Source organism: Anas platyrhynchos, chromosome 34, assembly GCF_047663525.1.
Source record: "Anas platyrhynchos isolate ZD024472 breed Pekin duck chromosome 34, IASCAAS_PekinDuck_T2T, whole genome shotgun sequence".
NCBI classification, from domain to species: domain Eukaryota; kingdom Metazoa; phylum Chordata; class Aves; order Anseriformes; family Anatidae; genus Anas; species Anas platyrhynchos.
In genome coordinates this window covers 3,469,415-3,609,052 of record NC_092622.1, presented here as the reverse complement: position 1 = coordinate 3,609,052, position 139,638 = coordinate 3,469,415, and positions in this window count along the sequence as shown.

The window sequence follows — 139,638 nt, the reverse complement described above, 5'->3', positions numbered from 1 at the left end:
GGCTCCCCTGGGGAGTTCAGATGTACCCAAAGCCTTCCTTTGGGGGCACTTCTGGATGGGCGAATGGGGCTCGTAACGCATTTTCTGTGGCCCGAGCTTTCAGTCGACTGCCAGGCGTGGTAGGGCTATATTTAGGCTTGCGGTGAAAGAGTGAACCCGGAGGGTCCAGTTGCATGTGGGGCTGCATAAAGGCTCCCCTGGGGAGTTCTCTTGTACCCAAAGCCTTCCTCTGGGGGCACTTTTGGATGGGCGAATTAGGCTTTAAACAGTTTTTCTGGGGCCCGAGTTTTCAGTCGACTGCCAGGAGGGCCAGGGCTATATTTAGGGTTGCTGTGAAGGAGTGAACCCGGAGGGTCCAGTTCCATGTGGGGCTGCATAAAGGCTCCCCTGGGGAGTTCACTTGTACCCAAAGCCTTCCTTTGGGGGAACTTCTGGATGGGCGAAAGGGGCTTGAAACGCTTTTTCTGTGGCCCGAGTTTTCAGTCTTCTGCCATGCTGGCTAGGGTTATATTTAGGGTTGCTGTAAAGAGCGAACACGGAGGGTCCAGTTGCATGTGGGGCTGCGTAAAGGCTCCCCTGGGGAGTTCAGTTGTACCCAAAGCCTTCCTCTGGGTGCACTTCGGGATGGGTGAATGGGGCTTGAAACGCTTTTTCTGTGGCCCGAGTTTTCAGTTTTCTGCCATGCTGGCTAGGGTTATATATAGGGTTGCTGGTAAACAGCGAACAAGGGGGTCCAGTTGCGTATGGGCCTGCATAAAGGCTCCCCTGGGGAGTTCAGTTGTACCCAAAGCCTTCCTTTGGGGGCACTTTTGCATGGTCGAATGTGGCTTGTAGCACGTTTTCTGGGGCCCGATTTTTCAGTCGTCTGCCATGCGGGCCAGGGCTATATTTAGGGTTGCTGTGAAAGAGCTAATACGGAGGGTCCAGTTGCATGTGGGGCTGCATAAAGGCTCCCCTGGGGAGTTCACTTGTACCCAAAGCCTTCCTTTGGGGGCACTTTTGGATGGGCGAAAGGGGCTTGAAACGCTTTTTCTGTGGCCCGAGTTTTCAGTCTTCTGCCATGCTGGCTAGGGTTATATTTAGGGTTGCTGTAAAGAGCGAACACGGAGGGTCCAGTTGCATGTGGGGCTGCGTAAAGGCTCCCCTGGGGAGTTCAGATGTACCCAAAGCCTTCCTTTGGGGGCACTTCTGGATGGGCGAATGGGGCTCGTAACGCATTTTCTGTGGCCCGAGCTTTCAGTCGACTGCCAGGCGTGGTAGGGCTATATTTAGGCTTGCGGTGAAAGAGTGAACCCGGAGGGTCCAGTTGCATGTGGGGCTGCATAAAGGCTCCCCTGGGGAGTTCTCTTGTACCCAAAGCCTTCCTCTGGGGGCACTTTTGGATGGGCGAATTAGGCTTTAAACAGTTTTTCTGGGGCCCGAGTTTTCAGTCGACTGCCAGGAGGGCCAGGGCTATATTTAGGGTTGCTGTGAAGGAGTGAACCCGGAGGGTCCAGTTCCATGTGGGGCTGCATAAAGGCTCCCCTGGGGAGTTCACTTGTACCCAAAGCCTTCCTTTGGGGGAACTTCTGGATGGGCGAAAGGGGCTTGAAACGCTTTTTCTGTGGCCCGAGTTTTCAGTCTTCTGCCATGCTGGCTAGGGTTATATTTAGGGTTGCTGTAAAGAGCGAACACGGAGGGTCCAGTTGCATGTGGGGCTGCGTAAAGGCTCCCCTGGGGAGTTCAGTTGTACCCAAAGCCTTCCTCTGGGTGCACTTCGGGATGGGTGAATGGGGCTTGAAACGCTTTTTCTGTGGCCCGAGTTTTCAGTTTTCTGCCATGCTGGCTAGGGTTATATATAGGGTTGCTGGTAAACAGCGAACAAGGGGGTCCAGTTGCGTATGGGCCTGCATAAAGGCTCCCCTGGGGAGTTCAGTTGTACCCAAAGCCTTCCTTTGGGGGCACTTTTGCATGGTCGAATGTGGCTTGTAGCACGTTTTCTGGGGCCCGATTTTTCAGTCGTCTGCCATGCGGGCCAGGGCTATATTTAGGGTTGCTGTGAAAGAGCGAATACGGAGGGTCCAGTTGCATGTGGGGCTGCATAAAGGCTCCCCTGGGGAGTTCACTTGTACCCAAAGCCTTCCTTTGGGGGCACTTTTGGATGGGCGAAAGGGGCTTGAAACGCTTTTTCTGTGGCCCGAGTTTTCAGTCTTCTGCCATGCTGGCTAGGGTTATATTTAGGGTTGCTGTAAAGAGCGAACACGGAGGGTCCAGTTGCATGTGGGGCTGCGTAAAGGCTCCCCTGGGGAGTTCAGATGTACCCAAAGCCTTCCTTTGGGGGCACTTCTGGATGGGCGAATGGGGCTCGTAACGCATTTTCTGTGGCCCGAGCTTTCAGTCGACTGCCAGGCGTGGTAGGGCTATATTTAGGCTTGCGGTGAAAGAGTGAACCCGGAGGGTCCAGTTGCATGTGGGGCTGCGTAAAGGCTCCCCTGGGGAGTTCAGATGTACCCAAAGCCTTCCTTTGGGGGCACTTTTGGATGGGCGAATGGGGCTCGTAACACATTTTCTGTGGCCCGAGCTTTCAGTCGACTGCCAGGCGTGCTAGGGCTCTATTTAGGCTTGCGGTGAAAGAGTGAACCCGGAGGGTCCAGTTGCATGTGGGGCTGCATAAAGGCTCCCCTGGGGAGTTCACTTGTACCCAAAGCCTTCATTTGGGGGCACTTCTGGATGGGTGAATGGGGCTTGAAACGCATTTTCTGGAGCCCGAATTTTCAGTCTTCTGCCATGGTGGCTAGGGGTATATTTAGGGTTGCTCGTAAACAGTGAACAAGGAGGGTCCAGTTGCATGTGGGGCTGCATAAAGGCTCCCCTGGGGAGTTCTCTTGTACCCAAAGCCTTCCTTTGGGGGCACTTCTGGATGGGTGAATGGGGCTTGAAACGCTTTTTCTGTGGACCGAGTTTTCAGTCTTCTGCCATGCTGGCTAGGGTTATATTTAGGGTTGCTGTAAAGAGCGAACACGGAGGATCCAGTTGCATGTGGGGCTGCGTAAAGGCTCCCCTGGGGAGTTCAGATGTACCCAAAGCCTTCCTTTGGGGGCACTTTTGGATGGGCGAATGGGGCTTGTAACATATTTTCTGGGGCCCGAGCTTTCAGTCGACTGCCAGGCATGCTAGGGATATATTTAGGCTTGCGGTGAAAGAGTGAACCCGGAGGGTCCAGTTGCATGTGGGGCTGCATAAAGGCTCCCCTGGGGAGTTCACTTGTACCCAAAGCCTTCCTTTGGGGGCACTTCTGGATGGGTGAATGGGACTTGAAACGCATTTTCTGGAGCCCGAGTTTTCAGTCTTCTGCCATGGTGGCTAGGGGTATATATACTGTTGCTTGTAAACAGTGAAAAAGGAGGGTCCAGTTGCATGTGGGGCTGCGTAAAGGCTCCCCTGGGGAGTTCAGATGTACCCAAAGCCTTCCTTTGGGGGCACTTTTTGATGGGCGAATGGGGCTCGTAACACATTTTCTGTGGCCCGAGCTTTCAGTCGACTGCCAGGCGTTCTAGGGATATATTTAGGCTTACTGTGAAAGAGTGAACCCGGAGGGTCCAGTTGCATGTGGGGCTGCATAAAGGCTCCCCTGGGGAGTTCACTCGTACCCAAAGCCTTCCTTTGGGGGCACTTCTGGATGGGTGAATGGGGCTTGAAACGCATTTTCTGGAGCCCGAGTTTTCAGTCTTCTGCCATGGTGGCTAGGGGTATATTTAGGGTTGCTCGTAAACAGTGAACAAGGAGGGTCCAGTTGCATGTGGGGCTGCATAAAGGCTCCCCTGGGGAGTTCAGATGTACCCAAAGCCTTCCTTTGGGGGCACTTTTGGATGGTCGAATGTGGCTGTAGCACGTTTTCTGGGGCCCGATTTTTCAGTCGTCTGCCATGCGGGCCAGGGATATATTTAGGGTTGCTGTGAAAGAGCGAATACGGAGGGTCCAGTTGCATGTGGGGCTGCATAAAGGCTCCCCTGGGGAGTTCACTTGTACCCAAAGCCTTCCTTTGGGGGCACTTCTGGATGGGCGAAAGGGGCTTGAAACGCATTTTCTGGAGCCCGAGTTTTCAGTCTTCTGCCATGCTGGCTAGGGTTATATTTAGGGTTGCTGTAAAGAGCGAACACGGAGGGTCCAGTTGCATGTGGGGCTGCGTAAAGGCTCCCCTGGGGAGTTCAGATGTACCCAAAGCCTTCCTTTGGGGGCACTTCTGGATGGGCGAATGGGGCTCGTAACACATTTTCTGTGGCCCGAGCTTTCAGTCGACTGCCAGGCGTGGTAGGGCTATATTTAGGCTTGCGGTGAAAGAGTGAACCCGGAGGGTCCAGTTGCATGTGGGGCTTCGTAAAGGCTCCCCTGGGGAGTTCACTTGTACCCAAAGCCTTCCTTTGGGGGCACTTTTGGAGGGGCGAATGGGGCTCGTAACACCTTTTCTGTGGCCCGAGCTTTCAGTCGACTGCCAGGCGTGCTAGGGCTATATTTAGGCTTGCGGTGAAAGAGTGAACCCGGAGGGTCTAGTTGCATGTGGGGCTGCATAAAGGCTCCCCTGGGGAGTTCACTTGTACCCAAAGCCTTCATTTGGGGGCACTTCTGGATGGGTGAATGGGGCTTGAAACACATTTTCTGGAGCCCGAGTTTTCAGTGTTCTGCCATGGTGGCTAGGGGTATATTTAGGTTTGCTCGTAAACACTGAACAAGGAGGGTCCAGTTGCATGTGGGGCTGCATAAAGGCTCCCCTGGGGAGTTCACTTGTACCCAAAGCCTTCCTTTGGGGGCACTTCTGGATGGGCGAAAGGGGCTTGAAACGATTTTTCTGTGGCCCGAGTTTTCAGTCTTCTGCCATGCTGGCTAGGGTTATATTTAGGGTTGCTGTAAAGAGCGAACACGGAGGGTCCAGTTGCATGTGGGGTTGCGTAAAGCCTCCCATGGGGAGTTCAGTTGTACCCAAAGCCTTCCTCTGGGGGCACTTCGGGATGGGTGAATGGGGCTTGAAACGCTTTTTCTGTGGCCCGAGTTTTCAGTTTTCTGCCATGCTGGCTAGGGTTATATATAGGGTTGCTTGTAAACAGCGAAGAAGGGGGTCCAGTTGCGTATGGGCCTGCATAAAGGCTCCCCTGGGGAGTTCAGTTGTACCCAAAGCCTTCCTTTGGGGGCACTTTTGGATGGTCGAATGTGGCTTGTAGCACGTTTTCTGGGGCCCGAATTTTCAGTCGTCTGCCATGCGGGCCAGGGTTATATTTAGGGTTGCTGTGAAAGAGCGAATACGGAGGGTCCAGTTGCATGTGGGGCTGCATTAGGGCTCCCCTGGGGAGTTCAGTTGTACCCAAAGCCTTCCTTTGGGGGCTCTTCTGGATGGGCCAAAGGGGCTTGAAACGCTTTTTCTGTGGCCCGAGTTTTCAGTCTTCTGCCATGCTGGCTAGGGTTATATATAGGGTTGCTGTAAAGAGCGAACACGGAGGGTCCAGTTGCATGTGGGGCTGCGTAAAGGTTCCCCTGGGGAGTTCAGATGTACCCAAAGCCTTCCTTTGGGGGCACTTCTGGATGGGCGAATGGGGCTCGTAACACATTTTCTGTGGCCCGAGCTTTCAGACGACTGCCAGGCGTGCTAGGGCTATATTTAGGCTTGCGGTGAAAGAGTGAACCCGGAGGGTCCAGTTGCATGTGGGGCTGCGTAAAGGCTCCCCTGGGGAGTTCAGTTGTACCCAAAGACTTCCTCTGGGGGCACTTTTGGATGGGCGAATTAGGCTTTTAATGCATTTTCTGGGGCCCGAGTTTTCAGTCGACTGCCAGGCGGGCCAGGGCTATATTTAGGGTTGCTGTGAAAGAGCGAATAAGGAGGGCCCAGTTCCATGTGGGGCTGCGTTAAGGCTCCCCTGGGGAGTCCAGCTGTACCCAAAGCCTTCCTCTGGGGGCACTTTTGGATGGTCCAAGGGGAATCGCAATGCGTTTTCTGAGGCCCGCTTTTTCAGTCTTCTCCCATTGCGCCGAGGGTTATACTTAGGCTTTCGGGGAAAGAGTGAACCCGGAGGGTCCAGTTGCATGTGGGGCTGCATAAAGGCTCCCCTGGGGAGTTCAGTTGTACCCAAAGCCTTCCTTTGGGGGCACTTCTGGATGGGTGAATGGGGCTTGAAACGCATTTTCTGGAGCCCGAGTTTTCAGTCTTCTGCCACGGTGGCTAGCGGTATATTTAGGGTTGCTCGTAAACAGTGAACAAGGAGGGTCCAGTTGCATGTGGGGCTGCATAAAGGCTCCCCTGGGGAGTTCAGTTGTACCCAAAGCCTTCCTTTGGGGGCACTTTTGGATGGGCGAATGGGGCTCGTAACACATTTTCTGTGGCCCGAGCTTTCAGTCGACTGGCAGGCATGCTAGGGATATATTTAGGCTTGCGGTGAAAGAGTGAACCCGGAGGGTCCAGTTGCATGTGGGGCTGCATAAAGGCTCCCCTGGGGAGTTCACTCGTACCCAAAGCCTTCCTTTGGGGGCACTTCTGGATGGGTGAATGGGGCTTGAAACGCATTTTCTGGAGCCCGAGTTTTCAGTCTTCTGCCATGGTGGCTAGGGGTATATTTAGGGTTGCTTGTAAACAGTGAAAAAGGAGGGTCCAGTTGCATGTGGGGCTGCGTAAAGGCTCCCCTGGGGAGTTCAGATGTACCCAAAGCCTTCCTTTGGGGGCACTTTTGGATGGGCGAATGGGGCTCGTAACACATTTTCTGTGGCCCGAGCTTTCAGTCGACTGCCAGGCGTTCTAGGGCTATATTTAGGCTTGCGGTGAAAGAGTGAACCCGGACGGTCCAGTTGCATGTGGGGCTGCATAAAGGCTCCCCTGGGGAGTTCAGATGTACCCAAAGCCTTCCTTTGGGGGCACTTCTGGATGGGTGAATGGGGCTTGAAACGCATTTTCTGGAGCCCGAGTTTTCAGTCTTCTGCCATGGTGGCTAGGGGTATATTTAGGGTTGCTCGTAAACAGTGAACAAGGAGGGTCCAGTTGCATGTGGGGCTGCATAAAGGCTCCCCTGGGGAGTTCAGATGTACCCAAAGCCTTCTTCTGGGGGCACTTCTGGATGGGCGAAAGGGGCTTGAAACTCTTTTTCTTTGGCCCGAGTTTTCAGTCTTCTGCCATGCTGGCTAAAGATATATTTTGGGTTGCTGTAAAGAGCGAACACGGAGGGTCCAGTTGCATGTGGGGCTGCGTAAAGGCTCCCCTGGGGAGCTCAGTTGTACTCAAAGCCTTCCACTGGGGGCACTTCGGGATGGGTGAATGGGGCTTGAAACGCTTTTTCTGTGGCCCGAGTTTTCAGTTTTCTGCCATGCTGGCTAGGGTTATATATAGGGTTGCTTGTAAACAGCGAACACGGGGGTCCAGTTGCGTATGGGCCTGCGTAAAGGCTCCCCTGGGGAGTTCATTTGTACCCAAAGCCTTCCTTTGGGGGTACTTCTGGATGGTCGAATGGGGCTTGAAACGCATTTCTGGAGCCCAAGTTTTCAGTCTTCTTCCATGGTGGCTAGGGGTATATTTATGGTTGCTCATAAACAGTGAACAAGGAGGGTCCAGTTGCATGTGGGGCTGCGTTAAGGCTCCCCTGGGGAGTTCAGTTGTACCCAAAGCCTTCCTTTGGGGGCACTTTTGGATGGGCGAATTAGGCTTTTAACGCATTTTCTGGGGCCTGAGTTTTCAGTCGACTGCCAGGCGGGCAAGGGCTATATTTAGGGTTGCTGTGAAAGAGCGAATACGGAGGGTCCAGTTGCATGTGGGGCTGCATAAAGGCTCCCCTGGGGAGTTCAGTTGTACCCAAAGCCTTCCTCTGCGGGCACTTTTGGATGGGCGAATTAGGCTTTTAACGCATTTTATGGGGCCCGAGTTTTCAGTCGACTGCCAGGCGGGTCAGGGATATATTTAGGGTTGCTGTGATAGAGTGAATCCGGAGGGTCCCCTTGCATGTCGGGCTGCGTAAAGGCTCCCCTGGGAAGTTCACTTGTACCCAAAGCCTTCCTTTGGGGGCACTTCGGGATGGGTGAATGGGGCTTGAAACGCTTTTTCTGTGGCCCGAGTTTTCAGTTTTCTTCCATGCTGGCTAGGGTTATATTTAGGGTTGCTTGCAAACAGCGAACACAGGGGTTCCAGTTGCGTATGGGCCTACATAAAGGCTCCCCTGGGGAGTTCAGATGTACCCAAAGCCTTCCTTTGGGGGCAGTTTTGGATGGTCGAATGGGGCTTGAAGCACGTTTTCTGGGGCCCTATTTTTCAGTCGTCTGCCATGTGGGCCAGGGTTATATTTAGGGTTGCTGTGAAAGAGCGAAAACGGAGGGTCCAGTTGCATGTGGGGCTGCGTAAAGGCTCCCCTGGGGAGTTCACTTGTACCCAAAGCCTTCCTTTGGGGCACTTCTAGATGGGCGAATGGGGCTCGTAACACATTTTCTGTGGCCCGAGCTTTCAGTCGACTGCCAGGCGTGCTAGGGCTATATTTAGGCTTGCCGTGAAAGAGTGAACCCGGAGGGTCCAGTTGCATGTGGGGCTGCATAAAGGCTCCCCTGGGGAGTTCAGTTGTACCCAAGCCTTCCTTTGGGGGCACTTCTGGATGGCTGAATGGGGCTTGAAAAGCATTTTCTGGAGCCCGATTTTTCAGGCTTCTGCCATGGTGGCTAGGGGTATATTTAGGGTTGCTCGTAAACAGTGAACAAGGAGGGTCCAGTTGCATGTGGGGCTGCATAAAGGCTCCCCTGGGGAGTTCTCTTGTACCCAAAGCCTTTCTCTGTGGGCACTTTTGGATGGGCGAATTAGGCTTTTAACGCGTTTTCTGTGGCCCGATTTTTCAGTCGACTGCCAGGCGGGCCAGGGCTATATTTAGGGTTGCTGTGAAAGAGTGAACCCGGAGGGTCCAGTTGCATGTGGGGCTGCGTAAAGGCTCCCCTGGGGAGTTCAGATGTACCCAAAGACTTCCTTTGGAGGCACTTCTGGATGGGCGAATGGGGCACGTAACACATTTTCTGTGGCCCGAGCTTTCAGTCGACTGCCAGGCGTGCTAGGGCTATATTTAGGCTTGCGGTGAAAGAGTGAACCCGGAGGGTCCAGTTGCATGTGGGGCTGCATAAAGGCTCCCCTGGGGAGTTCACTTGTACCCAAAGCCTTCCTTTGGGGGCACTTCTGGATGGGTGAATGGGGCTTGAAACGCATTTTCTGGAGCCCGAGTTTTCAGTCTTCTGCCATGGTGGCTAGGGGTATATTTAGGGTTGCTCGTAAACAGTGAACAAGGAGGGTCCAGTTGCATGTGGGGCTGCGTAAAGGCTCCCCTTGGGAGTTCAGATGTACCCAAAGCGTTCCTTTGGGGCACTTTTGGATGGGCGAATGGGGCTTGTAACACATTTTCTGTGGCCCGAGCTTTCAGTCGACTGCCAGGCGTGCTAGGGGTTTATTTAGGCTTGCGGTGAAAGAGTGAACCCGGAGGGTCCAGTTGCATGTGGGGCTGCATAAAGGCTCCCCTGGGGAGTTCTCTTGTACCCAAAGCCTTCCTTTGGGGGCACTTCTGGATGGGTGAATGGGGCTTGAAACGCATTTTCTGGAGCCCGAGTTTTCAGTCTTCTGCCATGGTGGCTAGGGGTATATTTAGGGTTGCTCGTAAACAGTGAACAAGGAGGGTCCAGTTGCATGTGGGGCTGCATAAAGGCTCCCCTGGGGAGTTCACTTGTACCCAAAGCCTTCCTTTGGGGGCACTTCTGGATGGGCGAAAGGGGCTTGAAACTCTTTTTCTGTGGCCCGAGTTTTCAGTCTTCTGCCATGCTGGCTAGGGTTATATTTAGGGTTGCTGTAAAGAGCGAACACGGAGGGTCCAGTTGCATGTGGGGCTGCGTAAAGGCTCCCCTGGGGAGTTCAGTTGTACCCAAAGACTTCCTTTGGTGGCACTTCTGGATGGGCGAAAGGGGCTTGAAACGCTTTTTCTGTGGCCCGAGTTTTCAGTTTTCTGCCATGCTGGCTAGGGTTATATATAGGGTTGCTGTAAAGAGCGAACACGGAGGGTCCAGTTGCATGTGGGGCTGCATAAAGGCTCCCCTGGGGAGTTCAGATGTACCCAAAGCCTTCCTTTGGGGGCACTTCTGGATGGGCGAATGGGGCTCGTAACACATTTTCTGTGGCCCGAGCTTTCAGACGACTGCCAGGCGTGCTAGGGTTATATTTAGGCTTGCGGTGAAAGAGTGAACCCGGAGGGTCCCGTTGCATGTGGGGCTTCGTAAAGGCTCCCCTGGGGAGTTCAGTTGTACCCAAAGCCTTCCTCTGGGGGCACTTTTGGATGGCCGAATTAGGCTTTTAATGCATTTTCTGGGGCCCGAGTTTTCAGTCGACTGCCAGGCGGGCCAGGGCTATATTTAGGGTTGCTGTGAAAGAGCGAATACGGAGGGTCCAGTTGCATGTGGGGCTGCGTTAAGGCTCCCCTGGGGAGTCCAGCTGTACCCAAAGCCTTCCTCTGGGGGCACTTTTGGATGGTCCAAGGGGAATCGCAATGCGTTTTCTGAGGCCCGCTTTTTCAGTCTTCTCCCATTGCGCCGAGGGCTATATTTAGGGTTGCTGTGAAAGAGCGAACACGGAGGGTCCAGTTGCATGTGGGGCTGCATAAAGGCTCCCCTGGGGAGTTCAGTTGTACCCAAGCCTTCCTTTGGGGGCACTTCTGGATGGCTGAATGGGGCTTGAAAAGCATTTTCTGGAGCCCGATTTTTCAGGCTTCTGCCATGGTGGCTAGGGGTATATTTAGGGTTGCTCGTAAACAGTGAACAAGGAGGGTCCAGTTGCATGTGGGGCTGCATAAAGGCTCCCCTGGGGAGTTCTCTTGTACCCAAAGCCTTCCTTTGGGGGCACTTCTGGATGGGTGAATGGGGCTTGAATCGCATTTTCTGGAGCCCGAGTTTTCAGTCTTCTGCCATGGTGGCTAGGGGTATATTTAGGGTTGCTCGTAAACAGTGAAAAAGGAGGGTCCAGTTGCATGTGGGGCTGCGTAAAGGCTCCCCTGGGGAGTTCAGATGCACCCAAAGCCTTCCTTTGGGGCACTTTTGGATGGGCGAATGGGGCTCGTAACACATTTTCTGTGGCCCGAGCTTTCAGTCGACTGCCAGGCGTGCTAGGGCTATATTTAGGCTTGCCGTGAAAGAGTGAACCCAGAGGGTCCAGTTGCATGTGGGGCTGCGTTAAGGCTCCCCTGGGGAGTTCAGTTGTACCCAAAGCCTTCCTTTGGGGGCACTTCTGGATGGGTGAATGGGGCTTGAAACGCATTTTCTGGGGCCCGAGTTTTCAGTCTTCTGCCATGGTGGCTAGGGGTATATTTAGGGTTGCTCTTAAACAGTGAACAAGGAGGGTCCAGTTGCATGTGGGGCTGCGTAAAGGCTCCCCTGGGGATATCAGTTGTACCCAAAGCCTTCCTCTGTGGGCACTTTTGGATGGGCGAATTAGGCTTTTAACGCGTTTTCTGTGGCCCGATTTTTCAGTCGACTGCCAGGCGGGCCAGGGCTATATTTAGGGTTGCTGTGAAAGAGTGAACCCGGAGGGTCCAGTTGCATGTGGGGCTGCGTAAAGGCTCCCCTGGGGAGTTCAGATGTACCCAAAGACTTCCTTTGGAGGCACTTCTGGATGGGCGAATGGGGCACGTAACACATTTTCTGTGGCCCGAGCTTTCAGTCGACTGCCAGGCGTGCTAGGGCTATATTTAGGCTTGCGGTGAAAGAGTGAACCCGGAGGGTCCAGTTGCATGTGGGGCTGCATAAAGGCTCCCCTGGGGAGTTCACTTGTACCCAAAGCCTTCCTTTGGGGGCACTTCTGGATGGGTGAATGGGGCTTGAAACGCATTTTCTGGAGCCCGAGTTTTCAGTCTTCTGCCATGGTGGCTAGGGTTATATTTAGGGTTGCTGTAAAGAGCGAATACGGAGGGTCCAGTTGCATGTGGGGCTGCGTAAAGGCTCCCCTGGGGAGTTCAGTTGTACCCAAAGACTTCCTTTGGGGGCACTTCTGGATGGGCGAAAGGGGCTTGAAACGCTTTTTCTGTGGCCCGAGTTTTCAGTTTTCTGCCATGCTGGCTAGGGTTATATATAGGGTTGCTGTAAAGAGCGAACACGGAGGGTCCAGTTGCATGTGGGGCTGCATAAAGGCTCCCCTGGGGAGTTCAGATGTACCCAAAGCCTTCCTTTGGGGGCACTTCTGGATGGGCGAATGGGGCTCGTAACACATTTTCTGTGGCCCGAGCTTTCAGACGACTGCCAGGCGTGCTAGGGTTATATTTAGGCTTGCGGTGAAAGAGTGAACCCGGAGGGTCCAGTTGCATGTGGGGCTACGTAAAGGCTCCCCTGGGGAGTTCAGTTGTACCCAAAGCCTTCCTCTGGGGGCACTTTTGGATGGCCGAATTAGGCTTTTAATGCATTTTCTGGGGCCCGAGTTTTCAGTCGACTGCCAGGCGGGCCAGGGCTATATTTAGGGTTGCTGTGAAAGAGCGAATACGGAGGGTCCAGTTGCATGTGGGGCTGCGTTAAGGCTCCCCTGGGGAGTCCAGCTGTACCCAAAGCCTTCCTCTGGGGGCACTTTTGGATGGTCCAAGGGGAATCGCAATGCGTTTTCTGAGGCCCGCTTTTTCAGTCTTCTCCCATTGCGCCGAGGGCTATATTTAGGGTTGCTGTGAAAGAGCGAATACGGAGGGTCCAGTTGCATGTGGGGCTGCATAAAGGCTCCCCTGGGGAGTTCACTTGTACCCAAAGCCTTCCTTTGGGGGCACTTCTGGATGGGTGAATGGGGCTTGAAACGCATTTTCTGGAGCCCGAGTTTTCAGTCTTCTGCCATGGTGGCTAGGGGTATATTTAGGGTTGGTCGTAAACAGTGAACAAGGAGGGTCCAGTTGCATGTGGGGCTGCGTAAAGGCTCCCCTGGGGAGTTCAGATGTACCCAAAGCCTTCCTTTGGGGGCACTTTTGGATGGGCGAATGGGGCTCGTAACACATTTTCTGTGGCCCGAGCTTTCAGTCGACTGCCAGGCGTGCTAGGGCTATATTTAGGCTTGCGGTGAAAGAGTGAACCCGGAGCGTCCAGTTGCATGTGGGGCTGCATAAAGGCTCCCCTGGGGAGTTCAGATGTACCCAAAGCCTTCATTTGGGGGCACTTCTGGATGGGTGAATGGGGCTTGAAACGCATTTTCTGGAGCCCGAGTTTTCAGTCTTCTGCCATGGTGGCTAGGGGTATATTTAGGGTTGCTCGTAAACAGTGAACAAGGAGGGTCCAGTTTCATGTGGGGCTGCATAAAGGCTCCCCTGGGGAGTTCACTTGTACCCAAAGCCTTCCTTTGGGGCACTTCTGGATGGGCGAAAGGGGCTTGAAACGCTTTTTCTGTGGCCCGAGTTTTCAGTTTTCTGCCATGCTGGCTAGGGTTATATTTAGGGTTGCTGTAAAGAGCGAACACGGAGGGTCCAGTTGCATGTGGGGCTGCATAAAGGCTCCCCTGGGGAGTTCTCTTGTACCCAAAGCCTTCCTCTGGGGGCACTTCGGGATGGGTGAATGGGGCTTGAAACTCTTTTTCTGTGGCCCGAGTTTTCAGTTTTCTGCCATGCTGGCTAGGGTTATATATAGGGTTGCTTGTAAACAGCCAACACGGGGGTCCAGTTGCGTATGGGCCTGTATAAAGGCTCCCCTGGGGAGTTCAGTTGTACCCAAAGCCTTCCTTTGGGGGCACTTTTGGATGGTCGAATGTGGCTTGTAGCACGTTTTCTGGGGCCCGAATTTTCAGTCGTCTGCCATTCGGGCCAGGGTTATATTTAAGGTTGCTGTGAAAGAGCGAATACGGAGGGTCCAGTTGCATGTGGGGCTGCATAAAGGCTCCCCTGGGAAGTTCAGTTGTACCCAAAGCCTTCCTTTGGGGGCACTTCTGGATGGGCGAAAGGGGCTTGAAACGCTTTTTCTGTGGCCCGAGTTTTCAGTCGTCTGCCATGGTGGCTAGGGGTATATTTAGGGTTGCTCGTAAACAGTGAACAAGGAGGGTCCAGTTGCATGTGGGGCTGCATAAAGGCTCCCCTGGGGAGTTCTCTTGTACCCAAAGCCTTCCTTTGGGGGCACTTCTGGATGGGTGAATGGGGCTTGAATCGCATTTTCTGGAGCCCGAGTTTTCAGTCTTCTGCCATGGTGGCTAGGGGTATATTTAGGGTTGCTCGTAAACAGTGAAAAAGGAGGGTCCAGTTGCATGTGGGGCTGCATAAAGGCTCCCCTGGGGAGTTCAGATGTACCCAAAGCCTTCCTTTGGGGCACTTTTGGATGGGCGAATGGGGCTCGTAACACATTTTCTGTGGCCCGAGCTTTCAGTCGACTGCCAGGCGTGCTAGGGCTATATTTAGGCTTGCCGTGAAAGAGTGAACCCGGAGGGTCCAGTTGCATGTGGGGCTGCATAAAGGCTCCTCTGGGGAGTTCACTTGTACCCAAAGCCTTCCTTTGGGGGCACTTCTGGATGGGTGAATGGGGCTTGAAACGCATTTTCTGGAGCCCGAGTTTTCAGTCTTCTGCCATGGTGGCTAGGGGTATATTTAGGGTTGCTCTTAAACAGTGAACAAGGAGGGTCCAGTTGCATGTGGGGCTGCATAAAGGCTCCCCTGGGGAGTTCACTTGTACCCAAAGCCTTCCTCTGTGGGCACTTTTGGATGGGCGAATTAGGCTTTTAACGCGTTTTCTGTGGCCCGATTTTTCAGTCGACTGCCAGGCGGGCCAGGGCTATATTTAGGGTTGCTGTGAAAGAGTGAACCCGGAGGGTCCAGTTGCATGTGGGGCTGCGTAAAGGCTCCCCTGGGGAGTTCAGATGTACCCAAAGACTTCCTTTGGAGGCACTTCTGGATGGGCGAATGGGGCACGTAACACATTTTCTGTGGCCCGAACTTTCAGTCGACTGCCAGGCGTGCTAGGGCTATATTTAGGCTTGCGGTGAAAGAGTGAACCCGGAGGGTCCAGTTGCATGTGGGGCTGCATAAAGGCTCCCCTGGGGAGTTCACTTGTACCCAAAGCCTTCCTTTGGGGGCACTTCTGGATGGGTGAATGGGGCTTGAAACGCATTTTCTGGAGCCCGAGTTTTCAGTCTTCTGCCATGGTGGCTAGGGGTATATTTAGGGTTGCTCGTAAACAGTGAACAAGGAGGGTCCAGTTGCATGTGGGGCTGCGTAAAGGCTCCCCTGGGGAGTTCAGATGTACCCAAAGCGTTCCTTTGGGGCACTTTTGGATGGGCGAATGGGGCTCGTAACACATTTTTGTGGCCCGAGCTTTCAGTCGACTGCCAGGCGTGCTAGGGGTTTATTTAGGCTTGCGGTGAAAGAGTGAACCCGGAGGGTCCAGTTGCATGTGGGGCTGCATAAAGGCTCCCCTGGGGAGTTCTCTTGTACCCAAAGCCTTCCTTTGGGGGCACTTCTGGATGGGTGAATGGGGCTTGAAACGCATTTTCTGGAGCCCGAGTTTTCAGTCTTCTGCCATGGTGGCTAGGGGTATATTTAGGGTTGCTCGTAAACAGTGAACAAGGAGGGTCCAGTTGCATGTGGGGCTGCATAAAGGCTCCCCTGGGGAGTTCACTTGTACCCAAAGCCTTCCTCTGGGGGCACTTCTGGATGGGCGAAAGGGGCTTGAAACTCTTTTTCTGTGGCCCGAGTTTTCAGTCTTCTGCCATGCTGGCTAGGGTTATATTTAGGGTTGCTGTAAAGAGCGAACACGGAGGGTCCAGTTGCATGTGGGGCTGCGTAAAGGCTCCCCTGGGGAGTTCAGTTGTACCCAAAGACTTCCTTTGGGGGCACTTCTGGATGGGCGAAAGGGGCTTGAAACGCTTTTTCTGTGGCCCGAGTTTTCAGTTTTCTGCCATGCTGGCTAGGGTTATATATAGGGTTGCTGTAAAGAGCGAACACGGAGGGTCCAGTTGCATGTGGGGCTGCATAAAGGCTCCCCTGGGGAGTTCAGATGTACCCAAAGCCTTCCTTTGGGGGCACTTCTGGATGGGCTAATGGGGCTCGTAACACATTTTCTGTGGCCCGAGCTTTCAGACGACTGCCATGCGTGCTAGGGTTATATTTAGGCTTGCGGTGAAAGAGTGAACCCGGAGGGTCCAGTTGCATGTGGGGCTGCGTAAAGGCTCCCCTGGGGAGTTCAGTTGTACCCAAAGCCTTCCTCTGGGGGCACTTTTGGATGGCCGAATTAGGCTTTTAATGCATTTTCTGGGGCCCGAGTTTTCAGTCGACTGCCAGGCGGGCCAGGGCTATATTTAGGGTTGCTGTGAAAGAGCGAATAGGGAGGGTCCAGTTGCATGTGGGGCTGCGTTAAGGCTCCCCTGGGGAGTCCAGCTGTACCCAAAGCCTTCCTCTGGGGGCACTTTTGGATGGTCCAAGGGGAATCGCAATGCGTTTTCTGAGGCCCGCTTTTTCAGTCTTCTCCCATTGCGCCGAGGGCTATATTTAGGGTTGCTGTGAAAGAGCGAATACGGAGGGTCCAGTTGCATGTGGGGCTGCATAAAGGCTCCCCTGGGGAGTTCACTTGTACCCAAAGCCTTCCTTTGGGGGCACTTCTGGATGCGTGAATGGGGCTTGAAACACATTTTCTGGAGCCCGAGTTTTCAGTCTTCTGCCATTGTGGCTAGGGGTATATTTAGGGTTGCTCGTAAACAGTGAACAAGGAGGGTCCAGTTGCATGTGGGGCTGCGTAAAGGCTCCCCTGGGGAGTTCAGATGTACCCAAAGCCTTCCTTTGGGGGCACTTTTGGATGGGCGAATGGGGCTCGTAACACATTTTCTGTGGCCCGAGTTTTCAGTCTTCTGCCATGCTGGCTAGGTTTATATTTAGGGTTGCTGTAAAGAGCGAACACGGAGGGTCCAGTTGCATGTGGGGCTGCATAAAGGCTCCCCTGGGGAGTTCTCTTGTACCCAAAGCCTTCCTCTGGGGGCACTTCGGGATGGGTGAATGGGGCTTGAAACGCTTTTTCTGTGGCCCGAGTTTTCAGTTTTCTGCCATGCTGGCTAGGGTTATATATAGGGTTGCTTGTAAACAGCGAACACGGGGGTCCAGTTGCGTATGGGCCTGCATAAAGGCTCCCCTGGGGAGTACAGTTGTACCCAAAGCCTTCCTTTGGGGTCACTTTTGGATGGTCGAATGTGGCTTGTAGCACGTTTTCTGGGGCCCGAATTTTCAGTCGTCTGCCATTCGGGTAAGGGTTATATTTAAGGTTGCTGTGAAAGAGCGAATACGGAGGGTCCAGTTGCATGTGGGGCTGCATAAAGGCTCCCCTGGGAAGTTCAGTTGTACCCAAAGCCTTCCTTTGGGGGCACTTCTGGATGGGCGAAAGGGGCTTGAAACGCTTTTTCTGTGGCCCGAGTTTTCAGTCTTCTGCCATGGTGGCTGGGGTTATATTTAGGGTTGCTGTAAAGAGCGAACACGGAGGGTCCAGTTGCATGTGGGGCTGCGTAAAGGCTCCCCTGGGGAGTTCAGATGTACCCAAAGCCTTCCTTTGGGGGCACTTCTGGATGGGCGAATGGGGCTCGTAACACATTTTCTGTGGCCCGAGCTTTCAGACGACTGCCAGGCGTGCTAGGGCTATATTTAGGCTTGCGGTGAAAGAGTGAACCTGGAGGGTCCAGTTGCATGTGGGGCTGCATAAAGGCTCCCCTGGGGAGTTCAGTTGTACCCCAAGCCTTCCTCTGGGGGCACTTTTGGATGGGCGAATTAGGCTTTTAATGCATTTTCTGGGGCCCGAGTTTTCAGTCGACTGCCAGGCGGGCCAGGGCTATATTTAGGGTTGCTGTGAAAGAGCGAATACGGAGGGTCCAGTTGCATGGGGGGCTGCGTTAAGGCTCCCCTGGGGAGTCCAGCTGTACCCAAAGCCTTCCTCTGGGGGCACTTTTGGATGGTCCAAGGGGAATCGCAATGCGTTTTCTGAGGCCCGCTTTTTCAGTCTTCTCCCATTGCGCCGAGGGCTATATTTAGGCTTGCGGTGAAAGAGTGAACCCGGACGGTCTAGTTGCATGTGGGCCTGCATAAAGGCTCCCCTGGGGAGTTCAGTTGTACCCAAAGCCTTCCTTTGGGGGCACTTCTGGATGGGCGAATGGGGCTTGAAACGCTTTTTCTGTGGCCCGAGCTTTCAGTCTTCTGCCATGCTGGCTAGGGTTATATTTAGGGTTGCTGTAAAGAGCGAACACGGAGAGTCCAGTTGCATGTCGGGCTGCGTAAAGGCTCCCCTGGGGAGTTCAGATGTACCCAAAGCCTTCCTTTGGGGGCACTTTTGGATGGGCGAATGGGGCTCGTAACACATTTTCTGTGGCCCGAGCTTTCAGTCGACTGCCAGGCGTGCTAGGGCTATATTTAGGCTTGCGGTGAAAGAGTGAACCCGGAGGGTCCAGTTGCATGTGGGGCTGCATAAAGGCTCCCCTGGGGAGTTCTCTTGTACCCAAAGCCTTCCTTTGGGGGCACTTCTGGATGGGTGAATGGGGCTTGAAACGCATTTTCTGGAGCCCGAGTTTTCAGTCTTCTGCCATGGTGGCTAGGGGTATATTTAGGGTTGCTCGTAAACAGTGAACAAGGAGGGTCCAGTTGCATGTGGGGCTGCGTAAAGGCTCCCCTGGGGAGTTCAGATGTACCCAAAGCCTTCCTTTGGGGGCACTTTTGGATGGGCGAATGGGGCTCGTAACACATTTTCTGTGGCCCGAGCTTTCAGTCGACTGCCAAGCGTGATAGGGTTATATTTAGGATTGCGGTGAAAGAGTGAACGCGGAGGGTCCAGTTGCATGTGGGGCTGCATAAAGGCTCCCCTGGGGAGTTCACTTGTACCCAAAGCCTTCCTTTGGGGGCACTTCTGGATGGGTGAATGGGGCTTGAAACGCATTTTCTGGAGCCCGAGTTTTCAGGCTTCTGCCATGGTGGCTAGGGGTATATTTAGGGTTGCTCGTAAACAGTGAACACGGAGGGTCCAGTTGCATGTGGGGCTGCATAAAGGCTCCCCTGGGGAGTTCACTTGTACCCAAAGCCTTCCTCTGGGGGCACTTTTGGATGGGCGAATTAGGCTTTTAACGCATTTTCTGTGGCCCGAGTTTTCAGTTTTCTGCCATGCTGGCTAATGTTATATTTAGGGTTGCTTGTAAACAGCGAACACGGGGGGTCCAGTTGCGTATGGGCCTGCATAAAGGCTCCCCTGGGGAGTACAGTTGTACCCAAAGCCTTCCTCTGGGGGCACTTTTGGATGGGCGAATTAGGCTTTGAACGCTTTTTCTGGGGCCCGAGTTTTCAGTCGACTTCCAGGCGGGCCAGGGCTATATTTAGGGTTGCTGTGAAAGAGTGAACCCGGAGGGTCCAGTTGCATGTGGGGCTGCATAAAGGCTCCCCTGGGGAGTTCAGTTGTACCCAAAGCCTTCCTCTGGGGGCACTTTTGGATGGGCAAATTAGGCTTTTAATGCATTTTCCTGGGACCGAGTTTTCAGTCGACTGCCAGGCGGGCCAGGGCTATATTTAGGGTTGCTGTGAAAGAGCGAATACGGAGGGTCCAGTTGCATGTGGGGCTGCGTAAAGGCTCCCCTGGGGAGTTCACTTGTACCCAAAGCCTTCCTTTGGGGGCACTTCTGGATGGGTGAATGGGGCTTGAAACGCATTTTCTGTGGCCCGAGTTTTCAGTTTTCTGCCATGCTGGCTAGCGTTATATTTAGGGTTGCTTGTAAACAGCGAACACGGGGATTCCAGTTGCGTACGGGCCAGCATAAAGGCTCCCCTGGGGAGTTCAGTTGTACCCAAAGCCTTCCTCTGGGGGCACTTTTGGATGGGCGAATTAGGCTTTTAACGCATTTTCTGGGGCCCGATTTTTCAGTCGACTGCCAGGCGGCCAAGGGCTATATTTAGGGTTGCTGTAAAAGAGTGAAACCGGAGGGTCCAGTTGCATGTGGGGCTGCATAAAGGCTCCCCTGGGGAGTTCACTTGTACCCAAAGCCTTCCTTTGGGGGCACTTCTGGGTGGGCGAAAGGGGCTTGAAACGCTTATTCTTTGGCCCGAGTTTTCAGTTTTCTTCCATGCTGGCTAGTGTTATATATAGGGTTGCTTGTAAACAGCGAACACGGGGGGTCCAGTTGCGTATGGGCCTGCATAAAGGCTCCCCTGGGGAGTTCACTTCTACCCAAAGCCTTCGTTTGGTGGCACTTCTGGATGGTCGAATGGGGCTTGTAGCACGTTTTCTGCGTCGGATTTTTCAGTTGTCTGCCATGCGGGCCAGGGTTATATTTAGGGATGCTGTGAAAGAGCGAATACGGAGGGTCCAGTTGCATGTGGGGCTGCATAAAGGCTCCCCTGGGGAGTTCAGTTGTACCCAAAGCCTTCCTTTGGGGGCACTTCTGGATGGGCGAAAGGGGCTTGAAACGCTTTTTCTGTGGCCCGAGTTTTCAGTTTTCTGCCATGCTGGCTAGTGTTATATTTAGGGTTGCTTGTAAACAGCGAACACGGGGGGTCCAGTTGCGTATGGGCCTGCATAAAGGCTCCCCTGGGGAGTTCAGTTGTACCCAAAGCCTTCCTCTGGGGGCACTTTTGGGTGGGCGAATTAGGCTTTAAACGCATTTTCTGTGGCCCGAGCTTTCAGTCGACTGCCAGGCGGGCCAGGGCTATATTTAGGCTTGCGGTGAAAGAGTGAACCCGGAGGGTCCAGTTGCATGTGGGGCTGCATAAAGGCTCCCCTGGGGAGTTCACTTGTACCCAAAGCCTTCCTTTGGGGACACTTTTGGATGGGTGAATGGGGCTTGAAACGCATTTTCTGGAGCTTGAGTTTTCAGTCTTCTGCCATGGTGGCTCGGGGTATATTTAGGGTTGCTCGTAAACAGTGAACAAGGAGGGTCCAGTTGCATGTGGGGCTGCGTAAAGGCTCCCCTGGGGAGTTCACTTGTACCCAAAGCCTTCCTCTGGGGGCACTTTTGGATGGGCGAATTAGGCTTTGAATGCATTTTCTGGGGCCAGAGTTTTCAGTCGACTGCCAGGCGGTCCAGGGCTATATTTAGGGTTGCTGTGAAAGAGCGAATACGGAGGGTCCAGTTGCATGTGGGGCTGCGTAAAGGCTCCCCTGGGGAGTCCAGTTGTACCCAAAGCCTTCCTTTGGGTGCACTTTTGGATGGTCCAAGGGGAATCGCACTGCGTTTTCTTTGGCCCGCTTTTTCAGTCTTCTCCCATTGCGTCGAGTGCTATATTTAGGCTTGCGGTGAAAGAGTGAACCCGGAGGGTCCAGTTGCATGTGGGGCTGCATAAAGGCTCCCCTGGGGAGTTCACTTGTACCCAAAGCCTTCCTTTGGGGGCACTTCTGGATGGGTGAATGGGGCTTGAAACGCATTTTCTGGAGCCCGAGTTTTCAGGCTTCTGCCATGGTGGCTAGGGGTATATTTAGGGTTGCTCGTAAACAGTGAACACAGAGGGTCCAGTTGCATGTGGGGCTGCGTAAAGGCTCCCCTGGGGAGTTCAGTTGTACCCAAAGCCTTCCTCTGGGGGCACTTTTGGATGGGCGAATTAGGCTTTTAACGCATTTTCTGTGGCCCGAGTTTTCAGTTTTCTGCCATGCTGGCTAGTGTTATATTTAGGGTTGCTTGTAAACAGCGAACACGGGGGGTCCAGTTGCGTATGGGCCTGCATAAAGGCTCCCCTGGGGAGTTCAGTTGTACCCAAAGACTTCCTTTGGGGGCACTTTTGGATGGTCGAATGGGGGATGTAGCACGTTTTCTGGGGCCCGATTTTTCAGTCTTCTGCCATGGTGGCTAGGGTTATATTTAGGGTTGCTGTAAAGAGCGAACACGGAGGGTCCAGTTGCATGTGGGGCTGCGTAAAGGCTCCCCTGGGGAGTTCAGATGTACCCAAAGCCTTCCTTTGGGGGCACTTTTGGATGGGCGAATGGGGCTCGTAACACATTTTCTGTGGCCCGAGCTTTCAGTCGACTGCCAGGCGTGCTAGGGCTATATTTAGGCTTGCGGAGAAAGAGTGAACGCGGAGGGTCCAGTTGCATGTGGGGCTGCATAAAGGCTCCCCTGGGGAGTTCACTTGTACCCAAAGCCTTCCTTTGGGGGCACTTCTGGATGGGTGAATGGGGCTTGAAACGCATTTTCTGGAGCCCCAGTTTTCAGTCTTCTGCCATGGTGGCTAGGGGTATATTTAGTGTTGCTCGTAAACAGTGAACAAGGAGGGTCCAGTTGCATGTGGGGCTGCATAAAGGCTCCCCTGGGGAGTTCAGTTGTACCCAAATCCTTCCTCTGGGGGCACTTTTGGATGGGCAAATTAGGCTTTTAATGCATTTTCCTGGGCCCGAGTTTTCAGTCGACTGCCAGGCGGGCCAGGGCTATATTTAGGGTTGCTGTGAAAGAGCGAATACGGAGGGTCCAGTTGCATGTGGGGCTGCGTAAAGGCTCCCCTGGGGAGTTCACTTGTACCCAAAGCCTTCCTTTGGGGGCACTTCTGGATGGGTGAATGGGGCTTGAAACGCTTTTTCTGTGGCCCGACTTTTCAGTTTTCTGCCATGGTGCCTATTGTTATATTTAGGGTTGCTTGTAAACAGCGAACACGGGGGGTCCAGTTGCGTATGGGCCTGCATAAAGGCTCCCCTGGGGAGTTCACTTCTACCCAAAGCCTTCCTTTGGGGGCAGTTTTGGATGGTCGAATGGGGCTTGTAGCACGTTTTCTGGGGCCCGATTTTTCAGTCGTCTGCCATGCGGGCCAGGGTTATATTTAGGGTTGCTGTGAAAGAGCGAATACGGAGGGTCCAGTTGCATGTGGGGCTGCATAAAGGCTCCCCTGGGGAGTTCACTTGTACCCAAAGCCTTCCTTTGGGGGCACTTTTGGTTGGGCGAAAGGGGCTTGAAACGCTTTTTCTGTGGCCCCTAGTTTTCAGTCTTCTGCCATGCTGGCTAGGGTTATATTTAGGGTTGCTGTAAAGAGCGAACACGGAGGGTCCAGTTGCATGTGGGGCTGCATAAAGGCTCCCCTGGGGAGTTCAGATGTACCCAAAGCCTTCCTTTGGGGGCACTTCTGGATGGGTGAATGGGGCTTGAAACGCATTTTCTGTGGCCCGAGCTTTCAGTCGACTGCGAGGCGACTCAGGGCTATATTTAGGGTTGCTGTGAAAGAGTGAACCCGGAGGGTCCAGTTGCATGTGGGGCTGCATAAAGGCTCCCCTGGGGAGTTCACTTGTACCCAAAGCCTTCCTTTGGGGGCACTTCTGGATGGGTGAATGGGGCTTGAAACGCATTTTCTGTGGCCCGAGTTTTCAGTTTTCTGCCATGCTGGCTAGCGTTATATTTAGGGTTGCTTGTAAACAGCGAACACGGGGATTCCAGTTGCGTATGGGCCAGCATAAATGCTCCCCTGGGGAGTTCAGTTGTACCCAAAGCCTTCCTCTGGGGGCACTTTTGGATGGGCGAATTAGGCTTTTAACGCATTTTCTGGGGCCCGAGTTTTCAGTCGACTGCCAGGCGGCCAAGGGCTATATTTAGGGTTGCTGTGAAAGAGTGAAACCGGAGGGTCCAGTTGTATGTGGGGCTGCGTTAAGGCTCCCGTGGGGAGTTCAGTTGTACCCAAAGCTTTCCTCTGGGGGCACTTTTGGATGGGCGAATTAGGATTTTAACGCATTTTCTATTGCCCGAGTTTTCAGTCGACTGCCAGGCGGGCCAGGGCTATATTTAGGGTTCCTGTGAAAGAGTTAACCCGGAGGGTCCAGTTGCATGTGGGGCTGCATAAAGGCTCCCCTGGGTAGTTCACTTGTACCCAAAGCCTTCCTTTGGGGGCACTTCTGGGTGGCCGAAAGGGGCTTGAAACGCTTATTCTTTGGCCCGAGTTTTCAGTTTTCTTCCATGCTGGCTAGTGTTATATTTAGGGTTGCTTGTAAACAGCGAACACGGGGGGTCCAGTTGCATATGGGCCTGCATAAAGGCTCCCCTGGGGAGTTCACTTCTACCCAAAGCCTTCGTTTGGTGGCACTTCTGGATGGTCGAATGGGGCTTGTAGCACGTTTTCTGGGGCCGGATTTTTCAGTCGTCTGCCATGCGGGCCAGGGTTATATTTAGGGATGCTGTGAAAGAGCGAATACGGAGGGTCCAGTTGCATGTGGGGCTGCATAAAGGCTCCCCTGGGGAGTTCACTTGTACCCAAAGCCTTCCTTTGGGGGCACTTCTGGATTGGCGAAAGGGGCTTGAAACGCTTTTTCTGTGGCCCGAGTTTTCAGTCTTCTGCCATGCTGGCTAGGGTTATATTTAGGGTTGCTGTAAAGAGCGAACCCGGAGGGTCCAGTTGCATGTGGGGCTGCGTAAAGGCTCCCCTGGGGAGTTCAGTTGTACCCAAAGCCTTCCTCTGGGGGCACTTTTGGATGGGCGAATTAGGCTTTTAATGCATTTTCAGGGGCCCGAGTTTTCAGTCTACTGCCAGGCGGGCCAGGGCTATATTTAGGGTTGCTGTGAAAGAGCGAATACGGAGGGTCCAGTTGCATGTGGGGCTGCGTTAAGGCTCCCCTGGGGAGTCCAGTTGTACCCAAAGCCTTCCTTTGGGGGCACTTTGGGATGGTCCAAGGGGAATCGCAATGCGTTTTCTGAGGCCCGCTTTTTCAGTCTTCTCCCATTGCGCCGAGGGCTATATATAGGCTTGCGGTGAAAGAGCGAACACGGAGGGTCCAGTTGCATGTGGGGCTGCATAAAGGCTCCCCTGGGGAGTTCACTTGTACCCAAAGCCTTCCTTTGGGTGCACTTCTGGATGGGCGAAAGGGGCTTGAAACGCTTTTTCAGTGGCCCGAGTTTTCAGATTTCTGCCATGCTGGCTAGTGTTATATTTAGGGTTGCTTGTTAACAGCGAACACGGGGGGTCCAGTTGCGTATGGGCCTGCATAAAGGCTCCCCTGGGGAGTTCAGTTGTACCCAAAGCCTTCCTTTGGGGGCACTTCTGGATGGGTGAATGCGGCTTGTAGCACGTTTTCTGGGGCCCGATTTTTCAGTCTTCTGCCATGCGGGCCAGGTTTATATTTAGGGTTGCTGTGAAAGAGCGAATACGGAGGGTCCAGTTGCATGTGGGGCTGCATAAAGGCTCCCCTGGGGAGTTCAGTTGTACCCAAAGCCTTCCTTTGGGGGCACTTCTGGATGGGCGAAAGGGGCTTGAAACGCTTTTTCTGTGGCCCGAGTTTTCAGTCTTCTGCCATGCTGGCTAGGGTTATATTTAGGGTTGCTGTAAAGAGCGAACCCGGAGGGTCCAGTTGCATGTGGGGCTGCGTAAAGGCTCCCCTGGGGAGTTCAGATGTACCCAAAGCCTTCCTTTGGGGGCACTTTTGGATGGGCGAATGGGGCTCGTAACACATTTTCTGTGACCCGAGCTTTCAGTCGACTGCCAGGCGTGCTAGGGCTATATTTAGGCTTGCGGTTAAAGAGTGAACCCAGAGGGTCCAGTTGCATGTGGGGCTGCATAAAGGCTCCCCTGGGGAGTTCAGTTGTACCCAAAGCCTTCCTTTGGGGACACTTCTGGATGGGTGAATGGGGCTTGAAACGCAGTTTCTGGAGCCCGAGTTTTCAGTCTTCTGCCATGGTGGCTAGGGGTATATTTAGGGTTGCTCGTAAACAGTGAACACGGAGGGTCCAGTTGCATGTGGGGCTGCGTAAAGGCTCCCCTGGGGAGTTCACTTGTACCCAAAGCCTTCCTCTGGGGGCACTTTTGGATGGGCGAATTGGGCTTTTAATGCATTTTCAGGGGCCCGAGTTTTCAGTCGACTGCCAGGCGGGCCAGGGCTATATTTAGGGTTGCTGTGAAAGAGCGAATACGGAGGGTCCAGTTGCATGTGGGGCTGCGTTAAGGCTCCCCTGGGGAGTCCAGTTGTACCCAAAGCCTTCCTTTGGGGGCACTTCTGGATGGGTGAATGGGGAATCGCAATGCGTTTTCTGAGGCCCGCTTTTTCAGTCTTCTCCCATTGCGCCGAGGGCTATATGTAGGCTTGCGGTGAAAGAGTGAACCCGGAGGGTCCAGTTGCATGTGGGGCTGCATAAAGGCTCCCCTGGGGAGTTCAGTTGTACCCAAAGCCTTCGTTTGGGGGCACTTCTGGATGGGTGAATGGGGCTTGTAGCACGTTTTCTGAGGCCCGATTTTTCAGTCGTCTGCCATGCGGGCCAGGGTTATATTTAGGGTTGCTGTGAAAGAGTGAACCCGGAGGGTCCAGTTGTATGTGGGGCTGCGTAAAGGCTCCCCTGGGGAGTTCAGTTGTACCCAAAGCCTTCCTTTGGGGGCACTTCTGGATGGGCGAAAGGGGCTTGAAACGCTTTTTCTGTGGCCAGAGTTTTCAGTTTTCTGCCATGCTGGCTAGTGTTATATTTAGGGTTGCTTGTAAACAGCGAACACGGGGAGTCCAGTTGCGTATGGGCCTGCATAAAGGCTCCCCTGGGGAGTTCAGTTGTACCCAAAGCCTTCCTTTGGGGGCACTTCTGGATGGGTGAATGGGGCTTGTAGCACGTTTTCTGGGGCCCGATTTTTCAGTCTTCTGCCATGCGGGCCAGGGATATATTTAGGGTTGCTGTGAAAGAGCGAATACGGAGGGTCCAGTTGCATGTGGGGCTGCATAAAGGCTCCCCTGGGGAGTTCAGTTGTACCCAAAGCCTTCCTTTGGGGACACTTCTGGATGGGTGAATGGGGCTTGAAACGCATTTTCTGGAGCCCGAGTTTTCAGTCTTCTGCCATGGTGGCTAGGGGTATATTTAGGGTTGCTCGTAAACAGTGAACACGGAGGGTCCAGTTGCATGTGGGGCTGCATAAAGGCTCCCCTGGGGAGTTCAGTTGTACCCAAAGCCTTCCTCTGGGGGCACTTTTGGATGGGCGAAGTAGGCTTTGAATGCATTTTCAGGGGCCCGAGTTTTCAGTCGACTGCCAGGCGGGCCAGGGCTATATTTAGGGTTGCTGTGAAAGAGCGAATACGGAGGGTCCAGTTGCATGTGGGGCTGCATAAAGGCTCCCCTGGGGAGTCCAGTTGTACCCAAAGCCTTCCTTTGGGGGCACTTTTGGATGGTCCAAGGGGAATCGCAATGCGTTTTCTGAGGCCCGCTTTTTCAGTCTTCTCCCATTGCGCCGAGGGCTATATGTAGGCTTGCGGTGAAAGAGTGAACCCGGAGGGTCCAGTTGCATGTGAGGCTGCATAAAGGCTCCCCTGGGGAGTTCACTTGTACCCAAAGCCTTCGTTTGGGGGCACTTCTGGATGGGTGAATGGGGCTTGAAACGCATTTTCTGGAGCCCGAGTTTTCAGTCTTCTGCCATGGTGGCTAGGGGTATATTTAGGGTTGCTCGTAAACAGTGAACAAGGAGGGTCCAGTTGCATGTGGGGCTGCATAAAGGCTCCCCTGGGGAGTCCAGATGTACCCAAAGCCTTCCTTTGGGGGCACTTCTGGATGGGCGAAAGGGGCTTGAAACGCTTTTTGTGTGGCCCGAGTTTTCAGTTTTCTGCCATGCTGGCTAGGGGTATATTTAGGGTTGCTTGTAAACAGCGAACACGGGGGGTCCAGTTGCGTATGGGCCTGCATAAAGGCTCCCCTGGGGAGTTCAGTTGTACCCAAAGCCTTCCTTTGGGGGCACTTCTGGATGGGTGAATGGGGCTTGTAGCACGTTTTCTGGGGCCCGATTTTTCAGTCGTCTGCCATGCTGGCTAGGGTTATATTTAGGGTTGCTGTAAAGAGCGAACACGGAGGGTCCAGTTACATGTGGGGCTGCGTAAAGGCTCCCCTGGGGAGTTCAGATGTACCCAAAGCCTTCCTTTGGGGGCACTTTTAGATGGGCGAATGGGGCTCGTAACACATTTTCTGTGGCCCGAGCTTTCAGTCGACTGCCAGGCGTGCTAGGGCTATATTTAGGGTTGCTGTGAAAGAGTGAACCCGGAGGGTCCAATTGCATGTGGGGCTGCATAAAGGCTCCCCTGGGGAGTTCACTTGTACCCAAAGCCTTCCTTTGGGGGCACTTCTGGATGGGCGTATTAGGCTTTAAATGCATTATCTGGAGCCCGAGTTTTCAGTCTTCTGCCATGGTGGCTAGGGGTATATTTAGGGTTGCTCGTAAACAGTGAACAAGGAGGGTCGAGTTGCATGTGGGGCTGCGTAAAGGCTCCCTTGGGGAGTTCAGTTGTACCCAAAGCCTTCCTCTGGGGGCACTTTTGGATGGGCGAATTAGGCTTTTAACGCTTTTTCTATTGCCCGAGTTTTCAGTCGACTGCCAGGAGGGCCAGGGCTATATTTAGGGTTGCTGTGAAAGAGTGAACCCGGAGGGTCCAGTTGCATGTGGGGCTGCATAAAGGCTCCCCTGGGGAGTTCAGATGTACCCAAAGCCTTCCTCTGGGGGCACTTTTGGATGGGCGAATTAGGCTTTTAACAGTTTTTCTGTGGCCCGAGTTTTCAGTTTTCTGCCATGGTGGCTAGTGTTATATTTAGGGTTGCTTTTAAACAGCGAACACGGGGGGTCCAGTTGCGTATGGGGCTGCATAAAGGCTCCCCTGGGGAGTTCAGTTGTACCCAAAGCCTTCCTTTGGGGGTACTTTTGGATGGTCGAATGGGGCTTGTAGCACGTTTTCTGGGGCCCGATTTTTCAGTTGTCTGCCAGGCGGGCCAGGGTTATATTTAGGGTTGCTGTGAAAGAGCGAATACTAAGGGTCCAGTTGCATGTGGGGCTGCATAAAGGCTCCCCTGGGGAGTTCACTTGTACCCAAAGCTTTCCTTTGGGGGCACTTCTGGATGGGCGAAAGGGGCTTGAATCGCTTTTTCTGTGGCCCGAGTTTTCAGTCTTCTGCCATGCTGGCTAGGGATATATATTTATGGTTGCTGTAAAGAGCGAACACGGAGGGTCCAGTTCCATGTGGGGCTGCGTAAAGGCTCCCCTGGGGAGTTCACTTGTACCCAAAGCCTTCCTCTGGGGGCACTTTTGGATGGGCGAATTGGGCTCATAACACATTTTCTGTGGCCCGAGCTTTCAGTCGACTGCCAGGCGTGCTAGGGCTATATTTAGGCTTGCGGTGAAAGAGTGAACCCGGAGGGTCCAGTTGCATGTGGGGCTGCATAAAGGCTCCCCTGGGGAGTTCACTTGTACCCAAAGCCTTCCTCTGGGGGCACTTTTGGATGGGCGAATTAGGCTTTAAACAGTTTTTCTGGGGCCCGAGTTTTCAGTCGACTGCCAGGCGGGCCAGGGCTATATTGAGGCTTGCTGTGAAAGAGTGAACCCGGAGGGTCCAGTTGCATGTGGGGCTGCATAAAGGCTCCCCTGGGGAGTTCAGTTGTACCCAAAGCCTTCCTCTGGGGGCACTTTTGGATGGGCGAATTAGGCTTTTAATGCATTTTCTGGTGCCCGAGTTTTCAGTCGACGGCCAGGCGGGCCAGGGCTATATTTAGGGTTGCTGTGAAAGAGTGAACCCGGAGGGTCCAGTTGCATTTGGGGCTGCATAAAGGCTCCCCTGGGGAGTTCACTTGTACCCAAAGCCTTCCTTTGGGGGCACTTCTGGATGGGCGAAAGGGGCTTGAAACGCTTTTTCTGTGGCCCGAGTTTTCAGTCTTCTGCCATGCTGGCTAGGGTTATATTTAGGGTTGCTGTAAAGAGCGAACACGGAGGGTCCAGTTGCATGTGGGGCTGCGTAAAGGCTCCCCTGGGGAGTTCAGATGTACCCAAAGCCTTCCTTTGGGGTCACTTTTGGATGGGCGAATGGGGCTCATAACACATTTTCTGTGGCCCGATATTTCAGTCGACTGCCAGGCGTGCTAGGGCTATATTTAGGCTTGCGGTGAAAGAGTGAACCCGGAGGGTCCAGTTGCATGTGGAGCTGCATAAAGGCTCCCCTGGGGAGTTCACTTGTACCCAAAGCCTTCCTTTGGGGGCACTTCTGGATGGGTGAATGGGGCTTGAAACCCATTTTCTGGAGCCCGAGTTTTCAGTCTTCTGCCATGGTGGCTAGGGGTATATTTAGGGTTGCTCGTAAACAGTGATCAAGGAGGGTCCAGTTGCATGTGGGGCTGCGTAAAGGCTCCCCTGGGGAGTTCACTTGTACCCAAAGCCTTCCTCTGGGGGCACTTTTGGATGGGCGAATTAGGCTTTGAATGCATTTTCAGGGGCCCGAGTTTTCAGTCGACGGCCAGGCGGGCCAGGGCTATATTTAGGGTTGCTGTGAAAGAGCGAATACGGAGGGTCCAGTTGCATGTGGGGCTGCGTTAAGGCTCCCCTGGGGAGTCCAGATGTACCCAAAGCCTTCCTTTGGGGGCACTTTGGGATGGTCCAAGGGGAATCGCAATGCGTTTTCTGAGGCCCGATTTTTCAGTCTTCTCCCATTGCGCCGAGGGCTATATTTAGGGTTGCTGTGAAAGAGTGAACCCGGAGGGTCCAGTTGCATGTGGGGATGCATAAAGGCTCCCCTGGGGAGTTCAGTTGTACCTAAAGCCTTCCTTTAGCGGCACTTCTGGATGGGTGAATGGGGCTTGAAACGCATTTTCTGGAGCCCGAGTTTTCAGTCTTCTGCCATGGTGGCTAGCGGTATATTTAGGGTTGCTCGTAAACAGTGAACAAGGAGGGTCCAGTTGCATGTGGGGCTGCGTAAAGGCTCCCCTGGGGAGTTCACTTGTACCCAAAGCCTTCCTTTGGGGGCACTTCTGGATGGGCGAAAGGGGCTTGAAACGCTTTTTCTGTGGCCCGAGTTTTCAGTTTTCTGCCATGCTGGCTAGTGTTATATTTAGGGTTGCTTGTAAACAGCGAACACGAGGGGTCCAGTTGCGTATGGGCCTGCATAAAGGCTCCCCTGGGGAGTTCAGTTGTACCCAAAGCCTTCCTTTGGGGGCACTTCTGGATGGGTGAATGGGGCTTGTAGCACGTTTTCTGGGGCCCGATTTTTCAGTCGTATGCCATGCGGGCCAGGGATATATTTAAGGTTGCTGTGAAAGAGCGAATACGGAGGGTCTAGTTGCATGTTGGGCTGCATAAAGGCTCCCCTGGGGAGTTCACTTGTACCTAAAGCCTTCCTTTGGGGGCACTTCTGGATGGGCGAAAGGGGCTTGAAACGCTTTTTATGTGGCCCGAGTTTTCAGTCTTCTGCCATGCTGGCTAGTGTTATATTTAGGGTTGCTGTAAAGAGCGAACACGGAGGGTCCAGTTGCATGTGGGGCTGCGTAAAGGCTCCCCTGGGGAGTTCAGATGTACCCAAAGCCTTCCTTTGGGGTCACTTTTGGATGGGCGAATGGGGCTCATAACACATTTTCTGTGGCCCGATATTTCAGTCGACTGCCAGGCGTGCTAGGGCTATATTTAGGCTTGCGGTGAAAGAGTGAACCCGGAGGGTCCAGTTGCATGTGGAGCTGCATAAAGGCTCCCCTGGGGAGTTCACTTGTACCCAAAGCCTTCCTTTGGGGGCACTTCTGGATGGGTGAATGGGGCTTGAAACCCATTTTCTGGAGCCCGAGTTTTCAGTCTTCTGCCATGGTGGCTAGGGGTATATTTAGGGTTGCTCGTAAACAGTGATCAAGGAGGGTCCAGTTGCATGTGGGGCTGCGTAAAGGCTCCCCTGGGGAGTTCACTTGTACCCAAAGCCTTCCTCTGGGGGCACTTTTGGATGGGCGAATTAGGCTTTGAATGCATTTTCAGGGGCCCGAGTTTTCAGTCGACGGCCAGGCGGGCCAGGGCTATATTTAGGGTTGCTGTGAAAGAGCGAATACGGAGGGTCCAGTTGCATGTGGGGCTGCGTTAAGGCTCCCCTGGGGAGTCCAGATGTACCCAAAGCCTTCCTTTGGGGGCACTTTGGGATGGTCCAAGGGGAATCGCAATGCGTTTTCTGAGGCCCGATTTTTCAGTCTTCTCCCATTGCGCCGAGGGCTATATTTAGGGTTGCTGTGAAAGAGTGAACCCGGAGGGTCCAGTTGCATGTGGGGATGCATAAAGGCTCCCCTGGGGAGTTCAGTTGTACCTAAAGCCTTCCTTTAGCGGCACTTCTGGATGGGTGAATGGGGCTTGAAACGCATTTTCTGGAGCCCGAGTTTTCAGTCTTCTGCCATGGTGGCTAGCGGTATATTTAGGGTTGCTCGTAAACAGTGAACAAGGAGGGTCCAGTTGCATGTGGGGCTGCGTAAAGGCTCCCCTGGGGAGTTCACTTGTACCCAAAGCCTTCCTTTGGGGGCACTTCTGGATGGGCGAAAGGGGCTTGAAACGCTTTTTCTGTGGCCCGAGTTTTCAGTTTTCTGCCATGCTGGCTAGTGTTATATTTAGGGTTGCTTGTAAACAGCGAACACGAGGGGTCCAGTTGCGTATGGGCCTGCATAAAGGCTCCCCTGGGGAGTTCAGTTGTACCCAAAGCCTTCCTTTGGGGGCACTTCTGGATGGGTGAATGGGGCTTGTAGCACGTTTTCTGGGGCCCGATTTTTCAGTCGTATGCCATGCGGGCCAGGGATATATTTAAGGTTGCTGTGAAAGAGCGAATACGGAGGGTCTAGTTGCATGTTGGGCTGCATAAAGGCTCCCCTGGGGAGTTCACTTGTACCTAAAGCCTTCCTTTGGGGGCACTTCTGGATGGGCGAAAGGGGCTTGAAACGCTTTTTATGTGGCCCGAGTTTTCAGTCTTCTGCCATGCTGGCTAGTGTTATATTTAGGGTTGCTGTAAAGAGCGAACACGGAGGGTCCAGTTGCATGTGGGGCTGCATAAAGGCTCCCCTGGGGAGTTCAGATGTACCCAAAGCCTTCCTTTGGGGGCACTTTTAGATGGGCGAATGGGGCTCGTAACACATTTTCTGTGGCCCGAGCTTTCAGTCGACTGCCAGGCGTGCTAGGGCTATATTTAGGGTTGCTGTGAAAGAGTGAACCCGGAGGGTCCAATTGCATGTGGGGCTGCATAAAGGCTCCCCTGGGGAGTTCACTTGTACCCAAAGCCTTCCTTTGGGGGCACTTCTGGATGGGTGAATGGGGCTTGAAACGCATTTTCTGGAGCCCGAGTTTTCAGTCTTCTGCCATGGTGGCTAGGGGTATATTTAGGGTTGCTCGTAAACAGTGAACAAGGAGGGTCGAGTTGCATGTGGGGCTGCGTAAAGGCTCCCTTGGGGAGTTCAGTTGTACCCAAAGCCTTCCTCTGGGGGCACTTTTGGATGGGCGAATTAGGCTTTTAACGCATTTTCTATTGCCCGAGTTTTCAGTCGACTGCCAGGAGGGCCAGGGCTATATTTAGGGTTGCTGTGAAAGAGTGAACCCGGAGGGTCCAGTTGCATGTGGGGCTGCATAAAGGCTCCCCTGGGGAGTTCAGATGTACCCAAAGCCTTCCTCTGGGGGCACTTTTGGATGGGCGAATTAGGCTTTTAACAGTTTTTCTGTGGCCCGAGTTTTCAGTTTTCTGCCATGGTGGCTAGTGTTATATTTAGGGTTGCTTTTAAACAGCGAACACGGGGGGTCCAGTTGCGTATGGGGCTGCATAAAGGCTCCCCTGGGGAGTTCAGTTGTACCCAAAGCCTTCCTTTGGGGGTACTTTTGGATGGTCGAATGGGGCTTGTAGCACGTTTTCTGGGGCCCGATTTTTCAGTTGTCTGCCAGGCGGGCCAGGGTTATATTTAGGGTTGCTGTGAAAGAGCGAATACTAAGGGTCCAGTTGCATGTGGGGCTGCATAAAGGCTCCCCTGGGGAGTTCACTTGTACCCAAAGCTTTCCTTTGGGGGCACTTCTGGATGGGCGAAAGGGGCTTGAATCGCTTTTTCTGTGGCCCGAGTTTTCAGTCTTCTGCCATGCTGGCTAGGGATATATATTTATGGTTGCTGTAAAGAGCGAACACGGAGGGTCCAGTTCCATGTGGGGCTGCGTAAAGGCTCCCCTGGGGAGTTCACTTGTACCCAAAGCCTTCCTCTGGGGGCACTTTTGGATGGGCGAATTGGGCTCATAACACATTTTCTGTGGCCCGAGCTTTCAGTCGACTGCCAGGCGTGCTAGGGCTATATTTAGGCTTGCGGTGAAAGAGTGAACCCGGAGGGTCCAGTTGCATGTGGGGCTGCATAAAGGCTCCCCTGGGGAGTTCACTTGTACCCAAAGCCTTCCTCTGGGGGCACTTTTGGATGGGCGAATTAGGCTTTAAACAGTTTTTCTGGGGCCCGAGTTTTCAGTCGACTGCCAGGCGGGCCAGGGCTATATTGAGGCTTGCTGTGAAAGAGTGAACCCGGAGGGTCCAGTTGCATGTGGGGCTGCATAAAGGCTCCCCTGGGGAGTTCAGTTGTACCCAAAGCCTTCCTCTGGGGGCACTTTTGGATGGGCGAATTAGGCTTTTAATGCATTTTCTGGTGCCCGAGTTTTCAGTCGACTGCCAGGCGGGCCAGGGCTATATTTAGGGTTGCTGTGAAAGAGTGAACCCGGAGGGTCCAGTTGCATTTGGGGCTGCATAAAGGCTCCCCTGGGGAGTTCACTTGTACCCAAAGCCTTCCTTTGGGGGCACTTCTGGATGGGCGAAAGGGGCTTGAAACGCTTTTTCTGTGGCCCGAGTTTTCAGTCTTCTGCCATGCTGGCTAGGGTTATATTTAGGGTTGCTGTAAAGAGCGAACACGGAGGGTCCAGTTGCATGTGGGGCTGCGTAAAGGCTCCCCTGGGGAGTTCAGATGTACCCAAAGCCTTCCTTTGGGGTCACTTTTGGATGGGCGAATGGGGCTCATAACACATTTTCTGTGGCCCGATATTTCAGTCGACTGCCAGGCGTGCTAGGGCTATATTTAGGCTTGCGGTGAAAGAGTGAACCCGGAGGGTCCAGTTGCATGTGGAGCTGCATAAAGGCTCCCCTGGGGAGTTCACTTGTACCCAAAGCCTTCCTTTGGGGGCACTTCTGGATGGGTGAATGGGGCTTGAAACCCATTTTCTGGAGCCCGAGTTTTCAGTCTTCTGCCATGGTGGCTAGGGGTATATTTAGGGTTGCTCGTAAACAGTGATCAAGGAGGGTCCAGTTGCATGTGGGGCTGCGTAAAGGCTCCCCTGGGGAGTTCACTTGTACCCAAAGCCTTCCTCTGGGGGCACTTTTGGATGGGCGAATTAGGCTTTGAATGCATTTTCAGGGGCCCGAGTTTTCAGTCGACGGCCAGGCGGGCCAGGGCTATATTTAGGGTTGCTGTGAAAGAGCGAATACGGAGGGTCCAGTTGCATGTGGGGCTGCGTTAAGGCTCCCCTGGGGAGTCCAGATGTACCCAAAGCCTTCCTTTGGGGGCACTTTGGGATGGTCCAAGGGGAATCGCAATGCGTTTTCTGAGGCCCGATTTTTCAGTCTTCTCCCATTGCGCCGAGGGCTATATTTAGGGTTGCTGTGAAAGAGTGAACCCGGAGGGTCCAGTTGCATGTGGGGATGCATAAAGGCTCCCCTGGGGAGTTCAGTTGTACCTAAAGCCTTCCTTTAGCGGCACTTCTGGATGGGTGAATGGGGCTTGAAACGCATTTTCTGGAGCCCGAGTTTTCAGTCTTCTGCCATGGTGGCTAGCGGTATATTTAGGGTTGCTCGTAAACAGTGAACAAGGAGGGTCCAGTTGCATGTGGGGCTGCGTAAAGGCTCCCCTGGGGAGTTCACTTGTACCCAAAGCCTTCCTTTGGGGGCACTTCTGGATGGGCGAAAGGGGCTTGAAACGCTTTTTCTGTGGCCCGAGTTTTCAGTTTTCTGCCATGCTGGCTAGTGTTATATTTAGGGTTGCTTGTAAACAGCGAACACGAGGGGTCCAGTTGCGTATGGGCCTGCATAAAGGCTCCCCTGGGGAGTTCAGTTGTACCCAAAGCCTTCCTTTGGGGGCACTTCTGGATGGGTGAATGGGGCTTGTAGCACGTTTTCTGGGGCCCGATTTTTCAGTCGTATGCCATGCGGGCCAGGGATATATTTAAGGTTGCTGTGAAAGAGCGAATACGGAGGGTCTAGTTGCATGTTGGGCTGCATAAAGGCTCCCCTGGGGAGTTCACTTGTACCCAAAGCCTTCCTTTGGGGGCACTTCTGGCTGGGCGAAAGGGGCTTGAAACGCTTTTTATGTGGCCCGAGTTTTCAGTCTTCTGCCATGCTGGCTAGTGTTATATTTAGGGTTGCTGTAAAGAGCGAACACGGAGGGTCCAGTTGCATGTGGGGCTGCGTAAAGGCTCCCCTGGGGAGTTCAGATGTACCCAAAGCCTTCGTTGGGGGCACTTCTGGATGGGTGAATGGGGCTTGAAACGCATTTTCTGGAGCCCGAGTTTTCAGTCTTCTGCCATGGTGGCTAGGGGTATATTTAGGGTTGCTGGTAAAGAGTGAACAAGGAGGGTCGAGTTGCATGTGGGGCTGAGTAAAGGCTCCCTTGGGGAGTTCAGTTGTACCCAAAGCCTTCCTCTGGGGGCACTTTTGGATGGGCGAATTAGGCTTTTAACGCATTTTCTGGAGCCCGAGTTTTCAGTCGACTGCCAGGCGGGCCAGGGTTATATTTAGGTTTGCTGTGAAAGAGTGAACCCGGAGGGTCCAGTTGCATGTGGGGCTGCATAAAGGCTCCCCTGGGGAGTTCAGTTGTACCCAAAGCCTTCCTCTGGGGGCACTTTTGTATGGGCGAATTAGGCTTTTAACAGTTTTTCTGGGGCCCGAGTTTTCAGTCGACTGCCAGGCGGGCCAGGGCTATATTTAGGTTTGCTGTGAAAGAGCGAATACGGAGGGTCCAGTTGCATGTGGGGCTGCGTTAAGGCTCCCCTGGGGAGTTCACTTGTACCCAAAGCCTTCCTTTGGGGGCACTTCTGGATGGGTGAATGGGGCTTGAAACGCATTTTCTGGAGCCCGAGTTTTCAGTCTTCTGCCATTGTGGCTAGGGGTATATTTAGGGTTGCTCGTAAACAGTGAACAAGGAGGGTCCAGTTGCATGTGGGGCTGCGTAAAGGCTCCCCTGGGGAGTTCACTTGTACCCAAAGCCTTCCTCTGGGGGCACTTTTGTATGGGCGAATTAGGCTTTTAACGCATTTTCTGGGGCCCGAGTTTTCAGTCGACTGCCAGGCGGGCCAGGGTTATATTTAGGGTTGCTGTGAAAGAGTGAACCCGTAGGGTCCAGTTGCATGTGGGGCTGCATAAAGGCTCCCCTGGGGAGTTCAGTTGTACCCAAAGCCTTCCTTTGGGGGCACTTTTGGATGGGCGAATTAGGCTTTTAATGCATTTTCTGGGGCCCGAGTTTTCAGTCGACTGCCAGGCGGGCCAGGGCTATATTTAGGGTTGCTGTGAAAGAGTGAACCCGGAGGGTCCAATTGCATGTGGGGCTGCATAAAGGCTCCCCTGGGGAGTTCACTTGTACCCAAAGCCTTCCTTTGGGGGCACTTCTGGATGGGTGAATGGGGCTTGAAACGCATTTTCTGGAGCCCGAGTTTTCAGTCTTCTGCCATGGTGGCTAGGGGTATATTTAGGGTTGCTCGTAAACAGTGAACAAGGAGGGTCGAGTTGCATGTGGGGCTGCGTAAAGGCTCCCTTGGGGAGTTCAGTTGTACCCAAAGCCTTCCTCTGGGGGCACTTTTGGATGGGCGAATTAGGCTTTTAACGCATTTTCTATTGCCCGAGTTTTCAGTCGACTGCCAGGAGGGCCAGGGCTATATTTAGGGTTGCTGTGAAAGAGTGAACCCGGAGGGTCCAGTTGCATGTGGGGCTGCATAAAGGCTCCCCTGGGGAGTTCAGATGTACCCAAAGCCTTCCTCTGGGGGCACTTTTGGATGGGCGAATTAGGCTTTTAACAGTTTTTCTGTGGCCCGAGTTTTCAGTTTTCTGCCATGGTGGCTAGTGTTATATTTAGGGTTGCTTTTAAACAGCGAACACGGGGGGTCCAGTTGCGTATGGGGCTGCATAAAGGCTCCCCTGGGGAGTTCAGTTGTACCCAAAGCCTTCCTTTGGGGGTACTTTTGGATGGTCGAATGGGGCTTGTAGCACGTTTTCTGGGGCCCGATTTTTCAGTTGTCTGCCAGGCGGGCCAGGGTTATATTTAGGGTTGCTGTGAAAGAGCGAATACTAAGGGTCCAGTTGCATGTGGGGCTGCATAAAGGCTCCCCTGGGGAGTTCACTTGTACCCAAAGCTTTCCTTTGGGGGCACTTCTGGATGGGCGAAAGGGGCTTGAATCGCTTTTTCTGTGGCCCGAGTTTTCAGTCTTCTGCCATGCTGGCTAGGGATATATATTTATGGTTGCTGTAAAGAGCGAACACGGAGGGTCCAGTTCCATGTGGGGCTGCGTAAAGGCTCCCCTGGGGAGTTCACTTGTACCCAAAGCCTTCCTCTGGGGGCACTTTTGGATGGGCGAATTGGGCTCATAACACATTTTCTGTGGCCCGAGCTTTCAGTCGACTGCCAGGCGTGCTAGGGCTATATTTAGGCTTGCGGTGAAAGAGTGAACCCGGAGGGTCCAGTTGCATGTGGGGCTGCATAAAGGCTCCCCTGGGGAGTTCACTTGTACCCAAAGCCTTCCTCTGGGGGCACTTTTGGATGGGCGAATTAGGCTTTAAACAGTTTTTCTGGGGCCCGAGTTTTCAGTCGACTGCCAGGCGGGCCAGGGCTATATTGAGGCTTGCTGTGAAAGAGTGAACCCGGAGGGTCCAGTTGCATGTGGGGCTGCATAAAGGCTCCCCTGGGGAGTTCAGTTGTACCCAAAGCCTTCCTCTGGGGGCACTTTTGGATGGGCGAATTAGGCTTTTAATGCATTTTCTGGTGCCCGAGTTTTCAGTCGACTGCCAGGCGGGCCAGGGCTATATTTAGGGTTGCTGTGAAAGAGTGAACCCGGAGGGTCCAGTTGCATTTGGGGCTGCATAAAGGCTCCCCTGGGGAGTTCACTTGTACCCAAAGCCTTCCTTTGGGGGCACTTCTGGATGGGCGAAAGGGGCTTGAAACGCTTTTTCTGTGGCCCGAGTTTTCAGTCTTCTGCCATGCTGGCTAGGGTTATATTTAGGGTTGCTGTAAAGAGCGAACACGGAGGGTCCAGTTGCATGTGGGGCTGCGTAAAGGCTCCCCTGGGGAGTTCAGATGTACCCAAAGCCTTCCTTTGGGGTCACTTTTGGATGGGCGAATGGGGCTCATAACACATTTTCTGTGGCCCGATATTTCAGTCGACTGCCAGGCGTGCTAGGGCTATATTTAGGCTTGCGGTGAAAGAGTGAACCCGGAGGGTCCAGTTGCATGTGGAGCTGCATAAAGGCTCCCCTGGGGAGTTCACTTGTACCCAAAGCCTTCCTTTGGGGGCACTTCTGGATGGGTGAATGGGGCTTGAAACCCATTTTCTGGAGCCCGAGTTTTCAGTCTTCTGCCATGGTGGCTAGGGGTATATTTAGGGTTGCTCGTAAACAGTGATCAAGGAGGGTCCAGTTGCATGTGGGGCTGCGTAAAGGCTCCCCTGGGGAGTTCACTTGTACCCAAAGCCTTCCTCTGGGGGCACTTTTGGATGGGCGAATTAGGCTTTGAATGCATTTTCAGGGGCCCGAGTTTTCAGTCGACGGCCAGGCGGGCCAGGGCTATATTTAGGGTTGCTGTGAAAGAGCGAATACGGAGGGTCCAGTTGCATGTGGGGCTGCGTTAAGGCTCCCCTGGGGAGTCCAGATGTACCCAAAGCCTTCCTTTGGGGGCACTTTGGGATGGTCCAAGGGGAATCGCAATGCGTTTTCTGAGGCCCGATTTTTCAGTCTTCTCCCATTGCGCCGAGGGCTATATTTAGGGTTGCTGTGAAAGAGTGAACCCGGAGGGTCCAGTTGCATGTGGGGATGCATAAAGGCTCCCCTGGGGAGTTCAGTTGTACCTAAAGCCTTCCTTTAGCGGCACTTCTGGATGGGTGAATGGAGCTTGAAACGCATTTTCTGGAGCCCGAGTTTTCAGTCTTCTGCCATGGTGGCTAGCGGTATATTTAGGGTTGCTCGTAAACAGTGAACAAGGAGGGTCCAGTTGCATGTGGGGCTGCGTAAAGGCTCCCCTGGGGAGTTCACTTGTACCCAAAGCCTTCCTTTGGGGGCACTTCTGGATGGGCGAAAGGGGCTTGAAACGCTTTTTCTGTGGCCCGAGTTTTCAGTTTTCTGCCATGCTGGCTAGTGTTATATTTAGGGTTGCTTGTAAACAGCGAACACGAGGGGTCCAGTTGCGTATGGGCCTGCATAAAGGCTCCCCTGGGGAGTTCAGTTGTACCCAAAGCCTTCCTTTGGGGGCACTTCTGGATGGGTGAATGGGGCTTGTAGCACGTTTTCTGGGGCCCGATTTTTCAGTCGTATGCCATGCGGGCCAGGGATATATTTAAGGTTGCTGTGAAAGAGCGAATACGGAGGGTCTAGTTGCATGTTGGGCTGCATAAAGGCTCCCCTGGGGAGTTCACTTGTACCCAAAGCCTTCCTTTGGGGGCACTTCTGGCTGGGCGAAAGGGGCTTGAAACGCTTTTTATGTGGCCCGAGTTTTCAGTCTTCTGCCATGCTGGCTAGTGTTATATTTAGGGTTGCTGTAAAGAGCGAACACGGAGGGTCCAGTTGCATGTGGGGCTGCATAAAGGCTCCCCTGGGGAGTTCAGATGTACCCAAAGCCTTCGTTGGGGGCACTTCTGGATGGGTGAATGGGGCTTGAAACGCATTTTCTGGAGCCCGAGTTTTCAGTCTTCTGCCATGGTGGCTAGGGGTATATTTAGGGTTGCTGGTAAAGAGTGAACAAGGAGGGTCGAGTTGCATGTGGGGCTGAGTAAAGGCTCCCTTGGGGAGTTCAGTTGTACCCAAAGCCTTCCTCTGGGGGCACTTTTGGATGGGCGAATTAGGCTTTTAACGCATTTTCTGGAGCCCGAGTTTTCAGTCGACTGCCAGGCGGGCCAGGGTTATATTTAGGTTTGCTGTGAAAGAGTGAACCCGGAGGGTCCAGTTGCATGTGGGGCTGCATAAAGGCTCCCCTGGGGAGTTCAGTTGTACCCAAAGCCTTCCTCTGGGGGCACTTTTGTATGGGCGAATTAGGCTTTTAACAGTTTTTCTGGGGCCCGAGTTTTCAGTCGACTGCCAGGCGGGCCAGGGCTATATTTAGGTTTGCTGTGAAAGAGCGAATACGGAGGGTCCAGTTGCATGTGGGGCTGCGTTAAGGCTCCCCTGGGGAGTTCACTTGTACCCAAAGCCTTCCTTTGGGGGCACTTCTGGATGGGTGAATGGGGCTTGAAACGCATTTTCTGGAGCCCGAGTTTTCAGTCTTCTGCCATTGTGGCTAGGGGTATATTTAGGGTTGCTCGTAAACAGTGAACAAGGAGGGTCCAGTTGCATGTGGGGCTGCGTAAAGGCTCCCCTGGGGAGTTCACTTGTACCCAAAGCCTTCCTCTGGGGGCACTTTTGTATGGGCGAATTAGGCTTTTAACGCATTTTCTGGGGCCCGAGTTTTCAGTCGACTGCCATGCGGGCCAGGGTTATATTTAGGGTTGCTGTGAAAGAGTGAACCCGGAGGGTCCAGTTGCATGTGGGGCTGCATAAAGGCTCCCCTGGGGAGTTCAGTTGTACCCAAAGCCTTCCTTTGGGGGCACTTTTGGATGGGCGAATTAGGCTTTTAATGCATTTTCTGGGGCCCGAGTTTTCAGTCGACTGCCAGGCGGGCCAGGGCTATATTTAGGGTTGCTGTGAAAGAGCGAATACGGAGGGTCCAGTTGCATGTGGGGCTGCATAAAGGCTCCCCTGGGGAGTTCACTTGTACCCAAAGCCTTCCTTTGGGGGCACTTCTGGATGCGTGAATGGGGCTTGAAACGATTTTTTTTGTGGCCCGAGTTTTCAGTCGTCTGCCATGGTGGCTAGGGGTATATTTAGGGTTGCTCGTAAACAGTGAACAAGGAGGGTCCAGTTGCATGTGGGACTGCGTAAAGGCTCCCCTGGGGAGTTCAGTTGTACCCAAAGCCTTCCTTTGGGGGCACTTTTGGATGGGCGAATTAGGCTTTTAACAGTTTTTCTGTGGCCCGAGTTTTCAGTCGACTGCCATGCGGGCCAGGGCTATATTTAGGGTTGCTGTGAAAGAGCGAATACGGAGGGTCCAGTTGCATGTGGGGCTGCGTTAAGGCTCCCCTGGGGAGTCCAGTTGTACCCAAAGCCTTCCTTTGGGGGCACTTTGGGATGGTCCAAGGGGAATCGCAATGCGTTTTCTTAGGCCCGCTTTTTCAGTATTCTCCCTTTGCGCCGAGGGCTATATTTAGGCTTGCGGTGAAAGAGTGAACCCGGAGGGTCCAGTTGCATGTGGGGCTGCATAAAGGCTCCCCTGGGGAGTTCAGTTGTACCCAAAGCCTTCCTTTGGGGGCACTTCTGGATGGGTAAATGGGGCTTGAAACGCATTTTCTGGAGCCCGAGTTTTCAGTCTTCTGCCATGGTGGCTAGGGGTATATTTAGGGTTGCTCGTAAACAGTGAACAAGGAGGGTGCAGTTGCATGTGGGGCTGCATAAAGGCTCCCCTGGGGAGTTCACTTGTACCCAAACCCTTCCTTTGGTGGCACTGCTGGATGGGCGGAAGGGGCTTGAAAGGCTTTTTCTGTGGCCCGAGTTTTCAGTCTTCTGCCATGCTGGCTAGGGTTATATTTAGGGTTGCTGTAAAGAGCGAACCCGGAGGGTCCAGTTGCATGTGGGGCTGCGTAAAGGCTCCCCTGGGGAGTTCAGATGTACCCAAAGCCTTCCTTTGGGGGCACTTTTGGATGGGTGAATGTGGCTCGTAACACATTTTCTGTGGCCCGAGCTTTCAGTCGACTGCCAGGCGTGCTAGGGCTATATTTAGGCTTGCGGTGGAAGAGTGAACCCGGAGGGTCCTGTTGCATGTGGGGCTGCATAAAGGATCCCCTGGGGAGTTCACTTGTACCCAAAGCCTTCGTTTGGGGGCACTTTTGGATGGGCGAATGGGGTTTGTAGCACGTTTTCTGGGGCCCGATTTTTCAGTGGTCTGCCATGCGGGCCAGGGTTATATTTAGGCTTGCGGTGAAAGAGTGAACCCGGAGGGTCCAGTTGCATGTGGGGCTGCATAAATGCTCCCCTGGGGAGTTCAGTTGTACCCAAAGCCTTCCTTTGGGGGCACTTCTGGATGGGTGAATGGGGCTTGAAACGCATTTTCTGGAGCCCGAGTTTTCAGTCTTCTGCCATGGTGGCTAGGGGTATATTTAGGGTTGCTCGTAAACAGTGAACAAGGAGGGTCCAGTTGCATGTGGGGCTGCGTAAAGGCTCCCCTGGGGAGTTCACTTGTACCCAAAGCCTTCCTTTGGGGGCACTTCTGGATGGGCGAAAGGGGCTTGAAACGCTTTTTCTGTGGCCCGAGTTTTCAGTTTTCTGCCATGCTGGCTAGTGTTATATTTAGGGTTGCTTGTAAACAGCGAACACGAGGGGTCCAGTTGCGTATGGGCCTGCATAAAGGCTCCCCTGGGGAGTTCAGTTGTACCCAAAGCCTTCCTTTGGGGGCACTTCTGGATGGGTGAATGGGGCTTGTAGCACGTTTTCTGGGGCCCGATTTTTCAGTCGTATGCCATGCGGGCCAGGGATATATTTAAGGTTGCTGTGAAAGAGCGAATACGGAGGGTCTAGTTGCATGTTGGGCTGCATAAAGGCTCCCCTGGGGAGTTCACTTGTACCCAAAGCCTTCCTTTGGGGGCACTTCTGGATGGGCGAAAGGGGCTTGAAACGCTTTTTATGTGGCCCGAGTTTTCAGTCTTCTGCCATGCTGGCTAGTGTTATATTTAGGGTTGCTGTAAAGAGCGAACACGGAGGGTCCAGTTGCATGTGGGGCTGCGTAAAGGCTCCCCTGGGGAGTTCAGATGTACCCAAAGCCTTCGTTGGGGGCACTTCTGGATGGGTGAATGGGGCTTGAAACGCATTTTCTGGAGCCCGAGTTTTCAGTCTTCTGCCATGGTGGCTAGGGGTATATTTAGGGTTGCTGGTAAACAGTGAACAAGGAGGGTCGAGTTGCATGTGGGGCTGAGTAAAGGCTCCCTTGGGGAGTTCAGTTGTACCCAAAGCCTTCCTCTGGGGGCACTTCTGGATGGGCGAATTAGGCTTTTAACGCATTTTCTGGGGCCCGAGTTTTCAGTCGACTGCCAGGCGGGCCAGGGTTATATTTAGGTTTGCTGTGAAAGAGTGAACCCGGAGGGTCCAGTTGCATGTGGGGCTGCATAAAGGCTCCCCTGGGGAGTTCAGTTGTACCCAAAGCCTTCCTCTGGGGGCACTTTTGTATGGGCGAATTAGGCTTTTAACAGTTTTTCTGGGGCCCGAGTTTTCAGTCGACTGCCAGGCGGGCCAGGGCTATATTTAGGGTTGCTGTGAAAGAGCGAATACGGAGGGTCCAGTTGCATGTGGGGCTGCGTTAAGGCTCCCCTGGGGAGTTCACTTGTACCCAAAGCCTTCCTTTGGGGGCACTTCTGGATGGGTGAATGGGGCTTGAAACGCATTTTCTGGAGCCCGAGTTTTCAGTCTTCTGCCATTGTGGCTAGGGGTATATTTAGGGTTGCTCGTAAACAGTGAACAAGGAGGGTCCAGTTGCATGTGGGGCTGCATAAAGGCTCCCCTGGGGAGTTCAGTTGTACCCAAAGCCTTCCTTTGGGGGCACTTCTGGATGGGTGAATGGGGCTTGAAACGCATTTTCTGGAGCCCGAGTTTTCAGTTTTCTGCCATGGTGGCTAGGGGTATATTTAGGGTTGCTCGTAAACAGTTGTCGTGGTTTAACCCGGCTGGCAGGTAAACACCACGCAGCCGTTCGCTCACCCCCCCCCTCCCTCTCTGGGACGGGGGAGAGAAATGGAAAGTGAAGCCCGTGAGTTGTGATAAAGACAGTTTAATAAGACAGGAAAATAATAATAACAAAATAATAATAACAATAATAATAATAATGATACAATGGTGATAATACGAAAGTAATAGTATGTACAAACAAGTGATGCACAATGCAATTGCTCACCACTCGCTGACCGATGCCCAGCCTAACCCCGAGCAGTCCGGCCCCCTCCCCCCAGCTAGCCACCCCTATATATTGTTTAGCATGACGTCAGATGGTATGGAATACCCCTTTGGCTAGTTTGGGTCACCTGTCCTGGGTCTGTCCCCTCCCAGCTCTTACTGCACCCCCAGCCTGCCCGTTGGCAGGACAGAGCAAAAGGCTGAGATGTCCTTGGCTTAGTATAAGCACTGCTCTGCAACAATTAAAGCATCGGGGTGTTATCAGCACTCTTCTCATCCTAAGCCAAAACACAGCATTCCACCAGCTACTAGGAAGAAAATTAATTCTGTGCTAACTGAAACCAGGACATCTATCCACCCCTTATTCCATACCATTTATGTCATGCTCAGGTTACACTCTTTTCCATACATTCTAATTAGTCACCTATAGTAATCATGGTAGTGATAACATACAGTATAATATACTATTTAACATGGTACAATTCAGTTCATGGGCTATTCTCACCCAGTATTAAATCTCCTTGAGGTACACACTGGACCTCTCCGTTCTTTTGCATCACCCACCATGTGTATCCAGGTCCCTGAGCGAAAACAATTCCACGAATAGGTTTGCCTTTTCCTGAGGCAGGAGTAGCCCAGACTGTTTTACCCAGCATATTTTTTACATGCACTACAGGAACTTTATCCCCATCTACAGTACGTAACAGGTTTGATTGGGCAGGTCCAGCTCGGTTGGTAGATCCCCTAGTATTGACTAACCAGGTGGCCTTTGCCAAATGCATATCCCAGTTTTTGAACGTCCCAGCGCCCATTGCTTTCAAGGTAGTCTTTAACAGGCCATTGTATCGTTCAACTTTCCCGGAGGCTGGTGCATGATAGGGGATGTGATACACCCATTCAATACCATGTTCTTTGGCCCAAGTGTCTATAAGGTTGTTTCGGAAGTGAGTCCCATTGTCTGATTCTATTCTTTCTGGGGTGCCATGTCGCCATAGGACTTGCTTTTCAAGGCCCAGGATGGTGTTCCGGGCGGTGGCATGAGGCACAGGATATGTTTCCAGCCATCCGGTGGTTGCTTCCACCATTGTAAGTACGTGGCGCTTGCCATTGCGAGTTTGAGGGAGTGTGATGTAATCAATCTGCCAGGCCTCTCCATATTTATATTTCAGCCATCGTCCTCCATACCAAAGAGGCTTTGACCGTTTGGCTTGCTTGATTGCAGCACATGTTTCACAGTCATGAATAACCTGTGCTATAGCGTCCATGGTCAAGTCCACCCCTCGATCACGAGCCCATCTGTATGTTGCGTCTCTACCTTGATGGCCTGAGGTGTCACGGGCCCATCGGGCTATAAATAATTCACCTTTATGCTGCCAATCCAAGTCCACCTGAGCTACTTCAATCTTAGCAGCCTGATCCACCTGCTGGTTGTTTTGATGCTCTTCAGTAGCCCGATTCTTGGGCACATGAGCATCTACGTGGCGTACTTTCACAGCCAGGTTCTCTACCCGAGCAGCAATATCTTGCCACAATGCAGCAGCCCAGATGGGTTTGCCCCTACGCTGCCAGTTGTTTTGCTTCCATTGCTGTAACCATCCCCACAGGGCATTTGCTACCATCCATGAATCGGTGTAGAGATAGAGAACTGGCCATTTTTCTCGTTCAGCAATGTCTAAAGCCAGCTGAATGGCTTTCACTTCTGCAAACTGACTCGATTCACCTTCTCCCTCAGCAGCTTCTGCAACTCGTCGCGTAGGACTCCATACAGCAGCCTTCCATCTCCGATGCTTCCCCACAATACGACAGGACCCATCAGTGAACAGGGCATATTTCTTTTCATTCTCTGGCAACTGGTTGTACAGTGGGGCTTCTTCAGCACGACCCACCTCCTCCTCTGATGATATCCCAAAGTATTTGCCTTCTGGCCAGTCCATGATCACTTCCAATATTCCTGGGCGACTGGGGTTTCCTATTCGAGCCCGCTGAGTAATCAGTGCAACCCACTTGCTCCATGTAGCATCAGTTGCATGATGCGTAGAGGGGACCCTTCCCTTGAACATCCAGCCTAGTACCGGCAATCGGGGTGCTAGGAGGAGCTGCGCTTCAGTACCGACCACCTCCGAAGCAGATCGAACTCCTTCATATGCTGCCAATATCTCCTTTTCAGTTGGAGTATAGCGGGCCTCAGATCCTCTGTATCCCCGACTCCAAAACCCCAGGGGCCGACCTCGAGTTTCCCCAGGTTCTTTCTGCCAGAGGCTCCAGGTGGGGCCGTTCTCCCCGGCTGCAGTGTAGAGCACATTCTTTACATCTGGTCCTGTTCGAACTGGCCCAAGGGCTACTGCATGGACTATTTCCTGCTTGATTTGTTCAAAGGCTTGTCGTTGTTCAGGGCCCCATTCAAACTCATTCTTCTTACGGGTTACTTGGTAGAGCGGGTTTACAATCAGACTGTAATTTGGGATGTGCATTCTCCAAAACCCCACAACACCTAGGAAAGTCTGTGTTTCTTTTTTGTTAGTTGGTGGAGACATAGCTGTTATTTTGTTGATCACATCCATTGGGATTTGACGACGTCCATCTTGCCATTTTATTCCTAAAAACTGGATCTCTCGTGCAGGTCCTTTGACTTTATTCTGTTTTATGGCAAAACCGGCTTTCAGAAGGATTTGGACTATTTTCTTCCCTTTTTCGAAAACTTCCTCTGCTGTGTCACCCCACACAATAATGTCATCGATGTACTGCAGGTGTTCAGGAGCTTCCCCCTGCTCTAGCGCAGACTGGATCAGCCCATGGCAAATGGTAGGGCTGTGTTTCCACCCCTGGGGCAGCTGATTCCAAGTATATTGGACTCCCCTCCAAGTGAAGGCAAATTGTGGCCTGCACTCTGCTGCTAGAGGGATGGAGAAAAATGCATTAGCGATATCAATTGTGGCGTACCACTTGGCTGCCCTCGATTCAAGTTCATACTGAAGTTCCAGCATGTCCGGCACTGCAGCACTCAGTGGTGGCGTGACTTCGTTCAGGCCACGATAGTCCACTGTTAGTCTCCACTCGCCATTAGACTTTCGCACTGGCCATATGGGGCTATTGAAAGGTGAATGGGTCTTGCTGATCACTCCTTGGCTCTCCAATTGACGAATTAGCTTATGGATGGGAATCAGGGAGTCTCGGTTAGTGCGATATTGCCGCCGGTGCACAGTTGTGGTAGCGATTGGCACTTGCTGTTCTTCGACCCTCAGCAACCCCACAACAGAGGGGTCCTCTGAGAGACCAGGCAAGGTAGATAATTGTTTAATGCCCTCTGTCTCTAAGGCAGCTATACCAAAAGCCCACCGGAACCCTTTTGGGTCCTTGCAATATCCTCTTCTAAGATAGTCTATGCCAAGGATACATGGAGCATCCGGGCCAGTCACAATACGGTGCTTTTCCCACTCATTCCCAGTCAGACTCACTTCAGCCTCCAATACAGTCAACTGCTGAGATCCTCCTGTCACTCCACAAATATAGATGGGCTCTGGTCCTTTATAGCTCGATGGCATTATAGTACATTGTGCACCGGTGTCTACTAAAGCCTTATACTTCTGTGCGCGTGATGTGCCAGGCCATCGAATCCACACAGTCCAATAAACTCGATTGTCCCTTTCCTCCCCCTGGCTGGAGGCAGGGCCCCCCTAATCCTGGTCAGAATCTTCTTCGTTTCTGTGTTTGAAGGATTGTCTGCTGGAAGTTGGAGCAGCAAACTTTTCGGAGAATCCTTTTTTCCTGATTGTTTTCTTTTGCAACTCACGTACCCGTGCCTCTAGGGTCGCGGTAGATTTTCCATCCCATTTTCTCATGTCCTCTCCATGGTCTCGTAAGTAAAACCACAGGGTGGCACGGGGTGAGTACCCACCATATCGTCTTCCTTGTGTGGGTGAACGCCTACCCCTGACAGCTGAGACACTGCTTTGTACAGGTGCAGAGGAGAATAATCTCTCTTCAAGTTGGTGAACCTTTTCAGAAAGTTTCTCCCAAGTGTTCTCTTTTGGTCGGTGGGCACTGGTTGGTTCAGGTGGGGAGGACAATAGATTCTCTTCAAGTTGGTGAACCTTTTCAGAAAGTTTCTCCACAGCTGAGACGCAGGCCTGTAAGGAAGAGGAGAGACTTTCTTCGTACTGCCGGAGTTGTTTAGCCGCTTCATCCACTGTGGGTTCCTCATCCTCTTTCCAGGCCATTATTGCCAATGAACTGGCATATGATGATGGTGCACTCCGTACAAACTTCCGCCACATGGGTCGTGTACATCTGACTTCATCTGGGTCTTTGGATATTTGTCTGAGGTCTGGATCCTCATAAATCACTTCCCGTACGGCTAATTCCCTCAGGTACTGGATTCCCTTCTCCATAGTGGTCCACTTGCCTGGTAGACATAAAATATCTTCCTTGAAGGGATACCTTTCCCTCACAGCTGAGAGGAGACGCCTCCAGAGGCTGGTGGATTGTGCTCCATCTGCAATTGCTTTGTCAATGCCGGCGTCTCGAGCAAGGGATCCCAACCGTCTGGCTTCCCTGCCGTCTAATTCCACACAATTGGCTCCAGAGTCCCAGCACCGGAGCAGCCAGGTGACAAGCTGCTCACCTATACAGCGACCAAAATCTTTTCGCACATCTCGTAGCTCGCGCTCGTTTAGGCTTCGGGTAGTTACTGTTGCTTTTTCGGCATCCTCATCTTCCTCCTCCTGAATCCTTGATGGCCCAGCGTCGTCATCATCTTCGTCATCTCTATACTTAGTTTTGGCAGAAGCCTTACCTGGATTGGCAGAAGACTCTCTGCGTTCTAAACGACTTGAATTTCTATACCATATTTTCACCTTCTCTACAGGGGCAGCTTGCACTGCTACTGCTCGTTTCTCTGACTTTGTTACAGGGTCTGGCACAGGGGTTGGAATGCCCTCTGCAGGGTCAACTTGCACTGCTACAGCTCGTTTCTCTGACCCCGTTACAGGGGTTGGAATACCCTCTGCAGGGTCAACCTGCACTGCTACAGCTCGTTTCCCTGACCCCGTTACAGGGGTTGGAATACCCTCTGCAGGGTCAACTTGCACTGCTACAGCTCGTTTCTCTGACCCCATTACAGGGATTGGAATACCCTCTGCAGGGTCAACCTGCACTGCTACAGCTCGTTTCCCTGACACGGCCACAGGAGCTGGAGCAGTTGCAGGAACCGGAGCTGTAGCGGCTACAGGAGCTGGAGCTGGAGCGGCTTCAGGAGCTGGAGCTGGAGCAGCTTCAGGAGCTGGGACTGGAGCAGTTGCAGGAACTGGGACTGGAGTAGCGGCAGGAGCTGGAGCTGGAGCGGTTGCAGGAGCTGGAGCTGGAGCGGCTGCAGGAGCTGGGATTGGAGTAGCGGCAGGAGCTGGAGCTGGAGCGGCTTCAGGAGCTGTAATTGGGGCGGCTGCAGGAACTGGAGCTGGAGTGACTGCAGGAGCTGGAACTGGAGTGGCTGCAGGAACCGGAGCTGGAGCGGCTGCAGGAACCGGAGCTGGAGCGGCTGCAGGAACCGGATCTGGAGTGGCTGCAGGAGCTGGGACTAGAGCGGCTGCAGGAACCGGATCTGGAGCGGCTGCAGGAACCGGATCTGGAGCGGCTGCCGAGTCCACCGTAGGGGTCACAGTGGCCGTTGGATCTGTCACAGGGCTTGGAGTGGCCGCAGGGTCTGTCACTAAGTTGATAGCAGTATCAATGGCAGCTCGATAGGCATGAGCCAGGCCCCAGCACGTTACAATGATTTGTGTTACTTTGGAACTGCCAGCATCATGACACCTTTTTTTCAAGCATTCTGCCAGTTTTTGAGGATTTTGCCATTGCTCAGGGGTGAATTTCCAACACACTGGGGGTGCCAACTGCTCTAGATGCCTGCCCATATCCACCCATACTCCCTGCCACCCACAACTATCCTGCCTCCGGGCAGATCTCCAGATGAGCTCCCCAAGTAGTTGTTTAACTTTAAGCAGAATCTGAAGTGCATTCATGAGGCAGAACAACAAGACTATGGTATTCCGAGTATCCCAATAATATTCAATATCTTGGAGAGCTATTTTGACAAGCTCAGGGGATAAGAGGGTGGTGAAGGAGGAAGGCAGATATTTTGAGGGAGAAGGCAGAGTGATCCAGGAGGATACAGGGGTGGTGAAGGAGAAAGGGAGAGTAATCAAGTAAGAAAAATTATCTTCCCCTTTTCCCTCCACAGACTGACTCTCTAATGGAGAAAAACAATAGGTATAATTGCTAATAGTTCCCAAGATACTGTTTCCAAAGTACAGAGTCCACGATGTTACTGAGTATGAATACCAAGTTAGAGTCATGACCAGATATCTTATCGTCTCATAAGCCATTGCTATAATACTCAGTACCATAATGATCTGAAACCAGGGCCCAGAGAGGATAAACAACACTACAGAGAGAAAATACGGAAAATAATGTACTATAATACTCAATTTGGAAAACAGGCGCAGCAGAGTTGAGTTTAAGCAATCAGCATCATGACAAGTGACTATTAAGCAGGTCTAATCCTTACACCAATTTTAGTTTAACACACTCTGATCAGATCTGCCGTTATCTCAACCTTTCGGGCCCCACGTTGGGCGCCAAAAAGGCTGTCGTGGTTTAACCCGGCTGGCAGCTAAACACCACGCAGCCGTTCGCTCACCCTCCCCCCTCCCTCTCTGGGACGGGGGAGAGAAATGGAAAGTGAAGCCCGTGAGTTGAGATAAAGACAGTTTAATAAGACAGGAAAATAATAATAACAAAATAATAATAACAATAATAATAATAATGATACAATGGTGATAATACGAAAGTAATAGTATGTACAAACAAGTGATGCACAATGCAATTGCTCACCACTCGCTGACCGATGCCCAGCCTAACCCCGAGCAGTCCGGCCCCCTCCCCCCAGCTAGCCACCCCTATATATTGTTTAGCATGACGTCAGATGGTATGGAATACCCCTTTGGCTAGTTTGGGTCACCTGTCCTGGGTCTGTCCCCTCCCAGCTCTTACTGCACCCCCAGCCTGCCCGTTGGCAGGACAGAGCAAAAGGCTGAGATGTCCTTGGCTTAGTATAAGCACTGCTCTGCAACAATTAAAGCATCGGGGTGTTATCAGCACTCTTCTCATCCTAAGCCAAAACACAGCATTCCACCAGCTACTAGGAAGAAAATTAATTCTGTGCTAACTGAAACCAGGACAACAGTGAACAAGGAGGGTCCAGTTGCATGTGGGGCTGCGTAAAGGCTCCCCTGGGGAGTTCACTTGTACCCAAAGCCTTCCTTTGGGGGCACTTTTGGATGGGCGAATTAGGCTTTTAAGGCATTTTCTGGGGCCCGAGTTTTCAGTCGACTGCCAGGTGGGCCAGGGTTATATTTAGGTTTGCTGTGAAAGAGCAAATACGGAGGGTCCAGTTGCATGTGGGGCTGCGTTAAGGCTCTCCTGGGGAGTTCAGTTGTACCCAAAGCCTTCCTCTGGGGGCACTTTTGGATGGGCGAATTAGGCTTTTAACGCATTTTCTGTGGCCCGAGTTTTCAGTCTATTGCCATGGTGGCTAGGGGTATATTTAGGGTTGCTCGTAAACAGTGAACAAGGAGGGTCCAGTTGCATGTGGGGCTGTGTAAAGGCTCCCCTGGGGAGTTCAGTTGTACCCAAAGCCTTCCTTTGGGGGCACTTTTGGATGGGCGAATGGGGCTCTTAACACATTTTCTGTGGCCCGAGCTTTCAGTCGACTGCCAGGCGTGCTAGGGCTATATTTAGGCTTGCGGTGAAAGAGTGAACCCGGAGGGTCCAGTTGCATGTGGGGCTGCATAAAGGCTCCCCTGGGGAGTTCAGTTGTACCCAAAGCCTTCCTCTGGGGGCACTTTTGGATGGGCGAATTAGGCTTTTAACAGATTTTCTGGGGCCCGAGTTTTCAGTCGACTGCCAGGCGGGCCAGGGCGATATTTAGGGTTGCTCGTAAACAGTGAACAAGGAGGGTCCAGTTGCATGTGGGGCTGCATAAAGGCTCCCCTGGGGAGTTCACTTGTACCCAAAGCCTTCCTTTGGGGGCACTTCTGGATGGGTGAATGGGGCTTGAAACGCATTTTCTGGAGCCCGAGTTTTCAGTTTTCTGCCATGGTGGCTAGGGGTATATTTAGGGTTGCTCGTAAACAGTGAACAAGGAGGGTCCAGTTGCATGTGGGGCTGCGTTAAGGCTCCCCTGGGGAGTTCAGTTGTACCCAAAGCCTTCCTCTGGGGGCACTTTTGGATGGGCGAATTAGGCTTTTAATGCATTTTCTGGGTCCCGAGTTTTCAGTCGACTGCCAGGCGGGCCAGGGCTATATTTAGGGTTGCTGTGAAAGAGTGAACCCGGAGGGTCCAGTTGCATGTGGGGCTGCGTTAAGGCTCCCCTGGGAAGTCCAGTTGTACCCAAAGCCTTCCTTTGGGGCACTTTGTGAATAGCCAAGGGGAATCGTAATGCGTTTTCTGAGGCCCGCTTTTTCAGTCTTCTCCCATTGCGCCGAGGGATATATTTAGGCTTGCGGTGAAAGAGTGAACCCGGAGGGTCCAGTTGCATGTGGGGCTGCATAAAGGCTCCCCTGGGGAGTTCACTTGTACCCAAAGCCTTCCTTTGGGGGCACTTCTGGATGGGTGAATGGGGCTTGAAACGCTTTTTCTGTGGCCCGAGTTTTCAGTCTTCTGCCATGGCGGCTAGGGGTATATTTAGGGTTGCTCGTAAACAGTGAACAAGGAGGGTCCAGTTGCATGTGGGGCTGCATAAAGGCTCCCCTGGGGAGTTCAGTTGTACCCAAAGCCTTCCTTTGGGGACACTTCTGGATGGGCGAAAGGGGCTTGAAACGCTTTTTCTGTGGCCCGAGTTTTCAGTCTTCTGCCATGCTGGCTAGGGTTATATTTAGGGTTGCTGTAAAGAGCGAACACGGGGATTCCAGTTGCATGTGGGGCTGCATAAAGGCTCCCCTGGGGAGTTCACTTGTACCCAAAGCCTTCCTTTGGGGGCACTTCTGGATGGGTGAATGGGGCTTGAAACGCTTTTTCTGTGGCCCGAGTTTTCAGTCTTCTGCCATTCCGGCTAGGGCTATGTTTAGGGTTGCTCGTAAACAGTGAACAAGGAGGGTCCAGTTGCATGTGGGGCTGCATAAAGGCTCCCCTGGGGAGTTCACTTGTACCCAAGGCCTTCCTTTGGGGGCACTTCTGTATGGGCGAAAGGGGCTTGAAACGCTTTTTCTGTGGCCCGAGTTTTCAGTCTTCTGCCATGCTGGCTAGGGTTATATTTAGGGTTGCTGTAAAGAGAGAACACGGAGGGTCCAGTTGCATGTGGGGCTGCGTAAAGGCTCCCCTGGGGAGTTCACTTGTACCCAAAGCCTTCCTCTGGGGGCACTTTTGGATGGGCGAATTAGGCTTTTAATGCATTTTCTGGAGCCCGAGTTTTCAGTCGACTGCCAGGCGGGCCAGGGCTATAATTAGGGTTGCTGTGATAGAGTGAACCCGGAGGGTCCAGTTGCATGTGGGGCTGCATAAAGGCTCCCCTGGGGAGTTCAGTTGTACCCAAAGCCTTCCTTTGGGGGCACTTCTGGATGGGTGAATGGGGCTTGAAACGCTTTTTCTGTGGCCCGAGTTTTCAGTCTTCTGCCATGCTGGCTAGGGTTATATTTAGGGTTGCTGTAAAGAGTGAACACGGAGGGTCCAGTTGCATGTGGGGCTGCGTAAAGGCTCCCCTGGGGAGTTCAGATGTACCCAAAGCCTTCCTTTGGGCGCACTTTTTGATGGGCGAATGGGGCTCGTAACACATTTTCTGTGGCCCGAGCTTTCAGTCGACTGCCAGGCGTGCTAGGGCTATATTTAGGCTTGCGGTGAAAGAGTGAACCCGGAGGGTCCAGTTGCATGTGGGGCTGCATAAAGGCTCCCCTGGGGAGTCCAGTTGTACCCAAAGCCTTCCTCTGGGGGCACTTTTGGATGGGCGAATTAGGCTTTTAACGCATTTTGTGGTGCCCGAGTTTTCAGTCGACTGCCAGGCGGGCCAGGGCTATATTTAGGGTTGCTTGTAAACAGCGAACACGGAGGGTCCAGTTGCATATGGGCCTGCACAAAGGCTCCCCTGGGGAGTTCAGTTGTACCCAAAGCCTTCCTCTGGGGGCACTTTTGAATGGTCGAATGGGGCTTGTATCACGTTATCTGGGGCCAGATTTTTCAGTCGACCTCCAGGCGTAGTAGGGCTATATATAGGCTTGCGGTGAAAGAGTGAACCCGGAGGGTCCAGTTGCATGTGGGGCTGCATAAAGGCTCCCCTGGGGAGTTCAGTTGTACCCAAAGCCTTCCTCTGGGGGCACTTTTGGATGGGCGAATTAGGCTTTTAATGCATTTTCTGGGTCCCGAGTTTTCAGTCGACTGCCAGGCGGGCCAGGGCTATATTTAGGGTTGCTGTGAAAGAGTGAACCCGGAGGGTCCAGTTGCATGTGGGGCTGCGTTAAGGCTCCCCTGGGAAGTCCAGTTGTACCCAAAGCCTTCCTTTGGGGCACTTTGTGAATAGCCAAGGGGAATCGTAATGCGTTTTCTGAGGCCCGCTTTTTCAGTCTTCTCCCATTGCGCCGAGGGATATATTTAGGCTTGCGGTGAAAGAGTGAACCCGGAGGGTCCAGTTGCATGTGGGGCTGCATAAAGGCTCCCCTGGGGAGTTCACTTGTACCCAAAGCCTTCCTTTGGGGGCACTTCTGGATGGGTGAATTGGGCTTGAAACGCTTTTTCTGTGGCCCGAGTTTTCAGTCTTCTGCCATGGCGGCTAGGGGTATATTTAGGGTTGCTCGTAAACAGTGAACAAGGAGGGTCCAGTTGCATGTGGGGCTGCATAAAGGCTCCCCTGGGGAGTTCAGTTGTACCCAAAGCCTTCCTTTGGCGACACTTCTAGATGGGCGAAAGGGGCTTGAAACGCTTTTTCTGTGGCCCGAGTTTTCAGTCTTCTGCCATGCTGGCTAGGGTTATATATAGGGTTGCTGTAAAGAGCGAACACGGGGATTCCAGTTGCATGTGGGGCTGCATAAAGGCTCCCCTGGGGAGTTCACTTGTACCCAAAGCCTTCCTTTGGGGGCAGTTTTGGATGGGCGAATGGGGCTCGGAACACATTTTCTGTGGCCCGAGCTTTCAGTCGACTGCCAGGCGTGCTAGGGCTATATTTAGGCTTGCGGTGAAAGAGTGAACCCGGATGGTCCAGTTGCATGTGGGGCTGCATAAAGGCTCCCCTGGGGAGTTCACTTGTACCCAAAGCCTTCCTTTGGGGGCACTTCTGGATGGTCGAATGGGGCTTGTAGCACGTTTTCTGGGGCCCGATTTTTCAGTTGTCTGCCAGGCGGGCCAAGGTTATATTTAGGGTTGCTGTGAAAGAGCGAATACGGAGGGTCCAGTTGCATGTCGGGCTGCATAAAGGCTCCCCTGGGGAGTTCAGTTGTACCCAAAGCCTTCCTCTGGGGTCACTTTTGTATGGGCGAATTAGGCTTTTAACAGTTTTTCTGGGGCCCGAGTTTTCAGTCGACTGCCAGGCGGGCCAGGGCTATATTTTGGGTTGCTGTGAAAGAGCGAATACGGAGGGTCCAGTTGCATGTGGGGCTGCGTTAAGGCTCCCCTGGGGAGTTCAGTTGTACCCAAAGCCTTCCTTTGGGGGCACTTTGGGATGGTCCAAGGGGATTCGCAATGCGTTTTCTTAGGCCCGCTTTTTCAGTCTTCTCCCATTGCGCCGAGGATTATATTTAGGCTTGCGGTGAAAGAGTGAACCCGGAGGGTCCAGTTGCATGTGGGGCTGCATAAAGGCTCCCCTGGGGAGTTCACTTGTACCCAAAGCCTTCCTTTGGGGGCACTTCTGGATGGGTGAATGGGGCTTGAAACGCTTTTTCTGTGGCCCGAGTTTTCAGTCTTCTGCCATTCCGGCTAGGGCTATGTTTAGGGTTGCTCGTAAACAGTGAACAAGGAGGGTCCAGTTGCATGTGGGGCTGCATAAAGGCTCCCCTGGGGAGTTCACTTGTACCCAAGGCCTTCCTTTGGGGGCACTTCTGTATGGGCGAAAGGGGCTTGAAATGCTTTTTCTGTGGCCCGAGTTTTCAGTCTTCTGCCATGCTGGCTAGGGTTATATTTAGGGTTGCTGTAAAGAGAGAACACGGAGGGTCCAGTTGCATGTGGGGCTGCGTAAAGGCTCCCCTGGGGAGTTCACTTGTACCCAAAGCCTTCCTCTGGGGGCACTTTTGGATGGGCGAATTAGGCTTTTAATGCATTTTCTGGAGCCCGAGTTTTCAGTCGACTGCCAGGCGGGCCAGGGCTATAATTAGGGTTGCTGTGATAGAGTGAACCCGGAGGGTCCAGTTGCATGTGGGGCTGCATAAAGGCTCCCCTGGGGAGTTCAGTTGTACCCAAAGCCTTCCTTTGGGGGCACTTCTGGATGGGTGAATGGGGCTTGAAACGCTTTTTCTGTGGCCCGAGTTTTCAGTCTTCTGCCATGCTGGCTAGGGTTATATTTAGGGTTGCTGTAAAGAGTGAACACGGAGGGTCCAGTTGCATGTGGGGCTGCGTAAAGGCTCCCCTGGGGAGTTCAGATGTACCCAAAGCCTTCCTTTGGGCGCACTTTTTGATGGGCGAATGGGGCTCGTAACACATTTTCTGTGGCCCGAGCTTTCAGTCGACTGCCAGGCGTGCTAGGGCTATATTTAGGCTTGCGGTGAAAGAGTGAACCCGGAGGGTCCAGTTGCATGTGGGGCTGCATAAAGGCTCCCCTGGGGAGTCCAGTTGTACCCAAAGCCTTCCTCTGGGGGCACTTTTGGATGGGCGAATTAGGCTTTTAACGCATTTTATGGGGCCCGATTTTTCATTCGACTGCCAGGTGGGCCAGGGATATATTTAGGGTTGCTGTGAAAGAGCGAATACGGAGGGTCCAGTTGCATGTGGGGCTGCGTTAAGGCTCCCCTGGGGAGTCCAGTTGTACCCAAAGCCTTCCTTTGGGGGCAAGTTTGGATGGTCCAAGGGGATTCGCAATGTGTTTTCTTAGGCCCACTTTTTCAGTCTTCTCCCATTGCGCCGAGGGCTATATTTAGGCTTGCGGTGAAAGAGTGAACCCGGAGGGTCCAGTTGCATGTGGGGCTGCATAAAGGCTCCCCTGGGGAGTTCAGTTGTACCCAAAGCCTTCCTTTGGGGGCACTTCTGGATGGGTGAATGGGGCTCGTAACACATTTTCTGTGGCCCGAGCTTTCAGTCGTCTGCCAGGCGGGCCAGGGCTATATTTATGTTTTCTGTGAAAGAGCGAATACGGAGGGTCCAGTTGCATGTGGGGCTGCATAAAGCCTCCCCTGGGGAGTTCAGTTGTACCCCAAGCCTTCATCTGGGGGCACATTTCGATGGGCGAATTAGGCTTTTAACGCATTTTCTGGGGCCCGAATTTTCAGTCGACTGCCAGGCGGGCCAGGGCTATATTTAGGGTTGATGTGAAAGAGCAATACGGAGGGTCCAGTTGCATGTGGGGCTGCATAAAGGCTCCCCTGGGGAGTTCAGTTGTACCCAAAGCCTTCCTCTGGGGGCACTTTTGGATGGGCGAATTAGGCTTTTAACGCATTTTGTGGTGCCCGAGTTTTCAGTCGACTGCCAGGCGGGCCAGGGCTATATTTAGGGTTGCTTGTAAACAGCGAACACGGAGGGTCCAGTTGCATATGGGCCTGCATAAAGGCTCCCCTGGGGAGTTCAGTTGTACCCAAAGCCTTCCTTTGGGGGCACTTTTGGATGGGCGAATTAGGCTTTTAACGCATTTTGTGGTGCCCGAGTTTTCAGTCGACTGCCAGGCGGGCCAGGGCTATATTTAGGGTTGCTTGTAAACAGCGAACACGGAGGGTCCAGTTGCATATGGGCCTGCATAAAGGCTCCCCTGGGGAGTTCAGTTGTACCCAAAGCCTTCCTCTGGGGGCACTTTTGGATGGGCGAATTAGGCTTTTAACGCATTTTCTGTGGCCCGAGTTTTCAGTCTATTGCCATGGTGGCTAGGGGTATATTTAGGGTTGCTCGTAAACAGTGAACAAGGAGGGTCCAGTTGCATGTGGGGCTGTGTAAAGGCTCCCCTGGGGAGTTCAGTTGTACCCAAAGCCTTCCTTTGGGGGCACTTTTGGATGGGCGAATGGGGCTCGGAACACATTTTCTGTGGCCCGAGCTTTCAGTCGACTGCCAGGCGTGCTAGGGCTATATTTAGGCTTGCGGTGAAAGAGTGAACCCGGAGGGTCCAGTTGCATGTGGGGCTGCATAAAGGCTCCCCTGGGGAGTTCACTTGTACCCAAAGCCTTCCTTTGGGGGCAGTTCTGGATGGGCGAAAGGGGCTTGAAACGCTTTTTCTGTGGCCCGATCTTTCAGTCGACTGCCAGGCGTGCTAGGGCTATATTTAGGCTTGCGGTGAAAGAGTGAACCCGGAGGGTCCAGTTGCATGTGGGGCTGCATAAAGGCTCCCCTGGGGAGTTCAGTTGTACCCAAAGCCTTCCTCTGGGGGCACTTTTGGATGGGCGAATTAGGCTTTTAACAGATTTTCTGGGGCCCGAGTTTTCAGTCGACTGCCAGGCGGGCCAGGGCGATATTTAGGGTTGCTCGTAAACAGTGAACAAGGAGGGTCCAGTTGCATGTGGGGCTGCATAAAGGCTCCCCTGGGGAGTTCACTTGTACCCAAAGCCTTCCTTTGGGGGCACTTCTGGATGGGTGAATGGGGCTTGAAACGCATTTTCTGGAGCCCGAGTTTTCAGTTTTCTGCCATGGTGGCTAGGGGTATATTTAGGGTTGCTCGTAAACAGTGAACAAGGAGGGTCCAGTTGCATGTGGGGCTGCGTTAAGGCTCCCCTGGGGAGTTCAGTTGTACCCAAAGCCTTCCTCTGGGGGCACTTTTGGATGGGCGAATTAGGCTTTTAATGCATTTTCTGGGTCCCGAGTTTTCAGTCGACTGCCAGGCGGGCCAGGGCTATATTTAGGGTTGCTGTGAAAGAGTGAACCCGGAGGGTCCAGTTGCATGTGGGGCTGCGTTAAGGCTCCCCTGGGAAGTCCAGTTGTACCCAAAGCCTTCCTTTGGGGCACTTTGTGAATAGCCAAGGGGAATCGTAATGCGTTTTCTGAGGCCCGCTTTTTCAGTCTTCTCCCATTGCGCCGAGGGATATATTTAGGCTTGCGGTGAAAGAGTGAACCCGGAGGGTCCAGTTGCATGTGGGGCTGCATAAAGGCTCCCCTGGGGAGTTCACTTGTACCCAAAGCCTTCCTTTGGGGGCACTTCTGGATGGGTGAATGGGGCTTGAAACGCTTTTTCTGTGGCCCGAGTTTTCAGTCTTCTGCCATGGCGGCTAGGGGTATATTTAGGGTTGCTCGTAAACAGTGAACAAGGAGGGTCCAGTTGCATGTGGGGCTGCATAAAGGCTCCCCTGGGGAGTTCAGTTGTACCCAAAGCCTTCCTTTGGGGACACTTCTGGATGGGCGAAAGGGGCTTGAAACGCTTTTTCTGTGGCCCGAGTTTTCAGTCTTCTGCCATGCTGGCTAGGGTTATATATAGGGTTGCTGTAAAGAGCGAACACGGGGATTCCAGTTGCATGTGGGGCTGCATAAAGGCTCCCCTGGGGAGTTCACTTGTACCCAAAGCCTTCCTTTGGGGGCAGTTTTGGATGGGCGAATGGGGCTCGGAACACATTTTCTGTGGCCCGAGCTTTCAGTCGACTGCCAGGCGTGCTAGGGCTATATTTAGGCTTGCGGTGAAAGAGTGAACCCGGAGGGTCCAGTTGCATGTGGGGCTGCATAAAGGCTCCCCTGGGGAGTTCAGTTGTACCCAAAGCCTTCCTCTGGGGTCACTTTTGTATGGGCGAATTAGGCTTTTAACAGTTTTTCTGGGGCCCGAGTTTTCAGTCGACTGCCAGGCGGGCCAGGGCTATATTTTGGGTTGCTGTGAAAGAGCGAATACGGAGGGTCCAGTTGCATGTGGGGCTGCGTTAAGGCTCCCCTGGGGAGTTCAGTTGTACCCAAAGCCTTCCTTTGGGGGCACTTTGGGATGGTCCAAGGGGATTCGCAATGCGTTTTCTTAGGCCCGCTTTTTCAGTCTTCTCCCATTGCGCCGAGGATTATATTTAGGCTTGCGGTGAAAGAGTGAACCCGGAGGGTCCAGTTGCATGTGGGGCTGCATAAAGGCTCCCCTGGGGAGTTCACTTGTACCCAAAGCCTTCCTTTGGGGGCACTTCTGGATGGGTGAATGGGGCTTGAAACGCTTTTTCTGTGGCCCGAGTTTTCAGTCTTCTGCCATTCCGGCTAGGGCTATGTTTAGGGTTGCTCGTAAACAGTGAACAAGGAGGGTCCAGTTGCATGTGGGGCTGCATAAAGGCTCCCCTGGGGAGTTCACTTGTACCCAAGGCCTTCCTTTGGGGGCACTTCTGTATGGGCGAAAGGGGCTTGAAACGCTTTTTCTGTGGCCCGAGTTTTCAGTCTTCTGCCATGCTGGCTAGGGTTATATTTAGGGTTGCTGTAAAGAGAGAACACGGAGGGTCCAGTTGCATGTGGGGCTGCTTAAAGGCTCCCCTGGGGAGTTCACTTGTACCCAAAGCCTTCCTCTGGGGGCACTTTTGGATGGGCGAATTAGGCTTTTAATGCATTTTCTGGAGCCCGAGTTTTCAGTCGACTGCCAGGCGGGCCAGGGCTATAATTAGGGTTGCTGTGATAGAGTGAACCCGGAGGGTCCAGTTGCATGTGGGGCTGCATAAAGGCTCCCCTGGGGAGTTCAGTTGTACCCAAAGCCTTCCTTTGGGGGCACTTCTGGATGGGTGAATGGGGCTTGAAACGCTTTTTCTGTGGCCCGAGTTTTCAGTCTTCTGCCATGCTGGCTAGGGTTATATTTAGGGTTGCTGTAAAGAGTGAACACGGAGGGTCCAGTTGCATGTGGGGCTGCGTAAAGGCTCCCCTGGGGAGTTCAGATGTACCCAAAGCCTTCCTTTGGGCGCACTTTTTGATGGGCGAATGGGGCTCGTAACACATTTTCTGTGGCCCGAGCTTTCAGTCGACTGCCAGGCGTGCTAGGGTTATATTTAGGCTTGCGGTGAAAGAGTGAACCCGGAGGGTCCAGTTGCATGTGGGGCTGCATAAAGGCTCCCCTGGGGAGTCCAGTTGTACCCAAAGCCTTCCTCTGGGGGCACTTTTGGATGGGCGAATTAGGCTTTTAACGCATTTTGTGGTGCCCGAGTTTTCAGTCGACTGCCAGGCGGGCCAGGGCTATATTTAGGGTTGCTTGTAAACAGCGAACACGGAGGGTCCAGTTGCATATGGGCCTGCATAAAGGCTCCCCTGGGGAGTTCAGTTGTACCCAAAGCCTTCCTTTGGGGGCACTTTTGAATGGTCGAATGGGGCTTGTATCACGTTATCTGGGGCCAGATTTTTCAGTCGACCTCCAGGCGTAGTAGGGCTATATATAGGATTGCGGTGAAAGAGTGAACCCGGAGGGTCCAGTTGCATGTGGGGCTGCATAAAGGCTCCCCTGGGGAGTTCAGTTGTACCCAAAGCCTTCCTCTGGGGGCACTTTTGGATGGGCGAATTAGGCTTTTAATGCATTTTCTGGGTCCCGAGTTTTCAGTCGACTGCCAGGCGGGCCAGGGCTATATTTAGGGTTGCTGTGAAAGAGTGAACCCGGAGGGTCCAGTTGCATGTGGGGCTGCGTTAAGGCTCCCCTGGGAAGTCCAGTTGTACCCAAAGCCTTCCTTTGGGGCACTTTGTGAATAGCCAAGGGGAATCGTAATGCGTTTTCTGAGGCCCGCTTTTTCAGTCTTCTCCCATTGCGCCGAGGGATATATTTAGGCTTGCGGTGAAAGAGTGAACCCGGAGGGTCCAGTTGCATGTGGGGCTGCATAAAGGCTCCCCTGGGGAGTTCACTTGTACCCAAAGCCTTCCTTTGGGGGCACTTCTGGATGGGTGAATGGGGCTTGAAACGCTTTTTCTGTGGCCCGAGTTTTCAGTCTTCTGCCATGGCGGCTAGGGGTATATTTAGGGTTGCTCGTAAACAGTGAACAAGGAGGGTCCAGTTGCATGTGGGGCTGCATAAAGGCTCCCCTGGGGAGTTCAGTTGTACCCAAAGCCTTCCTTTGGCGACACTTCTGGATGGGCGAAAGGGGCTTGAAACGCTTTTTCTGTGGCCCGAGTTTTCAGTCTTCTGCCATGCTGGCTAGGGTTATATATAGGGTTGCTGTAAAGAGCGAACACGGGGATTCCAGTTGCATGTGGGGCTGCATAAAGGCTCCCCTGGGGAGTTCACTTGTACCCAAAGCCTTCCTTTGGGGGCAGTTTTGGATGGGCGAATGGGGCTCGGAACACATTTTCTGTGGCCCGAGCTTTCAGTCGACTGCCAGGCGTGCTAGGGCTATATTTAGGCTTGCGGTGAAAGAGTGAACCCGGAGGGTCCAGTTGCATGTGGGGCTGCATAAAGGCTCCCCTGGGGAGTTCAGTTGTACCCAAAGCCTTCCTCTGGGGTCACTTTTGTATGGGCGAATTAGGCTTTTAACAGTTTTTCTGGGGCCCGAGTTTTCAGTCGACTGCCAGGCGGGCCAGGGCTATATTTTGGGTTGCTGTGAAAGAGCGAATACGGAGGGTCCAGTTGCATGTGGGGCTGCGTTAAGGCTCCCCTGGGGAGTTCAGTTGTACCCAAAGCCTTCCTTTGGGGGCACTTTGGGATGGTCCAAGGGGATTCGCAATGCGTTTTCTTAGGCCCGCTTTTTCAGTCTTCTCCCATTGCGCCGAGGATTATATTTAGGCTTGCGGTGAAAGAGTGAACCCGGAGGGTCCAGTTGCATGTGGGGCTGCATAAAGGCTCCCCTGGGGAGTTCACTTGTACCCAAAGCCTTCCTTTGGGGGCACTTCTGGATGGGTGAATGGGGCTTGAAACGCTTTTTCTGTGGCCCGAGTTTTCAGTCTTCTGCCATTCCGGCTAGGGCTATGTTTAGGGTTGCTCGTAAACAGTGAACAAGGAGGGTCCAGTTGCATGTGGGGCTGCATAAAGGCTCCCCTGGGGAGTTCACTTGTACCCAAGGCCTTCCTTTGGGGGCACTTCTGTATGGGCGAAAGGGGCTTGAAACGCTTTTTCTGTGGCCCGAGTTTTCAGTCTTCTGCCATGCTGGCTAGGGTTATATTTAGGGTTGCTGTAAAGAGAGAACACGGAGGGTCCAGTTGCATGTGGGGCTGCGTAAAGGCTCCCCTGGGGAGTTCACTTGTACCCAAAGCCTTCCTCTGGGGGCACTTTTGGATGGGCGAATTAGGCTTTTAATGCATTTTCTGGAGCCCGAGTTTTCAGTCGACTGCCAGGCGGGCCAGGGCTATAATTAGGGTTGCTGTGATAGAGTGAACCCGGAGGGTCCAGTTGCATGTGGGGCTGCATAAAGGCTCCCCTGGGGAGTTCAGTTGTACCCAAAGCCTTCCTTTGGGGGCACTTCTGGATGGGTGAATGGGGCTTGAAACGCTTTTTCTGTGGCCCGAGTTTTCAGTCTTCTGCCATGCTGGCTAGGGTTATATTTAGGGTTGCTGTAAAGAGTGAACACGGAGGGTCCAGTTGCATGTGGGGCTGCGTAAAGGCTCCCCTGGGGAGTTCAGATGTACCCAAAGCCTTCCTTTGGGCGCACTTTTTGATGGGCGAATGGGGCTCGTAACACATTTTCTGTGGCCCGAGCTTTCAGTCGACTGCCAGGCGTGCTAGGGCTATATTTAGGCTTGCGGTGAAAGAGTGAACCCGGAGGGTCCAGTTGCATGTGGGGCTGCATAAAGGCTCCCCTGGGGAGTCCAGTTGTACCCAAAGCCTTCCTCTGGGGGCACTTTTGGATGGGCGAATTAGGCTTTTAACGCATTTTATGGGGCCCGATTTTTCATTCGACTGCCAGGTGGGCCAGGGATATATTTAGGGTTGCTGTGAAAGAGCGAATACGGAGGGTCCAGTTGCATGTGGGGCTGCGTTAAGGCTCCCCTGGGGAGTCCAGTTGTACCCAAAGCCTTCCTTTGGGGGCAAGTTTGGATGGTCCAAGGGGATTCGCAATGTGTTTTCTTAGGCCCACTTTTTCAGTCTTCTCCCATTGCGCCGAGGGCTATATTTAGGCTTGCGGTGAAAGAGTGAACCCGGAGGGTCCAGTTGCATGTGGGGCTGCATAAAGGCTCCCCTGGGGAGTTCAGTTGTACCCAAAGCCTTCCTTTGGGGGCACTTCTGGATGGGTGAATGGGGCTCGTAACACATTTTCTGTGGCCCGAGCTTTCAGTCGTCTGCCAGGCGGGCCAGGGCTATATTTATGTTTTCTGTGAAAGAGCGAATACGGAGGGTCCAGTTGCATGTGGGGCTGCATAAAGCCTCCCCTGGGGAGTTCAGTTGTACCCCAAGCCTTCATCTGGGGGCACATTTCGATGGGCGAATTAGGCTTTTAACGCATTTTCTGGGGCCCGAATTTTCAGTCGACTGCCAGGCGGGCCAGGGCTATATTTAGGGTTGATGTGAAAGAGCAATACGGAGGGTCCAGTTGCATGTGGGGCTGCATAAAGGCTCCCCTGGGGAGTTCAGTTGTACCCAAAGCCTTCCTCTGGGGGCACTTTTGGATGGGCGAATTAGGCTTTTAACGCATTTTGTGGTGCCCGAGTTTTCAGTCGACTGCCAGGCGGGCCAGGGCTATATTTAGGGTTGCTTGTAAACAGCGAACACGGAGGGTCCAGTTGCATATGGGCCTGCATAAAGGCTCCCCTGGGGAGTTCAGTTGTACCCAAAGCCTTCCTTTGGGGGCACTTTTGAATGGTCGAATGGGGCTTGTATCACGTTATCTGGGGCCAGATTTTTCAGTCGACCTCCAGGCGTAGTAGGGCTATATATAGGCTTGCGGTGAAAGAGTGAACCCGGAGGGTCCAGTTGCATGTGGGGCTGCATAAAGGCTCCCCTGGGGAGTTCACTTGTACCCAAAGCCTTCCTCTGGGGGCACTTTTGGATGGGCGAATTAGGCTTTTAACAGTTTTTCTGGGGCCCGAGTTTTCAGTCGACTTCCAGGCGGGCCAGGGCTATATTTAGGGTTGCTGTGAAAGAGCGAATACGGAGGGTCCAGTTGCATGTGGGGCTGCGTTAAGGCTCCCCTGGGGAGTCCAGTTGTACCCAACGCCTTCCTTTGGGGGCACTTTGGGATGGTCCAAGGGGAATCGCAATGCATTTTCTGAGGCCCGTTTTTCAGTCTTCTCCCATTGCACCGAGGGCTATATTTAGGCTTGCGGTGAAAGAGTGAACCCGGAGGGTCCTGTTGCATGTGGGGCTGCATAAAGGCTCCCCTGGGGAGTTCAGTTGTACCCAAAGCCTTCCTTTGGGGGCACTTCTGGATGGGTGAATGGGGCTTGAAACGCATTTTCTGGAGCCCGAGTTTTCAGTCTTCTGCCATGGTGGCTAGGGGTATATTTAGGGTTGCTCATAAACAGTGAACAAGGAGGGTCCAGTTGCGTATGGGCCTGCATAAACGCTCCCCTGGGGAGTTCACTTGTACCCAAAGCCTTCCTCTGGGGGCACTTTTGGATGGGAGAATTAGGATTTTAACGCATTTTCTGGGGCCCGAATTTTCAGTCGACTGCCAGGCGGGCCAGGGGTATATTTAGGCTTGCGGTGAAAGAGCGAATACGGAGGGTCCAGTTGCATGTGGGGCTGCATAAAGGCTCCCCTGGGGAGTTCAGTTGTACCCAAAGCCTTCCTCTGGGGGCACTTTTGGATGGGCGAATTAGGCTTTTAACGCAGTTTCAGGGGCCCGAGTTTTCAGTCTTCTGCCATGCTGGCTAGTGTTATATTTAGGGTTGCTTGTAAACAGCGAACACGGGGGTTCCAGTTGCGTATGGGCCTGCATAAAGGCTCCCCTGGGGAGTTCAGTTGTACCCAAAGCCTTCCTCTGGGGGCACTTTTGGATGGGCGAATGGGGCTTGTAGCACGTTTTCTGGGGCCCGATTTTTCAGTTGTCTGCCATGCGGGCCAGTCTTTATTTAGGGTTGCTGTGAAAGAGCGAATACGGAGGGTCCAGTTGCATGTGGGGCTGCATAAAGGCTCCCCTGGGGAGTTCAGATGTACCCAAAGCCTTCCTTTGGGGGCACTTATGGATGGGTGAATGGGGCTTGAAACGCATATTCTGGAGCCCGAGTTTTCAGTCTTCTGCCATGGTGGCTAGGGGTATATTTAGGGTTGCTTGTAAACAGTGAACAAGGAGGGTCCAGTTGCATGTGGGGCTGCATAAAGGCTCCCCTGGGGAGTTCACTTGTACCCAAAGCCTTCCTTTGGGGGCACTTCTGGATGGGTGAATGGGGCTTGAAACGCATTTTCTGGAGCCCGAGTTTTCAGTCTTCTGCCATGGTGGCTATGGGTATATTTAGGGTTGCTTGTAAACAGTGAACAAGGAGGGTCCAGTTGCATGTGGGGCTGCGTAAAGGCTCCCCTGGGGAGTTCACTTGTATCTAAAGCCTTCCTTTGGGGGCACTTCTGGATGGGCGAAAGGGGCTCGAAACGCATTTTCTGGAGCCCGAGTTTTAAGTCTTCTGCCATGGTGGATAGGGGTATATTTATGGTTGCTCGTAAACAGTGAACAAGGAGGGTCCAGTTGCATGTGGGGCTGCATAAAGGCTCCCCTGGGGAGTTCAGTTGTACCCAAAGCCTTCCTTTGGGGGCACTTTTGGATGGTCCAAGGGGAATCGCAATGCGTTTTCTGAGGCCCGTTTTTCAGTCTTCTCCCATTGCTCCGAGGGCTATATTTAGGCTTGCGGTGGAAGAGTGAACCCGGAGGGTCCAGTTGCATGTGGGGCTGCATAAAGGCTCCCCTGGGGAGTTCAGTTGTACCCAAAGCCTTCCTTTGGGGGCACTGTTGGATGGGTGAATGGGGCTTGAAACGCATTTTTTGGAGCCCGAGTTTTCAGTCTTCTGCCATGGTGGCTAGGGGTATATTTAGGGTTGCTCGTAAACAGTGAACATGGAGGGTCCAGTTGCATGTGGGGCTGCGTAAAGGCTCCCCTGGGGAGTTCACTTGTACCCAAAGCCTTCCTCTGGGGGCACTTTTGGATGGGCGAATTAGGCTTTTAATGCATTTTCTGGAGCCCGAGTTTTCAGTCGACTGCCAGGCGGGCCAGGGCTATAATTAGGGTTGCTGTGATAGAGTGAACCCGGAGGGTCCAGTTGCATGTGGGGCTGCATAAAGGCTCCCCTGGGGAGTTCAGTTGTACCCAAAGCCTTCCTTTGGGGGCACTTCTGGATGGGTGAATGGGGCTTGAAACGCTTTTTCTGTGGCCCGAGTTTTCAGTCTTCTGCCATGCTGGCTAGGGTTATATTTAGGGTTGCTGTAAAGAGTGAACACGGAGGGTCCAGTTGCATGTGGGGCTGCGTAAAGGCTCCCCTGGGGAGTTCAGATGTACCCAAAGCCTTCCTTTGGGCGCACTTTTTGATGGGCGAATGGGGCTCGTAACACATTTTCTGTGGCCCGAGCTTTCAGTCGACTGCCAGGCGTGCTAGGGCTATATTTAGGCTTGCGGTGAAAGAGTGAACCCGGAGGGTCCAGTTGCATGTGGGGCTGCATAAAGGCTCCCCTGGGGAGTCCAGTTGTACCCAAAGCCTTCCTCTGGGGGCACTTTTGGATGGGCGAATTAGGCTTTTAACGCATTTTATGGGGCCCGATTTTTCATTCGACTGCCAGGTGGGCCAGGGATATATTTAGGGTTGCTGTGAAAGAGCGAATACGGAGGGTCCAGTTGCATGTGGGGCTGCGTTAAGGCTCCCCTGGGGAGTCCAGTTGTACCCAAAGCCTTCCTTTGGGGGCAAGTTTGGATGGTCCAAGGGGATTCGCAATGTGTTTTCTTAGGCCCACTTTTTCAGTCTTCTCCCATTGCGCCGAGGGCTATATTTAGGCTTGCGGTGAAAGAGTGAACCCGGAGGGTCCAGTTGCATGTGGGGCTGCATAAAGGCTCCCCTGGGGAGTTCAGTTGTACCCAAAGCCTTCCTTTGGGGGCACTTCTGGATGGGTGAATGGGGCTCGTAACACATTTTCTGTGGCCCGAGCTTTCAGTCGTCTGCCAGGCGGGCCAGGGCTATATTTATGTTTTCTGTGAAAGAGCGAATACGGAGGGTCCAGTTGCATGTGGGGCTGCATAAAGCCTCCCCTGGGGAGTTCAGTTGTACCCCAAGCCTTCATCTGGGGGCACATTTCGATGGGCGAATTAGGCTTTTAACGCATTTTCTGGGGCCCGAATTTTCAGTCGACTGCCAGGCGGGCCAGGGCTATATTTAGGGTTGATGTGAAAGAGCAATACGGAGGGTCCAGTTGCATGTGGGGCTGCATAAAGGCTCCCCTGGGGAGTTCAGTTGTACCCAAAGCCTTCCTCTGGGGGCACTTTTGGATGGGCGAATTAGGCTTTTAACGCATTTTGTGGTGCCCGAGTTTTCAGTCGACTGCCAGGCGGGCCAGGGCTATATTTAGGGTTGCTGTGAAAGAGTGAACCCGGAGGGTCCAGTTGCATGTGGGGCTGCGTTAAGGCTCCCCTGGGAAGTCCAGTTGTACCCAAAGCCTTCCTTTGGGGCACTTTGTGAATAGCCAAGGGGAATCGTAATGCGTTTTCTGAGGCCCGCTTTTTCAGTCTTCTCCCATTGCGCCGAGGGATATATTTAGGCTTGCGGTGAAAGAGTGAACCCGGAGGGTCCAGTTGCATGTGGGGCTGCATAAAGGCTCCCCTGGGGAGTTCACTTGTACCCAAAGCCTTCCTTTGGGGGCACTTCTGGATGGGTGAATGGGGCTTGAAACGCTTTTTCTGTGGCCCGAGTTTTCAGTCTTCTGCCATGGCGGCTAGGGGTATATTTAGGGTTGCTCGTAAACAGTGAACAAGGAGGGTCCAGTTGCATGTGGGGCTGCATAAAGGCTCCCCTGGGGAGTTCAGTTGTACCCAAAGCCTTCCTTTGGGGACACTTCTGGATGGGCGAAAGGGGCTTGAAACGCTTTTTCTGTGGCCCGAGTTTTCAGTCTTCTGCCATGCTGGCTAGGGTTATATTTAGGGTTGCTGTAAAGAGCGAACACGGGGATTCCAGTTGCATGTGGGGCTGCATAAAGGCTCCCCTGGGGAGTTCACTTGTACCCAAAGCCTTCCTTTGGGGGCACTTCTGGATGGGTGAATGGGGCTTGAAACGCTTTTTCTGTGGCCCGAGTTTTCAGTCTTCTGCCATTCCGGCTAGGGCTATGTTTAGGGTTGCTCGTAAACAGTGAACAAGGAGGGTCCAGTTGCATGTGGGGCTGCATAAAGGCTCCCCTGGGGAGTTCACTTGTACCCAAGGCCTTCCTTTGGGGGCACTTCTGTATGGGCGAAAGGGGCTTGAAACGCTTTTTCTGTGGCCCGAGTTTTCAGTCTTCTGCCATGCTGGCTAGGGTTATATTTAGGGTTGCTGTAAAGAGAGAACACGGAGGGTCCAGTTGCATGTGGGGCTGCGTAAAGGCTCCCCTGGGGAGTTCACTTGTACCCAAAGCCTTCCTCTGGGGGCACTTTTGGATGGGCGAATTAGGCTTTTAATGCATTTTCTGGAGCCCGAGTTTTCAGTCGACTGCCAGGCGGGCCAGGGCTATAATTAGGGTTGCTGTGATAGAGTGAACCCGGAGGGTCCAGTTGCATGTGGGGCTGCATAAAGGCTCCCCTGGGGAGTTCAGTTGTACCCAAAGCCTTCCTTTGGGGGCACTTCTGGATGGGTGAATGGGGCTTGAAACGCTTTTTCTGTGGCCCGAGTTTTCAGTCTTCTGCCATGCTGGCTAGGGTTATATTTAGGGTTGCTGTAAAGAGTGAACACGGAGGGTCCAGTTGCATGTGGGGCTGCGTAAAGGCTCCCCTGGGGAGTTCAGATGTACCCAAAGCCTTCCTTTGGGCGCACTTTTTGATGGGCGAATGGGGCTCGTAACACATTTTCTGTGGCCCGAGCTTTCAGTCGACTGCCAGGCGTGCTAGGGCTATATTTAGGCTTGCGGTGAAAGAGTGAACCCGGAGGGTCCAGTTGCATGTGGGGCTGCATAAAGGCTCCCCTGGGGAGTCCAGTTGTACCCAAAGCCTTCCTCTGGGGGCACTTTTGGATGGGCGAATTAGGCTTTTAACGCATTTTGTGGTGCCCGAGTTTTCAGTCGACTGCCAGGCGGGCCAGGGCTATATTTAGGGTTGCTTGTAAACAGCGAACACGGAGGGTCCAGTTGCATATGGGCCTGCACAAAGGCTCCCCTGGGGAGTTCAGTTGTACCCAAAGCCTTCCTTTGGGGGCACTTTTGAATGGTCGAATGGGGCTTGTATCACGTTATCTGGGGCCAGATTTTTCAGTCGACCTCCAGGCGTAGTAGGGCTATATATAGGCTTGCGGTGAAAGAGTGAACCCGGAGGGTCCAGTTGCATGTGGGGCTGCATAAAGGCTCCCCTGGGGAGTTCAGTTGTACCCAAAGCCTTCCTCTGGGGGCACTTTTGGATGGGCGAATTAGGCTTTTAATGCATTTTCTGGGTCCCGAGTTTTCAGTCGACTGCCAGGCGGGCCAGGGCTATATTTAGGGTTGCTGTGAAAGAGTGAACCCGGAGGGTCCAGTTGCATGTGGGGCTGCGTTAAGGCTCCCCTGGGAAGTCCAGTTGTACCCAAAGCCTTCCTTTGGGGCACTTTGTGAATAGCCAAGGGGAATCGTAATGCGTTTTCTGAGGCCCGCTTTTTCAGTCTTCTCCCATTGCGCCGAGGGATATATTTAGGCTTGCGGTGAAAGAGTGAACCCGGAGGGTCCAGTTGCATGTGGGGCTGCATAAAGGCTCCCCTGGGGAGTTCACTTGTACCCAAAGCCTTCCTTTGGGGGCACTTCTGGATGGGTGAATTGGGCTTGAAACGCTTTTTCTGTGGCCCGAGTTTTCAGTCTTCTGCCATGGCGGCTAGGGGTATATTTAGGGTTGCTCGTAAACAGTGAACAAGGAGGGTCCAGTTGCATGTGGGGCTGCATAAAGGCTCCCCTGGGGAGTTCAGTTGTACCCAAAGCCTTCCTTTGGCGACACTTCTGGATGGGCGAAAGGGGCTTGAAACGCTTTTTCTGTGGCCCGAGTTTTCAGTCTTCTGCCATGCTGGCTAGGGTTATATATAGGGTTGCTGTAAAGAGCGAACACGGGGATTCCAGTTGCATGTGGGGCTGCATAAAGGCTCCCCTGGGGAGTTCACTTGTACCCAAAGCCTTCCTTTGGGGGCAGTTTTGGATGGGCGAATGGGGCTCGGAACACATTTTCTGTGGCCCGAGCTTTCAGTCGACTGCCAGGCGTGCTAGGGCTATATTTAGGCTTGCGGTGAAAGAGTGAACCCGGAGGGTCCAGTTGCATGTGGGGCTGCATAAAGGCTCCCCTGGGGAGTTCAGTTGTACCCAAAGCCTTCCTCTGGGGTCACTTTTGTATGGGCGAATTAGGCTTTTAACAGTTTTTCTGGGGCCCGAGTTTTCAGTCGACTGCCAGGCGGGCCAGGGCTATATTTTGGGTTGCTGTGAAAGAGCGAATACGGAGGGTCCAGTTGCATGTGGGGCTGCGTTAAGGCTCCCCTGGGGAGTTCAGTTGTACCCAAAGCCTTCCTTTGGGGGCACTTTGGGATGGTCCAAGGGGATTCGCAATGCGTTTTCTTAGGCCCGCTTTTTCAGTCTTCTCCCATTGCGCCGAGGATTATATTTAGGCTTGCGGTGAAAGAGTGAACCCGGAGGGTCCAGTTGCATGTGGGGCTGCATAAAGGCTCCCCTGGGGAGTTCACTTGTACCCAAAGCCTTCCTTTGGGGGCACTTCTGGATGGGTGAATGGGGCTTGAAACGCTTTTTCTGTGGCCCGAGTTTTCAGTCTTCTGCCATTCCGGCTAGGGCTATGTTTAGGGTTGCTCGTAAACAGTGAACAAGGAGGGTCCAGTTGCATGTGGGGCTGCATAAAGGCTCCCCTGGGGAGTTCACTTGTACCCAAGGCCTTCCTTTGGGGGCACTTCTGTATGGGCGAAAGGGGCTTGAAATGCTTTTTCTGTGGCCCGAGTTTTCAGTCTTCTGCCATGCTGGCTAGGGTTATATTTAGGGTTGCTGTAAAGAGAGAACACGGAGGGTCCAGTTGCATGTGGGGCTGCGTAAAGGCTCCCCTGGGGAGTTCACTTGTACCCAAAGCCTTCCTCTGGGGGCACTTTTGGATGGGCGAATTAGGCTTTTAATGCATTTTCTGGAGCCCGAGTTTTCAGTCGACTGCCAGGCGGGCCAGGGCTATAATTAGGGTTGCTGTGATAGAGTGAACCCGGAGGGTCCAGTTGCATGTGGGGCTGCATAAAGGCTCCCCTGGGGAGTTCAGTTGTACCCAAAGCCTTCCTTTGGGGGCACTTCTGGATGGGTGAATGGGGCTTGAAACGCTTTTTCTGTGGCCCGAGTTTTCAGTCTTCTGCCATGCTGGCTAGGGTTATATTTAGGGTTGCTGTAAAGAGTGAACACGGAGGGTCCAGTTGCATGTGGGGCTGCGTAAAGGCTCCCCTGGGGAGTTCAGATGTACCCAAAGCCTTCCTTTGGGCGCACTTTTTGATGGGCGAATGGGGCTCGTAACACATTTTCTGTGGCCCGAGCTTTCAGTCGTCTGCCAGGCGGGCCAGGGCTATATTTATGTTTTCTGTGAAAGAGCGAATACGGAGGGTCCAGTTGCATGTGGGGCTGCATAAAGCCTCCCCTGGGGAGTTCAGTTGTACCCCAAGCCTTCCTTTGGGGGCAAGTTTGGATGGTCCAAGGGGATTCGCAATGTGTTTTCTTAGGCCCACTTTTTCAGTCTTCTCCCATTGCGCCGAGGGCTATATTTAGGCTTGCGGTGAAAGAGTGAACCCGGAGGGTCCAGTTGCATGTGGGGCTGCATAAAGGCTCCCCTGGGGAGTTCAGTTGTACCCAAAGCCTTCCTTTGGGGGCACTTCTGGATGGGTGAATGGGGCTCGTAACACATTTTCTGTGGCCCGAGCTTTCAGTCGTCTGCCAGGCGGGCCAGGGCTATATTTATGTTTTCTGTGAAAGAGCGAATACGGAGGGTCCAGTTGCATGTGGGGCTGCATAAAGCCTCCCCTGGGGAGTTCAGTTGTACCCCAAGCCTTCATCTGGGGGCACATTTCGATGGGCGAATTAGGCTTTTAACGCATTTTCTGGGGCCCGAATTTTCAGTCGACTGCCAGGCGGGCCAGGGCTATATTTAGGGTTGATGTGAAAGAGCAATACGGAGGGTCCAGTTGCATGTGGGGCTGCATAAAGGCTCCCCTGGGGAGTTCAGTTGTACCCAAAGCCTTCCTCTGGGGGCACTTTTGGATGGGCGAATTAGGCTTTTAACGCATTTTGTGGTGCCCGAGTTTTCAGTCGACTGCCAGGCGGGCCAGGGCTATATTTAGGGTTGCTTGTAAACAGCGAACACGGAGGGTCCAGTTGCATATGGGCCTGCATAAAGGCTCCCCTGGGGAGTTCAGTTGTACCCAAAGCCTTCCTTTGGGGGCACTTTTGGATGGGCGAATTAGGCTTTTAACGCATTTTGTGGTGCCCGAGTTTTCAGTCGACTGCCAGGCGGGCCAGGGCTATATTTAGGGTTGCTTGTAAACAGCGAACACGGAGGGTCCAGTTGCATATGGGCCTGCATAAAGGCTCCCCTGGGGAGTTCAGTTGTACCCAAAGCCTTCCTCTGGGGGCACTTTTGGATGGGCGAATTAGGCTTTTAACGCATTTTCTGTGGCCCGAGTTTTCAGTCTATTGCCATGGTGGCTAGGGGTATATTTAGGGTTGCTCGTAAACAGTGAACAAGGAGGGTCCAGTTGCATGTGGGGCTGTGTAAAGGCTCCCCTGGGGAGTTCAGTTGTACCCAAAGCCTTCCTTTGGGGGCACTTTTGGATGGGCGAATGGGGCTCGGAACACATTTTCTGTGGCCCGAGCTTTCAGTCGACTGCCAGGCGTGCTAGGGCTATATTTAGGCTTGCGGTGAAAGAGTGAACCCGGAGGGTCCAGTTGCATGTGGGGCTGCATAAAGGCTCCCCTGGGGAGTTCACTTGTACCCAAAGCCTTCCTTTGGGGGCAGTTCTGGATGGGCGAAAGGGGCTTGAAACGCTTTTTCTGTGGCCCGATCTTTCAGTCGACTGCCAGGCGTGCTAGGGCTATATTTAGGCTTGCGGTGAAAGAGTGAACCCGGAGGGTCCAGTTGCATGTGGGGCTGCATAAAGGCTCCCCTGGGGAGTTCAGTTGTACCCAAAGCCTTCCTCTGGGGGCACTTTTGGATGGGCGAATTAGGCTTTTAACAGATTTTCTGGGGCCCGAGTTTTCAGTCGACTGCCAGGCGGGCCAGGGCGATATTTAGGGTTGCTGTAAAGAGTGAACAAGGAGGGTCCAGTTGCATGTGGGGCTGCATAAAGGCTCCCCTGGGGAGTTCACTTGTACCCAAAGCCTTCCTTTGGGGGCACTTCTGGATGGGTGAATGGGGCTTGAAACGCATTTTCTGGAGCCCGAGTTTTCAGTTTTCTGCCATGGTGGCTAGGGGTATATTTAGGGTTGCTCGTAAACAGTGAACAAGGAGGGTCCAGTTGCATGTGGGGCTGCGTTAAGGCTCCCCTGGGGAGTTCAGTTGTACCCAAAGCCTTCCTCTGGGGGCACTTTTGGATGGGCGAATTAGGCTTTTAATGCATTTTCTGGGTCCCGAGTTTTCAGTCGACTGCCAGGCGGGCCAGGGCTATATTTAGGGTTGCTGTGAAAGAGTGAACCCGGAGGGTCCAGTTGCATGTGGGGCTGCGTTAAGGCTCCCCTGGGAAGTCCAGTTGTACCCAAAGCCTTCCTTTGGGGACACTTCTGGATGGGCGAAAGGGGCTTGAAACGCTTTTTCTGTGGCCCGAGTTTTCAGTCTTCTGCCATGCTGGCTAGGGTTATATATAGGGTTGCTGTAAAGAGCGAACACGGGGATTCCAGTTGCATGTGGGGCTGCATAAAGGCTCCCCTGGGGAGTTCACTTGTACCCAAAGCCTTCCTTTGGGGGCAGTTTTGGATGGGCGAATGGGGCTCGGAACACATTTTCTGTGGCCCGAGCTTTCAGTCGACTGCCAGGCGTGCTAGGGCTATATTTAGGCTTGCGGTGAAAGAGTGAACCCGGAGGGTCCAGTTGCATGTGGGGCTGCATAAAGGCTCCCCTGGGGAGTTCAGTTGTACCCAAAGCCTTCCTCTGGGGTCACTTTTGTATGGGCGAATTAGGCTTTTAACAGTTTTTCTGGGGCCCGAGTTTTCAGTCGACTGCCAGGCGGGCCAGGGCTATATTTTGGGTTGCTGTGAAAGAGCGAATACGGAGGGTCCAGTTGCATGTGGGGCTGCGTTAAGGCTCCCCTGGGGAGTTCAGTTGTACCCAAAGCCTTCCTTTGGGGGCACTTTGGGATGGTCCAAGGGGATTCGCAATGCGTTTTCTTAGGCCCGCTTTTTCAGTCTTCTCCCATTGCGCCGAGGATTATATTTAGGCTTGCGGTGAAAGAGTGAACCCGGAGGGTCCAGTTGCATGTGGGGCTGCATAAAGGCTCCCCTGGGGAGTTCACTTGTACCCAAAGCCTTCCTTTGGGGGCACTTCTGGATGGGTGAATGGGGCTTGAAACGCTTTTTCTGTGGCCCGAGTTTTCAGTCTTCTGCCATTCCGGCTAGGGCTATGTTTAGGGTTGCTCGTAAACAGTGAACAAGGAGGGTCCAGTTGCATGTGGGGCTGCATAAAGGCTCCCCTGGGGAGTTCACTTGTACCCAAGGCCTTCCTTTGGGGGCACTTCTGTATGGGCGAAAGGGGCTTGAAACGCTTTTTCTGTGGCCCGAGTTTTCAGTCTTCTGCCATGCTGGCTAGGGTTATATTTAGGGTTGCTGTAAAGAGAGAACACGGAGGGTCCAGTTGCATGTGGGGCTGCGTAAAGGCTCCCCTGGGGAGTTCACTTGTACCCAAAGCCTTCCTCTGGGGGCACTTTTGGATGGGCGAATTAGGCTTTTAATGCATTTTCTGGAGCCCGAGTTTTCAGTCGACTGCCAGGCGGGCCAGGGCTATAATTAGGGTTGCTGTGATAGAGTGAACCCGGAGGGTCCAGTTGCATGTGGGGCTGCATAAAGGCTCCCCTGGGGAGTTCAGTTGTACCCAAAGCCTTCCTTTGGGGGCACTTCTGGATGGGTGAATGGGGCTTGAAACGCTTTTTCTGTGGCCCGAGTTTTCAGTCTTCTGCCATGCTGGCTAGGGTTATATTTAGGGTTGCTGTAAAGAGTGAACACGGAGGGTCCAGTTGCATGTGGGGCTGCGTAAAGGCTCCCCTGGGGAGTTCAGATGTACCCAAAGCCTTCCTTTGGGCGCACTTTTTGATGGGCGAATGGGGCTCGTAACACATTTTCTGTGGCCCGAGCTTTCAGTCGACTGCCAGGCGTGCTAGGGCTATATTTAGGCTTGCGGTGAAAGAGTGAACCCGGAGGGTCCAGTTGCATGTGGGGCTGCATAAAGGCTCCCCTGGGGAGTCCAGTTGTACCCAAAGCCTTCCTCTGGGGGCACTTTTGGATGGGCGAATTAGGCTTTTAACGCATTTTGTGGTGCCCGAGTTTTCAGTCGACTGCCAGGCGGGCCAGGGCTATATTTAGGGTTGCTTGTAAACAGCGAACACGGAGGGTCCAGTTGCATATGGGCCTGCATAAAGGCTCCCCTGGGGAGTTCAGTTGTACCCAAAGCCTTCCTTTGGGGGCACTTTTGAATGGTCGAATGGGGCTTGTATCACGTTATCTGGGGCCAGATTTTTCAGTCGACCTCCAGGCGTAGTAGGGCTATATATAGGATTGCGGTGAAAGAGTGAACCCGGAGGGTCCAGTTGCATGTGGGGCTGCATAAAGGCTCCCCTGGGGAGTTCAGTTGTACCCAAAGCCTTCCTCTGGGGGCACTTTTGGATGGGCGAATTAGGCTTTTAATGCATTTTCTGGGTCCCGAGTTTTCAGTCGACTGCCAGGCGGGCCAGGGCTATATTTAGGGTTGCTGTGAAAGAGTGAACCCGGAGGGTCCAGTTGCATGTGGGGCTGCGTTAAGGCTCCCCTGGGAAGTCCAGTTGTACCCAAAGCCTTCCTTTGGGGCACTTTGTGAATAGCCAAGGGGAATCGTAATGCGTTTTCTGAGGCCCGCTTTTTCAGTCTTCTCCCATTGCGCCGAGGGATATATTTAGGCTTGCGGTGAAAGAGTGAACCCGGAGGGTCCAGTTGCATGTGGGGCTGCATAAAGGCTCCCCTGGGGAGTTCACTTGTACCCAAAGCCTTCCTTTGGGGGCACTTCTGGATGGGTGAATGGGGCTTGAAACGCTTTTTCTGTGGCCCGAGTTTTCAGTCTTCTGCCATGGCGGCTAGGGGTATATTTAGGGTTGCTCGTAAACAGTGAACAAGGAGGGTCCAGTTGCATGTGGGGCTGCATAAAGGCTCCCCTGGGGAGTTCAGTTGTACCCAAAGCCTTCCTTTGGCGACACTTCTGGATGGGCGAAAGGGGCTTGAAACGCTTTTTCTGTGGCCCGAGTTTTCAGTCTTCTGCCATGCTGGCTAGGGTTATATATAGGGTTGCTGTAAAGAGCGAACACGGGGATTCCAGTTGCATGTGGGGCTGCATAAAGGCTCCCCTGGGGAGTTCACTTGTACCCAAAGCCTTCCTTTGGGGGCAGTTTTGGATGGGCGAATGGGGCTCGGAACACATTTTCTGTGGCCCGAGCTTTCAGTCGACTGCCAGGCGTGCTAGGGCTATATTTAGGCTTGCGGTGAAAGAGTGAACCCGGAGGGTCCAGTTGCATGTGGGGCTGCATAAAGGCTCCCCTGGGGAGTTCAGTTGTACCCAAAGCCTTCCTCTGGGGTCACTTTTGTATGGGCGAATTAGGCTTTTAACAGTTTTTCTGGGGCCCGAGTTTTCAGTCGACTGCCAGGCGGGCCAGGGCTATATTTTGGGTTGCTGTGAAAGAGCGAATACGGAGGGTCCAGTTGCATGTGGGGCTGCGTTAAGGCTCCCCTGGGGAGTTCAGTTGTACCCAAAGCCTTCCTTTGGGGGCACTTTGGGATGGTCCAAGGGGATTCGCAATGCGTTTTCTTAGGCCCGCTTTTTCAGTCTTCTCCCATTGCGCCGAGGATTATATTTAGGCTTGCGGTGAAAGAGTGAACCTGGAGGGTCCAGTTGCATGTGGGGCTGCATAAAGGCTCCCCTGGGGAGTTCACTTGTACCCAAAGCCTTCCTTTGGGGGCACTTCTGGATGGGTGAATGGGGCTTGAAACGCTTTTTCTGTGGCCCGAGTTTTCAGTCTTCTGCCATTCCGGCTAGGGCTATGTTTAGGGTTGCTCGTAAACAGTGAACAAGGAGGGTCCAGTTGCATGTGGGGCTGCATAAAGGCTCCCCTGGGGAGTTCACTTGTACCCAAGGCCTTCCTTTGGGGGCACTTCTGTATGGGCGAAAGGGGCTTGAAACGCTTTTTCTGTGGCCCGAGTTTTCAGTCTTCTGCCATGCTGGCTAGGGTTATATTTAGGGTTGCTGTAAAGAGAGAACACGGAGGGTCCAGTTGCATGTGGGGCTGCGTAAAGGCTCCCCTGGGGAGTTCACTTGTACCCAAAGCCTTCCTCTGGGGGCACTTTTGGATGGGCGAATTAGGCTTTTAATGCATTTTCTGGAGCCCGAGTTTTCAGTCGACTGCCAGGCGGGCCAGGGCTATAATTAGGGTTGCTGTGATAGAGTGAACCCGGAGGGTCCAGTTGCATGTGGGGCTGCATAAAGGCTCCCCTGGGGAGTTCAGTTGTACCCAAAGCCTTCCTTTGGGGGCACTTCTGGATGGGTGAATGGGGCTTGAAACGCTTTTTCTGTGGCCCGAGTTTTCAGTCTTCTGCCATGCTGGCTAGGGTTATATTTAGGGTTGCTGTAAAGAGTGAACACGGAGGGTCCAGTTGCATGTGGGGCTGCGTAAAGGCTCCCCTGGGGAGTTCAGATGTACCCAAAGCCTTCCTTTGGGCGCACTTTTTGATGGGCGAATGGGGCTCGTAACACATTTTCTGTGGCCCGAGCTTTCAGTCGACTGCCAGGCGTGCTAGGGCTATATTTAGGCTTGCGGTGAAAGAGTGAACCCGGAGGGTCCAGTTGCATGTGGGGCTGCATAAAGGCTCCCCTGGGGAGTCCAGTTGTACCCAAAGCCTTCCTCTGGGGGCACTTTTGGATGGGCGAATTAGGCTTTTAACGCATTTTATGGGGCCCGATTTTTCATTCGACTGCCAGGTGGGCCAGGGATATATTTAGGGTTGCTGTGAAAGAGCGAATACGGAGGGTCCAGTTGCATGTGGGGCTGCGTTAAGGCTCCCCTGGGGAGTCCAGTTGTACCCAAAGCCTTCCTTTGGGGGCAAGTTTGGATGGTCCAAGGGGATTCGCAATGTGTTTTCTTAGGCCCACTTTTTCAGTCTTCTCCCATTGCGCCGAGGGCTATATTTAGGCTTGCGGTGAAAGAGTGAACCCGGAGGGTCCAGTTGCATGTGGGGCTGCATAAAGGCTCCCCTGGGGAGTTCAGTTGTACCCAAAGCCTTCCTTTGGGGGCACTTCTGGATGGGTGAATGGGGCTCGTAACACATTTTCTGTGGCCCGAGCTTTCAGTCGTCTGCCAGGCGGGCCAGGGCTATATTTATGTTTTCTGTGAAAGAGCGAATACGGAGGGTCCAGTTGCATGTGGGGCTGCATAAAGCCTCCCCTGGGGAGTTCAGTTGTACCCCAAGCCTTCATCTGGGGGCACATTTCGATGGGCGAATTAGGCTTTTAACGCATTTTCTGGGGCCCGAATTTTCAGTCGACTGCCAGGCGGGCCAGGGCTATATTTAGGGTTGATGTGAAAGAGCAATACGGAGGGTCCAGTTGCATGTGGGGCTGCATAAAGGCTCCCCTGGGGAGTTCAGTTGTACCCAAAGCCTTCCTCTGGGGGCACTTTTGGATGGGCGAATTAGGCTTTTAACGCATTTTGTGGTGCCCGAGTTTTCAGTCGACTGCCAGGCGGGCCAGGGCTATATTTAGGGTTGCTTGTAAACAGCGAACACGGAGGGTCCAGTTGCATATGGGCCTGCATAAAGGCTCCCCTGGGGAGTTCAGTTGTACCCAAAGCCTTCCTTTGGGGGCACTTTTGAATGGTCGAATGGGGCTTGTATCACGTTATCTGGGGCCAGATTTTTCAGTCGACCTCCAGGCGTAGTAGGGCTATATATAGGCTTGCGGTGAAAGAGTGAACCCGGAGGGTCCAGTTGCATGTGGGGCTGCATAAAGGCTCCCCTGGGGAGTTCAGTTGTACCCAAAGCCTTCCTCTGGGGGCACTTTTGGATGGGCGAATTAGGCTTTTAACAGTTTTTCTGGGGCCCGAGTTTTCAGTCGACTTCCAGGCGGGCCAGGGCTATATTTAGGGTTGCTGTGAAAGAGCGAATACGGAGGGTCCAGTTGCATGTGGGGCTGCGTTAAGGCTCCCCTGGGGAGTCCAGTTGTACCCAACGCCTTCCTTTGGGGGCACTTTGGGATGGTCCAAGGGGAATCGCAATGCATTTTCTGAGGCCCGTTTTTCAGTCTTCTCCCATTGCACCGAGGGCTATATTTAGGCTTGCGGTGAAAGAGTGAACCCGGAGGGTCCTGTTGCATGTGGGGCTGCATAAAGGCTCCCCTGGGGAGTTCAGTTGTACCCAAAGCCTTCCTTTGGGGGCACTTCTGGATGGGTGAATGGGGCTTGAAACGCATTTTCTGGAGCCCGAGTTTTCAGTCTTCTGCCATGGTGGCTAGGGGTATATTTAGGGTTGCTCGTAAACAGTGAACAAGGAGGGTCCAGTTGCGTATGGGCCTGCATAAACGCTCCCCTGGGGAGTTCACTTGTACCCAAAGCCTTCCTCTGGGGGCACTTTTGGATGGGAGAATTAGGATTTTAACGCATTTTCTGGGGCCCGAATTTTCAGTCGACTGCCAGGCGGGCCAGGGGTATATTTAGGCTTGCGGTGAAAGAGCGAATACGGAGGGTCCAGTTGCATGTGGGGCTGCATAAAGGCTCCCCTGGGGAGTTCAGTTGTACCCAAAGCCTTCCTCTGGGGGCACTTTTGGATGGGCGAATTAGGCTTTTAACGCAGTTTCAGGGGCCCGAGTTTTCAGTCTTCTGCCATGCTGGCTAGTGTTATATTTAGGGTTGCTTGTAAACAGCGAACACGGGGGTTCCAGTTGCGTATGGGCCTGCATAAAGGCTCCCCTGGGGAGTTCAGTTGTACCCAAAGCCTTCCTCTGGGGGCACTTTTGGATGGGCGAATGGGGCTTGTAGCACGTTTTCTGGGGCCCGATTTTTCAGTTGTCTGCCATGCGGGCCAGTCTTTATTTAGGGTTGCTGTGAAAGAGCGAATACGGAGGGTCCAGTTGCATGTGGGGCTGCATAAAGGCTCCCCTGGGGAGTTCAGATGTACCCAAAGCCTTCCTTTGGGGGCACTTATGGATGGGTGAATGGGGCTTGAAACGCATATTCTGGAGCCCGAGTTTTCAGTCTTCTGCCATGGTGGCTAGGGGTATATTTAGGGTTGCTTGTAAACAGTGAACAAGGAGGGTCCAGTTGCATGTGGGGCTGCATAAAGGCTCCCCTGGGGAGTTCACTTGTACCCAAAGCCTTCCTTTGGGGGCACTTCTGGATGGGTGAATGGGGCTTGAAACGCATTTTCTGGAGCCCGAGTTTTCAGTCTTCTGCCATGGTGGCTATGGGTATATTTAGGGTTGCTTGTAAACAGTGAACAAGGAGGGTCCAGTTGCATGTGGGGCTGCGTAAAGGCTCCCCTGGGGAGTTCACTTGTATCTAAAGCCTTCCTTTGGGGGCACTTCTGGATGGGCGAAAGGGGCTCGAAACGCATTTTCTGGAGCCCGAGTTTTAAGTCTTCTGCCATGGTGGATAGGGGTATATTTATGGTTGCTCGTAAACAGTGAACAAGGAGGGTCCAGTTGCATGTGGGGCTGCATAAAGGCTCCCCTGGGGAGTTCAGTTGTACCCAAAGCCTTCCTTTGGGGGCACTTTTGGATGGTCCAAGGGGAATCGCAATGCGTTTTCTGAGGCCCGTTTTTCAGTCTTCTCCCATTGCTCCGAGGGCTATATTTAGGCTTGCGGTGGAAGAGTGAACCCGGAGGGTCCAGTTGCATGTGGGGCTGCATAAAGGCTCCCCTGGGGAGTTCAGTTGTACCCAAAGCCTTCCTTTGGGGGCACTGTTGGATGGGTGAATGGGGCTTGAAACGCATTTTTTGGAGCCCGAGTTTTCAGTCTTCTGCCATGGTGGCTAGGGGTATATTTAGGGTTGCTCGTAAACAGTGAACATGGAGGGTCCAGTTGCATGTGGGGCTGCGTAAAGGCTCCCCTGGGGAGTTCACTTGTACCCAAAGCCTTCCTCTGGGGGCACTTTTGGATGGGCGAATTAGGCTTTTAATGCATTTTCTGGAGCCCGAGTTTTCAGTCGACTGCCAGGCGGGCCAGGGCTATAATTAGGGTTGCTGTGATAGAGTGAACCCGGAGGGTCCAGTTGCATGTGGGGCTGCATAAAGGCTCCCCTGGGGAGTTCAGTTGTACCCAAAGCCTTCCTTTGGGGGCACTTCTGGATGGGTGAATGGGGCTTGAAACGCTTTTTCTGTGGCCCGAGTTTTCAGTCTTCTGCCATGCTGGCTAGGGTTATATTTAGGGTTGCTGTAAAGAGTGAACACGGAGGGTCCAGTTGCATGTGGGGCTGCGTAAAGGCTCCCCTGGGGAGTTCAGATGTACCCAAAGCCTTCCTTTGGGCGCACTTTTTGATGGGCGAATGGGGCTCGTAACACATTTTCTGTGGCCCGAGCTTTCAGTCGACTGCCAGGCGTGCTAGGGCTATATTTAGGCTTGCGGTGAAAGAGTGAACCCGGAGGGTCCAGTTGCATGTGGGGCTGCATAAAGGCTCCCCTGGGGAGTCCAGTTGTACCCAAAGCCTTCCTCTGGGGGCACTTTTGGATGGGCGAATTAGGCTTTTAACGCATTTTATGGGGCCCGATTTTTCATTCGACTGCCAGGTGGGCCAGGGATATATTTAGGGTTGCTGTGAAAGAGCGAATACGGAGGGTCCAGTTGCATGTGGGGCTGCGTTAAGGCTCCCCTGGGGAGTCCAGTTGTACCCAAAGCCTTCCTTTGGGGGCAAGTTTGGATGGTCCAAGGGGATTCGCAATGTGTTTTCTTAGGCCCACTTTTTCAGTCTTCTCCCATTGCGCCGAGGGCTATATTTAGGCTTGCGGTGAAAGAGTGAACCCGGAGGGTCCAGTTGCATGTGGGGCTGCATAAAGGCTCCCCTGGGGAGTTCAGTTGTACCCAAAGCCTTCCTTTGGGGGCACTTCTGGATGGGTGAATGGGGCTCGTAACACATTTTCTGTGGCCCGAGCTTTCAGTCGTCTGCCAGGCGGGCCAGGGCTATATTTATGTTTTCTGTGAAAGAGCGAATACGGAGGGTCCAGTTGCATGTGGGGCTGCATAAAGCCTCCCCTGGGGAGTTCAGTTGTACCCCAAGCCTTCATCTGGGGGCACATTTCGATGGGCGAATTAGGCTTTTAACGCATTTTCTGGGGCCCGAATTTTCAGTCGACTGCCAGGCGGGCCAGGGCTATATTTAGGGTTGATGTGAAAGAGCAATACGGAGGGTCCAGTTGCATGTGGGGCTGCATAAAGGCTCCCCTGGGGAGTTCAGTTGTACCCAAAGCCTTCCTCTGGGGGCACTTTTGGATGGGCGAATTAGGCTTTTAACGCATTTTGTGGTGCCCGAGTTTTCAGTCGACTGCCAGGCGGGCCAGGGCTATATTTAGGGTTGCTGTGAAAGAGTGAACCCGGAGGGTCCAGTTGCATGTGGGGCTGCGTTAAGGCTCCCCTGGGAAGTCCAGTTGTACCCAAAGCCTTCCTTTGGGGCACTTTGTGAATAGCCAAGGGGAATCGTAATGCGTTTTCTGAGGCCCGCTTTTTCAGTCTTCTCCCATTGCGCCGAGGGATATATTTAGGCTTGCGGTGAAAGAGTGAACCCGGAGGGTCCAGTTGCATGTGGGGCTGCATAAAGGCTCCCCTGGGGAGTTCACTTGTACCCAAAGCCTTCCTTTGGGGGCACTTCTGGATGGGTGAATGGGGCTTGAAACGCTTTTTCTGTGGCCCGAGTTTTCAGTCTTCTGCCATGGCGGCTAGGGGTATATTTAGGGTTGCTCGTAAACAGTGAACAAGGAGGGTCCAGTTGCATGTGGGGCTGCATAAAGGCTCCCCTGGGGAGTTCAGTTGTACCCAAAGCCTTCCTTTGGGGACACTTCTGGATGGGCGAAAGGGGCTTGAAACGCTTTTTCTGTGGCCCGAGTTTTCAGTCTTCTGCCATGCTGGCTAGGGTTATATTTAGGGTTGCTGTAAAGAGCGAACACGGGGATTCCAGTTGCATGTGGGGCTGCATAAAGGCTCCCCTGGGGAGTTCACTTGTACCCAAAGCCTTCCTTTGGGGGCACTTCTGGATGGGTGAATGGGGCTTGAAACGCTTTTTCTGTGGCCCGAGTTTTCAGTCTTCTGCCATTCCGGCTAGGGCTATGTTTAGGGTTGCTCGTAAACAGTGAACAAGGAGGGTCCAGTTGCATGTGGGGCTGCATAAAGGCTCCCCTGGGGAGTTCACTTGTACCCAAGGCCTTCCTTTGGGGGCACTTCTGTATGGGCGAAAGGGGCTTGAAACGCTTTTTCTGTGGCCCGAGTTTTCAGTCTTCTGCCATGCTGGCTAGGGTTATATTTAGGGTTGCTGTAAAGAGAGAACACGGAGGGTCCAGTTGCATGTGGGGCTGCGTAAAGGCTCCCCTGGGGAGTTCACTTGTACCCAAAGCCTTCCTCTGGGGGCACTTTTGGATGGGCGAATTAGGCTTTTAATGCATTTTCTGGAGCCCGAGTTTTCAGTCGACTGCCAGGCGGGCCAGGGCTATAATTAGGGTTGCTGTGATAGAGTGAACCCGGAGGGTCCAGTTGCATGTGGGGCTGCATAAAGGCTCCCCTGGGGAGTTCAGTTGTACCCAAAGCCTTCCTTTGGGGGCACTTCTGGATGGGTGAATGGGGCTTGAAACGCTTTTTCTGTGGCCCGAGTTTTCAGTCTTCTGCCATGCTGGCTAGGGTTATATTTAGGGTTGCTGTAAAGAGTGAACACGGAGGGTCCAGTTGCATGTGGGGCTGCGTAAAGGCTCCCCTGGGGAGTTCAGATGTACCCAAAGCCTTCCTTTGGGCGCACTTTTTGATGGGCGAATGGGGCTCGTAACACATTTTCTGTGGCCCGAGCTTTCAGTCGACTGCCAGGCGTGCTAGGGCTATATTTAGGCTTGCGGTGAAAGAGTGAACCCGGAGGGTCCAGTTGCATGTGGGGCTGCATAAAGGCTCCCCTGGGGAGTCCAGTTGTACCCAAAGCCTTCCTCTGGGGGCACTTTTGGATGGGCGAATTAGGCTTTTAACGCATTTTGTGGTGCCCGAGTTTTCAGTCGACTGCCAGGCGGGCCAGGGCTATATTTAGGGTTGCTTGTAAACAGCGAACACGGAGGGTCCAGTTGCATATGGGCCTGCACAAAGGCTCCCCTGGGGAGTTCAGTTGTACCCAAAGCCTTCCTTTGGGGGCACTTTTGAATGGTCGAATGGGGCTTGTATCACGTTATCTGGGGCCAGATTTTTCAGTCGACCTCCAGGCGTAGTAGGGCTATATATAGGCTTGCGGTGAAAGAGTGAACCCGGAGGGTCCAGTTGCATGTGGGGCTGCATAAAGGCTCCCCTGGGGAGTTCAGTTGTACCCAAAGCCTTCCTCTGGGGGCACTTTTGGATGGGCGAATTAGGCTTTTAATGCATTTTCTGGGTCCCGAGTTTTCAGTCGACTGCCAGGCGGGCCAGGGCTATATTTAGGGTTGCTGTGAAAGAGTGAACCCGGAGGGTCCAGTTGCATGTGGGGCTGCGTTAAGGCTCCCCTGGGAAGTCCAGTTGTACCCAAAGCCTTCCTTTGGGGCACTTTGTGAATAGCCAAGGGGAATCGTAATGCGTTTTCTGAGGCCCGCTTTTTCAGTCTTCTCCCATTGCGCCGAGGGATATATTTAGGCTTGCGGTGAAAGAGTGAACCCGGAGGGTCCAGTTGCATGTGGGGCTGCATAAAGGCTCCCCTGGGGAGTTCACTTGTACCCAAAGCCTTCCTTTGGGGGCACTTCTGGATGGGTGAATTGGGCTTGAAACGCTTTTTCTGTGGCCCGAGTTTTCAGTCTTCTGCCATGGCGGCTAGGGGTATATTTAGGGTTGCTCGTAAACAGTGAACAAGGAGGGTCCAGTTGCATGTGGGGCTGCATAAAGGCTCCCCTGGGGAGTTCAGTTGTACCCAAAGCCTTCCTTTGGCGACACTTCTGGATGGGCGAAAGGGGCTTGAAACGCTTTTTCTGTGGCCCGAGTTTTCAGTCTTCTGCCATGCTGGCTAGGGTTATATATAGGGTTGCTGTAAAGAGCGAACACGGGGATTCCAGTTGCATGTGGGGCTGCATAAAGGCTCCCCTGGGGAGTTCACTTGTACCCAAAGCCTTCCTTTGGGGGCAGTTTTGGATGGGCGAATGGGGCTCGGAACACATTTTCTGTGGCCCGAGCTTTCAGTCGACTGCCAGGCGTGCTAGGGCTATATTTAGGCTTGCGGTGAAAGAGTGAACCCGGAGGGTCCAGTTGCATGTGGGGCTGCATAAAGGCTCCCCTGGGGAGTTCAGTTGTACCCAAAGCCTTCCTCTGGGGTCACTTTTGTATGGGCGAATTAGGCTTTTAACAGTTTTTCTGGGGCCCGAGTTTTCAGTCGACTGCCAGGCGGGCCAGGGCTATATTTTGGGTTGCTGTGAAAGAGCGAATACGGAGGGTCCAGTTGCATGTGGGGCTGCGTTAAGGCTCCCCTGGGGAGTTCAGTTGTACCCAAAGCCTTCCTTTGGGGGCACTTTGGGATGGTCCAAGGGGATTCGCAATGCGTTTTCTTAGGCCCGCTTTTTCAGTCTTCTCCCATTGCGCCGAGGATTATATTTAGGCTTGCGGTGAAAGAGTGAACCCGGAGGGTCCAGTTGCATGTGGGGCTGCATAAAGGCTCCCCTGGGGAGTTCACTTGTACCCAAAGCCTTCCTTTGGGGGCACTTCTGGATGGGTGAATGGGGCTTGAAACGCTTTTTCTGTGGCCCGAGTTTTCAGTCTTCTGCCATTCCGGCTAGGGCTATGTTTAGGGTTGCTCGTAAACAGTGAACAAGGAGGGTCCAGTTGCATGTGGGGCTGCATAAAGGCTCCCCTGGGGAGTTCACTTGTACCCAAGGCCTTCCTTTGGGGGCACTTCTGTATGGGCGAAAGGGGCTTGAAATGCTTTTTCTGTGGCCCGAGTTTTCAGTCTTCTGCCATGCTGGCTAGGGTTATATTTAGGGTTGCTGTAAAGAGAGAACACGGAGGGTCCAGTTGCATGTGGGGCTGCGTAAAGGCTCCCCTGGGGAGTTCACTTGTACCCAAAGCCTTCCTCTGGGGGCACTTTTGGATGGGCGAATTAGGCTTTTAATGCATTTTCTGGAGCCCGAGTTTTCAGTCGACTGCCAGGCGGGCCAGGGCTATAATTAGGGTTGCTGTGATAGAGTGAACCCGGAGGGTCCAGTTGCATGTGGGGCTGCATAAAGGCTCCCCTGGGGAGTTCAGTTGTACCCAAAGCCTTCCTTTGGGGGCACTTCTGGATGGGTGAATGGGGCTTGAAACGCTTTTTCTGTGGCCCGAGTTTTCAGTCTTCTGCCATGCTGGCTAGGGTTATATTTAGGGTTGCTGTAAAGAGTGAACACGGAGGGTCCAGTTGCATGTGGGGCTGCGTAAAGGCTCCCCTGGGGAGTTCAGATGTACCCAAAGCCTTCCTTTGGGCGCACTTTTTGATGGGCGAATGGGGCTCGTAACACATTTTCTGTGGCCCGAGCTTTCAGTCGACTGCCAGGCGTGCTAGGGCTATATTTAGGCTTGCGGTGAAAGAGTGAACCCGGAGGGTCCAGTTGCATGTGGGGCTGCATAAAGGCTCCCCTGGGGAGTCCAGTTGTACCCAAAGCCTTCCTCTGGGGGCACTTTTGGATGGGCGAATTAGGCTTTTAACGCATTTTATGGGGCCCGATTTTTCATTCGACTGCCAGGTGGGCCAGGGATATATTTAGGGTTGCTGTGAAAGAGCGAATACGGAGGGTCCAGTTGCATGTGGGGCTGCGTTAAGGCTCCCCTGGGGAGTCCAGTTGTACCCAAAGCCTTCCTTTGGGGGCAAGTTTGGATGGTCCAAGGGGATTCGCAATGTGTTTTCTTAGGCCCACTTTTTCAGTCTTCTCCCATTGCGCCGAGGGCTATATTTAGGCTTGCGGTGAAAGAGTGAACCCGGAGGGTCCAGTTGCATGTGGGGCTGCATAAAGGCTCCCCTGGGGAGTTCAGTTGTACCCAAAGCCTTCCTTTGGGGGCACTTCTGGATGGGTGAATGGGGCTCGTAACACATTTTCTGTGGCCCGAGCTTTCAGTCGTCTGCCAGGCGGGCCAGGGCTATATTTATGTTTTCTGTGAAAGAGCGAATACGGAGGGTCCAGTTGCATGTGGGGCTGCATAAAGCCTCCCCTGGGGAGTTCAGTTGTACCCCAAGCCTTCATCTGGGGGCACATTTCGATGGGCGAATTAGGCTTTTAACGCATTTTCTGGGGCCCGAATTTTCAGTCGACTGCCAGGCGGGCCAGGGCTATATTTAGGGTTGATGTGAAAGAGCAATACGGAGGGTCCAGTTGCATGTGGGGCTGCATAAAGGCTCCCCTGGGGAGTTCAGTTGTACCCAAAGCCTTCCTCTGGGGGCACTTTTGGATGGGCGAATTAGGCTTTTAACGCATTTTGTGGTGCCCGAGTTTTCAGTCGACTGCCAGGCGGGCCAGGGCTATATTTAGGGTTGCTTGTAAACAGCGAACACGGAGGGTCCAGTTGCATATGGGCCTGCATAAAGGCTCCCCTGGGGAGTTCAGTTGTACCCAAAGCCTTCCTTTGGGGGCACTTTTGGATGGGCGAATTAGGCTTTTAACGCATTTTGTGGTGCCCGAGTTTTCAGTCGACTGCCAGGCGGGCCAGGGCTATATTTAGGGTTGCTTGTAAACAGCGAACACGGAGGGTCCAGTTGCATATGGGCCTGCATAAAGGCTCCCCTGGGGAGTTCAGTTGTACCCAAAGCCTTCCTCTGGGGGCACTTTTGGATGGGCGAATTAGGCTTTTAACGCATTTTCTGTGGCCCGAGTTTTCAGTCTATTGCCATGGTGGCTAGGGGTATATTTAGGGTTGCTCGTAAACAGTGAACAAGGAGGGTCCAGTTGCATGTGGGGCTGTGTAAAGGCTCCCCTGGGGAGTTCAGTTGTACCCAAAGCCTTCCTTTGGGGGCACTTTTGGATGGGCGAATGGGGCTCGGAACACATTTTCTGTGGCCCGAGCTTTCAGTCGACTGCCAGGCGTGCTAGGGCTATATTTAGGCTTGCGGTGAAAGAGTGAACCCGGAGGGTCCAGTTGCATGTGGGGCTGCATAAAGGCTCCCCTGGGGAGTTCACTTGTACCCAAAGCCTTCCTTTGGGGGCAGTTCTGGATGGGCGAAAGGGGCTTGAAACGCTTTTTCTGTGGCCCGATCTTTCAGTCGACTGCCAGGCGTGCTAGGGCTATATTTAGGCTTGCGGTGAAAGAGTGAACCCGGAGGGTCCAGTTGCATGTGGGGCTGCATAAAGGCTCCCCTGGGGAGTTCAGTTGTACCCAAAGCCTTCCTCTGGGGGCACTTTTGGATGGGCGAATTAGGCTTTTAACAGATTTTCTGGGGCCCGAGTTTTCAGTCGACTGCCAGGCGGGCCAGGGCGATATTTAGGGTTGCTCGTAAACAGTGAACAAGGAGGGTCCAGTTGCATGTGGGGCTGCATAAAGGCTCCCCTGGGGAGTTCACTTGTACCCAAAGCCTTCCTTTGGGGGCACTTCTGGATGGGTGAATGGGGCTTGAAACGCATTTTCTGGAGCCCGAGTTTTCAGTTTTCTGCCATGGTGGCTAGGGGTATATTTAGGGTTGCTCGTAAACAGTGAACAAGGAGGGTCCAGTTGCATGTGGGGCTGCGTTAAGGCTCCCCTGGGGAGTTCAGTTGTACCCAAAGCCTTCCTCTGGGGGCACTTTTGGATGGGCGAATTAGGCTTTTAACGCATTTTCTGTGGCCCGAGCTTTCAGTCGACTGCCAGGCGTGCTAGGGCTATATTTAGGCTTGCGGTGAAAGAGTGAACCCGGAGGGTCCAGTTGCATGTGGGGCTGCATAAAGGCTCCCCTGGGGAGTTCAGTTGTACCCAAAGCCTTCCTCTGGGGTCACTTTTGTATGGGCGAATTAGGCTTTTAACAGTTTTTCTGGGGCCCGAGTTTTCAGTCGACTGCCAGGCGGGCCAGGGCTATATTTTGGGTTGCTGTGAAAGAGCGAATACGGAGGGTCCAGTTGCATGTGGGGCTGCGTTAAGGCTCCCCTGGGGAGTTCAGTTGTACCCAAAGCCTTCCTTTGGGGGCACTTTGGGATGGTCCAAGGGGATTCGCAATGCGTTTTCTTAGGCCCGCTTTTTCAGTCTTCTCCCATTGCGCCGAGGATTATATTTAGGCTTGCGGTGAAAGAGTGAACCCGGAGGGTCCAGTTGCATGTGGGGCTGCATAAAGGCTCCCCTGGGGAGTTCACTTGTACCCAAAGCCTTCCTTTGGGGGCACTTCTGGATGGGTGAATGGGGCTTGAAACGCTTTTTCTGTGGCCCGAGTTTTCAGTCTTCTGCCATTCCGGCTAGGGCTATGTTTAGGGTTGCTCGTAAACAGTGAACAAGGAGGGTCCAGTTGCATGTGGGGCTGCATAAAGGCTCCCCTGGGGAGTTCACTTGTACCCAAGGCCTTCCTTTGGGGGCACTTCTGTATGGGCGAAAGGGGCTTGAAACGCTTTTTCTGTGGCCCGAGTTTTCAGTCTTCTGCCATGCTGGCTAGGGTTATATTTAGGGTTGCTGTAAAGAGAGAACACGGAGGGTCCAGTTGCATGTGGGGCTGCGTAAAGGCTCCCCTGGGGAGTTCACTTGTACCCAAAGCCTTCCTCTGGGGGCACTTTTGGATGGGCGAATTAGGCTTTTAATGCATTTTCTGGAGCCCGAGTTTTCAGTCGACTGCCAGGCGGGCCAGGGCTATAATTAGGGTTGCTGTGATAGAGTGAACCCGGAGGGTCCAGTTGCATGTGGGGCTGCATAAAGGCTCCCCTGGGGAGTTCAGTTGTACCCAAAGCCTTCCTTTGGGGGCACTTCTGGATGGGTGAATGGGGCTTGAAACGCTTTTTCTGTGGCCCGAGTTTTCAGTCTTCTGCCATGCTGGCTAGGGTTATATTTAGGGTTGCTGTAAAGAGTGAACACGGAGGGTCCAGTTGCATGTGGGGCTGCGTAAAGGCTCCCCTGGGGAGTTCAGATGTACCCAAAGCCTTCCTTTGGGCGCACTTTTTGATGGGCGAATGGGGCTCGTAACACATTTTCTGTGGCCCGAGCTTTCAGTCGACTGCCAGGCGTGCTAGGGCTATATTTAGGCTTGCGGTGAAAGAGTGAACCCGGAGGGTCCAGTTGCATGTGGGGCTGCATAAAGGCTCCCCTGGGGAGTCCAGTTGTACCCAAAGCCTTCCTCTGGGGGCACTTTTGGATGGGCGAATTAGGCTTTTAACGCATTTTGTTGTGCCCGAGTTTTCAGTCGACTGCCAGGCGGGCCAGGGCTATATTTAGGGTTGCTTGTAAACAGCGAACACGGAGGGTCCAGTTGCATATGGGCCTGCATAAAGGCTCCCCTGGGGAGTTCAGTTGTACCCAAAGCCATCCTTTGGGGGCACTTTTGAATGGTCGAATGGGGCTTGTATCACGTTATCTGGGGCCAGATTTTTCAGTCGACCTCCAGGCGTAGTAGGGCTATATATAGGCTTGCGGTGAAAGAGTGAACCCGGAGGGTCCAGTTGCATGTGGGGCTGCATAAAGGCTCCCCTGGGGAGTTCAGTTGTACCCAAAGCCTTCCTCTGGGGGCACTTTTGGATGGGCGAATTAGGCTTTTAATGCATTTTCTGGGTCCCGAGTTTTCAGTCGACTGCCAGGCGGGCCAGGGCTATATTTAGGGTTGCTGTGAAAGAGTGAACCCGGAGGGTCCAGTTGCATGTGGGGCTGCGTTAAGGCTCCCCTGGGAAGTCCAGTTGTACCCAAAGCCTTCCTTTGGGGCACTTTGTGAATAGCCAAGGGGAATCGTAATGCGTTTTCTGAGGCCCGCTTTTTCAGTCTTCTCCCATTGCGCCGAGGGATATATTTAGGCTTGCGGTGAAAGAGTGAACCCGGAGGGTCCAGTTGCATGTGGGGCTGCATAAAGGCTCCCCTGGGGAGTTCACTTGTACCCAAAGCCTTCCTTTGGGGGCACTTCTGGATGGGTGAATGGGGCTTGAAACGCTTTTTCTGTGGCCCGAGTTTTCAGTCTTCTGCCATGGCGGCTAGGGGTATATTTAGGGTTGCTCGTAAACAGTGAACAAGGAGGGTCCAGTTGCATGTGGGGCTGCATAAAGGCTCCCCTGGGGAGTTCAGTTGTACCCAAAGCCTTCCTTTGGCGACACTTCTGGATGGGCGAAAGGGGCTTGAAACGCTTTTTCTGTGGCCCGAGTTTTCAGTCTTCTGCCATGCTGGCTAGGGTTATATATAGGGTTGCTGTAAAGAGCGAACACGGGGATTCCAGTTGCATGTGGGGCTGCATAAAGGCTCCCCTGGGGAGTTCACTTGTACCCAAAGCCTTCCTTTGGGGGCAGTTTTGGATGGGCGAATGGGGCTCGGAACACATTTTCTGTGGCCCGAGCTTTCAGTCGACTGCCAGGCGTGCTAGGGCTATATTTAGGCTTGCGGTGAAAGAGTGAACCCGGAGGGTCCAGTTGCATGTGGGGCTGCATAAAGGCTCCCCTGGGGAGTTCAGTTGTACCCAAAGCCTTCCTCTGGGGTCACTTTTGTATGGGCGAATTAGGCTTTTAACAGTTTTTCTGGGGCCCGAGTTTTCAGTCGACTGCCAGGCGGGCCAGGGCTATATTTTGGGTTGCTGTGAAAGAGCGAATACGGAGGGTCCAGTTGCATGTGGGGCTGCGTTAAGGCTCCCCTGGGGAGTTCAGTTGTACCCAAAGCCTTCCTTTGGGGGCACTTTGGGATGGTCCAAGGGGATTCGCAATGCGTTTTCTTAGGCCCGCTTTTTCAGTCTTCTCCCATTGCGCCGAGGATTATATTTAGGCTTGCGGTGAAAGAGTGAACCCGGAGGGTCCAGTTGCATGTGGGGCTGCATAAAGGCTCCCCTGGGGAGTTCACTTGTACCCAAAGCCTTCCTTTGGGGGCACTTCTGGATGGGTGAATGGGGCTTGAAACGCTTTTTCTGTGGCCCGAGTTTTCAGTCTTCTGCCATGCTGGCTAGGGTTATATTTAGGGTTGCTGTAAAGAGAGAACACGGAGGGTCCAGTTGCATGTGGGGCTGCGTAAAGGCTCCCCTGGGGAGTTCACTTGTACCCAAAGCCTTCCTCTGGGGGCACTTTTGGATGGGCGAATTAGGCTTTTAATGCATTTTCTGGAGCCCGAGTTTTCAGTCGACTGCCAGGCGGGCCAGGGCTATAATTAGGGTTGCTGTGATAGAGTGAACCCGGAGGGTCCAGTTGCATGTGGGGCTGCATAAAGGCTCCCCTGGGGAGTTCAGTTGTACCCAAAGCCTTCCTTTGGGGGCACTTCTGGATGGGTGAATGGGGCTTGAAACGCTTTTTCTGTGGCCCGAGTTTTCAGTCTTCTGCCATGCTGGCTAGGGTTATATTTAGGGTTGCTGTAAAGAGTGAACACGGAGGGTCCAGTTGCATGTGGGGCTGCGTAAAGGCTCCCCTGGGGAGTTCAGATGTACCCAAAGCCTTCCTTTGGGCGCACTTTTTGATGGGCGAATGGGGCTCGTAACACATTTTCTGTGGCCCGAGCTTTCAGTCGACTGCCAGGCGTGCTAGGGCTATATTTAGGCTTGCGGTGAAAGAGTGAACCCGGAGGGTCCAGTTGCATGTGGGGCTGCATAAAGGCTCCCCTGGGGAGTCCAGTTGTACCCAAAGCCTTCCTCTGGGGGCACTTTTGGATGGGCGAATTAGGCTTTTAACGCATTTTATGGGGCCCGATTTTTCATTCGACTGCCAGGTGGGCCAGGGATATATTTAGGGTTGCTGTGAAAGAGCGAATACGGAGGGTCCAGTTGCATGTGGGGCTGCGTTAAGGCTCCCCTGGGGAGTCCAGTTGTACCCAAAGCCTTCCTTTGGGGGCAAGTTTGGATGGGCGAAAGGGGCTCGAAACGCATTTTCTGGAGCCCGAGTTTTCAGTCTTCTGCCATGGTGGCTATGGGTATATTTAGGGTTGCTTGTAAACAGTGAACAAGGAGGGTCCAGTTGCATGTGGGGCTGCGTAAAGGCTCCCCTGGGGAGTTCACTTGTATCTAAAGCCTTCCTTTGGGGGCACTTCTGGATGGGCGAAAGGGGCTCGAAACGCATTTTCTGGAGCCCGAGTTTTAAGTCTTCTGCCATGGTGGATAGGGGTATATTTATGGTTGCTCGTAAACAGTGAACAAGGAGGGTCCAGTTGCATGTGGGGCTGCATAAAGGCTCCCCTGGGGAGTTCAGTTGTACCCAAAGCCTTCCTTTGGGGGCACTTTTGGATGGTCCAAGGGGAATCGCAATGCGTTTTCTGAGGCCCGTTTTTCAGTCTTCTCCCATTGCTCCGAGGGCTATATTTAGGCTTGCGGTGGAAGAGTGAACCCGGAGGGTCCAGTTGCATGTGGGGCTGCATAAAGGCTCCCCTGGGGAGTTCAGTTGTACCCAAAGCCTTCCTTTGGGGGCACTGTTGGATGGGTGAATGGGGCTTGAAACGCATTTTTTGGAGCCCGAGTTTTCAGTCTTCAGCCATGGTGGCTAGGGGTATATTTAGGGTTGCTCGTAAACAGTGAACATGGAGGGTCCAGTTGCATGTGGGGCTGCGTAAAGGCTCCCCTGGGGAGTTCACTTGTACCCAAAGCCTTCCTCTGGGGGCACTTTTGGATGGGCGAATTAGGCTTTTAATGCATTTTCTGGAGCCCGAGTTTTCAGTCGACTGCCAGGCGGGCCAGGGCTATAATTAGGGTTGCTGTGATAGAGTGAACCCGGAGGGTCCAGTTGCATGTGGGGCTGCATAAAGGCTCCCCTGGGGAGTTCAGTTGTACCCAAAGCCTTCCTTTGGGGGCACTTCTGGATGGGTGAATGGGGCTTGAAACGCTTTTTCTGTGGCCCGAGTTTTCAGTCTTCTGCCATGCTGGCTAGGGTTATATTTAGGGTTGCTGTAAAGAGTGAACACGGAGGGTCCAGTTGCATGTGGGGCTGCGTAAAGGCTCCCCTGGGGAGTTCAGATGTACCCAAAGCCTTCCTTTGGGCGCACTTTTTGATGGGCGAATGGGGCTCGTAACACATTTTCTGTGGCCCGAGCTTTCAGTCGACTGCCAGGCGTGCTAGGGCTATATTTAGGCTTGCGGTGAAAGAGTGAACCCGGAGGGTCCAGTTGCATGTGGGGCTGCATAAAGGCTCCCCTGGGGAGTCCAGTTGTACCCAAAGCCTTCCTCTGGGGGCACTTTTGGATGGGCGAATTAGGCTTTTAACGCATTTTATGGGGCCCGATTTTTCATTCGACTGCCAGGTGGGCCAGGGATATATTTAGGGTTGCTGTGAAAGAGCGAATACGGAGGGTCCAGTTGCATGTGGGGCTGCGTTAAGGCTCCCCTGGGGAGTCCAGTTGTACCCAAAGCCTTCCTTTGGGGGCAAGTTTGGATGGTCCAAGGGGATTCGCAATGTGTTTTCTTAGGCCCACTTTTTCAGTCTTCTCCCATTGCGCCGAGGGCTATATTTAGGCTTGCGGTGAAAGAGTGAACCCGGAGGGTCCAGTTGCATGTGGGGCTGCATAAAGGCTCCCCTGGGGAGTTCAGTTGTACCCAAAGCCTTCCTTTGGGGGCACTTCTGGATGGGTGAATGGGGCTCGTAACACATTTTCTGTGGCCCGAGCTTTCAGTCGTCTGCCAGGCGGGCCAGGGCTATATTTATGTTTTCTGTGAAAGAGCGAATACGGAGGGTCCAGTTGCATGTGGGGCTGCATAAAGCCTCCCCTGGGGAGTTCAGTTGTACCCCAAGCCTTCATCTGGGGGCACATTTCGATGGGCGAATTAGGCTTTTAACGCATTTTCTGGGGCCCGAATTTTCAGTCGACTGCCAGGCGGGCCAGGGCTATATTTAGGGTTGATGTGAAAGAGCAATACGGAGGGTCCAGTTGCATGTGGGGCTGCATAAAGGCTCCCCTGGGGAGTTCAGTTGTACCCAAAGCCTTCCTCTGGGGGCACTTTTGGATGGGCGAATTAGGCTTTGAACGCATTTTCTGGTGCCCGAGTTTTCAGTCGACTGCCAGGCGGGCCAGGGCTATATTTAGGGTTGCTTGTAAACAGCGAACACGGAGGGTCCAGTTGCATATGGGCCTGCATAAAGGCTCCCCTGGGGAGTTCAGTTGTACCCAAAGCCTTCCTTTGGGGGCACTTTTGAATGGTCGAATGGGGCTTGTATCACGTTATCTGGGGCCAGATTTTTCAGTCGACCTCCAGGCGTAGTAGGGCTATATATAGGCTTGCGGTGAAAGAGTGAACCCGGAGGGTCCAGTTGCATGTGGGGCTGCATAAAGGCTCCCCTGGGGAGTTCAGTTGTACCCAAAGCCTTCCTCTGGGGGCACTTTTGGATGGGCGAATTAGGCTTTTAACAGTTTTTCTGGGGCCCGAGTTTTCAGTCGACTTCCAGGTGGGCCAGGGCTATATTTAGGGTTGCTGTGAAAGAGCGAATACGGAGGGTCCAGTTGCATGTGGGGCTGCGTTAAGGCTCCCCTGGGGAGTCCAGTTGTACCCAACGCCTTCCTTTGGGGGCACTTTGGGATGGTCCAAGGGGAATCGCAATGCATTTTCTGAGGCCCGTTTTTCAGTCTTCTCCCATTGCACCGAGGGCTATATTTAGGCTTGCGGTGAAAGAGTGAACCCGGAGGGTCCTGTTGCATGTGGGGCTGCATAAAGGCTCCCCTGGGGAGTTCAGTTGTACCCAAAGCCTTCCTTTGGGGGCACTTCTGGATGGGTGAATGGGGCTTGAAACGCATTTTCTGGAGCCCGAGTTTTCAGTCTTCTGCCATGGTGGCTAGGGGTATATTTAGGGTTGCTCGTAAACAGTGAACAAGGAGGGTCCAGTTGCGTATGGGCCTGCATAAAGGCTCCCCTGGGGAGTTCACTTGTACCCAAAGCCTTCCTCTGGGGGCACTTTTGGATGGGAGAATTAGGATTTTAACGCATTTTCTGGGGCCCGAATTTTCAGTCGACTGCCAGGCGGGCCAGGGGTATATTTAGGCTTGCGGTGAAAGAGCGAATACGGAGGGTCCAGTTGCATGTGGGGCTGCATAAAGGCTCCCCTGGGGAGTTCAGTTGTACCCAAAGCCTTCCTCTGGGGGCACTTTTGGATGGGCGAATTAGGCTTTTAACGCAGTTTCAGGGGCCCGAGTTTTCAGTCTTCTGCCATGCTGGCTAGTGTTATATTTAGGGTTGCTTGTAAACAGCGAACACGGGGGTTCCAGTTGCGTATGGGCCTGCATAAAGGCTCCCCTGGGGAGTTCAGTTGTACCCAAAGCCTTCCTCTGGGGGCACTTTTGGATGGGCGAATGGGGCTTGTAGCACGTTTTCTGGGGCCCGATTTTTCAGTCGTCTGCCATGCGGGCCAGTCTTTATTTAGGGTTGCTGTGAAAGAGCGAATACGGAGGGTCCAGTTGCATGTGGGGCTGCATAAAGGCTCCCCTGGGGAGTTCAGATGTACCCAAAGCCTTCCTTTGGGGGCACTTATGGATGGGTGAATGGGGCTTGAAACGCATATTCTGGAGCCCGAGTTTTCAGTCTTCTGCCATGGTGGCTAGGGGTATATTTAGGGTTGCTTGTAAACAGTGAACAAGGAGGGTCCAGTTGCATGTGGGGCTGCATAAAGGCTCCCCTGGGGAGTTCACTTGTACCCAAAGCCTTCCTTTGGGGGCACTTCTGGATGGGTGAATGGGGCTTGAAACGCATTTTCTGGAGCCCGAGTTTTCAGTCTTCTGCCATGGTGGCTATGGGTATATTTAGGGTTGCTTGTAAACAGTGAACAAGGAGGGTCCAGTTGCATGTGGGGCTGCGTAAAGGCTCCCCTGGGGAGTTCACTTGTATCTAAAGCCTTCCTTTGGGGGCACTTCTGGATGGGCGAAAGGGGCTCGAAACGCATTTTCTGGAGCCCGAGTTTTAAGTCTTCTGCCATGGTGGATAGGGGTATATTTATGGTTGCTCGTAAACAGTGAACAAGGAGGGTCCAGTTGCATGTGGGGCTGCATAAAGGCTCCCCTGGGGAGTTCAGTTGTACCCAAAGCCTTCCTTTGGGGGCACTTTTGGATGGTCCAAGGGGAATCGCAATGCGTTTTCTGAGGCCCGTTTTTCAGTCTTCTCCCATTGCTCCGAGGGCTATATTTAGGCTTGCGGTGGAAGAGTGAACCCGGAGGGTCCAGTTGCATGTGGGGCTGCATAAAGGCTCCCCTGGGGAGTTCAGTTGTACCCAAAGCCTTCCTTTGGGGGCACTGTTGGATGGGTGAATGGGGCTTGAAACGCATTTTTTGGAGCCCGAGTTTTCAGTCTTCTGCCATGGTGGCTAGGGGTATATTTAGGGTTGCTCGTAAACAGTGAACATGGAGGGTCCAGTTGCATGTGGGCCTGGGTAAAGGCTCCCCTGGGGAGTTCAGATGTACCCAAAGCCTTCCTCTGGGGGCACATTTGGATGGACGAATTAGGCTTTTAACAGTTTTTCTGGGGCCCGAGTTTTCAGTCGACTGCCAGGCGGGCCAGGGCTATATTTAGGGTTGCTGTGAAAGAGTGAACCCGGAGGGTCCAGTTGCATGTGGGGCTGCATAAAGGCTCCCCTGGGGAGTTCAGTTGTACCTAAAGCCTTCCTCTGGGGGCACTTTTGGATGGGCGAATGGGGCTCGTAACACATTTTCTGTGGCCCGAGCTTTCAGACGACTGCCAGGCGGGCCAGGGCTATATTTAGGGTTGCTGTGAAAGAGTGAACCCGGAGGGTCCAGTTGCATGTGGGGCTGCATAAAGGCTCCCCTGGGGAGTTCAGTTGTACCCAAAGCCTTCCTTTGGGGGCACTTCTGGATGGGTGAATGGGGCTTGAAACGCTTTTTCTGTGGCCCGAGTTTTCAGTTTTCTGCCATGCTGGCTAGTGTTATATTTAGGGTTGCTTGTAAACAGCGAACACGGGGGGTCCAGTTGCGTATAGGCCTGCATAAAGGCTCCCCTGGGGAGTTCAGTTGTACCCAAAGCCTTCCTCTGGGGGCACTTTTGGATGGTCGAATGGGGCTTGTAACACGTTTTCTGGAGCCCGAGTTTTCAGTCTTCTGCCATGGTGGCTAGGGGTATATTTAGGGTTGCTTGTAAACAGTGAACAAGGAGGGTCCAGTTGCATGTGGGTCTGCATAAAGGCTCCCCTGGGGAGTTCAGTTGTACCCAAAGCCTTCCTTTGGGGGCACTTCTGGATGGGTGAATGGGGCTTGAAACTCTTTTTCTGTGGCCCGAGTTTTCAGTTTTCTGCCATGCTGGCTAGTGTTATATTTAGGGTTGCTTGTAAACAGCGAACACGGGGGGTCCAGTTGCGTATGGGGCTGCATAAAGGCTCCCCTGAGGAGTTCAGTTGTACCCAAAGCCTTCGTTTGGGGGCACTTTTTGATGGGCGAATGGGGCTTGTAGCACGTTTTCCGAGACCCGATTTTTCAGTCGTCTGCCATGCGGGCCAGGGTTATTATTAGGGTTGCTGTGAAAGAGCAAATACCGAGGGTCCAGTTGCATGTGGGGCTGCGTTAAGGCTCCCCTGGGGAGTCCAGTTGTACCCAAAGCCTTCCTTTGGGGGCACTTTGGGATGGTCCAAGGGGAATCGCAATGCATTTTATGAGGCCCGATTTTTCAGTCTTCTCCCATTGCGCCGAGGGCTATATTTAGGCTTGAGGTGAAAGAGTGAACCCGGAGGGTCCAGTTGCATGTGGGGCTGCATAAAGGCTCCCCTGGGAAGTTCACTTGTACCCAAAGCCTTCCTTTGGGGGCACTTTTGGATGGGTGAATGGGGCTTGAAACGCATTTTCTGGAGCCCGAGTTTTAAGTTTTCTGCCATGGTGGCTAGGGGTATATTTAGGGTTGCTTGTAAACAGTGAACAAGGAGGGTCCAGTTGCATGTGGGGCTGCATAAAGGCTCCCCTGGGGAGTTCAGTTGTACCCAAAGCGTTCCTTTGGGGGCACTTCTGGATGGGTGAATGGGGCTTGAAACGCATTTTCTGTGGCCCGAGTTTTCAGTTTTCTGCCATGCTGGCTAGGGGTATATTTAGTGTTGCTTGTAAACAGTGAACAAGGAGGGTCCAGTTGCATGTGGGGCTGCGTAAAGGCTCCCCTGGGGAGTTCACTTGTACCCAAAGCCTTCCTTTGGGGGCACTTCTGGATGGGTGAATGGGGCTTGAAACGCATTTTCTGGAGCCCGAGTTTTCAGTCTTCTGCCATGGTGGCTAGGGGTATATTTAGGATTGCTCGTAAACAGTGAACAAGGAGGGTCCAGTTGCATGTGGGGCTGCGTAAAGGCTCCCCTGGGGAGTTCAGTTGTACCGAAAGCCTTCCTTTGGGGGCACTTTTGGATGGGCGAATGGGGCTTTTAATGCATTTTCTGTGGCCCGAGTTTTCAGTCGACTGCCAGGCGGGCCAGAGCTATATTTAGGGTTGCTGTGAAAGAGCGAATACGGAGGGTCCAGTTGCATGTGGGGCTGCGTTAAGGCTCCCCTGGGGAGTTCAATTGTACCCAAAGCCTTCCTCTGGGGGCACTTCTGGATGGGTGAATGGGGCTTCAAACGCTTTTTCTGTGGCCTGAGTTTTCAGTTTTCTGCCATGCTGGCTAGTGTTATATTTAGGGTTGCTTGTAAACAGCGAACACGGGGGGTCCAGTTGCGTATGGGCCTGCATAAAGGCTCCCCTGGGGAGTTCAGTTGTACCCAAAGCCTTCCTTTGGGGGCACTTTTGGATGGTCGAATGGGGCTTGTATCACGTTTTCTGGGGCCCGATTTTTCAGTCGCCTGCCATGCGGGCCAGGCTTATATTTAGGGTTGCTGTGAAAGAGCGAATACGGAGGGTCCAGTTGCATGTGGGGCTGCATAAAGGCTCCCCTGGGGAGTTCACTTGTACCCAAAGCCTTCCTTTGGGGGCACTTTTGGATGGTCCAAGGGGAATCGCATTGCGTTTTCTGAGGCCCGCTTTTTCAGTCTTCTCCCATTGCGCCGAGGGCTATATTTAGGCTTGCGGTGTAAGAGTGAACCCGGAGGGTCCAGTTGCATGTGGGGCTGCATAAAGGCTCCCCTGGGGAGTTCAGTTGTACCCAAAGCCTTCCTTTGGGGGCACTTCTGGATGGGTGAATGGGGCTTGAAATGCATTTTCTGGAGCCCGAGTTTTCAGTCTTCTGCCATGCTGGCTAGGGGTATATTTAGGGTTGCTCGTAAACAGTGAACAAGGAGGGTCCAGTTACATGTGGGGCTGCGTAAAGGCTCCCTTGGGGAGTTCAGTTGTACCCAAAGCCTTCCTCTGGGGGCACTTTTGGATGGGCGAATGGGGCTTGTAGCACGTTTTCTGGGGCCCGATTTTTCAGTCGTCTGCCATGCGGGCCAGTCTTTATTTAGGGTTGCTGTGAAAGAGCGAATACGGAGGGTCAAGTTGCATGTGGGGCTGCATAAAGGCTCCCCTGGGGAGTTCAGTTGTACCCAAAGCCTTCCTTTGGGGGCACTTCTGGATGGGTGAATGGGGCTTCAAACGCTTTTTCTGTTGCCCTAGATTTCAGATTTCTGCTAGGCTGGCTAGTGTTATATTTAGGGTTGCTTGTAAACAGCGAACACGGGTGGTCCAGTTGCGTATGGGCCTGCATAAAGGCTCCCCTGGGGAGTTCACTTGTACCCAAAGCCTTCCTTTGGGGGCACTTTTGGATGGTCTAATGGGGCTTGTAGCACGTTTTCTGGGGCACGATTTTTCAATCGTCTGCCATGCGGGCCAGGGTTATATTTAGGGTTGCTGTGAAAGAGCGAATACGGAGGGTCCAATTGCATGTGGGGCTGCATAAAGGCTCCCCTGGGGAGTTCACTTGTACCCAAAGCCTTCCTTTGGGGACACTTCTGGATGGGCGAAAGGGGCTTGAAACGCTTTTTCTGTGGCCCGAGTTTTCAGTCTTCTGCCATGCTGGCTAGGGTTATGTTTAGGCTTGCGGTGAAAGAGTGAACCCGGAAGGTCCAGTTGCATGTGGGGCTGCATAAAGGCTCCCCTGGGGAGTTCAGATGTACCCAAAGCCTTCCTCTGGGGGCACTTTTGGATGGGCGAATTAGGCTTTTAATGCATTTTCTGGGGCCCGAGTTTTCAGTCGACTGCCAGGCGGGCCAGGGCCATATTTAGTGTTGCTGTGAAAGAGCGAATACGGAGGGTCCAGTTGCATGTGGGGCTGCGTAAAGGCTCCCCTGGGGAGTTCACTTGTACCCAAAGCCTTCCTTTAGTGGCACTTTTGGATGGTGCAAGGGGAATCGCAATGCGTTTTCTGAGGCCCGCTTTTTCAGTCTTCTCCCATTGCGCCGAGGGCTATATTTAGGCTTGCGGTGAAAGAGTGAACCCGGAAGGTCCAGTTGCATGTGGGGCTGCATAAAGGCTCCCCTGGGGAGTTCAGTTGTACCCAAAGCCTTCCTTTGGGGGCACTTCTGGGTGGGTGAATGGGGCTTGAAACGCATTTTCTGGAGCCCGAGTTTTCAGGCTGCTGCCATGGTGGCTAGGGGTATATTTAGGGTTGCTCGTAAACAGTGAACAAGGAGGGTCCAGTTGCATGTGGGGCTGCGTAAAGGCTCCCCTGGGGAGTTCACTTGTACCCAAAGCCTTCCTCTGGGGGCACTTTTGGAGGGGCGAATTAGGCTTTTAATGCATTTTCTGGGGCCCGAGTTTTCAGTCGACTGCCAGGCGGGCCAGGGCTATATTTATGGTTGCTGTGAAAGAGCGAATACGGAGGGTCCAGTTGCATGTGGGGCTGCGTTAAGGCTCCCCTGGGGAGTCCAGTTGTACCCAAAGCCTTCCTTTGGGGGCACTTTTGGATGGTCCAAGGGTAATCGCAATGTGTTTTCTGTGGCCCGCTTTTACAGTCTTCTGCCATTGCACCGAGGGCTATATTTAGGCTTGCGGTGAAAGAGCGAACACGGAGGGTCCAGTTGCATGTGGGGCTGCGTAAAGGCTCCCCTGGGGAGTTCAGATGTACCCAAAGCCTTCCTTTGGAAGCACTTTTTGATTGGCGAATGGGGCTTGTAGCACGTTTTCTGGGACCCGATTTTTCAGTTGTCTTCCATGCGGGCCAGGGTTATATTTAGGGTTGCTGTGAAAGAGTGAATAGGGAGGGTCCAGTTGCATGTGGGGCTGCATAAAGGCTCCCCTGGGGAGTTCACTTGTACCCAAAGCCTTCCTTTGGGGGCTCTTCTGGATGGGCGAAAGGGGCTTGAAACGCTTTTTCTGTGTCCCGATCTTTCAGTCGACTGCCAGGCGTGCTAGAGCTATATTTAGGCTTGCGGTGAAAGAGTGAACCCGGAGGGTCCAGTTGCATGTGGGGCTGCATAAAGGCTCCCCTGGGGAGTTCAGTTGTACCCAAAGCCTTCCTTTGGGGGCACTTCTGGATGGGTGAATGGGGCTTGAAACGCATTTTCTGGAGCCCCAGTTTTCAGTCTTCTGCCATGGTGGTTAGGGTTATATTTAGGGTTGCTCGTAAACAGTGAACAAGGAGGGTCCAGTTGCATGTGGGGCTGCATAAAGGCTCCCCTGGGGAGTTCAGTTGTACCCAAAGCCTTCCTCTGGGGGAACTTTTGGATGGGCGAATTAGTCTTGTAATGCATTTTCTGGAGCCCGAGTTTTCAGTCTTCTGCCATGGTGGCTAGGGGTATATTTAGGGTTGCTCGTAAACAGTGAACAAGGAGGGTCCAGTTGCATGTGGGGCTGCATAAAGGCTCCCCTGGGGAGTTCACTTGTACCCAAAGCCTTCCTTTGGGGGCACTTCTGGATGGGCGAATGGGGCTTGAAACGCTTTTTCTGTGGCCCAAGTTTTCAGTCTTCTGCCATGCTGGCTAGGGTTATATTTAGGGTTGCTGTAAAGAGTGAACACAGAGGGTCCAGTTGCATGTGGGGCTGCGTAAAGGCTCCCCTGGGGAGTTCACTTGTACCCAAAGCCTTCCTTTGGGGGAACATTTGCATGGTCCAAGGGGAATCGCAATGCGTTTTCTGAGGCCCGCTTTTTCAGTCTTCTCCCATTGCGCCGAGCGCTATATTTAGGCTTGCGGTGAAAGAGTGAACCCGGAGGGTCCAGTTGCATGTGGGGCTGCATAAAGGCTCCCCTGGGGAGTTCAGTTGTACCCAAAGCCTTCCTTTGGGGGCACTTTTGGATGGGCAAATGGGGCTTGTAACACATTTTCTGTGGCCCGAGCTTTCAGTCGACTGCCAGGCGTGCTAGGGCTATATTTAGGCTTGCGGTGAAAGAGTGAACCCGGAGGGTCCAGTTGCATGTGGGGCTGCATAAAGGCTCCCCTGGGGAGTTCAGTTGTACCCAAAGCGTTCCTTTGGGGGCACTTCTGGATGGGTGAATGGGGCTTGAAACGCATTTTCTGGAGCCCGAGTTTTCAGTCTTCTGCCATGGTGGCTAGGGGTATATTTAGGGTTGCTCGTAAACAGTGAACAAGGAGGGTCCAGTTGCATGTGGGGCTGCGTAAAGGCTCCCCTGGGGAGTTCAGTTGTACCCAAAGCCTTCCTCTGGGGGCACTTTTGGATGTGCGAATTAGGCTTTTAACGCATTTTCTGGGGCCCGAGTTTTCAGTCGACTGCCAGGCGGGCCAGGGCTATATTTAGGGTTGCTGTGAAAGAGCGAATACGGAGGGTCCAGTTGCATGTGGGGCTCCGTTAAGGCTCCCGTGGGGAGTCTAGTTATACCCAAAGCCTTCCTTTGGGGGCACTTTTGGATGGTCCAAGGGGAATCGCAATGCGTTTTCTGAGGCCCGCTTTTTCAGTCTTCTGCCATTGCGCCGAGGGCTATATTTAGGCTTGCGGTGAAAGAGCGAACACGGAGGGTCCAGTTGCATGTGGGGCTGCATAAAGGCTCCCCTGGGGAGTTCAGATGTACCCAAAGCCTTCCTTTGGGGGCACTTTTGGATGGGCGAATGGGGCTCGTAACATATTTTCTGTGGCCCGAGCTTTCAGTAGAATGCAAGGCGTGCTAGGGCTATATTTAGGCTTGCGTTGAAAGAGCAAATACGGAGGGTCCAGTTGCATGTGGGGCTGCGTAAAGGCTCTCCTGGGGAGTTCAGTTGTACCCAAAGCCTTCCTCTGGGGGCACTTTTGGATGGGCGAATTAGGCTTTTAACGCATTTTCTGGGGCCCGAGTTTTCAGTCGACTGCCAGGCGTGCTAGGGCTATATTTAGGGTTGCTGTGAAAGAGTGAACCCGGAGGGTCCAGTTGCATGTGGGGCTGCATAAAGGCTCCCCTGGGGAGTTCACTTGTACCCAAAGCCTTCCTTTGGGGGCACTTCTGGATGGGTGAATGGGGCTTGAAACGCTTTTTCTGTGGCCCGAGTTTTCAGTTTTCTGCCATGCTGGCTAGTGTTATATTTAGGGTTGCTTGTAAACAGAGAACACGGGGTGTCCAGTTGCGTATGGGCCTGCATAAAGGCTCCCCTGGGGAGTTCAGATGTACCCAAAGCCTTCCTTTGGGGGCACTTTTTGATGGTCAAATGGGGCTTGTAGCACGTTTTCTGGGGCCCGATTTTTCAGTTGTCTTCCATGCGGGCCAGGGTTATATTTAGGGTTGCTGTGAAAGAGTGAATACGGAGGGTCCAGTTGTATGTGGGGCTGCATAAAGGCTCCCCTGGGGAGTTCACTTGTACCCAAAGCCTTCCTTTGGGGGCACTTCTGGATGGGCGAAAGGGGCTTGAAACGCTTTTTCTCTGGTCCGATCTTTCAGTCGACTGCCAGGCGTGCTAGAACTATATTTAGGCTTGCGGTGAAAGAGTGAACCCGGAGGGTCCAGTTGCATGTGGGGCTGCATAAAGGCTCCCCTGGGGAGTTCAGTTGTACCCAAAGCCTTCCTTTGGGGGCACTTCTGGATGGGTGAATGGGGCTTGAAACGCATTTTCTGGAGCCCGAGTTTTCAGTCTTCTGCCATGCTGGCTAGGGTTATATTTACGGTTGCTCGTAAACAGTGAACAAGTAGGGTCCAGTTGCATGTGGGGCTTCGTAAAGGCTCCCCTGGGGAGTTCAGTTGTACCCAAAGCCTTCCTCTGGGGTCACTTTTGGATGGGCGAATTAGTCTTGTAATGCATTTTCTGGAGCCCGAGTTTTCAGTCTTCTGCCATGGTGGCTAGGGGTATATTTAGGGTTGCTCGTAAATAGTGAACAAGGAGGGTCCAGTTGCATGTGGGGCTGCGTAAAGGCTCCCCTGGGGAGTTCACTTGTACCCAAAGCCTTCCTTTGGGGGCACTTCTGGATGGGCGAATGGGGCTTGAAACGCTTTTTCTGTGGCCCGAGTTTTCAGTCTTCTGCCATGCTGGCTAGGGTTATATTTAGGGTTGCTGTAAACAGCGAACACAGAGGGTCCAGTTGCATGTGGGGCTGCGTAAAGGCTCCCCTGGGGAGTTCAGTTGTACCCAAAGCCTTCCTCTGGGGGCACTTTTGGAAGGGCGAATGGGGCTCGTAACACATTTTCTGTGGCCCGAGCTTTCAGTCGACTTCCAGGCGTGCTACGGATATATTTAGGCTTGCGGTGAAAGAGTGAACGCGGAGGGTCCAGTTGCATGTGGGGCTGCGTAAAGGCTCCCCTGGGGAGTTCACTTGTACCCAAAGCCTTCCTCTGGGGGCACTTTTGGATGGTCCAAGGGGAATCGCAATGCGTTTTCTGAGGCCCGCTTTTTCAGTCTTCTGCCATTGCGCCGAGGGCTATATTTAGGCTTGCGGTGAAAGAGTGAACCCGGAGGGTCCCGTTGCATGTGGGGCTGCATAAAGGCTCCCCTGGGGAGTTCACTTGTACCCAAAGCCTTCCTTTGGGGGCACTTCTGGATGGGTGAATGGGGCTTGAAACGCATTTTCTGGAGCCCGAGTTTTCAGTCTTCTGCCATGCTGGCTAGGGCTATATTTAGGGTTGCTCGTAAACAGTGAACAAGTAGGGTCCAGTTGCATGTGGGGCTGCGTAAAGGCTCCCCTGGGAAGTTCAGTTGTACCCAAAGCCTTCCTCTGGGGCACATTTGGATGGGCAAATTAGGCTTTTAATGCATTTTCTGGGGCCCGAGTTTTCAGTCGACTGCCAGGCGGGCCAGGGCTATATTTAGGGTTGCTGTGAAAGAGCGAATACGGAGGGTCCAGTTGCATGTGGGGCTGCGTTAAGGCTCCCCTGGGGAGTTCAGTTGTACCCAAAGCCTTCCTTTGGGGGAACTTTTGCATGGTCCAAGGGGAATCGGAATGCGTTTTCTGAGGCCCGCTTTTTCAGTCTTCTCCCATTGCACCGAGGGCTATATTTAGGGTTGCGGTGAAAGAGTGAACCTGGAGGGTCCAGTTGCATGTGGGGCTGCATAAAGGCTCCCCTGGGGAGTTCAGTTGTACCCAAAGCGTTCTTTTGGGGGCACTTCTGGATGGGTGAATGGGGCTTGAAACGCATTTTCTGGAGCCCGAGTTTTCAGTCTTCTGCCATGGTGGCTAGGGGTATATTTAGGGTTGCTCGTAAACAGTGAACAAGGAGGGTCCAGTTGCATGTGGGGCTGCGTAAAGGCTCCCCTGGGGAGTTCAGTTGTACCCAAAGCCTTCCTTTGGGGGCACTTTTGGATGGGCGAAAGGGGCTTGAAACGCTTTTTCTGTGGCCCGAGTTTTCAGTCGACTGCCAGGCGTGCTAGGGCTATATTTAGGCTTGCGGTGAAAGAGTGAACCCGGAGGGTCCAGTTGCATGTGGGGCTGCATAAAGGCTCCCCTGGGGAGTTCACTTGTACCCAAAGCCTTCCTTTGGGGGCACTTCTGGATGGGTGAATGGGGCTTGAAACGCATTTTCTGGAGCCCGAGTTTTCAGTCTTCTGCCATGGTGGCTAGGGGTATATTTAGGGTTGCTCGTAAACAGTGAACAAGGAGGGTCCAGTTGCATGTGGGGCTGCGTAAAGGCTCCCCTGGGGAGTTCACTTGTACCCAAAGCCTTCCTCTGGGGGCACTTTTGGATGGGCGAATTAGGCTTTTAACGCATTTTCTCGGGCCCGAGTTTTCAGTCTACTGCCAGGCGGGCCATGGCTATATTTAGGGTTGCTGTGAAAGAGTGAACCCGGAGGGTCCAGTTGCATGTGGGGCTGCGTAAAGGCTCCCCTGGGGAGTCCAGTTGTACCCAAAGCCTTCCTTTGGGGGAACTTTGGGATGGTCGAATGGGGCTTGTAGCACGTTTTCTGTGGCCCGAGTTTTCAGTCTTCTGCCATGCAGGCTAGGGCTATATTTAGGGTTGCTGTGAAAGAGTGAACACGGAGGGTCCAGTTGCATGTGGAGCTGCGTTAAGGCTCCCTGGGGAGTCCAGTTGTACCCAAAGCCTTCCTCTGTGGGTACTTTTGGATGGGCGAATTAGGCTTTTAACAGTTTTTCTGGGGCCCCAGTTTTCAGTCGACTGCCAGGCGGGCCAGGGCTATATTTAGGGTTGCTGTGAAAGAGCGAACCCGGAGGGTCCAGTTGCATGTGGGGCTGCGTAAAGGCTCCCCTGGGGAGTTCAGATGTACCCAAAGCCTTCCTTTGGGGGAACTTTTGGATGGGCGAATGGGGCTCGTAACACATTTTCTGTGGCCCGAGTTTTCAGTCGACTGCCAGGCGTGCTAGGGCTATATTTAGGCTTGCGGTGAAAGAGTGAACCCGGAGGGTCCAGTTGTATGTGGGGCTGCGTTAAGGCTCCCCTGGGGAGTTCAGTTGTACCCAAAGCGTTCCTTTGGGGGCACTTCTGGATGGGTGAATGGGGCTTGAAACGCATTTTCTGGAGCCCGAGTTTTCAGTCTTCTGCCATGGTGGCTAGGGGTATATTTAGGGTTGGTCGTAAACAGTGAACAAGGAGGGTCCAGTTGCATGTTGGGCTGCGTAAAGGCTCCCCTGGGGAGTTCACTTGTACCCAAAGCCTTCCTCTGGGGGCACTTTTGGATGGGCGAATTAGGCTTTTAACGCATTTTCTGGGGCCCGAGTTTTCAGTCTTCTGCCATGCTGGCTAGGGTTATATTTAGGGTTGCTGTAAAGAGCGAACACGGAGGGTCCAGTTGCATGTGGGGCTGCATAAAGGCTCCCCTGGGGAGTTCAGATGTACCCAAAGCCTTCCTTTGGGGGCACTTTTGGATGGGCGAATGGGGCTCGTAACACATTTTCTGTGGCCTGAGCTTTCAGTCGACTGCCAGGCGTGCTAGGGCTATATTTAGGCTTGCGGTGAAAGAGTGAACCCGGAGGGTCCAGTTGCATGTGGGGCTGCATAAAGGCTCCCCTGGGGAGTTCACTTTTACCCAAAGCCTTCCTTTGGGGGCACTTTTGGTTGGTGAATGGGGCTTGAAACGCATTTTCTGGAGCCCGAGTTTTCAGTCTTCTGCCATGGTGGCTAGGGGTATATTTAGGGTTGCTCGTAAACAGTGAACAAGGAGGGTCCAGTTGCATGTGGGGCTGCGTAAAGGCTCCCCTGGGGAGTTCACTTGTACCCAAAACCTTCCTCTGTGGGCACTTTTGGATGGGCGAATTAGGCTTTTAACTCTTTGTCTGTGGCCCGAGTTTTCAGTCTTCTGCCATGCTGGCTAGGGTTATATTTAGGGTTGCTGTAAAGAGCGAACACGGAGGGTCCAGTTGCATGTGGGGCTGCGTTAAGGCTCCCCTGGGGAGTTCAGATGTACCCAAAGCCTTCCTTTGGGGGCACTTTTGGATGGGCGAATGGGGCTCGTAACACATTTTCTGTGGCCCGAGCTTTCAGTCGACTGCCAGGCGTGCTAGGGCTATATTTAGGCTTGCGGTGAAAGAGTGAACCCGGAGGGTCCAGTTGCATGTGGGGCTGCATAAAGGCTCCCCTGGGGAGTTCACTTGTACCCAAAGCCTTCCTTTGGGGGCACTTCTGGATGGGTGAATGGGGCTTGAAACGCATTTTCTGGAGCCCGAGTTTTCAGTCTTCTGCCATGGTGGCTTGGGGTATATTTAGGGTTGCTCGTAAACAGTGAACAAGTAGGGTCCAGTTGCATGTGGGGCTGCGTAAAGGCTCCCCTGGGGAGTTCAGATGTACCCAAAGCCTTCCTTTGGGGGCACTTTTGGATGGGCGAATGCGGCTCGTAACACATTTTCTGTGGCCCGAGCTTTCAGTCGACTGCCAGGCGTGCTAGGGTTATATTTAGTCTTGCGGTGAAAAAGTGAACCTGGAGGGTCCAGTTGCATGTGGGGCTGCATAAAGGCTCCCCTGGGGAGTTCAGTTGTACCCAAAGCCTTCCTTTGGGGGCACTTCTGGATGGGCGAATGGGGCTTGAAACGCATTTTCGGGAGCCCGAGTTTTCAGTCTTCTGCAATGCTGGCTAGGGGTATATTTAGGGTTGCTCGTAAACAGTGAACAAGGAGGGTCCAGTTGCATGTGGGGCTGCGTAAAGACTCCCCTGGGGAGTTCAGTTGTACCCAAAACCTTCCTCTGTGGGCACTTTTGGATGGGCGAATTAGGCTTTTAATGCATTTTCTGGGGCCCGAGTCTTCAGTCGACTGCCAGGCGGGCCAGGGTTATATTTAGGGTTGCTGTGAAAGAGCGAATACGGAGGGTCCAGTTGCATGTGGGGCTGCGTAAAGACTCCACTGGGGAGTTCAGTTGTACCCAAAACCTTCCTCTGGGGGCACTTTTGGATGGGCGAATTAGGCTTTTAATGCATTTTCTGGGGCCCGAGTTCTCAGTCGACTGCCAGGCAGGCCAGGGCTATATTTAGGGTTGCTCGTAAACAGTGAACAAGGAGGGTCCAGTTGCATGTGGGGCTGCGTTAAGGCTCCCCTGGGGAGTCCAGTTGTACCCAAAGCCTTCCTTTGGGGGCACTTCTGAATGGGTGAATGGGGCTTGAAACACATTTTCTGGAGCCCGAGTTTTCAGTCTTCTGCCATGGTGGCTAGGGGTATATTTAGGGTTGCTCGTAAACAGTGAACAAGAAGGGTCCAGTTGCATGTGGGGCTGCATAAAGGCTCCCCTGGGGAGTTCACTTGTACCCAAAGCCTTCCTTTGGGGGCACTTCTGGATGGGTTAATGGGGCTTGAAACGCATTTTCTGGAGCCCCAGTTTTCAATCTTCTGCCATGGTGGCTAGGGGTATATTTAGGGTTGCTTGTAAACAGCGAACACGGGGGGTCCAGTTGCGTATGGGCCTGCATAAAGGCTCCCCTGGGGAGTTCAGTTGTACCCAAAGCCTTCCTTTGGGGGCACTTTTGGATGGTCGAATGGGGCTTGTAGCACGTTTTCTGTGGCCCGAGTTTTCAGTCTTCTGCCATGCTGGCTAGGGTTATATTTAGGGTTGCTGTAAAGAGCGAACACGGAGGGTCCAGTTGCATGTGGGGCTGCGTAAAGGCTCCCCTGGGGAGTTCAGATGTACCCAAAGCCTTCCTTTGGAGGCACTTTTGGATGGGCGAATGGGGCTCGTAACACATTTTCTGTGGCCCGAGCTTTCAGTCGACTGCCAGGCGTGCTAGGGCTATATTTAGGGTTGCTGTGAAAGAGCGAATACGGAGGGTCCAGTTGCATGTGGGGCTGCGTTAAGGCTCCCCTGGGGAGTTCAGATGTACCCAAAGCCTTCCTTTGGGGGCACATTTGGATGGGTGAATGGGCCTTGAAACGCATTTTCTGGAGCCCGAGTTTTCAGTCTTCTGCCATGGTGGCTAGGGGTATATTTAGGGTTGCTCATAAACAGTGAACAAGGAGGGTCCAGTTGCATGTAGGGCTGCGTAAAGGCTCCCCTGGGGAGTTCAGTTATACCCAAAGCCTTCCTCTGGGGGCACTTTCGGATGGGCGATTTAGGCTTTTAACAGTTTTTCTGGGGCCCGAGTTTTCAGTCGACTGCCAGGCGGGCCAGGGCTATATTTAGGGTTGCTGTGAAAGAGTGAACCCGGAGGGTCCAGTTGCATGTGGGGCTGCGTTAAGGCTCCCCTGGGGAGTTCACTTGTACCCAAAGCCTTCCTTTGGGGGCACTTCTGGATGGGTGAATGGGGCTTGAAACGCATTTTCTGGAGCCCGAGTTTTCAGTCTTCTGCCATGCTGGCTAGTATTATATTTAGGGTTGCTTGTAAATAGCGAACACGGGGGGTCCAGTTGCGTATGGGCCTGCATAAAGGCTCCCCTGGGGAGCTCACTTGTACCCAAAGCCTTCCTCTGGGGGCACTTTTCGATGGTCGAATGGGTCTTGTAGCACGTTTTCTGTGGCCCGATTTTTCAGTCTTCTGCCATGCTGGCTAGGGTTATATTTAGGGTTGCTGTAAAGAGCGAACACGGAGGGTCCAGTTGCATGTGGGGCTGCATAAAGGCTCCCCTGGGGAGTTCACTTGTACCCAAAGCCTTCCTTTGGGGGCACTTCTGGATGGGTGAATGGGGCTTGAAACGCTTTTTCTGTGGCCCGAGTTTTCAGTTTTCTGCAATGCTGGCTAGTATTATATTTAGGGTTGCTTGTAAACAGCGAACAAGGAGGGTCGAGTTGCATGTGGGGCTGCGTAAAGGCTCCCCTGGGGAGTTCAGTTGTACCCAAAGCCTTCCTCTGGGGGCACTTTTGGATGGGCGAATTAGGCTTTTAACGCGTTTTCTGTGGCCCGAGTTTTCAGTCAACTGCCAGGCTGGCCATGGCTATATTTAGTGTTCCTGTGAAAGAGTGAACCCGGAGGGTCAAGTTGCATGTGGGGATGCATAAAGGCTCCCCTGGGGAGTTCAGTTGTATTCAAAGCCTTCCTTTGGGGGCACTTTTGCATGGTCCAAGGGGAATTGCAATGCGTTTTCTGAGGCCCGCTTTTTCAGTCTTCTGCCATTGCGCCGAGGGCTATATTTAGGCTTTCGGTGAAAGAGTGAACCCGGAGGGTCCAGTTGCATGTGGGGCTGCATAAAGGCTCCCCTGGGGAGTTCACTTGTACCCAAAGCCTTCCTTTGGGGGCAGTTCTGGGTGGGTGAATGGGGCTTGAAACGCATTTTCTGGAGCCCGAGTTTTCAGTCTTCTGCCATGGTGGCTAGGGCTATATTTAGGGTTGCTCGTAAACAGCGAACACCGTGGGTCCAGTTGCGTATGGGCCTGCATAAAGGCTCCCCTGGGGAGTTCAGTTGTACCCAAAGCCTTCCTTTGGGGGCACTTTTGGATGGTCAAACGGGGCTTGTAGCACGTTATCTCGGGCCCGAGCTTTCAGTCGTCTGCCATGCGGGCCAGGGCTATATTTAGGGTTGCTGTGAAAGAGCGAATACGGAGGGTCCAGTTGCATGTGGGGCTGCATAAAGGCTCCCCTGGGGAGTTCAGATGTACCCAAAGCCTTCCTTTGGGGGCACTTTTGGATGGGCGAATGGGGCTCGTAACACATTTTCTGTGGCCCGAGCTTTCAGTCGACTGCCAGGCGTGCTAGGGCTATATTTAGGCTTGCGGTGAAAGAGTGAACCCGGAGGGTCCAGTTGCATGTGGGCTGCATAAAGGCTCCCCTGGGGAGTTCACTTGTACCCAAAGCCTTCCTTTGGGGGCACTTCTGGATGGGTGAATGGGGCTTGAAACGCATTTTCTGGAGCCCGAGTTTTCAGGCTTCTGCCATGGTGGCTAGGGGTATATTTAGGGTTGCTCGTAAACAGTGAACAAGGAGGGTCCAGTTGCATTTGGGGCTGCGTAAAGGCTCCCCTGGGGAGTTCAGTTGTACCCAAAGCCTTCCTCTGGGGGCACTTTTGGATGGGCGAATTAGGTTTTTATTGCATTTTCTGGGGCCCGAGTTTTCAGTCGCCTGCCTGGTGGGCCAGGGTTATATTTAGGGTTGCTGTAACGAGCGAACACGGAGGGTCCAGTTGCATGTGGGGCTGCGTTAAGGCTCCCCTGGGGAGTCCAGTTGTACCCAAAGATTTCCTTTGGGGGCACTTTGGGATGGTCCAAGGGGAATCGCAATGCGTTTTCTGGGGCCCGCTTTTTCAGTCTACTCCCATTGCGCCGAGGGCTATATTTAGGCTTTCGGTGAAAGAGTGAACCCGGAGGGTCCAGTTGCATGTGAGGCTGCATAAAGGCTCCCCTGGGGAGTTCACTTGTACCCAAAGCCTTCCTTTGGGGGAATTTCTGGATGTGTGAATGGGGCTTGAAACGCTTTTTCTGTGGCCCGAGTTTTCAGTCTTCTGTAATGGTGGCTAGGGGTATATTTAGGGTTGCTGTAAAGGGCGAACACGGACGGTCCAGTTGCATGTGGGGCTGCGTAAAGGCTCCCCTGGGGAGTTCAGTTGTACTCAAAGCCTTCCTTTGGGGGCACTTTTGGATGGGCGATTGGGGCTCGTAACACTTTTTCTGGGGCCCGAGCTTTCAGTCGACTGCCAGGCGTGCTAGGGCTCTATTTAGGCTTGCGGTGAAAGAGTGAACCCGGAGGGTCCAGTTGCATGTGGGGCTGCATAAAGGCTCCCCTGGGGAGTTCACTTGTACCCAAAGCCTTCCTTTGGGGGCACTTCTGGATGGGTGAATGGGGCTTGAAACGCATTTTCTGGAGCCCCAGTTTTCAGGCTTCTGCCATGGTCGCTAGGGCTATATTTAGGGTTGCTCGTAAACAGTGAACAAGGAGGGTCCAGTTGCATGTGGGGCTGCGTAAAGCCTCCCCTGGGGAGTTCAGTTGTACCCAAAGCCTTCCTCTGGGGGCACTTTTGGAGGGGCGAATTAGGCTTTTATTGCATTTTCTTGGGCCCGAGTTTTCAGTCGACTGCCAGGCGGGCCAGGGCTATATTTAGGGTTGCTGTGAAAGAGCGAATACGGAGGGTCCAGTTGCATGTGGGGCTGCGTTAAGGCTCCCCTGGGGAGTCCAATTGTACCCAAAGCCTTCCTTTGGGGGCACTTTTGGATGGTACAAGGGGAATCGCAATGCGATTTCTGAGGCCCGATTTTTCAGTCTTCTGCCATTGCGCCGAGGGCTATATTTAGGCTTGCGGTGAAAGAGTGAACCCGGAGGGTCCAGTTGCATGTGGGGCTGCATAAAGGCTCCCCTGGGGAGTTCACTTGTACCCAAAGCCTTCCTTTGGGGGCACTTCTGGATGGGCGAAAGGGGCTTGAAACGCTTTTTCTGTGGCCCGAGTTTTCAGTCTTCTGCCATGCTGGCTAGGGGTATATTTAGGGTTGCTGTAAAGAGTGAACCCGCAGGGTCCAGTTGCATGTGGGGCTGCATAAAGGCTCCCCTGGGGAGTTCACTTGTACTCAAAGCCTTCCTTTGGGGGCACTTCTGGATGGGTGAATGGGACTTGAAACGAATTTTCTAGAGCCCGAGTTTTCAGTCTTCTGCCATGGTGGCTAGGGGTATATTTAAGGTTGCTCGTAAACAGTGAACAAGGAGGGTCCAGTTGCATGTGGGGCTGCATAAAGGCTCCCCTGGGGAGTTCAGTTGTACCCAAAGCCTTCCTTTGGGGGCACTTCTGGATGGGTGAATGGGGCTTGAAACGCTTTTTCTGTGGCCCGAGTTTTCAGTCTTCTGCCATGCTGGCTAGGGTTATATTTAGGGTTGCTGTAAAGAGCGAATACGGAGGGTCCAGTTGCATGTGGGGCTGTGTAAAGGCTCCCCTGGGGAGTTCAGATGTACCCAAAGCCTTCCTTTGGAGGCACTTTTGGATGGGCGAATGGGGCTCGTAACACATTTTCTGTGGCCCGAGCTTTCAGTCGACTGCCAGGCGTGCTAGGGCTATATTTAGGCTTGCGGTGAAAGAGTGAACCCGGAGGGTCCAGTTGCATGTGGGGCTGCATAAAGGCTCCCCTGGGGAGTTCACTTGTACCCAAAGCCTTCCTTTGGGGGCACTTCTGGATGGGTGAATGGGGCTTGAAACGCATTTTCTGGAGCCCCAGTTTTCAGTCTTCTGCCATGGTGGCTAGGGGTATATTTAGGGTTGCTCGTAAACGGTGAACAAGGAGGGTCCAGTTGCATGTGGGGCTGCGTAAAGGCTCCCCTGGGGAGTTCAGTTGTACCCAAAGCCTTCCTTTCGGGGCACTTTTGCATGGTCCAAGGGGAATCGCAATGCGTTTTCTGAGGCCCGCTTTTTCAGTCTTCTCTCATTGCGCCGAGGGCTGTATTTAGTGTTGCTGTGAAAGAGTGAACCCGGAGGGTCCAGTTGCATGTGGGGCTGCATAAAGGCTCCCCTGGGGAGTTCAGTTGTACCCAAAGCCTTCCTCTGGGGGCACTTCTGGATGGGCGAATGGGGCTCGTAACACATTTTCTGTGGCCCGAGCTTTCAGTCGACTGCCAGGCGTGCTAGGGCTATATTTAGGGGTGCTGTGAAAGAGCGAATACGGAGGGTCCAGTTGCATGTGGGGCTGCATAAAGGCTCCCCTGGGGAGTTCACTTGTACCCAAAGCCTTCCTTTGGGGGCACTTCTGGATGGGCGAAAGGGGCTTGAAACTCTTTTTCTGTGGCCCGAGTTTTCAGTCTTCTGCCATGCTGGCTAGGGTTATATTTAGGGTTTCTGTAAAGAGCGAATACGGAGGGTCCAGTTGCATGTGGGGCTGTGTAAAGGCTCCCCTGGGGAGTTCAGATGTACCCAAAGCCTTCCTTTGGAGGCACTTTTGGATGGGCGAATGGGGCTCGTAACACATTTTCTGTGGCCCGAGCTTTCAGTCGACTGCCAGGCGTGCTAGGGCTATATTTAGGCTTGCGGTGAAAGAGTGAACCCGGAGGGTCCAGTTGCATGTGGGGCTGCGTAAAGGCTCGCCTGGGGAGTTCAGTTGTACCCAAATCCTTCCTCTGGGGGCACTTTTGGATGGGCAAATTAGGCTTTTTACGCATTTTCTGGGGCCCGAGTTTTCAGTCGATTGCCAGGAGGGCCTGGGCTATATTTAGGGTTGCTGTGAAAGAGTGAACCCGGAGGGTCCAGTTGCATGTGGGGCTTCATAAAGGCTCCCCTGGGGAGTTCACTTGTACCCAAAGCGTTCCTTTGGGGGCACTTCTGGATGGGTGAATGGGGCTTTAAACGCTTTATCTGTGGCTTGAGTTTTCAGTTTTCTGCCATGCTATCTAGTGTTATATTTAGGGTTGTTTGTAAACAGCGAAGACGGGGGTTCCAGTTGTGTCTGGGCCTGCATAAAGGCTCCCCTGGGGAGTTCAGATGTACCCAAAGCCTTCCTTTGGGGGCACTTTTGGATGGTCGAATGGGGCTTGTAGCACGTTATCTGGGGCCCGATTTTTCAGTCGTCTGCCATGCTGGCTAGGGTTATATTTAGGGTTGCTGTAAAGAGCGAACACGGAGGGTCCAGTTGCATGTGGGGCTGCGTAAAGGCTCCCCTGGGGAGTTCAGATGTACCCAAAGCCTTCCTTTGGGGGCACTTTTGAATGGGCGAATGGGGCTCGTAACACATTTTCTGTGGCCCGAGTTTTCAGTCGACTGCCAGGCGTGCTAGGGCTATATTTAGGCTTGCGGTGAAAGAGTGAACCCGGAGGGTCCAGTTGCATGTGAGGCTGCATAAAGGCTCCCCTGGGGAGTTCAGTTGTACCCAAAGCCTTCCTTTGGGGGCACTTTTGGATGGGCGAAAGGGGCTTGAAACGCATTTTCTGCAACCCGAGTTTTCAGTCTTCTGCCATGGTGGCTAGGGGTATATTTAGGGTTGCTTGTAAACAGTGAACAAGGAGGGTCCAGTTGCATGTGGGGCTGCGTAAAGGCTCCCCTGGGGAGTTCACTTGTACCCAAAGCCTTCCTTTGGGGGCACTTTTGGATGGTCCAAGGGGAATCGCAATGCGTTTTCTGAGGCCCGCTTTTTAAGTCTTCTCCCATTGCGTCGAGGGCTATATTTGGGTTGCTGTGAAAGAGTGAACCCGGAGGGTCCAGTTGCATGTGGGGCTGCATAAAGGCTCCCCTGGGGAGTTCACTTGTACCCAAAGCCTTCCTTTGGGGGCACTTCTGGATGGGTGAATGGGGCTTAAAACGCTTGTTCTGGAGCCCCAGTTTTCAGTCTTCTGCCATGGTGGCTAGGGGTATATTTAGGGTTGCTCGTAAACAGCGAACAAGGAGGGTCCAGTTGCATGTGGGGCTGCGTAAAGGATCTCCTGGGGAGTTCACTTGTACCCAAAGCCTTCCTCTGGGGGCACTTTTGGATGGGCGAATAAGGCTTTTAACGCTTTTTCTGTGGCCCGAGTTTTCAGCCTTCTGCCATGCTGGCTAGGGTTATATTTAGGGTTGCTGTATAGAGCGAACACGGAGGGTCCAGTTGCATGTGGGGCTGCGTTAAGGCTCCCCTGGGGAGTTCAGATGTACCCAAAGCCTTCCTTTGGGGGCACTGTTGGATGGGCGAATGGGGCTCGTAACACATTTTCTGTGGCCCGAGCTTTCAGTCGACTGCCAGGCGTGCTAGGGCTATATTTAGGCTTGCGGTGAAAGAGTGAACCCGGAGGGTCCAGTTGCATGTGGGGCTGCATAAAGGCTCCCCTGGGGAGTTCACTTGTACCCAAAGCCTTCCTTTGGGGGCACTTCTGGATGGGTGAATGGGGCTTGAAACGCATTTTCTGGAGCCCCAGTTTTCAGTCTTCTGCCATGGTGGCTAGGGGTATATTTAGGGTTGCTCGTAAACAGTGAACAAGGAGGGTCCAGTTGCATGTGGGGCTGCGTAAAGGCTCCCCTGGGGAGTTCAGTTGTACCCAAATCCTTCCTCTGGGGGCACTTTTGGATGGGCAAATTAAGCTTTTAATGCATTTTCTGGGGCCCGAGTTTTCAGTCTTCTGCCATGGTGGCTATGGGTATATTTAGGTTTGCTGTGAAAGAGCGAATACGCAGGGTCCAGTTGCATGTGGGGCTGCGTTAAGGCTCCCCTGGGGAGTTCACTTGTACCCAAAGCCTTCCTTTGGGGGCACTTTTGGATGGTCCAAGGGGAATCGCAATGCGTTTTCTGAGGCCCGCTTTTTAAGTCTTCTCCCATTGCGTCGAGGGCTATATTTGGGTTGCTGTGAAAGAGTGAACCCGGAGGGTCCAGTTGCATGTGGGGCTGCATAAAGGCTCCCCTGGGGAGTTCACTTGTACCCAAAGCCTTCCTTTGGGGGCACTTCTGGATGGGTGAATGGGGCTTAAAACGCTTGTTCTGGAGCCCCAGTTTTCAGTCTTCTGCCATGGTGGCTAGGGGTATATTTAGGGTTGCTCGTAAACAGCGAACAAGGAGGGTCCAGTTGCATGTGGGGCTGCGTAAAGGATCTCCTGGGGAGTTCACTTGTACCCAAAGCCTTCCTCTGGGGGCACTTTTGGATGGGCGAATAAGGCTTTTAACGCTTTTTCTGTGGCCCGAGTTTTCAGCCTTCTGCCATGCTGGCTAGGGTTATATTTAGGGTTGCTGTATAGAGCGAACACGGAGGGTCCAGTTGCATGTGGGGCTGCGTTAAGGCTCCCCTGGGGAGTTCAGATGTACCCAAAGCCTTCCTTTGGGGGCACTGTTGGATGGGCGAATGGGGCTCGTAACACATTTTCTGTGGCCCGAGCTTTCAGTCGACTGCCAGGCGTGCTAGGGCTATATTTAGGCTTGCGGTGAAAGAGTGAACCCGGAGGGTCCAGTTGCATGTGGGGCTGCATAAAGGCTCCCCTGGGGAGTTCAGTTGTACCCAAAGCCTTCCTTTGGGGGCACTTCTGGATGGGTGAATGGGGCTTGAAACGCATTTTCTGGAGCCCCAGTTTTCAGTCTTCTGCCATGGTGGCTAGGGGTATATTTAGGGTTGCTCGTAAACAGTGAACAAGGAGGGTCCAGTTGCATGTGGGGCTGCGTAAAGGATCTCCTGGGGAGTTCACTTGTACCCAAAGCCTTCCTCTGGGGGCACTTTTGGATGTGCGAATTAGGCTTTTAACGCATTTTCTGGAGCCCGAGTTTTCAGTCGTCTGCCATGCGGGCCAGGGTTATATTTAGGGTTGCTGTGAAAGAGCGAATACGGAGGGTCCAGTTGCATGTGGGGCTGCGTTAAGGCTCCCCTGGGGAGTTCAGTTGTACCCAAAGCCTTCCTCTGGGGGCGCTTTTGGATGTGCGAATTAGGCTTTTAACAGTTTTTCTAGGGCCCGAGTTTTCAGTCGACTGCCAGGCGGGCCAGGGCTATATTTAGGGGTGCTGTGAAAGAGCGAATACGGAGGGTCCAGTTGCATGTGGGGCTGTGTTAAGGCTCCCCTGGGGAGTTCACTTGTACCCAAAGCCTTCCTTTGGGGGCACTTCTGGATGGGTAAATGGGGCTTGAAACGCTTTTTTGTGGCCCGAGTTTTCAGTTTTCTGACATGCTGGCTAGTGTTATATTTAGGGTTGCTTGTAAACAGCGAACACGGGGGGTCCAGTTGCGTATGGGCCTGCATAAAGGCTCCCCTAGGGAGTTCACTTGTACCCAAAGCCTTCCTTTGGGGGCACTTCTGGATGGGCGTATTAGGCTTTAAATGCATTATCTGGAGCCCGAGTTTTCAGTCTTCTGCCATGGTGGCTAGGGGTATATTTAGGGTTGCTCGTAAACAGTGAACAAGGAGGGTCCAGTTGCATGTGGGGCTGCATAAAGGCTCCCCTGGGGAGTTCACTTGTACCCAAAGCCTTCCTTTGGGGGCACTTCTGGATGGGCGAATGTGTCTTGAAACGCTTTTTCTGTGGCCCGAGTTTTCAGTCTTCTGCCATGATGGCTAGGGTTATATTTAGGGTTGCTGTAAAGAGCGAATACAGAGGGTCCAGTTGCATGTGGGGCTGCATAAAGGCTCCCCTGGGGAGTTCAGTTGTACCCAAAGATTTCCTTTGGGGGCACTTTTGCATGGTCCAAGAGGAATCGCAATGCGTTTTCTGGGGCCCGCTTTTTCAGTCTACTCCCATTGCGCCGAGGGCTATATTTAGGGTTGCTGTGAAAGAATGAACCCGGAGGGTCCAGTTGCATGTGAGGCTGCATAAAGGCTCCCCTGGGGAGTTCACTTGTACCCAAAGCCTTCCTTTGGGGGAATTTCTGGATGTGTGAATGGGGCTTGAAACGCTTTTTCTGTGGCCCGAGTTTTCAGTCTTCTGCCATGCTGGCTAGGGTTATATTTAGGGTTGCTGTAAAGAGCGAACACGGAGGGTCCAGTTGCATGTGGGGCTGCATAAAGGCTCCCCTGGGGAGTTCAGTTGTACCCAAAGCCTTCCTTTGGGGGCACTTCTGGATGGGTGAATGTGGCTTGAAACGCATTTTCTGGAGCCCGAGTTTTCAGGCTTCTGCCATGGTGGCTAGGGTTATATTTAGGGTTGCTGTAAAGAGCGAACACGGAGGGTCCAGTTGCATGTGGGGCTGCGTAAAGGCTCCCCTGGGGAGTTCAGTTGTACCCAAAGCCTTCCTCTGGGGGCACTTTTGGAGGGGTGAAATAGGCTTTTATTGCATTTTCTGGGGCCTGAGTTTTCATTCGACTGCCAGGCGGGCCAGGGCTATATTTAGGGTTGCTGTGAAAGAGAGAATACGGAGGGTCCAGTTGCATGTGGGGCTGCGTTAAGGCTCCCCTGGGGAGTCCAATTGTACCCAAAGCCTTCCTTTGGGGGCACTTTTGTATGGTACAAGGGGAATCGCAATGCGTTTTCTGAGGCCCGCTTTTTCAGTCTTCTCCCATTGCGCCGAGGGCTATATTTAGTCTTGCGGTGAAAGAGTGAACCCGGAGGGTCCAGTTGCATGTGGGGCTGCATAAAGGCTCCCCTGGGGAGTTCACTTGTACCCAAAGCCTTCCTTTGGGAGCACCTCTGGATGGGCGAAAGGGGCTTGAAACGCTTTTTCTGTGGCCCGAGTTTTCAGTCTTCTGCCATGCTGGCTAGGGTTATATTTAGGGTTGCTGTAAAGAGCGAATACGGAGGGTCCAGTTGCATGTGGGGCTGTGTAAAGGGTCCCCTGTGGAGTTCAGATGTACCCAAAGCCTTCCTTTGGAGGAACTTTTGGATGGGCGAATGGGGCTCGTAACACATTTTCTGTGTCCCGAGCTGTCAGTCGACTGCCAGGCGTGCTAGTGCTATATTTAGGCTTGCGGTGAAAGAGTGAACCCGGAGGGTCCAGTTGCATGTGGGGCTGCATAAAGGCTCCCCTGGGAAGTTCACTTGTACCCAAAGCCTTCCTTTGGGGGCACTTCTGGATGGGTGAATGGGGCTTGAAACGCATTTTCTAGAGCCCGAGTTTTCAGTCTTCTGCCATGGTGGCTAGGGGTATATTTAGGGTTGCTCGTAAACGGTGAACAAGGAGGGTCCAGTTGCATGTGGGGCTGCGTTAAGGCTCCCCTGGGGAGTCCAGTTGTACCCAAAGCCTTCCTTTGGGGGCACTTTGGGATGGTCCAAGGGGAATCGCATTGCTTTTTCTGAGGCCCGCTTTTTCAGTCTTCTCCCATTGCGCCGAGGGCTGTATTTAGGGTTGCTGTGAAAGAGTCAACCCGGAGGGTCCAGTTGCATGTGGGGCTGCATAAAGGCTCCCCTGGGGAGTTCACTTGTACCCAAAGCCTTCCTTTGGGGGCACTTTTGGATGGGTGAATGGGGCTTTTAACGCTTTTTCTGTGGCCCGAGTTTTCAGTTTTCTGCCATGCTGGCTAGTGTTATATTTAGGGTTGCTTGTAAACAGCGAACACGGGGGGTCCAGTTGCGTATGGGCCTGCATAAAGGCTCCCCTGGGGAGTTCAGTTGTACCCAAAGCCTTCCTTTGGGGGCACTTCTGGATGGGCGAATGGGGCTTGAAACACATTTTCTGGAGCCCGAGTTTTCAGTATTCTGCCATGGTGGCTAGGGGTATATTTAGGGTTGCTCGTAAACAGTGAACAAGGAGGGTCCAGTTGCATGTGGGGCTGCGTAAAGGCTCCCCTGGGGAGTTCACTTGTACCCAAAGCCTTCCTCTGGGGGCACTTTTGGATGGGCGAATTAGGCTTTTAATGCATATTCTGGGGCCCGAATTTTCAGTCGACTGCCAGGCGGGCTAGGGCTATATTTAGGGTTGCTGTGAAAGAGCGAATACGGACGGTCCAGTTGCATGTGGGGCTGCGTTAAGGCTCCCCTGGGGAGTTCAGTTGTACCCAAAGCCATCCTCTGGGGGCACTTTTGGATGGTCCATGGGGAATCGCAATGCGTTTTCTGAGGCCCGCTTTTTCAGTCTTCTCCCATTGCGCCGAGGGCTATATTTAGGCTTGCGGTGTAAGAGTGAACCCGGAGGGTCCAGTTGCATGTGGGGCTGCATAGAGGCTCCCCTGGGGAGTTCAGTTGTACCCAAAGCCTTCCTTTGGGGGCACTTCTGGATGGGTGAATGGGGCTTGAAACGCATTTTCTGGAGCCCGAGTTTTCAGTCTTCTGCCATGGTGGCTAGGGGTATATTTAGGGTTGCTCGTAAACAGTGAACAAGGAGGGTCCAGTTGCATGTGGGGCTGCGTAAAGGCTCCCCTGGGGAGTTCAGTTGTACCCAAAGCCTTCTTCTGGGGGCACTTCTGGATGGGCGAAAGGGGCTTGAATCGCTTTTTCTGTGGCCCGAGTTTTCAGTCTTCTGCCATGCTGGCTAGGGTTATATTTAGGTTTGCTGTAAAGAGCGAATACGGAGGGTCCATTTGCATGTGGGGCTGTGTAAAGTGTCCCCTGTGGAGTTCAGATGTACCCAAAGCCTTCCTTTGGAGGCACTTTGGGATGGGCGAATGGGGCTCGTAACACATTTTCTGTGGCCTGAGCTTTCAGTCGACTGCCAGGCGTGCTAGGGCTATATTTAGGCTTGCGGTGAAAGAGTGAACCCGGAGGGTCCAGTTGCATGTGGGGCTGCATAAAGGCTCCCCTGGGGAGTTCAGTTGTACCCAAAGCCTTCCTTTGGGGGCACTTCTGGATGGGTGAATGGGGCTTGAAACGCATTTTCTGGAGCCCGAGTTTTCAGTCTTCTGCCATGGTGGCTAGGGGTATATTTTGGGTTGCTCGTAAACGGTGAACAATGTTATAAATGGCTCAGGATTCAAATTAGGATTAAATAAAAAAATAGGATTTATTAAAAGAATATAAAGGAATAGAGGTAAGCAAACAGCGCTGGGTGCACCGGGAGTCTCCGCTCCACCAGGACGCACACCAGTTACATCAAGCAGCTGATTTTTATGCACCTAGACTAATACATATTCATTACTACTTCTAAAAAAGTAGATTATTATAATTAGCTTCCGGGGTCCAGTTCCTCCTACTGGAGCATGCGCATCAGTCTCCTCTGGGGGTCTCTAGGGGTCTTTCATGCTGAAGGCTCGTAGTCTTCCTCTCACCCTTTGTACTTACTTGGCACTATTCCAAGTTTATGGAACACTCTCTGTACACTCTCCACAGGTCTTGTCTCCCAACCGTCCTTCAGCTTCTTTTTCCTTCCTCTTAATCTCTTGGCCCCCCTGGCCAGATACCAAGGATCCTCATAGTATCCCATAACAGTCACTAGTTGTTATCAGTTGTTCTGAAACTCCCAGACATCAAACACAAACAGCTTTCTTATTTGACGCTTCACGAGTAATTAAAACATTCTTCCCCAGCCATTCACAGACACATCTATAGCAGTGTTAAGTTAATCTCGAAGAAGACAGGAAAAAAGGCTGTAACTGTTAGAACTAGAAGTCAGGAATAACAAAAGCAAACAGGTTCATAAATTTAAGGAGTGTTTTCTGAAGACGTGATAAATTGACTGGAATGAGGGGGAGACTGGGGCACACTGCATCTGTGGTTCAAGAATTAAACTGCCAGTGCAGGGCCCAGAGGCAGACAGGATTCAAACAGAATTATTCTTTATGGACACGAATTTATGGACACGAATTGGAATTGTTAAAACATTCCTCACAATCCCTTATCTTCTTTTTAATATCCCCAATTCGTGTCTCTTCTGTTATTAATAATTGGATTTCATCAGTTTGTTCTTGGAGGGTCCAATTCTTAAGCATCATAATTGACATATTCCCTTCCTTTTTTAATGAAATTATTACCAATGTACTATTTATCACCCAGTGTATCAATAATGTAAGACAAGGTATCATACAAGGTATAGACAATAACATCTTTACACCACATAACAATAAAAATAACACTCTTTTAACCCATGGTCCACCAGGCAGCCATGAAAATAAATCCCATTCCATATCCTTCCAGGTTTGTGTTTGCTCGCTCACCTCCCCTTTCTCCTTCTCTGGGATGGGAGAGAGAAATGGGAAAGTGAAGCCTGTGAGTTGAGATAAAAACAAGAAAATAATAATAATAATAATAATAACAATAATGATTATAATAGCACTACTAGTAATAATGTGTACGAAACAAGTGATGCACAATGCAATTGCTCACCACCTGCTGTCCGATGCCCAACCTAACCCCGAGCAGTCCGGCCCTCCTCCCAGCCTGCCTGCTGACAGGACAGTGAGAAGCTGAATTTAGCTTGGTCCTTGGCTTGATGTAAGCACTGCTCTGTAACAATTAAAAACAATTAAAACATCAGCATATTATTAACATTCTTCTCATCCTAAACCAGAACATAACATTCTATCAGCTACTAGGAAGAAACACCCTTTTTATCAATCTTTAAACAGCAATTACTAAAGCTAAATTTTCCACAGACTTCTCCTTCTTGAGCTAGTAAATAATCCAAAGCTAGGCAATTTTGATACAAAGCAGTTCTCATCATTTATAACTATTTCTATTACAGCTAATAACCTAATTATTCTATTAAGTATATATACTGGGGTCCTATAGTCCCACGATCTGTCTTCTGCCCACGTATCTGGATCATAATAGGCAAACACCTTCAGGGTTGATTCAGGCTTGTGTTACCATTCGGCCTGTCAGGGTGATCCAGCTCCTTAGTGTGGGAGAAGTCCAGTCGAGGCCCTCTCACTCGGCAGTCAATACCCATAGGGGTTGCTTCCCTCGGTAGACCATACACACCGCAGTGGAGGGTCCTGCCCTGGTCTTGCCTTCTCCCTTTCCTCCCTTCAGGCTTGTCCCCTTTATTTGGCATCCTTAATTCATGCAGAGCCTCGTTGCCAGAATATTAGTTCTTCCTTAGCTTGAGTTTCAGTTTCCCAGGAGTGGACTCATCCCTCCAAGTTTCAGTAGTTACTGGTCCTTTTATTCTGGATGCATGGGTCCCTTCCTGCAGTCCTCACAGCTGTTTCAGTAGTCAGTAAAACAAGGTACAGTCCCTCACACCGAGGGTTCAGTGATTCTTCCCTCCCGTGGCTGCTTGTTGAAACACTTTCTTTTTTATCTTCTGACAAGTTAAATAACAGTTATCTAATTTGCTTTGCCGTATGGCCCTTTTCAGGTTCCCGTAGCAGGATTCATCTGATAGCCTTTCAGGTTGATACAGATTTGACTACAGATACCAGGGTTTTGGCATTCATCACTATCTCCACAGTTTCCCAGCTGGACAGTCACATTCATTTTTGTTGCATTCCTTCAGGGGCTCATCACCCCAGTCCTTGCAGTCTCTCTGCTGGTTACACACTTTATTGATCTGCACTTGAATTTGCCAGGTCCAGAGCACTGAATAACATTGTTACAGTTTGCTTCATCAGTGCCATCCAGACCACTGCACTGTCTACCCCCATGGACACAGTTCCCATCTTCACATCCAGGAAGGGCAGTTAATTTCATCACTTCCATCCTTGCAATAAGGATCTCTGTCACATCACCACTTGTAGATACATTCACCTGAGCCACACTGCACCTCACTCACAGAACACTTCACCGGAGGTGCAGGCTGGCAGCCACACTGCTCCAAAGATTCATCTGAGTGGTCAGAGCAGTCACCTTGACCATTGCAGACAAAGCTTTTGGAAATACATTGTCCACTACTGCATGTGAACTCTGCTGCACTACAAGTCACATTGCCACAATTCTCTTCATCTTCTCCACTGTCACAGTCTCTTTAGTCTCTTTCACCATCACATTTCCACGACACTGGGATACACTGGGTCAACTGAGGACCACAGCTGATTTCATTTACCTGGCATGTTCTCATATGACACAGCTCAGCACTTTCGTCAGACCCATCTTCACAGTCCGGATCCCCATCACACTGCCATCTATTTGGCACACACTGACCACTGTTGCACACAAAGTCAGATTCAGCACACATCTTTTTCACATATCTTCTTCACACAAGCACTCTCATCACTGCCATCTGAGCAGTCTTCACATTTTACTCTAGCACTGTCGTCAGCAGTGCACAGTCAGGTGAGGGCGAGCAGCAGGCAGAGTGCCCTGCACCGTCACCTGTGTCACTTATACTACTCCTATTACCCATGCTGTTAGTGTCAGTGGCATCCTCCTTGTACCGTTTCTGTCTTTGTCTCCCCCCTTTTCTTTTTGTCACTGGCCATTCACCACAAATGGATGAGACACATGATTACTAGTTAGGAAAGAGAGTGTAACGTCTGCTATACGGCTGCAGGCAGTGCCAGCTGCAACCTTAGGTTTGTGAAAGAGCCTGCCGGTGGTCATTTGGCAGTGTGATCTGCGTCTCTGCACTCCTGCCCCGCAATAGAGCTAAGTCGTCATTAGTAATAGTTATAACACCGATCTGGGGACGAATAGTCTTTTTTACATTGCAAGATAAACCTTTTATAAAAAGAATGCTAGAGTGAAGCAGCACAGCCGCTGCTGCCGCTGCCTCCATGGTTATGTCAGACAGGCTGCAGGGTCCTGATGTCCGCCCCTCTGCTCTGTGCCGACTCGCCACACGGTGAGGGTCAGCTACCGGTGTCCACTGACGCCTCTGGTCTCCCGTAGCAACTCGATCTCGGATGTTCCGCAATTACTTCAATTTCCCCGCGTTTTGCAGCTTCTGTCAGGTCTATTCTGTGTCTCTCAGAGCCGTCCGTGGCTCTGCAGCGTCTCTCAGAGCTCTCTCCATCCAGCGGTAGTCCCTCCGTAGTGTCTCGGGTCTCCCAGCACCGCTCCGGTCTCTCGGCGCCGCTCAGGTCTCTCGGCCTGTTCAGGTCTCAGCGAGTCTGGGTCTCAGCGAGTCCAGGTCTCGGCCTGTGCGGGCCTCATATGTTGCAGGAAGCATGTCATATCATGCTCCTGCCTTTTTCTTGTCACAGTCAAAACATTTAAGAGCAAAAATAGGATACACAAGATACACAAGATACACCGGGCCCATATATTAGGCACCACCACTCAAAACTTGGATAAAACAGCACTTCTTTTCAGTCTGTCAAGCACTTTGTTTGTCTCTGCCCACTCCCTTTGCGGAGAGTACGGAACAACGGATCGGAACTCTGCACTCGCTTTGCAGCAACGCTGCGTCTCACTCACACAGCACACTCGCACACGGAGGCCTCCAGCACATCTCATTCATACCACAGGAATATAATTTAGAATGATAACCAACCAAATAAGTATTGTCTCTGACTGTGTTTTTCATGAAGTGACTTGTAACACTTTGTTTCAAACCCTTACATTTACACAAATACTTTCAACACAAAATACATACATAAAAACACATACAGTTATTAACACTCCAGATAGTATCCCTCCAGCAGCCGAAAACATACCGTTTGTCTGCAGTTTCAGGAGATCTTTGCTCCTGCGGTGAGCAGCTGAGAGTGGAGTCCCCTCCGAGCAAAAACACTCAGGGTGCACCTAGGGGCGTCCACGCTGCAGCCGATCCCGCAGCCGAGCAGAGTGTCTCCTGCCTGGCTCACCAAAATGACTCACAGAAAGCTGACTCCACAGTCAGTAAGATTGTAAAGTAGGTATGTTTACTCAGTTCCGTGCAGCACGGGGCGGGTAGTCCCCCCAAAGTCGTGCAGGCCTAACGTGACAAATTGCTTTAGTAAAGAGTTACATATACATAAACATTCCTATACATATACATAACCTGTCCCTTTGTGAACAGTCCTCCTTATCTTAGACCCCTTGGTTAAAGTCTGAACCATGAGGTTGTTTTTGATCTGGTTCTCTGGGTCCGAGAGGCTCCTGTTATCTGGTGGTATAAGTGCAGCACAGGCACAAATGGAGCACATATTCATTCTTAATCAATTGCTCTCTAAATTCTAATTCCAATGTTTCAGCTTGCTCTTTTCGGGATCCACAGGTATTCTACTATTAATGTTCAAAGCCTGACAGACCCCGTCCTCCGTGGATCAAAATACAGGGGGTCTTAAGGGTTCTTTTGGTCATTCTATCATAAAATACTGGATCATTTTTAATTTACTCTTTAATTTTCTGGGGCCCCTATTGTTCCAATTTCTAATCATTATTCATAATGGACTTTTTGGACATATATCTAGTAATTTGCTCCCTTTCTGGTCCTTGGTCTTCGATTTTATCTGACCCATCCGGGAATTTTACTAGTGGCAATTCCCACAGCCCTTGGCTGCCCAGTGAGAGTGTCTTGCAGGGGGTTTAGGACCTATCACCCACCCACGTATCCCTCTTCTCACCAGCCCAGCCCCCCCGACAGGAGATTAGAACCAGTGAGAAAACAAAAAGACCTCCACGCTGACTTTAAAAGTCTCAGTTACACTCTCACACACAAAAACTGGCAACCGTACCCTTACCCAACCGGACGGTATCTTACAGAATCACAGAATCACAGAATCACAGAATCTCTAGGTTGGAAGAGACCTCAAGATCATCGAGTCCAACCTCTGACCTAACACTAACAGTCCCCACTAAACCATATCCCTAAGTTCTACATCTAAACGTCTTTTGAAGACTTCCAGGGATGGTGACACAACCACCTCCCTGGGCAGCCTGTTCCAATGTCTAACAACCCTTTCAGTAAAGAAATTCTTCCTAACATCTAACCTAAAACTCCCCTGGCGCAACTTTAGCCCATTCCCCCTCGTCCTGTCACCAGGCACATGGGAGAACAGGCCAACCCCCATCTCGCTAGAGCCTCCTTTAATATACTTATACAGAGTGATAAGGTCACCCCTGAGCCTCCTTTTCTCTAGGCTGAACAAGCCCAGCTCCTTCAGCCGCTCCTCATAGGACTTGCTCTCCAGGCCCCTCACCAGCTTCGTCGCCCTTCTCTGGACCCGCTCAAGCACCTCGATGTCCTTCTTGTAGCGAGGGGCCCAGAACTGAACACAGTACTCGAGGTGCGGCCTCACCAGAGCCGAGTACAGGGGGATGATCACCTCCCTAGCCCTGCTGGTCACAGTGTTTCTGATACAAGCCAGGATGCCGTTGGCCTTCTTGGCCACCTGAGCACACTGCTGGCTCATATTCAGCCGACTGTCCACCATCACTCCCAGGTCCTTCTCTGCCTGGCAGCTCTCCAGCCATTCCTCTCCCAGCCTGTAGCTCTTCTTGGGGTTATTGCGCCCCAGGTGCAGGACCCGGCACTTGGCCTTGTTAAACTTCATACAGTTGACCTCAGCCCATCGGTGCAGCCTATCCAGATCCTCCTGCAGAGCCTTCCTACCCTCAAGCAGATCGACACACGCACCTAGCTTGGTGTCATCTGCAAACTTACTGAGGGTGCACTCAATGCCCTCATCCAGATCATTGATGAAGATGTTAAAGAGGACCGGCCCCAGCACCGAGCCCTGGGGGACGCCACTAGTGACTGGCCTCCAACTGGACTTGGCTCCATTTACCACAACTCTCTGGGCCCGGCTATCCAGCCAGTTTCTAACCCAACGAAGCGTGCGCCAGTCCAAGCCAAGAGCAGCCAGTTTCTTGAGGAGAATGCTGTGGGAAACGGTGTCAAAAGCCTTGCTGAAGTCAAGGTAGACCACATCCACAGCCTTTCCCTCGTCCACCCAGCGCGTCACTTTGTCGTAGAAGGAGATCAGGTTCGTCAAGCAGGATCTGCCTTCCATAAACCCATGCTGACTGGGCCTGATCACCTGCTTGCCCTTCAAGTGCCGCATGATGACTCCCAAGAGGATCTGCTCCATGAGCTTCCCTGGTACTGAGGTCAAACTGACCGGCCTGTAGTTCCCCGGGTCTGCCCTCCGGCCCTTCTTGTAGATGGGCGTCACGTTTGCTAGCCGCCAGTCAGCTGGGACCTCCCCCGATAGCCAGGACTGCTGATAAATGATGGATAGGGGCTTGGCCAGCTCCTCTGCCAGTTCTCTCAGTACCCTTGGGTGGATCCCATCCGGCCCCATCGACTTGTGCACATCCAAGTGCCGTAGCAGGTCACCAACCAGTTCTTCGTGGATGGTGAGGGCCACATCCTGCTCCCCGTCCCCTTCCACCAGTTCTGGGTACTGGGTATCCAGAGAGCAACCGGTTTTACCACTAAAGACTGAGGCAAAGAAGGCATTGAGCACCTCCGCCTTTTCCTCATCTCTTGTAACTAAGTTTCCCCCCGCATCCAGTAAAGGATGGAGATTCTCCTTAGTCCTCCTTTTTGTGTTGATGTATTTATAGAAGCGTTTTTTGTTATCTTTAACGGCAGTAGCCAGCTTGAGCTCCAGATGAGCTTTGGCCTTCCTAATTTTGTCCCTGCACAGCCTCGCTACATCCTTATAGTCCTCCCTAGTGGCCTGCCCAATTTTCCAAAGATTATAAACCCTCTTTTTCCTCCTAAGCTCAAGCCACAATTCTCTGTTGAGCCAGGCTGGTCGTCTTCCCCGCTGGCTCATCTTTGGGCACATGGGGATAGACCGCTCCTGTGCCATTAGGATTTGCCTCTTGAATAGCACCCAGCCTTCCTGAACCCCTCTGCCCTTCAGAACCGCCTCCCATGGGACTCCACCAACCAGTGTCCTGAGCAGCCCAAAGTCAGCCCTCCGAAAGTCCAATACAGTGGTTTTACTGGTTCCCTTCCTGGCCCCGCCAAGAATAGAGAACTCCACCATTTCGTGGTCACTCTGCCCAAGACTGTTCCCGACAATCACATCCTCCACCAGTCCTTCTCTGTTTGTGAAGAGAAGGTCTAGCAGGGCACCACCCCTGGTAGGTTCACTAATCAGCTGCGTCAGGAAGCTATCTTCCACTTTCTCCAGAAACCTCCTAGACTGCTTCCTCTGGGCTGTGTTGTGCTTCCAGGATATGTCAGGGAAGTTGAAGTCCCCCACGAGTACAAGCGCTGACGATTTTGCAACTTCTGTCAGCTGCCTGTAGAACTCCTCATCCGTCTCCTCATCCTGGTTCGGCGGTCTATAGCAGACCCCGACCAGGACACTAGCCTTGTTGTCCCTGCCGATCCTAACCCAAAGGGACTCGATCTTGTCATTCCTAGCCTCGAGTTCTACAACATCGAAAGACTCTCTAATATAGAGAGCCACACCGCCACCCCTTCTGTGCTGCCTGTCCCTTCTGAAGAGCCTATAGCCAGGCATCGCAGCACTCCAGTCATGAGACTGGTCCCACCACGTTTCCGTGATGGCAACCAAGTCGTAGCCTGCCCGCTGCACGATGGCTTCCAGCTCCTCCTGTTTGTTACCCATGCTGCGTGCATTGGTGTAGATGCACTTCAGCTGGGCCTTTACCTTATCCTCCGGCCTTGCCACTGCTCCCCCTGGTACAGCCCCAACAGTCCTCGCTCCAGCCCCATCCCCCTTCTTACCTAGTTTAAAGCCCTATCAATGAGCCCCGCCAGCTCCTGGCCCAGGATCCTTTTTCCCCTAAAGGATAGGGACCCGTCTACGGCCACCAGACCAGGTGCTGAGTAAACTGCCCCATGGTCGAAAAACCCAAGATTTCTGCGTAGGCACCAGCCCCGGAGCCACATGTTTAACAGGTGGGCTTTCGTTGTCCTCTCCGTACCCCTCCCTGTCAACGTAGGGACGGACGAAAAAACTACTTGCACTCCTGCTCCGTCCACTAACCGTCCCAGTCCCCTAAAGTCTCTTTTGATAGCCTTCAGGCTTCTGTTGTCAATGTCATCAGTGCCCGCCTGGATTATCAGGAGCGGATAATAATCAGAGGGGCGCACCAGGTTGGGGAGCTTCCTGGCCACGTCCCTGACCCTGGCCCCAGGGAGGCAGCAGACTTCCCTACGGGTAGGGTCAGGCCGACAAATAGGGCCCTCTGTCCCCCTAAGGACAGAGTCTCCCACGACAATCACCTTTCTTTCTTTCTTGGTGGAGGCAGTTCTGATGCGTGGAGTCGACCTCCTCGCCCTAGGCATCCTCCTGGGAACACTTTCTATCTCTTCCTCAGCTACCGGTCTCTCAATCTCCAGGGCCTCAAACCTGTTTTGTAAGGGCACCTGGGAAGGTGGGGCCGGAGGGGGAGGGCATCGCCTGCCAGGTCGCACAGGGACCTGTCTCCACTCCTCCTCAGTTCCCAGATCCCCTCCCTCAGCCCGACGGCGACAGGGCAAGGGGTCCACCCCCGTTTGGGGTGTCTCACCCCGGTACCTCTCCTTGATGCCCTGCAGGGAGTTGCTCCAGAAGTCAATCTCCCGCTCACACTCCCTGATGGCCCTCAGCCTCTCCACCTCCTCCTTGAGCTCCGCCACCATGCGGACCAGGTCATCCACCTGCTCACACCTCACACACGCAGCGTCTCTGCCTCCCGTTGATGGCAGCAGCAGGCTCTGACACTCCCTGCATCCTGCATTACGAATCAGTCGTCTTCGTCCAGACTCCAATCGGACGGTATCCACCAGCGTCTCTGCTGTCTTCGTCTGGGATCGAACCAGACGGTATCCAAACGACTGTCGTCTTCATCCGGTTCGATTCCGGACACCAGAATCCAACCGAACGGTATCCAAACGACCCTGTCGTCTTCGTCCGGATCTTCGCGCGCAGAATTACGGGCAAAAAACAGCCGGCAACACGGGAGCTCAAAAAAAATTAAATTCTTTGCTTACCTTTATTCAGGTTCAGGATGGCATTAGTCCCGATCTGACTCAAACAGGAGCCACCAAATGGTGGGGCGCCTCTCCTAGATTAAATCAGAATTCAGGAACTATAGCCATCCCGGACGAGCCCCCAAATTGTTATAAATGGCTCAGGATTCAAATTAGGATTAAATAAAAAAATAGGATTTATTAAAAGAATATAAAGGAATAGAGGTAAGCAAACAGCGCTGGGTGCACCGGGAGTCTCCGCTCCACCAGGACGCACACCAGTTACATCAAGCAGCTGATTTTTATGCACCTAGACTAATACATATTCATTACTACTTCTAAAAAAGTAGATTATTATAATTAGCTTCCGGGGTCCAGTTCCTCCTACTGGAGCATGCGCATCAGTCTCCTCTGGGGGTCTCTAGGGGTCTTTCATGCTGAAGGCTCGTAGTCTTCCTCTCACCCTTTGTACTTACTTGGCACTATTCCAAGTTTATGGAACACTCTCTGTACACTCTCCACAGGTCTTGTCTCCCAACCGTCCTTCAGCTTCTTTTTCCTTCCTCTTAATCTCTTGGCCCCCCTGGCCAGATACCAAGGATCCTCATAGTATCCCATAACAGTCACTAGTTGTTATCAGTTGTTCTGAAACTCCCAGACATCAAACACAAACAGCTTTCTTATTTGACGCTTCACGAGTAATTAAAACATTCTTCCCCAGCCATTCACAGACACATCTATAGCAGTGTTAAGTTAATCTCGAAGAAGACAGGAAAAAAGGCTGTAACTGTTAGAACTAGAAGTCCGGAATAACAAAAGCAAACAGGTTCATAAATTTAAGGAGTGTTTTCTGAAGACGTGATAAATTGACTGGAATGAGGGGGAGACTGGGGCACACTGCATTTGTGGTTCAAGAATTAAACTGCCAGTGCAGGGCCAAGAGGCAGACAGGATTCAAACAGAATTATTCTTTATGGACACGAATTTATGGACACGAATTGGAATTGTTAAAACATTCCTCACAACAAGGAGGGTCCAGTTGCATGTGGGGCTGCGTTAAGGCTCCCCTGGGGAGTTCACTTGTACCCAAAGCCTTCCTCTGGGGGCACTTCTGGATGGGTGAATGGGGCTTGAAACGCTTTTTCTGTGGCCCGAATTTTCAGTTTTCTGCCATGCTGGCTAGTGTTATATTTAGGGTTGCTTGTAAACAGCGAACACGGGGGGTCCAGTTGCGTATGGGCCTGAATAAAAGCTCCCCTGGGGAGTTCAGATGTACCCAAAGCCTTCCTTTGGAGGCACTTTTGGATGGTCAAATGGCGCTTGTAGCACGTTTTCTGTGGCCTGATTTTTCAGTCGTCTGCCATGCGGGCCAGGGTTATATTTAGGTTTGCTGTGAAAGTGCGAATACGGAGGGTCTAGTTGCATGTGGGGCTGCATAAAGGCTCCCCTGGGGAGTTCACTTGTACCCAAAGCCTTCCTTTGGGGGCACTTCTGGATGGGCGAAAGGGGCTTGAAACGCTTTTTCTGTGGCCCGAGTTATCAGTCTTCTGACATGCTGGCTAGGGTTATATTTAGGGTTGCTGTAAAGAGCGAACACGGAGGGTCCAGTTGCATGTGGGGCTGCGTAAAGGCTCCCCTGGGGAGTTCACTTGTACCCAAAGCCTTCCTCTGGGGGCACTTTTGGATGGGCGAATGGGGCTTCTAGCACGTTTTCTGGGGCCCGAGTTTTCAGTCGTCTGCCAGGCGGGCCAGGGCTATATTAAGGTTTGCTGTGAACGAGCAAATACGGAGGGTCCAGTTGCATGTGGGGCTGCGTAAAGGCTCCCCTGGGGAGTTCAGTTGTACCCAAAGCCATCCTCTGGGGGTACTTTTGGATGGGCGAATTAGGCTTTTAACGCATTTTCTGTGGCCCGAGTTTTCAGTCGACTTCCAGGCGGGCCAGGGCTATATTTAGGGTTGCTGTGAAAGAGTGAACCCGGAGGGTCCAGTTGCATGTGGGGCTGCATAAAGGCTCCCCTGGGGAGTTCACTTGTACCCAAAGCCTTCCTTTGGGGGCACTTTTGGATGGTCGAATGGGGCTTGTAGCACGTTTTCTGGGGCCCGATTTTTCAGTCCTCTGCCATGCTGGCTAGGGTTATATTTAGGGTTGCTGAAAAGAGCGAACACGGAGGGTCCAGTTGCATGTGGGGCTGCGTAAAGGCTCCCCTGGGGAGTTCACTTGTACCCAAAGCCTTCCTCTGGGGGCACTTTTGGATGGGCGAATTAGGCTTTTAATGCATTTTCTGGAGCCCGAGTTTTCAGTCTTCTGCCATGGTGGCTAGGGCTATATTTAGGGTTGCTGTGAAAGAGCGAATACGGAGGGTCCAGTTGCATGTGGGGCTGCGTTAAGGCTCCCCTGGGGAGTCCAGTTGTACCCAAAGCCTTCCTTTGGGGGCAGTTTTGGATGGTCCAAGGGGAATCGCAATGCGTTTTCTGAGGCCCGCTTTTTCAGTCTTCTCCCATTGCGCCGAGGGCTATATATAGGCTTGCGGTGAAAGAGCGAACCCGGAGCGTCCAGTTGCATGTGGGGCTGTGTAAAGGCTCCCCTGGGGAGTCCAGTTGTACCCAAAGCCTTCCTTTGGGGGCACTTTTGGATGGTCCAAGGGGAATCGCAATGCGTTTTCTGAGGCCCGCTTTTTCAGACTTCTCCCATTGCGCCGAGGGATATATTTAGGCTTGCGGTGAAAGAGTGAACCCGGAGGGTCCAGTTGCATGTGGGGCTGCATAAAGGCTCCCCTGGGGAGTTCAGTTGTACCCAAAGCCTTCCTTTGGGGGCACTTCTGGATGGGTGAATTGGGCTTGAAACGAATTTTCTGGAGCCCGAGTTTTCAGTCTTCTGCCATGCTGGCTAGAGTTATATTTAGGTTTGCTGTAAAGAGCGAACACAGACGGTCCAATTGCATGTGGGGCTGTGTAAAGGATCCCCTGGGGAGTTCAGATGTACCCAAAGCCTTCCTTTGGGGGCACTTTTGAATGGGCGAACGGGGCTCGTAACACATTTTCTGTGGCCCGAGCTTTCAGTAGACTGCCAGGCGTGCTAGGTCTATATTTAGGCTTGCGGTGAAACAGTGAACCCGGAGGGTCCAGTTGCATGTGGGGCTGCGTAAAGGCTCCCCTGGGGAGTTCAGATGTACCCAAAGCCTTCCTTTGGGGGCACTTTTGGATGGGCGAATGGGGCTCGTAACACATTTTCTGTGGCCCGAGCTTTCAGTCGACTGCCAGGCGTGCTAGGGCTATATTTAGGATTGCGGTGAAAGAGTGAACCCGGAGGGTCCAGTTGCATGTGGGGCTGCATAAAGGCTCCCCTGGGGAGTTCACTTGTACCCAAAGCCTTCCTTTGGGGGCACTTCTGGATGGGTGAATGGGGCTTGAAACGCATTTTCTGGGGCCCGAGTTTTCAGTCTTCTGCCATGGTGGCTAGGGGTATATTTAGGGTTGCTCGTAAACAGTGAACAAGGAGGGTCCAGTTGCATGTGGGGCTGCGTAAAGGCTCCCCTGGGGAGTTCACTTGTACCCAAAGCCTTCCTTTGGGGGCACTTTTGGATGGGCGAATTAGGCTTTTAACAGTTTTTCTGGGGCCCGAGTTTTCAGTCGACTGCCAGGCGGGCCAGGGCTATATTTAGGGTTGCTGTGAAAGAGTGAACCCGGAGGGTCCAGTTGCATGTGGGGCTGCATAAAGGCTCCCCTGGGGAGTCCAGTTGTACCCAAAGCCTTCCTTTGGGGGCAGTTTTGGATGGTCCAAGGGGAATCGCAATGCGTTTTCTGAGGCCCGCTTTTTCAGTCTTCTCCCATTGCGCCGAGGGCTATATATAGGCTTGCGGTGAAAGAGCGAACCCGGAGCGTCCAGTTGCATGTGGGGCTGTGTAAAGGCTCCCCTGGGGAGTCCAGTTGTACCCAAAGCCTTCCTTTGGGGGCACTTTTGGATGGTCCAAGGGGAATCGCAATGCGTTTTCTGAGGCCCGCTTTTTCAGACTTCTCCCATTGCGCCGAGGGATATATTTAGGCTTGCGGTGAAAGAGTGAACCCGGAGGGTCCAGTTGCATGTGGGGCTGCATAAAGGCTCCCCTGGGGAGTTCACTTGTACCCAAAGCCTTCCTTTGGGGGCACTTCTGGATGGGTGAATTGGGCTTGAAATGAATTTTCTGGAGCCCGAGTTTTCAGTCTTCTGCCATGCTGGCTAGAGTTATATTTAGGTTTGCTGTAAAGAGCGAACACAGACGGTCCAGTTGCATGTGGGGCTGCGTAAAGGCTCCCCTGGGGAGTTCACTTGTACCCAAAGCCTTCCTCTGGGGGCACTTCTGGATGGGTGAATGGGGCTTGAAACGCTTTTTCTGTGGCCCGAGTTTTCAGTTTTCTGCCATGCTGGCTAGGGTTATATTTAGGGTTGCTTGTAAACAGCGAACACGGGGGGTCCAGTTGCGTATGGGACTGAATAAAAGCTCCCCTGGGGAGTTCAGATGTACCCAAAGCCTTCCTTTGGGGGCACTTTTGGATGGTCAAATGGCGCTTGTAGCACGTTTTCTGTGGCCTGATTTTTCAGTCGTCTGCCATACGGGCCAGTGTTATATTTAGGTTTTCTGTGAAAGAGCGAATACGGAGGGTCCAGTTGCATGTGGGGCTGCGTAAAGGCTCCCCTGGGGAGTTCACTTGTACCCAAAGCCTTCCTCTGGGGGCACTTTTGGATGGGCGAATTAGGCTTTTAA